Source organism: Pseudophryne corroboree, chromosome 2, assembly GCF_028390025.1.
Source record: "Pseudophryne corroboree isolate aPseCor3 chromosome 2, aPseCor3.hap2, whole genome shotgun sequence".
Lineage (NCBI taxonomy): Eukaryota > Metazoa > Chordata > Amphibia > Anura > Myobatrachidae > Pseudophryne > Pseudophryne corroboree.
This window is the reverse complement of record NC_086445.1, coordinates 496,422,894-496,567,072: the sequence shown is the minus strand read 5'-3', so window position 1 is coordinate 496,567,072 and position 144,179 is coordinate 496,422,894. Positions and strand designations below refer to the sequence as shown.

Below are 144,179 nucleotides of genomic sequence, written 5' to 3'. Positions count from 1 at the left end.
CTTCCGGGCACAGTTCCTAACTGAGGCTTGGAGGAGGGTCATAGGGGGAGGAGCCAGTGCACACCAGATAGTCCTGAATCTCTCTTTAGAGTGCCCAGTCTCCTGCGGAGCCCGTCTATTCCCCATGGTCCTTACGGAGTCCCCAGCATCCACTACGGACTACGAGAAATAGAATTACCGGTGAGTAAATTGTTATTTTTTTTCCCCTTATCCACAGCGCAGAGACTTGCTGCAGATGCAGTGGGATACCCTCCAACTGTACCTTTTTGGCAGGTACAGTACCTTTTTTGAAAGTATAGGAAAAGGGGTGTGGCCACACCACTTTACCCGTGGCCACGCCTTTTTCGAATTTGGACCGATTTTTATGTGTAAATTGTTGGAGGGTTTATTGTTGCAGATGCAGTGGGTCTATTTTGGGGTGTAGACCTGGAGTTGCAGCTCCATCAGCCCCATTGTTAATCTTGCTCTGGGAACACACAGCAGCCAAAGGGCAGAGCCTCCCATTGGATGTAACCTGTGTGGGAGGGCGTTTCTCGTCCAATCAGATGTGGACTGGGTGTGATAGACCTGCTGCTAATCCAATGAAAGCTCCTAGCCACGCCCAGCATTATCCACACAGTCACAGAGTGACAGATCTGGGCTGTTACATAGGAGATAGTAGGCACTGTGATATACAAGTGTGTTGGTAACTATAAACTTTAATGGCCATACACACTGGGCGATTTTGGCGATGAACGATATAAACAATGAACGATTTTTCAGTAACGATTTTTTGCAAATATACTGAACATTTGTATGAACAATATGAGCGATTTGACCTTGCAAACATCTATATCGTCCAAATTGGCTTGTAAGGATAAACGATGACAGACCAAGGATGAACGACTGCGAGGATGCGCATCGTTCATCATCGGTGCCTCCACACTGAACAATATGAAAGGAATATCGCTAATTTTTTAACAATATCTTTCTAAAATGTCATCCAGTGTGTAGGGCCCTTTAAGTATGCATATGCAACCTGTAGAAATTCTGGTTGCAGACATTAGAATAAAGAGGTGTATGTAGTCTAAATGTACATGCAGTCTGCACAGTTCCTGCTTGCAGACCTTGTGCTATACAGGTGTTTTGGCCAATGCAAACTGTTCATTTTGAAATAACCGTCAATTACACATTCATTTTGCAGCCATATGTTACAGCTACTTTCGTTTTTAGTAACCTCCATTCTGTATAAGCATCTACCGAACATTCACATACAAGTTTATTGTTGATTTCTATTTCAAGGACAATACAACATGCATGATTTAAACATTTGTGTTTAGATTTTTTTTTTTTTATGTCTAACTGTTTGTCATATCAGTCTGGCAGATATTGTACAGAGGGAATAACAAAGCTTGACTTTGACTTGAGTATAAAGCAGTTTATTTTGTATGTCTTATCTTTTACCAAAACTGGAATATTGCATCCAATCCAAACATGGCAGTGTACTATGACTGAACGGAGGTAGAAAGTGCAATGATAACAGATTGTGTAAAACAGTATAAAAACAAAAACAAATTCAGAATGTGCAAGTGAACCTTGCCTCATACCCTGAAGTGTCAAAAGTCATGGGATAGGAGCCTCATATCATGTAGGACTGACTCTAGACTGAAAAAGTGTAGCAACTTGATTTGGCATTAATTCCACAAGTGAACAAAAAACCTCTGGAGAGTTGTTGATCAATGACGTCTATATAGCTTCCCACAGCTCCCTGAGATTTGTTTGTGCAAGATGCGGGTGCAAATGGACCTCTCTACCACATCCCATAAATGCTTGGTTGGGTTCATGTCGGGCGAACGTGGTGGGCGCATCATTCTTCAGAGCTCTCCAGAATGCTCCTCGACGAATTCTGAACAACATCATGGAGGTCTGCAAATGGTCATCAAGCAATGTAAATCAGCAATAATGAGTCAATGATATGTTCAGGTGGACCACTGGACCCAACCCATGCCATGTGAACATACCCCACACCATTATGGAACTACCACCAGCCTGCACGGTGCCTTGTTAACAAATGAGGTCTAAGGCCTCATGGAGTCTGCCCCATGTTCGAACATTACCACCAGCCAGGGACTGTGACTCACTGGACCACGCCACGTGTTACCTGTCCACCATGGTCCAATTGGCAACATCACAAGCATAGGTGAGGCGCTGTGTCCGGTGTTGTAGTGTTAACAGGAGAACTCTGCTGAGTCTTCTGCTCCCATATCCCATGGGAGCTAAAGAATTCTGCACTGACCTGCTGGATATGCGCCTGGTGCCTCCTGTATTGAATGTGTATGTGATTTGAGCCAGTGCCGCTTGTCTGTAGACACGGACAGTTCTGGCCAATAATAGCCAGTCACGATCATTAAGCACCTGTGGTCAGCCACTATGCTGCCCAAGGTGGGTGGTAATGCCTTTCATGTGACACCATAGATTGAGGGACATTAAATGTCCACACAACTTCGGAAATGGAATGTCACATCCATCTGGCACCCGATATCATGCCTGTTTGAACTCCAATAATTCCCATTTCCTTGCAATGAGCAGCCTAGCTGGGTTTCAAACTGACTCACGAGTCAGATTACAATTGATGCAGATCAGGGCATTTCCAAGATGACACAACACAGTGGCGCCACCTACCATTACCTTAACATATGACTTTTAGCATTTCAGTGTACTTGCCAGTACAAAGATGGAGGTGGCCATTAAGGGGAGCAAGGTGTGCAAATCATTTGGCCCTACCCATAATAATGCATTGCTGGGGTAATGATGACTTGATTCCTGCATTTCACTATGAAGTGTGGAGGGGGGGGATACGGGGTGCATGTGTGCGTCGAGAGGCATGTGTCTGTATGAGGGGGTGCTCTACTGTTCTGAGAGTCTCAGCCCCCCCCCCCCCCTCCAAGCTTTGGGAGCCTCCGGGATGCTTTATGAGCGTGGGTTGGGTAAGTAAGGCTTAACTATATGTGACACATCTCAACTAGTAGTGCATTAGATGGCTGTCTGTCTTGAAGTAAAGCTGCTTTAAATGGAAATGCATACAGTCCTGTCTTCATAAACTTTTAGTACATTTGCTCAATTACATCCAAGATTACTGTGTTATGTTTAGGTCTGATACAATATTGTGTTTTGAGCAATGCTTTAACTATGAGAGCTTGAGGAATACTATATAATCAACAGACATTTAACGTGTACATAAACATTCCCTATTTGCATTGCTGAAATCATGTCTCTGATGGAAAGTTGCATGTATGGCCATTTGCAGAGCACATCTGTGTGTGCACTGCACATGCTCGAGAACAAAGTGTGTGCATTTCATTCACTCTTCCAACCAGAGGCGTGACTATATAGGCAAAGTCAGTGGCACAAGAAGACAACATTTCATAGGGTTACGGTGTGCACAACAAAATGGGCGTGGCCACACTACAAAAGGCATGGTTACTGAAAACTGGAGGTGTCAACATAACACGCCACCCATTTCTTGTCATTCTGGGGGCATTAATTTCCATTCTGTATGCACCTTACCTATAGAAATGTATCCTCCCTGGATAGACAGTGTCTTCAGTCTGTATTCACTATTCATGTAGGATATCACATGGTCCAGAAGATAATAACCAAGGTCATCATCATACAACAAAGGTTCCTGTGTCATCCCTTCTTCTTGCATCTCTCAGCTACACCATCATTTCCTGCCGGTGTCTCTTAGCCACACCATTATCACTATCATCTTCTGCCTGCATCTCTCAGCCACATTATCATCTCACCACTGTGTCCCTCAGCCACACCATCATCTCCCGCCAGCAACCCTCAGCCACACAATCATCTCCTCCCTGTGTTGTCTCTCAGCAACACCATCATCTCTCTGCATCTCTTATTCACGCCATCATCTCTGTCAGGCTTAGATTTGTTTGTAGGTCCTGACGATGGAGTGGAGCGTGGAAGGCTGGGTCAGAAGCTAGGCTGCTTAATATGACTCTTCTTCATGCAGGATAGGAGAGTGAAGAGAGATAAGGTGGTTTAGTGCTTACTATGAAGTTTAGAACCAACAAGCTATGTCGGATTGCTGGAACACAAAGACTTATGTGCTGGGATGCAGAACAGTACCTGCTATTTAGGATTGCTGGGTTATAACTGTTGGCAGAGTCTTGCAGTGTTGGATAGGGATTAGTCCACACAATGGGCACTTAACCAGGATGATTGGTTTATTCAGATAACTGAGATAACAGGTTGTAGCATATAGAAGATGTTCTGCCGCAGCAGGAATTCACAGTATACATGTGAAGCAGTACAGCGGTAACACAGCGTCTTAGTACACACAGGCTGCGGCTGAAAACACACAAGGACGCTGGGAGGCAGACAAGGTCACACACACAGGATAGCAGAAGCTGCACGTCAGTGCAGTTGTCTCTCCCAGGAAGAACTCTCTCAGACTGTGCACTAAGCACCTCCCCCTGCACTGAGTTAACACTAGGAGGGACAACACCAGACCAGGGAAGCTGCCTCTAGTGCTGGGAATGGAGACAGACCACAGAGTGATCCACTATCTAACACCCCCCTCACTCAAGGCTGTCTCTGGTTACATACATTTGCATAACACTTTATCAAAGCATTTCTCATCTTAATCTCTAGCAGTACAGCATCCAGCTTTACATACCAACAATGACCACTTTGCTTTAGGTCGTACAAAAATATCTTTAAGAGGCAAACTTTTCCCTCTTGGAACATATTTCATCATATCTCATCATAATGTTCAGGTGGTTCCATATAAATATCCTCAATTAACTCTCCATTTAGGAATGCAGACTCGAAGTCTAACTGGTATAACAATAAATAATGAAGTGTAGCAATGGCAATGACTAACCTCAAGGTGTTGTACCTTGCGACAGGTGAAAAGATCTCTCCGTAGTCGATCCCGGATTTTTATGTGTATCCTTTAGAAACAAGGTGGGCTTTATAATGAGCAATAGTCCCGTCTGCATTCAGCTTTCTGCAAAAGACCCACTTTTTCTTGATTGCCTTATGGTTATTCTGCCTGTCAACTACAGTCCATGTACTATTATCATCCAGAGCTGACAGCTCTGTATCTATTACTGTCTTCCATTCTTTCCAGCTGCTACTTTGCTTCCTGTATATTTTGGGGTTCACAGTAACCTATATTAGCATATTCCTCACTGTATCTTTTAGATGGTACACCTTTATTGCTCCACATAGAACTTCTCTTTCCTGATTGGGTATCCGCATTAAGACTTTCAGGTTCAGACACTCTTTCCGCTGCCTGTACATCCAGCGATACATATTGTTGCAGTGATTCTTGTTCCACTGTTCCAGTGATTGGTGCTGTCTCATGGAATACCACATCTCTAGACTTTAGAAGACGTTTGTTTGTAATTTCCCAAAGCCTGTATCCTTTGCTTTCTTCACAGTATCCTAGCATAATACTTTCCACTGACTTTGGATCTAATTTCCGTCTTTTCTCCTTAGGTATATGCGCATAAGTTTTACAGCCGAAGACACAGAGATGATTGACAGATGGCTTTTTCCTAGACCACGCCTTCAGTGGCATTTTACCTTTTACGGCTACTGTGGGCACACGGTTTTTTAAGATATACTGCAGTAGACACTGCTTTCACCCAAAAGCTTTTCTCCGGGCCTGCGTCATTCAACATAGTCCGTGCTCTCTCAACAATTGTACAATTTGCACACTCACACCATTTTGTTCTGGCGTGTAAGAAATCCAGAAGCTGCCCACCGCATGGTGACCCCCGGCGGAGAAGCCGGGGCAGCGCCGTGACCGCATCGCCCCTATCCTCCGCCCCCGGCAGCGGTCACATGATGGTGGAGCGGCCATGTGACCAGGGGAGCTGGAGGAGCAGCGCTGCATCGGGCGCTGTCAGGAGCTGGAACCCGGTGCAGCTTCAGGTAACTCCAGATAAGCCACCGCTCATGCTGGCTTATCGGGGGGTAAAAGGATAGCCCCCTGCGGGAAAATTAGCCCGGAAAATTACTGGGGCTAATTGGATATCCCCCACAGAGTCTTAGTACACACAGAATGCGGCTGCGGGGTAGACAAGGTCACACACAGGAGAGCAGAAGCTGCACGGCAGTGCAGTTGTCTCTCCCAGGAAGAACTCTCTCAGACTGTGCACTAAGCACCTCCTCCTGCACCGAGCTAACACTAGGAGGGAAAACACTAGAGCAAGAAAGCTGCCTCTAGTCCTGGGAACGGAGACAGACCACAGAGTGATCCACTGTCTAACAATAACCAGCTACTAGACTAGGGTGCTGGGATGCAGAGCAGTACCAAATTCTCAGGATTATTGGGTTGCGACCAGTTTCTTAGGCTCGGGTGCTGGAGTGTGGAGCAGTACCAGCATCTCAGGATTACTGGGTTGCGACCAGTTACTTAGACTTAGCAGTACCAGCTATGCAGGATTGCTGGAGCATTACCAACTACTCAGGATTGCTGGATGCCAGGTTGCGGAGCTGTACTGGCTATATATGATTGATGGAGCATGACCATCTACTCAGGATTGTTGGATGGAGTCAGTGGATACTAAGGTGTTAACTGCATAGGTGTCAATGAGCAAGCAGAGAGTCAAACAGATAGATACTCAGCAAAGGTAGGGTGGTTGTCCTGGGATCGGGATCAGCGGAATCCCTGGGATTTTGTCCTAAAATTGTCCAGGATTGAATCCCAGGATTGGAGCTTTCAATCCTGGGATTTACAGGATTAGCCACGAGCTGCTTTTTTTCAATGTTGGGCAGCGCTGCCCCCGGCTGTGTACACTGCACAGTGTAAGGTGATGTCAGATGTCACGCTGTGCAGCCTGACACCAGGTGTGCGCCCTGCCTGGACTGCCCGCAGCCCTCCACAAGCTGATCCGCTCACCCACCAGCCCAGAGAAGATGGTGAGTTATTGTGGGGGTTGGGCGGGGAGGACATAGGATAATTTGTTTAATTTTAAAACCAACAACCCAATCCCGGGTGTCCCAGGAATCCTGGGATGTTTTTCAATCCTGAATCCCAGGATTTGCCACCCTAAGCTGTTAGGGTCTCCTGCCCTGTGCTGCCACGTCGTCATGGCAACCGGGAGACAAGTGCTAGCGGAGTAACCTGAGCGCAGCTGATACTCCGGTTCGGGTCTTTTGCTGTGCAGTGATTACAGGCTCTGTGCACTGCAGGGGATCCGGTGCTGGTTTTTGTGCTCACAGTCTGTGAGGTCTGAGTAGGGCGTGGACAGCACCTGCTATATAAGGCCTCTTCTCAGGTTAAGCAGATGCTGCTGAATCTTTGTTGGTTAGTTAGTTCCTGAAAGTTAGCCAGTACTGTGTAGCTTTGTATTTGTTGTTGCTTACTGCATATAGGCCTTGGGATTTGGTACTACACTCTGCCAATCCAGACCTAGCAGTAAGACTGGAGTCAGTCGTTTAACTTGCTGGGGTTCTTTTGCTACTCTGTGAACTTAGCAAGTTTGCGGCTGTATTCTCAGACTGCCTGCCTAAATCCTGTCTCACTGTGCAAGGTGTTCTGGTGTCAGTTTAGTGGCAGTAAGCTGAACCTGTGCACTGCAAGTGAGGATTAGGATTGTGGAGACTCTCCTTGTGTCTATCATTCCATCTCTGACCAAGGAGTTTACTGCCACACCCGTTGGTAACCCTTTAGGGTTTTGCTGTTGCCCTTAGCAACAGCATTTCGGGTTCTCTACGTATTAAAACACAACATCTTGCTTTTTCCATCTGAGCATTCTTAATACTAGGGAGACACCCAGTTTCTTAGCCTCTGGGCTTCTCTGTTCACTTTGTGTTTATTTTGTTACCCTATCACCTTCTGTGTACGTAATGTCATATTCCCCAGTCTGTCTGTGAGTTCATTTGTTTTGCATCCCTATCTGTTCAGACACCAGTACATTCCTGCAGGCACTGGTGTGCATAACAGTTCAGACACCAGTACATTCCTGCAGGCACTGGTGTGCATAACAGTTCAGACACCAGTACATTCCTGCAGGCACTGGTGTGCATAACATAAGCATAGGTCACAGCAGGTCTGTAGACAACAACGAACTGACAAACAGGAAGTGCCCATGCAGGATCCTTATACCCCTGGGTCTCTGATGATTGGTCAGAGGAGTCATCTGACTGCTAGCTGACTCCCAATTGGATCCTGACCAGTCTGCTGATCTGTATTGTTATAGCTGCTCCCAGCTGATGCAGCTTCCTGCTCCGCAGATATGTGACAAGGACTAAAATGGCAGCATCTGGCAAGGGCCATATGGGACGCTGATCACCACAGCCACTGAAAGAGGGGATGGACAATGACGGTTGCTGACAGAGACATGCGGCCGTATCACTCAAGAGTGGGAGAGGTGAGAGAGCGCCCAGCAGGGCAGCGCCGTGCGTTCTCATTTTGTGACTGTTTCCTCTCAGCCACACCATTATCAACTCCCTGCTTCATCTCTCAGCCACACCCTTATCTCTTCCCTACGTTGTCTCTGAGCCACACCATAATCTCTTCCCTGCCTTCGATGTCTCTCAGCCACACCATCAGCTCCCACCTGTATCTCTCTGCCACACCATACTTTCCAGCCTGCGTCCCTCAGCCCCACCATCATCTCCATCCTGTGTCTCTCTGCCACTCCATCATCTTCTGCCTCCGTCTCTAACCATTCCCCTCTCTTTGTTTCTCTTAGACTTCCCCCTTCACTCTGTGTCTCCTAGACTCCCTGCTTCACTCTGTCCCTCAGTCTTTCCCCCTTCATTCTGTGTCTCTCAGCCTCTACCTCTTCACTGTATCTCAACCTCCCACCTTCACTCTGTGTATCTCAACCTCCCACACTTAACTGTCTCCCTCACTTCATTCTGTGTCTCTCATCCTCCCCCTCGTTCACTGGCAGCCACCCTCACCTGCCTTCTGTCTGCATGAGCCAGCAGACGGTGAGGCCAGGCAGGCACCCCAGGAAGTACACAGCAGGCTCTTCTTCGAGGCAGGACAGGGAGCAGTATGTGACATTGATTTCAGCCGTGAGCCCCCAATTAAAACTAATATTGGCTGCAAGCTGGTCAGGTGGTACGGCGTACCGGTTGGCAATTTCTTAACTGTACACCATACCTGCCTGTACTGCATACCTGCACCAATGGTTCAATATGGCAGTGACGTGCGGTGAGGTCATTGGCTGGGGAGGCACTGATATATATATATATCTCTATCTGCTGCGGGCGGATCGGCACTCGCCTAGCTGGTGATTTAATGCTCCGGTGCCCTCTGGAGATCCATTTCCATAGGCGACTCTGTTCCATTCAGCGGCACTCGGAGACTTGTGCAATATCGTAAAAAGTGCTTTAATAAGTCATAATGACAATCTGCATACCAACGTTTCGGGGCGTGACCACCCCTTTGTCAAGGTGAGCAAACAAGAAGTGAATGAACAAAAATAAAACATACCTTTATATGTGAGGAGGACCCATCGGCGGGAAGAACAGCTGAGTCCAGGGAAGCTCGATAGCTTCCGTCCCAGCTGATGTGACGTGTGTGTGAAGCTGTGATCATGTGATCGCGCTGCCCGGCGGAAGTATCCGGCGTTGCCCTGGTTACCTCCAGTAAACGGAGGTACCGGAGCGCTCGCGTCGTGGTCATGGCAACCAGGGGAATCGGAATATCCCAGTCCTCAGCGAGGCCAATGATCGGAGCTGTGCGGTGTAAATGGAACAAGGTGTAAATGGTGATAATGAAAGCCATTGAGCAATAGTTTGAAAGAAACAATTAATAAAATGGTTTTTAAAAAAACATATGGGTATGTAAGTCCAGTGTGGTGTACTATGCTCAGATGATAATTATAATGCATGAATGTAGACGTATTACAATTACTACAAAGGGGTATTGTTGGCCCACCACTTATATCTCTGAGGACATACTGTAACGATTCTTTGATACAATGTGTGATCGGTTAGTCCATCATTGAACACTCAGCTTACACACACCCTGCGGATAATGTGATCACATATGACACAGGGTGTTTTTTATACACCTAATATAGCAGACACAGCCCCCTTGTAGATTTAATAGCACGTGCAAGTTGTGGCAACAATACCCCTTTGTGGTAATTGTAATACGCCTACATTCATGCATTATAATGAGCATGAATGAGATGAGCAGCGGGGGGGGGGTTGGGGTTGGGAGATGAGCAGCACTGATGGTGAGCAGGGGGTGGGGAGATGAGCAGCACCAGGTGACAGGTGAACGGGGGGGGGGGGGAGAGTTGTTGAGTGGCACCAGGTGAGCGGGGGAGGGGGGAGGATGATCGGCACTGAGTGAGGGGGGCTGGAGATGAGCAGCACCAACGGTGACAGGGTGGGGCGGGGGGGTGAGATCGGCAGCACACCAGGTGAGGATGGGGGGAGATGAGCAGCAGCAGCGGTGACAGGGGGGGGGGCGGCGGGGGGGTGAGATCGGCAGCACACCAGGTGAGGATGGGACGGTGACAGGGGGACTGGGTGAGATGAGCAGCACACCAGGCGAGCGGGGGGGGGGGAGGGAGGGAGGGGAGAGAAGAGGAGATGAGAAGCATCAGCGGGTCGGGGGGCACTGACGGTGAGCGGGGGGGGGGGGGGTGAGATGAGCGGCGCCGGCGGGAGCGGGTGATTAGCGGCGCTGAGCTTTGCGCGGCCACCTAGTCAGGAGGAGAGGTCAGGGGAGCAGAGGCCACCAGGGTCTCAGCGTCAGAACTGCAGAGGGTCTGCCGGAGGAAAGGAAGCAGACAGCGGGACTCGGGTCAGGACTCAGAGTAGCCCATGATCGGAAAGTAGGCTGGACCACACGGTGAGCACAAATTCTAGTGCCCAATTATATTTGCATCAGTGACAGGGGCGTGCTTTCATATGGGCTGAAAGCACGCCCCTGTCACTGAGGCACTCACACTGGTGCCGCTTACACTGATTTTTTTAATGGGCTTTTACAGCCCTCTTCTTGGCCCCGCCCCCTGCCCGCCCCCCGCTTCCGGCCCTTCGGCATTATCCACAGGAGGCACCGCTCTCGATGCCTCTAATAAATGTTTTAACCTGTTTTAAAATGTAGGAATGATTAAAATAATATAAAGCATATACTTAGGACACAGAATATGTGTCAGAAGTATCTTCTTTATATTATTGTAATCATTAATGACAGGGGAGAATGACAGGGGAGGCACTGCCTCCCCTGCCTCCCCTGACTGCACGTCCCTGCAATATGGGCTTGTCAATTGAACTGCAGATTTGGATAGAAGCGTAAATATACCTGTTTCCATGCATATCTATTGTGGCAAGTAGGCTGGCACAACTCTGCATATGGTTACATACTGTATATGTATTTCTGTAAACACAGGCCTGATTCATGTTTGTAAGTAAAACAAAAAAATTACAACTTTTTTTTCACATTTACATTTTTTCTTTGCGGGGTAAATACTGTCTGCTTTTATATGTAGCCCACAAATGTTAGACACTTTATTTTTACACTGCACTGTAGATTTCAGTTTAGACAAACTCCACCCAAATCTAAATATCTCTACCAATGTCACAGCTGCCCGAACTGCAGTGCAGCATGGTTTTGCCCAGTTCCTTGCTTTTTTGCTTTACTTACAAACATAAATAAGGCCCACAGGGCCTGATTCATGTTTCTACGCAAATGTATTTGTGGTTTACTAGGCTACGAAGCTGCTAATGTTAACAAGTGAAGCTGCCACCCAGAAATGAAAAGTCAACACAAACTCATTGCAATTGCGTACACATTCGCGACCTAGATGCAAAAACTAGAAACATCGGGGCTGGTCTATGGCTACGCAGACTGGACACAGCAGTAGAGACTCAGACGCCATATTTGTAAACATACAAGTTTGCAGCCGTCAGCAGATATACGCCCCGAAAACAGCCTTGACACACTTGCGTTTTCCCAGCCACTCCCCTTAAACAGTCTGTTAACACCTCCAAATGGTTATTTTCTGTCAGTCACTTTTCCATGAAATCCACATTGTGAGTGAGATTGCAGCGGCCCCTTTGTGCAATTGCAGCACATGTGCAGCCTGACGATAATCGCCCTGTTGCATGATAATTGGCGATTGCATATAAACATGAATTAGGTCCGCAATGCGGAAGTAACTATGGATTTTAAAGCTGGGTACACACTAGACAATAATTCGGATGATTTGTTGTTTTGAGCTGAATTGATATGGCACATTGTCCCACATTGTACACACTATCGCGCGCAACTTCAAATCTGTCTCCAATGTTCAAATCATAAATAATTTTGACTAAATCCCCCAGAGAATTTGGATATATGCACTAGGAAGTGCTTGTTTGTTATTATTTATATGTCTGTCTAAATATATATATATATACTAGGTGATTAATCACGCACTACGGCGCTCTTCACACCATCGTAAGGGACTACGCCCCCTTAACCATTGCACGCCCTTGTGCCATGCAATATGTAGTATTACCTCCAATCAGAATTGTGTGAGTAGTTAAATATTGCACGGACAAAGGGCGTACAATGGTTAAAGGGTCATAGCCCTTTGCAATGGCGTGAATAGTGCATGCAGGGCCTGATGAATCACCTAGTAGGTACTGTGGTTGGGGGAGTGGTGGGTGTGGAAGAGATGCGGATGGGGGAGGGGGTCCAGGGGAGACGCGGATGGGGGAGGGGCAGAATGCGGGGTACCGTGGGTGGGGGAGGGGTTGGTGCGGTGGTGGTGGGGGTCCGGAGCCACCGCGGGTGGGGGAGGTGCAGTTGTGGGTGTGCCGTGGGTGGGGGCGGGGTGGGTGCAGGGGTGCTGCGGGTAGGGGGTTTGAAGCCACCGCAGGTGGTGGAGGTGGGGTGTGGGGGTGCCGGCGATGGAGTCCGGAGGTACTGCGAGTGGGGGAGGGGCGGGTAATGCTTCTCCTCCTGGAAACAGCTAAGCTGCTGTCCTCCCTTTGGCAGTGACTCGCACAGCAGCCAGGCAGCCTATCTCTATTGTTAGCGCTGGTGTCCCAACGTGCCGCATTACAGGAAAGAAGAAGCACTCAATAAACTACAGCTCCCAGCAGCCCATAGCACTGGAATGCTTCGGCGCTAAGGGCTGCTGGGAGCTGTAGTTTATTCAGTTACTTCCCTGTAATGCAACATGTTGGGACACTGGCACTAACAATAGTGACTGGCTGGCAGAACTGACTGACTGGCTGAATCAATGTAAAAGGTGAGTGCTGTGCAGTGTCAGTGACACTGCACACCCACTGCAGTGCATAGCACTGTCACCTTTTACATTGATTCAGCATCCAGACATTACCCTCCGCGATGTCACCCACTCTATCCGTTACATTAGCCATCTCGGGGCTTCCAGGCCGGCAGCCCAGGTGCTGTGTTACGGAGTCGGGCCTCTGGGGATCTTGGCGCGACTGTGGCGGGGAGGCACTTCTGTGACATCACGCATAGAGGATGGTCAGGGGCAAATGCAAGATTTTTAGTGGGGGGTTTCCATATTATATTTTTTATATATATATATATATATATATATATATAGTAATATTATAAAGCAGCAGGTGAGAATATATATATGTACCGTATATAGCGAAGGCAGGTGAGGTGGCACTCATAGGCATTTCCAAACAAATATATTTAGGCGACTTGCACCAAACGCTTAATCTTTGTTTGCATCGAATGCTTAGTTTGAGTAAGCTTTTGGTGCAAGTCGCCTAAATATATTTGTTGCTTGGAAAGTCCTGCAAATGCCACCTCACCTGCCTTCCCTGCATGGATAGGAAGGCACCTAGGCAATATCTAACATTGAGGTGGAGTGCCGGCATCTTTGGTGTAACATATATATATATATATATATATATATATATATATATACAATAGGGAGAAAACAGGTGGCACTCTCAGTCTTGTAGATAGTGAAAAACCTCCACGTCGTGGAGTCTTTATTAAAACAAACAGGTGACGTTTCGGGGACGTATCCCCTTCCTCAGACAACAATATGGTGCAAAAACAGTGTTTAAATATAAGCATAAAACCCACTTACCCCCACAATCATGACTCTCAGCTGCGTGGACCACGGAGTGTCCGGCGTCTCATGTCCCGCACTTCCGGTTTCGGCAGCACGGCCCGGCCGGAAGTGACGCGATCACGTCAGCCGGTTTCCTTGGCAACGCGCTGGGAGCCCTGAAACAATAACAAACCAGCAATGTGACAATCTCATATGCTATAGCTGCTCACAAGTCTAAAACACGCTCAACTGAGCTAGAGTGAGCACATAAAACAAATAAAAGTGAAAACAACAATATGTCATATAGAAAAATATCATGTAAATTTTTTTTATCATATAAAAATAATTACCAGTGATTTAAAATAACCTATGTGTACTAACACCCAGGGACTAGTGCACAACAGACCTTATAAGTTTTCTGAAGTTGTATTATTATGTATTAACATTAATGCTCGTTGTATCGATGTTGACAAACATCGATGGGTCTTTTTTTAAAAATGTTTGTTCATTTATTTAATTTCAAAAAACTAGTTTGTTTATTTAATTTTATCTCTTATTATTATGGCTTTTAGAGCTTTTTTTAAAAATCTATAGGGTGGACAAACCAGTGAAGTGGCTGCCATCCTGGGCCCGATGGTGACAACTATATTTAATTCAAATCATAAGCGGAGAAAAGTAGGGCAAATAAGTCTAGACGGGGGGAACCTGTACCAAAGCAATGGTTAAGGGTTTTATCACAGAAAATTAATCAAACCCAGTGACTCGTTTAAACCCTTGGGCGCCAAGCAATCCAGGCGGAAAATCCACTTGGATTCGAGCTGGAGCAGCTTTCTCCCCCTATCTCCCCCCCGGATGGACGCTGGTACGTGATCAATTGCTCGGTATCTCAAACTAGCAAGGCTATGTTTAAATCTGGCAAAGTGCCTTGCCACCGGCTGCTCACTAGTACCCGTGGCAATGGCTGCCCTGATGGCCGACCTGTGTTGTGTTAACCGTGTTTTTAATTGACATTCGGTTTTGCCCACGTAGTAGAGCCCGCAAGGGCAAACTACCACGTAGACCACAAACCGAGATGTACAGGTTAATGGCCACCTAATTTTGAGCCGTTGACCCGTATGTGGATGGGGAAACGTCTCACCTACAATGAAAAAAGAGCAAGTCGTACATCCTAGGCATTTGAAACACCCATTCTTCTTACTTAAAAAATGTCTGGATGTCTCTTTAGTGTCAAAGCCAGTGATGTCCGTTTTGACAACTAGATCTTTCAGATTTCTGCCCCTAGAAAAACTGGGCATCAATTTACTGTTATGAAAACACTTCAGATCCGGGTCAGAAGTGACCATCTGCCACATCCCCTTAACCTGTTTTACCAGTGTCGGGCTGCTGGAATTATATTCAGTCACCCAAGGAATAGTCTCCTTGGGTAGCCTTTTTGAATGGCGTTTTGGTGGTTTCTGAAAATTGCACAGCGCTCTTTCTTTTGCTTTTTTCAATTCTGGAAGAGAATATCCTCTCTCGGAGAACTTCCATATAATTTCTTCCAGTTGCTGCCGCCGTATCTCCGGATCCGTGTTATTCCTACAAACCCTAAGTAACTGGGAATAGGGTAGGCTGCGGATCATAGCTTTCGGATGTGAGCTGTCAGCTCGGAGTAGGGTGTTTCTGTCAGTGGGTTTTTTATAGAGGGTTGTCCCCACCTGTCCCTCCTTTAGGAGTATGCAGACATCTAAGTAACAAATTTCAGAACTACTATGGTTCCAAGTCAATTTGATGGGGCTAGCTGAACTATTGTGTCTATTGATGATCTCAGTCAGGATCTGGATGTCGCCACTCCAGAAGATGAGGAGATCGTCAATATAACGAAAGTATAACTTAATGTGCCCTGCAATGTCCGCATCCTCAAAAAACAGTCCCCTCTCTGTTTCCCACATGAAGCTATTTGCAAAAGACGGTGCCACTGGGGACCCCATCGAGCACCCTGTCAGTTGTTTGTAAAACCTACCATTGAAAAAGAAGAAATTATGTGACAAGGTATAAGCCAACAGCTCAATAAACAGATCCACATCTGGACCTGTATATAACGGGTTCGCTGTGATTAGCCGTCTAACAGCCTCTAACCCAGCGTCGTGCGGAATGCACGTATAAAGGCTGGTGACATCTAAGGTCACCATGATCGTGTCACTGGGCAGTGGCCCCAACCTGGCCAGCCTATCCAACAACATCTTAGTATCTTTCAAGTACGTGAACGTGTCCTGGATGCATGGCTGCAAATATGCATCCAGGAAGATCGCAATCGGCTCACACAGAGACCCACGGGCAGAGATGATGGGTCTGCCCGGGGGTCTCTGCGCGTCCTTGTGGATCTTAGGGAGAGTGTAGAACAAGGGAACCCGTGGCCACTTTGTGGATAATTTGTCACTGATTACCTGAGATAACAACCCCTCACTCACAGCCCTTTTTAACAAGAGGTCAAGTTCCTGTTTAAACCCAGGAGTGGGGTCTTTATCCAATCGGTTGTAGGTGTTTCCATCACTTAGCAACCTGTCACATTCTGCTGCGTATATGGAAGTGTCCTGAATTACAATAGAGCCGCCCTTATCTGCGGCTCTCAGGACGATGTCGGTCCTCTGTTGTAAGTTCTTTAACGCTTGTCTTTCATCGCTTGACAGGTTGTGTTTCACCCCTGGGATTCTCTGTCCACATGAACTGTCCATAAGTCTATGAAAAGTCTTAAGAGTGGCATTGTTTGACTGCGGGTCAAATCTGGAACGATTATCCAATTTGGATATACGGCCAGGTAACATAGGCTCCGTGTTCACCGTAGGATGTTTATGGAAATGTTCTTTAATTTTTAATGAACGGGCTAATTTAAATGATTCTATCTTCCACTTAAAAGGATCCACAAAGTTGGTGGGTATATATGAAAGTCCCTTGCTGAGTAGACGTTGCTCAGACTCCTGAAGCTCCTGCGAGGATAGGTTGAAGATTAGGTGGCTCTGTGTTTGGGCGGCCTTCCTACTGTTCTGCCTCCTCGTTTGACCTCCCCTTCTCGTTTTGCTCTTCCCCGGGTGGAGGCCCCTGCCCGGGTGTTTACCACAAAAGGGGTCACCGAGTGTCTGACCTCACTACCGGCTCCCACTGTGTCGTCATTGTCGCTTGCTGAGGTACTTGAGAAGCGAACCCGTTGCGGTCTTCTCATATTACCTGCGCCTCGGCCGCGTCCTCGGAACTGGTTTGTTTGATTTAACCAGGTATATACCCGATGCTGGGCATAATCTGTGACGACTTTCTTGTATTTTTCTTTTTTATATTTCAGGAGGTTGTTCTTATATTCCTCCAGTTGACTTTGTAGTTTGGGTAACCAGTCTGTGGTTTTGTCAGAGGTCATTGTCACAAGATGTTCCTTCTCAAACTCGCTGATCTTTTGTGATGTTAGCTTCAGCTCCCTTGTGGACTCTTCGATGACTAATAAAATGAGGTCCATGGAGCACTTATTGAGTATTGAGATCCAGCGTTTGCAGAAAGCAGAGTTATATCTGCCGATTGTGGGTGTATTAAGCACCCTAAAACCACGCGGTATCTGCTTTGCTCGATGGTAGTCAGACAAGGTACGGCTATGATATAGGAAATCCAGCTCCCGCTTTTTTAATTTGAACAGTTCACGGTATATGTCCTCACAAGAATCCACATATTCCTCACATAATGCAGCATCTTTATGTAGAATTTTCTCAGCATCCACATCAGAAAAACTGAGCGTTTCGTAGTTGTCACATTCAAGCAGAAAAGATGTGAAGTCACCTTCACCCTCAGAGGTGGCCATCCTCTATTTAACACTAGTCCTGAGAGTGCAGAAACACATAGGGTATATGTGACTTGAGTGTCACTAAAGTGTCAAGTGCTTAACACCAAAGTGCAGTGCTTTAAAAACGGTTAAAACAGAGGGAGGTGGTCCAATGGGAAGGTGCCTTGGGCTGATAACACGATTTTCTTACCCACCGCAGCGGCGCGTGTATCTCTATGTATATATATAATGTATGCACACATATACAGAGACAAGGGAGGCACGGGCAGCAACACAGAGAGAGAGAGGTATGGGGTTAGATAGAGGTGGGACATGAGGAGAGAGAGAAGCATGGGGAGGGGGAGAGGTGCATGGAGAGAGGGGGCATGGTGGGAGGGTTATGAGAGAGAGAGGGAACATGGAGAGTGGGGTTCATGGGGAGAGAGAGGGGGCATAGGAAGAGAGAGATAGTGGCATGGGGGAGAGAAAGAGTCGGCATCAGCGGCAGAATGAGGTGAGGTACAGTTACCTGAGGTCGGGAGAAGGCTGCCCATAATGTGCAGTGGCTACAGCGGGCTCTTGCAACCCAGCAAGACTTACTGTAGGCTGGGTGGACAATGAAGGACAGGCAGAGTGGCGCGGGTGGAGAGAAGAGGATAGGCAGTGACGCGGGACTCGGCGGCAGGTGGGAGGACAGTGCAGAGGGACGCGGGACTCGGCTGCCGAGGGACGCGGCTGATGACGGCAGCAGGACAGTATAAGGGAGGAGCGCTGCCACATTATACAGGCACACTGTTGCCTGAGCTTCTCATCTTAGATAAAAATATACATGTATATTGGTCAGCTGCGCTGAGTGATCAGTGGGCAGAGGGGGTTTCCAGGTACTCGGAAACCCGCCCTGCGTGCGCGTATGAGGCTACGGGGCTCGGGAAGTATGCGGCGCAGGGAGGGCTATGAAAGCCTTCCGCTTTGTCGCTTTCATACACATCTATGGCAGTGGCCGCAGCAGTTTTTGTTCCACCTGCGGTGCGGCTAGGGAGTGGGGATTGTTGATGCCAGAGGGGGCAGGTGGACTGGCAGCAGGACATAGGATGCTGCAGTAAAAGGATTTTTCCCCCCCTAGCTACAGCACAGAGACTTGCTGCAGATGCAGTGGCATACCCTCCAACTGTACGTTTTTGGCAGGTACAATACCTTTTTTTTATGGTCTGTACCGATTATTGGCTCTACAAACTTCCATTGAAAGTATAGTAAAAGGGGCGTGACCACGCCACTTCACCCCTGACCATGCCCCCTTTGCGAATTTGTACCGATTTGTATGTGTAAATTGTTGGAGGGTATGTTGCTGTAGATGCAGTGAGCCCAGGGCCGGTTCTGGCGCTCTGAGCGCCTCGGGCGGCAATAGGGAGCGTGGCTTCCTACAGGGGGCGTGGTCATTTACGCCCCCTGTACAAGCTGAAATGATGTGCGGTGCGCGATGACGTCATTGTGCACCGCACAGCAAAGGTCCTCTCCACGAAGGGAAACTAGACGTGTAGCGTCTAGTTCCCTTCGTGGAGAGGACCTTTGCTGTGCGGTGCGCGATGACGTCATCACGCACCGCACAGTAAAGGACCTCGCCACGAAGGGAAACTAGATGCGTAAACGTCTAGTTTCCCTTCACAGCGGCAGTGGGGGGGCAGCGGCCAGCGGGGGGCACACAGCAGCAGTGGATCTTGCCCTGGTGCAGCGCCCTCCGGATGGTGCCCTGCGCCCTCCGGAAGGCGGCGCCCCGGGCAAAAGTCCTGCTTGCCCGTGGCAAGATCCGCTACTGAGTGGGCCTATTTTGGGGTGTAGACCTGGAGCTGCAGCTCCATCAGCCCCTTTGTTAATCCTGCTGTGGGAACACACAGCAGCCAAATGGCAGAGCCTCCCATTGGATGTAACCTGTGTTGGAGGGCGTTTCTCACCCAATCAGCTGTGAACTGGGTGTGATAGACCTGCTGCTAACCCAATAAGAGCTCCTAGCCACGCCCAGCATTATACACACAGTCATAGAGTCACAGATAATATATAAGAGATATCCACAAGATCTGGCACTCAATGAATAACCTTGCTACTACCCCGGTGCCTTCCAAACAAATTCACACAATCTAAAGGATGGGCGGCACCCCAAGGGATTTTTTTACACTTATATACCCACACAATAGCCAGTGTGTATATACTGACGTTTCGGTACACCACCGGATGATATACTCAGCAGGATAATGACCAGGAATTTACCCTCTCATCAGAGAAGACACCTCAACACAGCACCAGAGGCCTCTGATTAATAGAATATTAATAGAATATCTGAAGTCATGAAATAAACTTCAGATATTCTATTAATCAGAGGCCTCTGGTGCCGTGTTGGGGTGTCTTTATCCTGGTCATTATCCTGCTAAGTATATCATCCAGTGGTTCAAGCTCCATTGAACAACATTTACACTTCAAAGCTTAATCAAGTCCTGTTGAAATCATACTTGAATATTCACTTAAAGCACTGACTTTTATATGGACAATCTTCAGTGCTTAAAGTGGTCCTGGAGAGGTGGTGGAACTCACCCCGGCGCCCCAGTCCTAAAGGTATTGCACGCGCCGTAGGCGCGCGTTGCAAAAAAAAAGGGTTGTGGTCTCAAAAAAGAAAGGGGTGTGGTCACCCAATAGTATCCGCAATTCAAATTACGGCACACAGTAGCACAATCTTATGTTATGACACACATTAGTGCCCTTATACACAAAGCCCACAGTAGTAGCACACCAAAAGAAGCTTTTTGAGCGCCTAGTAGACTTGGCCGGGGTGGTCCTGTAGCGCCTGCCTGACGGTAGCAGTTTGAACAGGCCATGTCCTGGATGCAGCTGGTCACCCGCAATTTTCTCTGCACGTTTCTTGAGCCTGGATTGGTACAGGTCCTGAACAGAGGGTAGGTCTTTTCCACCATCCTCACCACCCTTTGGAGCCTGCGTCTATTTCGCTGATGAAGCCGTACCTGACTATGATTGAGGAGCTTAGTACTGACTCAACGATTGCAGAGTAGAAGAAGAGCATCATTTTCTCTGGGATGTTGAATTTCCTTAGTTGTCTTAGGAAGAACAGCCTCTGGTGCACCTTTCCTGCAATGGTATTGGTGTTGGACCCCCATTTTAGGTCTCGAGAGATCTTAGAGCCTAAGAACTTGAAGGAGTTCACCAATGGGCCCGTGCTGCCGGTGATCACGAGCAGGGGCATGACAGTTGGTTTCCTTCTAGTCCACCACCATCTCTACTGTTTTAAGAGGGTTCAAGTCAAGGTTGTTGTTGCCGCACCACAGGCCCAACCAGTCCACCTCCCATCGATAGGCAGACTCCTCCCCATCCCTGATTAGACCAATGACGGTGGTATCATCAGCAAATTTTAGAATTTTTACCAATTGCTCCTCCGAGGAGCAGTCATTGTTGTACAGGGAGAAGAGCAGGGGGGAGAGTACACATCCCTGGGGGGCTCCAGTTTTGATCGTGCGCACACTTGACGAGAATGTCCCAGCTTTAACCACCTGGCTTCTGTCTGACAGGCAGGTTCTGGGATCCCTAGACATAGTAGTTTGGGGAGCAGGATGCTGGGAACAATTGTGTTGAGCTGAAGTCAACGAACAGGACTCTCGCATAGGTGCCTGGTAGTTCCAGGTGCTGCAGAATAAAGTGCAGCCCCATGTTGACTGCATCTTCGACGCACCTATTAGCTCGGTAGGCGAACTGTGGGGGGTCAAGGTGAGGGCCGGACACTTCTTTCAGGTGGTTCAGCACCAGGCGCTCAAATGCTTTCATGACCAGATGTCAATGCGATCGGCCTGTAGTCGTTCAGGTCTTTGGCACTGGAGTTCTAAGGACCGGGATGATTGTGGAACGTTTGAGACAGAAGGAGACTTTGCATGACTCCAGTGAAGTGTTCAGGATCTTGGTAAGTATGGTGGCAAGTTGGGTAGCGCCGATCTTCAGCACAGATGGCGACATGCCGTCTGGTCCAGGAGCTTTCCTGGGCTTGGCCCTCTTGAACATTGCCTCTACCTCCCCTAGCTCCACCCGTAGTACCTGAAAGCGATTGCATAATTTGTCAACGTGATGTCTGCTCTCTTGCTGCTCTGGTCTTAGGTTGCATTGTTGCTGGTCCTGATGATGGTTCTTTGTGGACCAAAACGTCACGTCGACAAATTATGCACATTTGCACTTTTTCATGGTCTGTAAGTAATTAAAAAGATTATTGTTTCTACTTCAATCAAATGTCGTTCCTTGACAGCGAGTGCCTATCTACAATTGTTTTATATTGATTGAGCTTTTTGGATCTTAATAGAGCACCACACAGCTGCCTGTTAATTTAGATGGGTGCAGATACCTTGAATTTTATATATATATATATATATATATATATATATATATATATATATATATAGAGAGAGAGAGACGGGCGGCACTCCTCGGATTAAAAAAATACAGCAGCTACACAAGCTGAATTTCAACGTTTCAGGTGCTACTTTATTGGCACCTTTCGTCAGGATACAAACATAAGGGACAAACCATGCTTATATAGATCCCAATGCCCAGAACCAAATCACAATCCCCACCTACTTCCGGTCGTTGGTACCGCCGCGTCACACGCCGGCCCACAGCAGGAAGTAGAAACTATCACCATAGCAACACACCAACGTTGCTAGATACCTCAGTGCGCCGGGCTTCCTGTCCACGGCACGTCCCCGGAAGTGCATCAGCCTGCGTCCTCCAGTCGGCGGCCGGAAGAGGGGCCCGTGACCAAGATAACCACATGAACATAAACATAAACAAAAGACGAACATACGGACTGCCTAGCTTTAAAGAAGTCACAATAATCGATCTGGATCTAACACAAAGAAATAACGTTCCAGAAACAGGCTAATTCAACCTAAAAACTGGACTACAAATAATATATTGAATGGTCATGATCAAAATCATACATCACATACATGATTGTTATAATCAAGGCTCTTAGCCAAAAGCTGTTATATAAAGATCACATTACCAAGCTACTCTATTATAACCAAAATGGTAACGATATCTACCACAATTAAACCCAATATTGCAGCATATTAAACATATCAGAAATAATCATACTTCATGATCCATTAGCAGAGAATAAACCTAGCTTTGTATAAAATCGTCATAAAAAGCATAGAAAAGATACATTTTCATTGAGGCCCGCAGGTGAGATGGTATAAAGATCAAAAATCCATTGCGCTTCCAGTTGTAGTAGCTTCTTGTCACGATCACCCCCTCTCACCATTGGGGGGACGTGATCAACCAATTTATAGCGCAAAGTTTCCATGCTATGGCCTGCTTCCCTGAAATGACGCGCCACCGGTTGCTCAGTAGGTTTTCCTTCTAAAGCCATTCTGATGGCGGATCTATGTTGAGCTGCTCATTCCCGGAAGGCACACACAGTTTTGCCTATATATGCCAGCCCGCATGGGCATTTAATAATGTAAACTACAAACTTTGAGGTGCATGTCAATACATGCTTAATAGCAATCTTTCTTCCGGAGTGAGGATGAAGCACTGATGATCCAGCTTCCAGGTATCTGCACGTCGTGCACCCTGTGCATTTGTAAGAACCCGGAGGTTTACTTACAAAGTGTGATCTGAGTTCTCTTTGTGGTGAGGCTATATCCGTATGGACTAGCCAGTCTTTCAAGTTTTTTCCTCTCCGATGACACCTAAGTAGAGCGCTGTCATTTAATGCAGGAATGGTCTTATCAGAACTCACAATTGGCCACAATAAATTGGCATTTTTCTTGATGACCTTACTGGCCGTCGTATAAGTAGTTACTAATGGTAGTACTTTGCGTACAGTTTTTGTTTTTCTTAGTAGACATTGCTCACGTGGCACAGCAAGAGCTTTTTCCTTTGCTTTAATGAGATCATCTCTTCTATATCCCCTCTGAAGGAACTTGACCATCATATCATCAATTTCTTTCTCTGCATCCATGGTATTACTTGAAATTCGTCTCGCTCTCAAAAACTGAGAATAAGGAAGTCCTTTTTTTATAGCTTTTGGATGAAAGCAGTTTGCATGGAGTAATGTGTTTTTGTCTGTGGATTTGTGATACATGGATGTCAACAGCCCAGTACTGTTCCTTGTAATTTGAACATCCAGATAATGGATCGTGTCAGTACTCACGTCATATGTGAATTTGATGTTATTGTCCATTTGATTAATTAATGTCATGTGTTTCACAAAATCCTCTTGTTTACCAGCCCAAACTATGAGCAGGTCGTCAATGTAGCATAAAAAGAGGATCACATCATTGGCAAAGGGTACATTCTCCAAAAATAACTTTCTCTCGACTGACAGCATATACGCATTAGCAAACACTGGGGCCACGTTGCTCCCCATAGCGCACCCCAAGCGTTGCAGATAAAACACCCCGTCAAACAGAAAAAAAATTTGTGTTAAAGTTTTCTCCAACAATAACAGAAAGAATTCTATGTCCGGACCTTTGTAATGGGGATTGTCCATCAAAAGTTGTCTCATTGAGGAAATTCCCTCCTTGTGTGGTATATTAGTGTATAGACTTACCACATCTATACTGGCTAAAACACATTCGTCAGATAACTGTGTACATTCTTGAAGATGGAGTAAAAGCTGTGTAGTGTCCATGAGTACAGATGGTTCTGCTTGAATCACAGGCTGTAAATAGAAGTCAAGGTATCTAGATATCACATTATACAGAGATCCCCGAGCCGAGATTATCGGGCGTCATGGAGGGGCAGAGAGGCTCTTGTGTACTTTTGGTAAAGTATATAAAATTGGTACTATTGGGTGGTCCACCGTCAACGCTCTCAAAGTGATCTTATCAATTAAACCTTTTTGATGTGCCTCAAGGAGTATTGCATCAATCTCCCTTTTAAAAGGTGCTGTAGGGTTTCCTCCCAATTTTTCATACACCGTTTGATCACTAAGTTGCCGGTAGACTTCTTCGACATACCGGTGGCGATCTTGTAGCACGATGGCCCCGCCTTTATCAGCCGCACGTACAACCACCTCTCTGTTGTCACTCAGCCCCCTCATAGCCTCAAACTCCCCGTGAGATAGATTAAACGGAGACTTGATTAATTTCTTGACCCCCAAATTCACAGAAGATTCAAGCATCCTTGAATAGCTTTTAATAGATGCATTATGTGTCTGTGGTTCAAAGTGTGAAACTGGTCTTAAGGGATGATCAGGACTTTCCATGTCCGCATTTGTTAGATTTTTACCAAAGTGCTCCTTCAGCTTTAAATTTCGCTGATGTTTCCATGCATCGACTTTCCACTCAAAATTGTTAAATCGCGTTGTAGATACATAAGATAGTCCTTTATTTAACAGACTAGTTTCCTCCTCAGATAATATATGGGGGGATAGATTGATAATCAGATCATTAGGGGGAACTAGCGCTTTCCTCTTCCTCTCCCCTTGGCCACCCCTCCGTGTTTGGGAGCGTAATCTTTTCCTCGCGCACCCCTGGTACGCGTAGCGGTCCCTAAAGGGGGTTTGTTGCCATTGGTACTAGTTGAGGGTTCCTGTTCACTTGTGGATCTTTCCCCCGTGGAGGCCTCTGTGTCAGTCAGGAAACGTCTTGAGTTTCGTTTGTTGAAGAACTGTTTCCTTCTTTGTGGATACCGTCCCGTAGCCCAAGGGTATACTGTTTGATCTTCATAATCCTTATTAACTGTTAGCAATTTTGCTTTTTTATATTTAATCAGTTCCTGCTTATACAACTCTACCTTTTGGTTCAACTTTGTCATCCAATCTGTACTGGGGTCACCAGTCAAAAGAGGTTTAGAAGAGAATTCCAACCCTGCTATTTTACTTTTGGTTTCATTCATAATTCTAGTAGATTCTTCTATTACTAGTGACATCAGGTCACATGAGCATTTATTCAAGACCGCAACCCAGCGGCGACAAAAATCTGAATTCATTCTCCCAATAGTTGGGATGTTTCTGATCCTGAAACCTCTTGGGATCTTACGTTCCCTGTAATAATCAGAGATTGTGACACTATGCAGGTGGTAATCTATCTCTTTTTTCTTTAATTTAAGCAACGAGAAATAAACATCTTCAGCAGCATCCACACCCGCAGTGTTTTTGAAGGTGTCTTTAGTCAGGAGCGTCTCTGCTTCAGAGTCAGTAAAACTTAAGAATTCACCTACAGGCAAACTAACAGCTTGAAAACCAGGGATACTTTTCATTCTATTTTGGCTTGATCCCTCCATGATCCCTATTAGATCAAAACAACAGCAAGTCCGTATAGATAGAATCACCACAGCTGCTCACAGATATAGTACTGATAAAAATTGATGAAGAGTGAAAATGTACTGACACGAATCCATATTAACTTTAGAAATTGGTTGCCATGTCCAATAAATATCCGTCAAGCAGACACTTACTATACACAAATCCACAATAACCGGCACTCCATGTAATTTTGTTTTAAATACCTGGGTGCCTTCCCACGATCCAGAAGGAACATGTAGAGAGAGAGCGAGACGGGAGGCACTCCTCGGATTCAAAAAATACAGCAGCTACACAAGCTTAATTTCAACGTTTCAGGTGCTACTTTATTGGCACCTTTCGTCAGGATACAAACATAAGGGACAAACCATGCTTATATAGATCCCAATGCCCAGAACCAAATCACAATCCCCACCTACTTCCGGTCGCGGGCACCGCCGCGTCACACGCCGGCCCACAGCAGGAAGTAGAAACTATCACCATAGCAACACACCAACGTTGCTAGATACCTCAGTGCGCCGGGCTTCCTGTCCACGGCACGTCCCCGGAAGCGCATCAGCCTGCGTCCTCCAGTCGGCGGCTGGAAGAGGGGCCCGTGACCAGGGTAACCACATGAACATAAACATAAACAAAAGACGAACATACGGACTGCCTAGCTTTAAAGAAGTCACAATAATCGATTGGATCTAACACAAAGAAATACAGGTTGTACGTGCAGCTGATAAAGGCGGGGCCATCGTGCTACAAGATCGCCACCGGTATGTCGAAGAAGTCTACCGGCAACTTAGTGATCAAACGGTGTATGAAAAATTGGGAGGAAACCCTACAGCACCTTTTAAAAGGGAGATTGATGCAATACTCCTTGAGGCACATCAAAAAGGTTTAATTGATAAGATCACTTTGAGAGCGTTGACGGTGGACCACCCAATAGTACCAATTTTATATACTTTACCAAAAGTACACAAGAGCCTCTCTGCCCCTCCAGGACGCCCGATAATCTCGGCTCGGGGATCTCTGTATAATGTGATATCTAGATACCTTGACTTCTATTTACAGCCTGTGATTCAAGCAGAACCATCTGTACTCATGGACACTACACAGCTTTTACTCCATCTTCAAGAATATACACAGTTACCTGACGAATGTGTTTTAGCCAGTATAGATGTGGTAAGTCTATACACTAATATACCACACAAGGAGGGAATTTCCTCAATGAGACAACTTTTGATGGACAATTCCCATTACAAAGGTCCGGACATAGAATTCTTTCTGTTATTGTTGGAGAAAACTTTAACATGCAAACAGCTTTCATCCAAAAGCTATGAAAAAAGGACTTCCTTATTCTCAGTTTTTGAGAGCGAGACGAATTTCAAGTAATATCATGGATGCAGAGAAAGAAATTGATGATATGATGGTCAAGTTCCTTCAGAGGGGATATAGAAGGGATGATCTCATTAAAGCAAAGGAAAAAGCTCTTGCTGTGTGTTAGGGTCTCCTGCCCTGTGCTGCCACGTCGTCATGGCAACCGGGAGACAAGTGCTAGCGGAGTAACCTGAGCGCAGCTGATATTCCGGTTCGGGTCTTTTGCTGTGCAGTGGTTACAGGCTCTGTGCACGGCAGGGGATCCGGTGCTGGTTTTTGTGCTCACAGTCTGTGAGGTCTGAGTGGGGCGTGGACAGCACCTGCTTTATAAGGCCTCTTCTCAGGTTAAGCAGATGCTGCTGAATCTTTGTTGGTTAGTCAGTTCCTGAAAGTTAGCCAGTACTGTGTAGCTTTGTATTTGTTGTTGCTTACTGCAAATAGGCCTGGGGATTTGGTACTACACTCTGCCAATCCAGACCTAGCAGTAAGACTGGAGTCAGTCGTTTAACCTGCTGGGGTTCTTTTGCTACTCTGTGAACTTAGCAGGTTTGCGGCTGTATTCTCAGACTGCCTGCCTAAATCCTGTCTCACTGTGCAAGGTGTTCAGGTATTCAGTTTAGTGGCAGTAAGCTGAACCTGTGCACTGAAAGTGAGGATTAGGATTGTGGAGACTCTCCTTGTGTCTATCATTCCATCTCTGACCAAGGAGTTTACTGCCACACCCGTTGGTAACCCTTTAGGGTTTTGCTGTTGCCCTTAGCAACAGCATTTCGGGTTCTCTACGTATTAAAACACAACATCTTGCTTTTTTTTATCTGAGCATTCCTAATAATAGGGAGACACCCAGTTTCTTAGCCTCTGGGCTTCTCTGTTCACTTTGTGTTTATTTTGTTACCCTATCACCTTCTGTGTACGTAATGTCATATTCCCCAGTCTGTCTGTGAGTTCATTTGTTTTGCATCCCTATCCGTTCAGACACCAGTACATTCCTGCAGGCACTGGTGTGCATAACAGTTCAGACACCAGTACATTCCTGCAGGCACTGGTGTGCATAACAGTTCAGACACCAGTACATTCCTGCAGGCACTGGTGTGCATAACATATTCAGCAGCCTAATACTCCTGTTGAAATTTTGTGGGAATATGGAGCATACCCCTCAAAATACGTTGCAACAGGTGGTCGATCAGGTGCAGGTCCTGACTCGACAATTTAATGATTTGTCCATTAAAATGCACACCTCCCAGGCCGCTGGCGGAACTCCCGCAGCAGCAGCACCTTCAGGGGTTAAGGAGCCGAAAGTAAATCTCCCGGATCGTTTTTCTGGAGATCGCTCGCAGTTCTTTTGTTTCAAGGAGAGCTGCAAGCTGTACTTCCGGCTTAGGCCTCAGTCTTCAGGGTCGGAGATTCAGCGGGTGGGCATAGTGATTTCCTTGCTACAAGGAGACCCACAGGTCTGGGCATATGGGTTGCAGCCTGACTGTCCGTCGCTTAAAAGTGTTGATGCTTTTTTTACGGCACTGGGCATGTTGTATGATGACCCTGACAAGACGGCCTCAGCCGAGGCTCATATTTCGATCCTTAAGCAAGGGCGAAGGCCAGTTGAGGTTTACTGTACGGAGTTTCGGAGGTTGGCCCATGATACCCAGTGGAATGACCCAGCCCTGAGACACCAGTACCGAAGAGGTCTTTCTAACCAGATAAAAGACCAACTGGTACAATATCCCTTGCCTGATAGCTTGGATCAGCTCATGCAGTTATCCATCCGGGTGGATAGACGGCTGAGAGAGCGTAGGCTTGAAAGGGAGACCGAGGTTTCCTTCTTTCCCAAGGGAACCTCAGACTCTGAGGAATTTTCCGAGGAGCCTATACAGATTGGGGCTACCCGCCTCTCCTCGCGTGAGAAGACGCGGAGGAGACAGCAGGGGTTGTGTTTGTACTGTGGGAATAAAGGTCATGTGGTAGTATCATGCCCAGAAAAGCCGGAAAACTTCAGGGCCTGAGGGTGATAGGAAATATCCTGTCAGGCCAGAAGTCAGAAATTCCCAAGAAGACTTTTATCATTCCGGTGACCTTGAAGATCCTCGGTCAAACTGTCAAGACTGAGGCCTTTGTGGACAGTGGGGCCGACAGGGTTTTTATGGACCGCCAATTCGCCCTGAAACACTCTGTTCCCTTAGTACCCTTGGCATCGGAAATTGAGATTTGTGGGTTAAACGGGGAACCATTATCCCAAGGTAAAATTACCTCTTGCACTAGCCAGATTTCTTTGTTTATTGGAGCCACACACTCTGAAAAATTGTCCTTTTATGTGACTGTCTGTACTTTTGCCCCATTGGTGTTGGGGTTACTCTGGTTAAGGGCCCACAATCCTCAATTTGACTGGGTCTCTGGGGAGATTCTTAGTTGGGTTACTGATTGTTTCAGGAGTTGCTTGAGCCTTCCAGTCAGGCTCTCACAGCTAAGTTTGCCAGGATTGCCAGGGTGTTATGCAGATTTTGCGGACGTGTTCTCCAAAAAAGTTGCAGAGGTACTACCTCCCCATCGCCCCTATGACTGTGCCATTGATTTGTTGCCAAATGCTAAGCTTCCCAAGAGCAGGTTGTACTCCCTGTCACGTCCTGAGACTCAGGCTATGGCAGAGTACATTCAGGAGAACTTGGCTAAGGGATTTATCAGACCTTCACAGTCTCCAGTTGGGTCGGGGTTCTTCTTCGTGGGTAAAAAGGACGGTTCGTTGCGACCCTGCATCGACTTCAGGGAATTGAACCGTATCACAATTAAAAACTCATACCCACTGCCTCTCATTTCGGTCTTGTTTGACCAGCTTCGTACTGCCACCATTTTTTCTAAGATTGACCTACGCGGGGCGTACAATCTAATCCGAATAAGAGAGGGGGATGAATGGAAGACTGCCTTTAATACCCACTCAGGGCATTATGAATATTTGGTAATGCCTTTTGGGCTCTGTAATGCCCCGGCAGTCTTCCAGGATTTAATGAACGATGTACTCAGGGAATATTTGGATAGATTCTTAGTTGTATACTTAGATGACATCCTAATCTTCTCCCATTCCCTGGAGGAACATCGGAAGCATGTACGCTTAGTCCTCCAGAAACTCAGAGACCACCGGCTTGGGGCGAAGCTGGAGAAGTGCGAATTTGAAGTTCAGCAAATCGCATTTCTAGGATATATTATCTCCCCAGAAGGTTTCCAAATGGAGGGTTCCAAGGTACAGGCAGTCCTGGATTGGGTGCAGCCCACTAGTTTGAAGGCGCTTCAGCGTTTCCTGGGCTTTGCGAATTTTTATAGACGATTTATCGCTGGATTTTCGTCTATAGTGGCGCCCTTGGTGGCACTCACTAAGAAAGGGGCGGATGTTGCTCACTGGTCTTGTGAGGCTAAAGCGGCTTTTGCCCGTCTCAAAAGGGCATTTGTCTCGGCCAAGGTGCTGCGACACCCAGATCCAGAGCATCCTTTTGTGGTGGAGGTGGATGCCTCTGAGATCGGTATTGGGGCAGTGCTCTCTCAGATGGGAGTGTCTGATAATCGCCTTCATCCCTGTGCTTACTTTTCCCGTAAATTTTCGCCTGCCGAGATGAATTATGACGTGGGTAACCGGGAATTGTTGGCTATTAAGGATGCACTCGACGAGTGGAGACACTGGCTTGAGGGGGCTAAGTTTGTGGTCTCAATTCTCACCGACCATAAGAATCTGGCATATTTAGAGTCAGCGAAGCGTCTCAATGCCAGGCAGGCACGATGGGCTTTGTTTTTTGCTCGCTTTAATTTTTTGATAACATATCGCCCTGGGTCAAAAAACATCAAGGCTGATGCGCTCTCGCAGAGTTTTGCTCCAATCCAGGAGACCACAGAGGAGCCGTTGCCCATTGTGTCCCCATCATGTATTAAAGTGGGCATTACCCAGGACCTCTTGTCATTAGTCCTTAGAGCACAGGAGCAGGCTCCTCCAGACCTTCCGGTAGGTCTTTTGTTTGTGCCTCCTAGGTTAAAACAGCGAGTGTTCCTGGAATTCCATGCCAAGAAGTCGGCAGGTCACCCGGGTATTGCCAGAACTCGGGAGTTGCTATCTAGGGCGGTGTGGTGGCCCTCGGTGGCTAAGGATGTGGATCAGTGGGTTCGGGCATGTGACATCTGTGCCCGAAATAAGACTCCTAGAGGGGTTCCTGTTGGCCCATTACATCCACTCTCTATCCCATCTAAGCCATGGACCCACATTTCAATGGATTTTGTGGTGGACTTGCCCAAATCCTCGGGGATGACAGCCATCTGGGTTGTCGTTGACAGGTTTTCGAAGATGGCGCACTTCGTTCCACTGGTTGGGCTGCCATCGGCCAGACGCCTGTCTGAATTATTTATGCTGCATGTTGTGCGTCTCCACGGGTTGCCACTTGATGTGGTCTCTGACCGCGGATCCCAGTTTGTGGCCAAATTCTGGAGGGCATTTTGTTCCGATCTCCAGATTTCTGTCAGCTTGTCGTCAGGCTACCATCCGCAGTCTAATGGGCAGACTGAAAGGGTGAACCAGTCCTTGGAGCAGTTCCTCAGGTGTTATGTCTCCAAGTGTCAGACTGACTGGGTTGCTCATCTGTCCATGGCGGAGTTTGCCTATAACAACGCGGCTCACTCTGCTACAGGGATCTCTCCCTTCCTTTGTGTGTATGGGCATCATCCTAAGGCCAATTCTTTTGACCCCCTGGACTCCACGCCTGGTGGTTCCTCTGTGGTTTCTGTCCTTAGAGGTATTTGGAGGAAAGTGAAGAAAGCCCTTGTGTCTGTGTCATTAGTGACCAAAAGGGTTTTTGATAAGCGGAAAAGACCCTGCAGCTTCAAATTAGGAGACTTCGTCTGGTTGTCTACCAAGAATTTGAAGTTGAGACAGCCATCTCATAAGTTAGGCCCCCTGTTCATTGGCCCTTATAAGATCACCAGGGTAATCAATCCGGTGGCATTTCAGTTAGACCTGCCCCGTTCTTTGGGTATCAATAAAACATTTCATTGTTCCCTTTTAAAACGGGCGATTAGTAATCCTTCTTCCAGTGGAAGACCTTCTCCTCTTCTGATACGTGGCCAGAAGGAGTTTGTTGTTGAAAGGATTCTTGACTCCAAGATGGTTCGGGGTCGGCTGTCATTTTTGGTGCACTGGAAGGGGTATGGGCCCGGAGGAGCGGTCGTGGGTGCGCAGTTGTGATCTTCATGCCCCCAGACTGATACGCTCTTTCTTCTCGCAGTTCCCCGATAAACCCGGTGGCAGGGGTTCTTTGACCCCTCGTCAGAGGGGGGGTACTGTTAGGGTCTCCTGCCCTGTGCTGCCACGTCGTCATGGCAACCGGGAGACAAGTGCTAGCGGAGTAACCTGAGCGCAGCTGATATTCCGGTTCGGGTCTTTTGCTGTGCAGTGGTTACAGGCTCTGTGCACGGCAGGGGATCCGGTGCTGGTTTTTGTGCTCACAGTCTGTGAGGTCTGAGTGGGGCGTGGACAGCACCTGCTTTATAAGGCCTCTTCTCAGGTTAAGCAGATGCTGCTGAATCTTTGTTGGTTAGTCAGTTCCTGAAAGTTAGCCAGTACTGTGTAGCTTTGTATTTGTTGTTGCTTACTGCAAATAGGCCTGGGGATTTGGTACTACACTCTGCCAATCCAGACCTAGCAGTAAGACTGGAGTCAGTCGTTTAACCTGCTGGGGTTCTTTTGCTACTCTGTGAACTTAGCAGGTTTGCGGCTGTATTCTCAGACTGCCTGCCTAAATCCTGTCTCACTGTGCAAGGTGTTCAGGTATTCAGTTTAGTGGCAGTAAGCTGAACCTGTGCACTGAAAGTGAGGATTAGGATTGTGGAGACTCTCCTTGTGTCTATCATTCCATCTCTGACCAAGGAGTTTACTGCCACACCCGTTGGTAACCCTTTAGGGTTTTGCTGTTGCCCTTAGCAACAGCATTTCGGGTTCTCTACGTATTAAAACACAACATCTTGCTTTTTTTAATCTGAGCATTCCTAATAATAGGGAGACACCCAGTTTCTTAGCCTCTCGGCTTCTCTGTTCACTTTGTGTTTATTTTGTTACCCTATCACCTTCTGTGTACGTAATGTCATATTCCCCAGTCTGTCTGTGAGTTCATTTGTTTTGCATCCCTATCCGTTCAGACACCAGTACATTCCTGCAGGCACTGGTGTGCATAACAGTTCAGACACCAGTACATTCCTGCAGGCACTGGTGTGCATAACAGTTCAGACACCAGTACATTCCTGCAGGCACTGGTGTGCATAACAGTTCAGACACCAGTACATTCCTGCAGGCACTGGTGTGCATAACACTGTGCCACGTGAGCAATGTCTACTAAGAAAAACAAAAACTGTACGCAAAGTACTACCATTAGTAACTACTTATACGACGGCCAGTAAGGTCATCAAGAAAAATGCCAATTTATTGTGGCCAATTGTGAGTTCTGATAAGACCATTCCTGCATTAAATGACAGCGCTCTACTTAAGTGTCATCGGAGAGGAAAAAACTTGAAAGACTGGCTAGTCCATACGGATATAGCCTCACCACAAAGAGAACTCAGATCACACTTTGTAAGTAAACCTCCGGGTTCTTACAAATGCACAGGGTGCACGACGGGCAGATACCTAGAAGCTGGATCTTCAGTGCTTCAGCCTCACTGCGGAAGAAAGATTGCTATTAAGCATGTATTGACATGCACCTCAAAGTTTGTAGTTTACATTATTAAATGCCCATGCGGGCTGGCATATATAGGCAAAACTGTGTGTGCCTTCCGGGAACGAGCAGCTCAACATAGATCCGCCATCAGAATGGCTTTAGAAGGAAAACCTACTGAGCAACCGGTGGCGCATCATTTCAGGGAAGCAGGCCATAGCATGGCAACTTTGCGCTATAAATTGGTTGATCACGTCCCCCCAATGGTGAGAGGGGGTGATCGTGACAAGAAGCTACAACTGGAGGCGCGATGGATTTTTGATCTTAATACCATCTCACCTGCGGGCCTCAATGAAAATTTATCTTTTCTATGCTTTTTATGACGATTTTATACAAAGCTAGGGTTATTCTCTGCTAATGGATCATAAAGTATGATTATTTTTTGATATGTTTAATATGCTGCAATATTGGGTTTAATTGTGGTAGATATCGTTACCATTTTGGTTATAATAGAGTAGCTTGGTAATGTGATCTTTATATAACAGCTTTTGGCTAAGGGCCTTGATTATAACAATCATGTATGTGATGTATGGTTTTGATCATGACCATTCAATATATTATTTGTAGTCCAGTTTTAAGGTTGAATTAGCCTGTTTCTGGAACGTTATTTCTTTGTGTTAGATCCAGATCGATTATTGTGACTTCTTTAAAGCTAGGCAGTCCGTATGTTCGTCTTTTGTTTATGTTTATGTTCATGTGGTTACCTTGGTCACGGGCCCCTCTTCCGGCCGCCGACTGGAGGACGCAGGCTGATGCGCTTCCGGGGACGTGCCGTGGACAGGAAGCCCGGCGCACTGAGGTATCTAGCAACATTGGTGTGTTGCTATGGTGATAGTTTCTACTTCCTGCTGCGGGCCGGCGTGTGACGCGGCGGTGCCCACGACCGGAAGTAGGTGGGGATTGTGATTTGGTTCTGGGCATTGGGATCTATATAAGCATGGTTTGTCCCTTATGTTTGTATCCTGACGAAAAGGTGCCAATAAAGTAGCACCTGAAACGTTGAAATTAAGCTTGTGTAGCTGCTGTATTTTTTGAATCCGAGGAGTGCCGCCCGTCTCGCTCTCTCTCTACATGTTCCTTCTGGATCGTGGGAAGGCACCCGGGTATTTAAAACAAAATTACATGGAGTGCCGGTTATTGTGGATTTGTATATATATATATATATATATATATATATATATATATATATATATATATATATATATATATACACATATACATATACATATACATACAGTGGTCGAAGTGGGGCGGTATACGGCGGTATGGTATACCGCCACTTCTTCCACTGACCCGGAAATGAAAGTGCAGCAGGAGGCGAGGGAAGTGGCCATTCTGCTGCATATGGTGCTCCTGTTCTGCTCGCCGGCTGGCGGCTGTGTAGAGCGCTGTACCAGCTCACCGCCGCCTGCCGCTCACCGCCACCAGCCGCCCACTGCTCACCGCCGCCAGCCACCAGCCGCCCGCAACAAATGGAGGTCAGAGGGACCTCACCACCGCTGCCCATGGGTGCCTCCGCCGACCACAGTCAGGTAATGTTCCCTTGCTGTCACCCTCTCTCCCTGTCGTTACTGTCCCTGTCCCTACTGTCACTCTCTCTCTCCCTGCTGTCACTGTCGTCACTCTCTCTCTCCCTGCTGTCACTGTCGTCACTCTCTCTCTCCCTGCTGTCACTGTCGTCACTCTCTCTCTCCCTGCTGTCACTGTCGTCACTCTCTCCCTGCTGTCACTGTCGTCACTGTCTCTCTCCCTGCTGTCACTGTCGTCACTCTCTCTCTCCCTGCTGTCACTGTCGTCACTCTCTCTCTCCCTGTCGTTACTCTCTCTCCCTGTTGTCACTCGCTCTCTCTCCCTGTCCCTGCTGTCACTCTGGCTGTCCCTGCTGTCACAATTTCAGCTCATTCAGTGTGCTATAATGTGAATTTCGGCTTATTCAGTGTGCTATAATGTGAATTTCGGCTCATTCAGTGTGCTATAATGTGAATTTCGGCTCATTCAGTGTGCTATAATGTGAATTTCGGCTCATTCAGTGTGCTATAATGTGAATTTTGGCTCATTCAGTGCGCTATAATGTGAATTTCGGCTCATTCAGTGCGCTATAATGTGAATTTCGGCTCATTCAGTGCGCTATAATGTGAATTTCGGCTCATTCAGTGCGCTATAATGTGAATTTCGGCTCATTCAGTGCGCTATAATGTGAATTTCGGCTCATTCAGTGTGCTATAATGTGAATTTCGGCTCATTCAGTGTGCTATAATGTGAATTACGGCTCATACTGTGTGCTATAATGTGAATTTCGGCTCGTACCGTGTGCTATAATGTGAATTTCAGCTCGTACTGTGTGCTATAAGGTGAAAGGGGTACCAGTACTAGATAGTATAAGGGGTTCTACTACACTGGACATGCCCCCTTTTGGTGACCACGCCCACTTTTCTGGAGCACGCGTGCCTTCGGAGCGCTCATAATTGCATCCTTGACTTTTCCATACCCCTACTTCAAAATTAAACCACTGTGTGTATGTATCTCACATCTATCTATCTATCTCTCTCTCTCTCTCTCTCTCTCTCTCTCTCTCTCTCTCTCTCTCTCTATCTATCTAATCTATCGAACAACACACTTTGATGAACAGACAATCTATTCATGTGATCTCCATGTGGCACAGTGATCATTAGCTGCATGCACTTGGAAGCACTTCACCTCTAGTGCCTGTGGATTACATAAACTGCAGCACTGATTCAGCACTTTACAGCTGTTCTGAAATGTGTTCAAGGTTTAAAGGGGAGGGTTGGGGAGGGCTGAGGCAGGAAGCTGTTTCTCTCAGCTGTTCCACCCATGTAACTTAAAGCAGGAAAGGACAGGAAACCTTATTTATCCTGCCGACAAAAGAAAATGCAGTTTGGAAAAGTGTTGTTAAGGGTATGACAAGTATCCAGTAAGTACTACGCAATGCATGGCTCTACAGTATTTCATCATTATATGGCATTGCACAATTTGTTATAAACACCGTTGCAAATAAAATTCAGCAATGCCTTATACTGTATTATACATATCTCCCAACAGGAGGGAGAGAATGCTCTGCTCCTGGACTTCCCTCTTAATGTATGATTGCCGGCACCTGTGGTGAAACACCTTTCTTATCCATTAACCTATTCAACACAGGTGCCGGCAATCATACATTAAGAGAAAAGTCCAGAAGCAGAGCATTTTGTCCCTCCTGGAGAGGGTCATGTTGGGAGGTGTGTATTATAGATCATGACAGTTGGCCAAATTATGCATCAATACAAAGTAAACAGTCAGTAAATAAATCACATGCATAGCTGGGAATAAGAGCAATAGACAGGGCTGCCGACGGCTGTGCCGTGGTAATGGGAGGGGGCTTGACCAATGCAGGGAGTTGTGGCCAGACCTCGTTCTTAGCAAATATAGAAAAATATTAGTTTGAAGTGCATGCAGCTAGAGATCACTGCCACATGGAGATCAGATGAATAGATTGTCTGTTCATCAAAATGTGTTATTGCAGATACTTGAACATGGGAGGTCATTCCGAGTTGTTCGCTCGCAAGGCGATTTTAGCAGAGTTGCTCATGCTAAGCCGCCGCCTACTGGGAGTGAATCTTAGCATCCTAAAATTGCTAACGATGTATTTGCAATATTGCGATTACACACCTCGTAGCAGTTTCTGAGTAGCTTCAGACTTACTCGGCATCTGCGATCAGTTCAGTGCTTGTCGTTCCTGGTTTGACGTCACAAACACTCCCAGCGTTCGCCCAGACACTCCTCCGTTTCTCCGGCCACTCCTGCGTTTTTTCCGGAAACGGTAGCGTTTTTTCCCACACGCCCATAAAACGGCCTGTTTCCGCCCAGTAACACCCATTTCCTGTCAATCACATTACGATCGCCAGAACGATGAAAAAGCCGTGAGTAAAATTACTAAGTGCATAGCAAATTTACTTGGCGCAGTCGCAGTGCGGACATTGCGCATTAAGCGGAAAATCCCTGCGATGCGAAGATTTTTACCGAGCGAACAACTCGGAATGAGGGCCAAGGTGTGAGTGCTGAGAGCTGGGAGTCGCTAAACATTGTCCCGTTATAAATGGACCGGAAGCGGTTACTCTGTCAAATTTACCCTTTAGGATATTTTCAGTCACTAAACTAAAGCTTGGGATTTCTACAGGGCAGAATGATCTGTCCCTTGGACCCATCATTAAAAAAAATGCGGGGTGTTACTTCTTTGTTTCTGGCTCCCATCATAATTTATAATGTGGTATAAAATCTATAATTATATATAATATCAGCCGACCCGCTCCCTTGCCCCTTAAATGCCCATAAGATCTCCCCACATGCCCTCACAGTTCCCCACATGATCCTTATAACTCCCTATATACAATTAGCCTGCCCTACTTACTACTTAAATGGAGTGATAAAAGCAGGAGACACTATTACCGCATTCAGATCGCAAATGCCGGATCCCGTCCGGTAAAAGAAACGTGTCCTTACCGGGTGGGATCCGGCATTTGCGCTCCTTTGCTGGCTTTCCGACCCGGCAATATACCGGGTCGGTTGCCATAGCAGCGGGGGGGGGGGGCGCAGCAGCAGCGGTGGTGGAGGCGGCGCTGGGAGATGAGCTCATCTCCTGTGCCGCCTCTCCCTATGCTGTGAATGGGAACCGTGTCGCATAGACGCGGCTCCCATTCACACTGCACCTGACCCGGTACTCAACCCGGGTATAATCCTTCTTTTATACCGGGTTGAATTACCGGGTCAGACGACCCGCTAATTCTTGGAAAGTGCTTTCACATCGCACACTGACCCGTGTCGACACGGCAATATGCCGTGTCGATACCGGGTTATTTGTGCGGTGTGAAAGGGGTATATCTTTGATGGTTCTTGACTTGACGGAATATACATTATGTGCATCTACAGTACTTTGAGAGATTTTTTTTCTAGACCTGTTGTTCCAGATATTCCAGAACTTGGGAGATATACCCCTAATTGGGTTCTCTCTCTCTCTCTCTCTATGGGAATACATACTATTTACCGGTAGCCGGGATGCCGGCTGTAAAGATACCGACTATGGCATCCCGGCTGCCAGTATGTCGGCAGCGGGGCGAGTGCTACAAAGGCCCTTGCGGGCACGGTGACTTGCTGCGTTTGCCACAGGTTATATTCTCCCTCTTTGGGTGTCGTGTACACCCACAGAGGGAGAAATACCTGTGGCGCTGGTATTCTGGTAGCGGCATTTCAGCGCCTGTCGGGATTCCGGCGTCAGCATTGTGACCGCCGAGATCCTGACAGGCGATCTCGTGATTGCCTCCCTCTCTCTGTTTTAGGCACAAGTTCAGATATCTTTCTTACTACAAGAAAGCCCAGACCCCTCGGCTTCTGCTTCCCATGTCACGTGCTGCCTGTCAGCCATCTGCTATTGGATGGCCAACCACTTTCTAAAACTGATGCATAATTCTGATGATTTTGCAAGGAGCCAGCTGAGCATTTTAATCTCCCATTATGTACCCTATTCTACTCAGTGTTTTCGTATGTAGTGCACCTTAAATGGCTGCCTCACCTGGATACTTTGTTAGTTGGATGAATAATCCTTATAATTGATTACCCAAAATGTCTGCCTCACCATGCATAGTAGCTCAATGGTCTGTGTATTTCATGAAAAGCTAAATCTCTTTACTGTATATGTAGTTTCTCTACTGTATTATGTTCATGCTGTTCAGAGTCTTGAAACCTATTGGAGAGAGAGCGCTATATATATACAATTATTATAATTGTTGTTGTTATTATTATTATTATACTTGAGCCATTTGGACAAGTTAGAAGTCCTGGTAACCTCATCAACTCACAATCCACAGATTGCGGCTCATGGTTATCGCGTTATGTTGCTAACTGTTGGCCGATATACTGTATTATACTGTAAGCTATGGGCAGGACTGGCGTGTGTGCTACAGATAGTTCTTAATGACATTGGCAGGTACTTATCCATTATGCAATACCATCAGGGAGGCATCTGATTGGCTCCAAATTTGTTCTGCAACAGGACAACAACCCCAAACATACAGACAATGTCATTAAGAACTATCACCAGCGCAAAGAAGAACAAGGAGCCCTGGAAGTGATTATATGGCTCCTGCAGAGCCCTGATCTCATCATCATGGAGTCATGTTATCACTGACCTAGGTTGGGGGTGTTGTGAACTCTGGGTTCTCCCGATGGTAGGGGAGAGGAACCACAGTTGGGTCGGAACAGGGATGGCTTGATATAGGTCTTCCTCATACAGGACTGTGACAGAAAAGCTTGGTGAAAATATTAAAGGACTTTATTGCAGGAAGAGAGCAACACAATGTCACATAACAAAGAAGGAGTGTATGGAGAAATGTCCAGGAAGTACTTGTGAATTACGGTAAAAGATACTGGTGACTGAAGAACTTGAGAGCGGTGGTTAAAAGACACTGATGATTTGAAGAACTTGAGAGCGGTGGTTAAGACTCTGATAATTTGAAGAACTTAAGAGCGGTGGTTAAAGACACTGATGATTTGAAGAACTTGAGAGCGGTGGTTAAAGACACTGATGATTTGAAGAACTTGAGAGCGGTGGTGAAAGACACTGATGATTTGAAGAACTTGAGAGCGAGGGTTAAAGACACTGAAGACTTGTATACCTTGAGAGCGAGGGTTAAAGACACTGAGGACTTGTATAACTTGAGAGCGAGGGTTAAAGACACTGAGGACTTGTATAACTTGAGAGAGCGAGGTTTAACCTGCAGCCCACGCTGACTCCAAGAAGCACTGGTGACTAGAGCGCAGTGAAACCCAGCAGCGGCTGGGAATGCTGGAAGCTGTGCAACAACTGACACCTGGAAATGCCGGAGACACTGGGGTATGCTGCAGAGAGATCCGCCGAGGACAGAAGCACTAGCATCCACTTCAGGGGGAAAGACGATACTCAGGCGCCGAGGCGCTGCCCGGCGTCTGCCTTTGAATCTCCCGCCTCCGCTGGATTGGCGGAACAGTCTGATGACATCACCTGCTCCCCGCCCACATGATGCCGGGTGTCATGGCGGCGCCCCTGCCCCGGAGAACCGCCGGGAGCCGCGCCAGCCAGGCGCCGGAGCCGTGGACCAACGAAGGCGGAGGCCGCAACACAGACCAGCAGGCACGCAGGGGTAAGCACGGTGAATGCCGCCTATGGCGTGTGACATTACCCCCTCCTCCAGGAGTGGCCCCCGGACACTTTCCAGGTTTTGTTGGATGTCTGGAATAGAAAATCCGCACCAGTCGGGGAGCCATAACTTCAGTAGCCTTGACCCAGCTCCTCTCCTCGGGGCCAAAACCTTTCCACTCCACCAAATACTGTAGATTCTTGTGAAGATAACGAGAGTTACGGACTTTGATTTCAAAGTCCGTTCCAGCTTCAGACTCTGCAGAGGTTGGCCTTGGGGACTTCGAATGGAACCGGTTTAAAATAAGGGGGCGAAGGAGAGAAACATGAAAGGAGTTTGGTATCTGGAGGTGGGAAGGCAATCCCAATTTGCAGACAACCGGGTTCAGGACTTGTAACACGGGGTAAGGACCAATAAACTTTAGGGCAAACTTCATAGTGGGCACCCTTAACCGGAGGTTGCGGGTGGAAAGCCATACCCTGTCACCAACCTTGTATTGGGGAGCTGCTCGTCGCTTCCTATCCGCAAAGAACTTATAGCGGCCGGAAACTCTCTTGAGATTAGCATGAACTCGACTCCAAATTTGGCTGAAGTGCCGAAGAGTAGAGGCTGCAGAAGGAACCTTCTCCGGAGGACAAATGGGTAATTCAGGAACTTGAGGATGGAACCCATAATTAATGAAAAATGGGGACTCACCAGTCGAAGAGTGGTACAGATGATTATGGGCAAACTCGGCCCATGGCAACAGTTCCACCCAATCATCTTGCGAAGGAGAAAGATAAACACGGCGAAAAGTCTCTAAATCTTGATTGACGCGTTCAGTTTGCCCATTGGTTTGTGGATGGTAAGCGGATGAAAACTTGAGTTTTATTTGTAAGGCCGTAAAGAGAGCTCTCCAGAATCTTGCAGTGAACTGTACCCCCCGGTCAGAGACAATTTCCTGAGGTAAGCTGTGCAGGCGGAAATGTTCTTGGATAAATAACAAAGCCAACTTGGGAGCTGATGGTAACCCAGTCAAAGGTACAAAATGTGCAATCTTAGAGAAACGGTCGATAATTACCCAGACAGTATTGTGACCCTTGGAGAGGGGCAATTCGGTGACAAAGTCCATAGAGATATGGGTCCAAGGCCTCTGAGGAATGGACAGTGGATGCAATAACCCCGCAGGAGGCAAACGAGGAATTTTGTGCTGAGCACACTGAGGACATGAGTTGACATAATCTTGAATATCCTTCTTCATAGTGTCCCACCAGTAAGACCTTCGTAGAAACTCCCACATCTTTTGAACTCCAGGATGACCGGAAAACTTGGAAACATGAGCCCACTGCAACAACCTTGGTCGAAATTTAGCTGGCACAGACATTCTCCCAGGAGGAGGACCCAAAGCAGTGGGAGCCGCTGACATAGAAACTGGACTGAGAATCAAAGCCTTCTCAACGGAATTCTCCTCATCCGAAGCTGTTAAGGAACGGGATAAAGCATCAGCCTTGGTGTTAAAAGTCCCAGCCCGGTACTTAATAACAAACGAAAACCGGGTAAAGAAGGGCGCCCATCTAGCTTGACGGGGGTTCAAGCACTGGGCCGTCTTGAGGTACAGCAAATTCTTATGATCAGTGAAAATTGTAATTAGGTGTTTAGCACCTTACAAAAGATATCTCTAGTCCTCCAAGGCAGATTTTATTGCCAAAAGCTCTTTGTCTCCAATGGTGTAATTCTGTTCCGCAGAAGAGAATTTGCGAGAATGGAAACCACATGGATGTAACTTCCCATCTGGAGCGTACTGCGAAAGCACGGCACCTATGCCTACCGAGGAAGCATCAACCTCCAAGAAGAATGGTTTTGAAAAATGTGGTTGTTGAAGGACTGGAGCGGACATAAAGGCTACCTTTAACTGAGCGAACGCTGCTACAGCTGCGGAGGACCAATGACTTGGGTCAGAACCCTTCTTGGTTAGGGCAGTAATGGGTGCCACGATGGTAGAGAATCCCTTTATGAATTTCCGGTAGTAATTTGCAAAGCCCAGAAATCGTTGTACCGCTTTCAAGGAAAGAGGCTGAGTCCAGTCCCGGATGGCAGTGAGTTTCTCTGGATCCATACGAAGCTCCGTGCCCGAAATGATGTAACCAGGAAATGGAATAGAAGGAACCTCAAAAGTACATTTGGAAATCTTGCCATAAAGATGATTCTCTCGCAATCGAAGAAGTACCTCTTTGACCTGTATTCTGTGCTCTGTGAGATTTTTAGAAAATATCAGAATGTCATCCAAATATACCACTACACTTAGGTATAGCATATCCCGAAAGACTTCGTTAATGAATCCCTGGAAGACGGCAGGGGCGTTGCTGAGGCCAAATGGCATTACCAGATACTCGTAATGCCCGTCCCTGGTATTGAAGGCCGTCTTCCATTCGTCCCCCTGTCGGATACGTATCAAATTATAAGCCCCCCTTAAATCAAGCTTGGTGAAAACTCGGGCTCCGCGAGCTCTATCAAAAAGCTCCGTAATGAGCGGCATAGGATACTTGTTCTTAATGGTGACATCATTTAGACCACGATAGTCAATACATGGTCTCAGCCCTCCGTCCTTCTTCTTCACAAAAAAGAAACCCGCCCCCGCCTGAGAAGTAGAGGGGCGGATGAATCCTTTCTGTAGATTAGACTTGATATAGTCCGACATAGCTTGGGTCTCGGGCAATGATAAGGGATAAGTGCGACCCCGAGGTGGCATTTTCCCCGGAATGAGCTCAATGGGGCAGTCCCAGGGTCTATGCGGTGGTAGCTGATCGGCCGCTTGCTCCGAGAACACGTCAGAAAACTCCCGATAGGCCTCCGGGATGAGCCCTTCATCTGACTTGGAAGATACACGGAGCATATAGACTGGGGTGAGACAATTTGAATGACAAAAAGAACTCCAAGATGTTATTTGTGTCGAACTCCAGTCGACGTGAGGGTTGTGAAGTTTAAGCCAAGGAAGGCCAAGAACCAGATCGTGGGGCATCTCCCGAATCACTAGGAACTCTAGGTGTTCTTGATGCAGAGCTCCCACTTGCAGTTTGATTGGTACTGTACAACTTGAAATCAGACCGTTAGAAATTTGGGTACCATTGATAGCAGTCAACGTAATAGGTCGTTCGACCGACCGTAGCTGACAACCCAGATCCTGGGCACAGGATAGGGAAATAAAATTCCCTGCAGCCCCTGAGTCCAGCAGAGCCTTAACCGGTTTGGCTATTGACTCGGAGAACAGAGACACGGAGAGTAAACAGTCCACTGGCGGAGAAGGTTTAGAAGAAACTCCTAGCTCGACTCCTCCGGAACAAGCTAGGACTGCCCGTTTCCCGGGCGAGACTTGCAAAACTTGAGAAAGTGATCCGCGGCTCAACAGTAGAGGCAGAGTCTACCCTCACGACGACGCTGACGTTCTTCTGGGGACAGCCGGGATCGATTAATCTGCATGGGTTCATCAGGACTTGGAATCATCGTTTGCTTAGATGGAAGAGATCGGACCCTTGATCGTTCTGACCAACTACGTTCGCCACCTCGTTCCTGCATGCGAAGATCTACCTTTACACAGAGCGAGATCAACTGTTCTAAAGAATCCGGCAAATCTCTAGTGGCCAACTCGTCCTTTAGACGATCGGAGAGCCCGTTCCAAAAGGCAGCCCGAAGGGCATCATTATTCCAGCGCAGTTCTGAGGCTATGGTCTGAAAATTAATCACATACTGTCCCACTGAACGAGAGCCTTGTCGGACACGAAGCAAGTCTGCAGAGGCAGCGGTCGTCCTGCCGGGCTCATCAAAGATCCTCCGGAATGACGTAATGAAATTGGTGTAACTAGAAACCAATGGATCAGATCGCTCCCATAACGGAGACACCCAATACAACGCTGAACCCTCGAGCAAAGAAATAATGTATGCCACCTTGGACCGATCAGTAGGGAAGTTATGTGAAAGCAGTTCAAAATGTACCTCGCACTGATTGAGAAAACCACGGCAATTCTTTGGATTCCCATTATAGCGAGAAGGAGTAGGGAGCTGAAGGCGTGACCTGGTTCCAGAGGAGGATGGAATATTACTAGAGACAACCACTGGAGCGGGTACTGGAGCTGGGGCCGGTACTACTGAGGCCAGAGAAGTCTGAATTTGATCCAGACGACCAGATAATTCCTGGAGATAATGCATCACCTGGCCCTGTGCTGCTTCCTGACTTTGTACTCGAGAAATCAAGTCCTGGATGATACTTGCCTCTGGGCTCCGATCCCCCGGGTCCATGTGGCCTGAGTATACTATCACTGACCTAGGTTGGGGGTGTTGTGAACTCGGGGGTTCTCCCGATGGTAGGGGAGAGGAACCACAGTTGGGTCAGAACAGGGATGGCTTAATATAGGTCTTCCTCATACAGGACTCTGACAGAAAAGCTTGGTGAAAATATTAAAGGACTTTATTGCAGGAAGAGAGCAACACAATGTCACATAACAAAGAAGGAGTGTATGGAGAAATGTCCAGGAAGTACTTGTGAGTGACAGTAAAAGATACTGGTGACTGAAGAACTTGAGAGCGGTGGTTAAAAGACACTGATGATTTGAAGAACTTGAGAGCGGTGGTTAAAGACACTAATGATTTGAAGAACTTGAGAGCGGTGGTTAAAGACACTGATGATTTGAAGAACTTGAGAGCGGTGGTGAAAGACACTGATGATTTGAAGAACTTGAGAGCGAGGGTTAAAGACACTGAAGACTTGTATACCTTGAGAGCGAGGGTTAAAGACACTGAGGACTTGTATAACTTGAGAGCGAGGGTTAAAGACACTGAGGACTTGTATAACTTGAGAGCGAGGTTTAACCTGCAGCCCACGCTGACTCCAAGAAGCACTGGTGACTAGAGCGCAGTGGAACCCAGCACCGGCTGGGAACGCTGGAAGCTGTGCAACAACTGACACCTGGAAATGCCGGAGACACTGGGGTATGCTGCAGAGAGATCCGCCGAGGACAGAAGCACTAGCATCCACTTCAGTGGGAAAGACGATACTCAGGCGCCGAGGCGCTGCCCGGCGTCTGCCTTTGAATCTCCCGCCTCCGCTGGATTGGCGGAACAGTCTGATGACGTCACCTGCTCCCCGCCCACGTGATGCCGGGTGTCATGGCGGCGCCCCTGCCCCGGAGAATCGCCGGGAGCCGCGCCAGCCAGGCGCCGGAGCCCGTGGACCAACGAAGGCGGAGACCGCAACACAGCCCAGCAGGTACTTAGGGGTAAGCGCGGTGAACGCCGCCTATGGCGTGTGACACATGTCTGGGATTACATGAACAGACAGAAGGATTAAAGCAAGCCTACATCCACAGAAGATCTGTGGTTAGTTCTCCAAGATGTTTGGAATACCCCCACCTTCCCTGCCGAGTTCCTTCAAAAACTGTATGCAAGTGTACCTTGAAGAATTGATGCTGTTTTGAATGCAAAGGGTGGTCACACCAAATATTGATTAATTTATTTTTAGATTTCTCTTCTGTTCATTCACTTTGCATTTTGTTAATTGATCAAAATAAACTATTAACGCTTCTATTTTTGAAAGCATTCTTACATTGCGCAAATTGAAAGTCATTTTATCTATCTTTGCTATACAGTATATTACTATGAAATATAGCAATGAAATATATGTTACAATGGAACCTGTACGAGGTTTAGTGGCCTTTTTAAAGAATGCCTTGAATGGGTAGGTTAATCTATTTAAACTATTTTATTTATTGATTTATTGATTTATTTATTTTTAGTTTCAGAAGTGAAGAAGTGATGGATTCAAGCATCCTATATCCAGCTGTCTCAAGGGTGGTAGTCTTTGGAGGTACACATGGAAATGAGATGTCAGGTGTCACATTAGCTAAACATTGGCTCACGAACCCGTCTGAACTACATAGGAAAACGTTTACGGTTGAGCCTTGCCTAGCTAATCCACAAGCTGTACAGAAATGTGTCCGGTTTATAGACAAGGACCTCAATCGATGTTTTTCAAAGGAATTACTAAAGTGAGGTTATTAATTATTATACAATTAATTATTTTTAAAATCTTTATATTTGTACAATAAACTAAGATATGTACTGAGCTTGCAGTAAAACATCACAGGTCCTGTATGCTGAGTCAGGGGCGTAGCCAGAACTTTGTGTGCCCCATAGCAACATTTTGAAGGGGCCCCCGTCCCAAGGCTTCTAGAGAGACACTTCTCTGTAGCAGAAAAACTGAAATACAGATTTGCACCTGGCGCTGTCACTCACCAAAGTGAAGGCAGCTGAACTCTGAGGGATGATGCCAACCCCTCCAAAAAAAGCCAATACAAACAAATTGAGACAGCGCTTCTCACTTTGGTTTTATACTTTTTATATACAAATATCACAACAATACAAATACAAACATATAGATACCGGCCAGTATCACAATTATAAAATGATTAATACATCACCATAAAATTTATATATCAACTGGTCACCCTTCAAGTTTCACCACTAATACCATTAGAGCACATTAACACAAGCTGTTTAGTATAAGCTGAGTAACTCAGTCCTAATGAGGCTTCCACTCAAACTGATGATATTGAATGCACTTTTTCATGCGTTAGTAGTGCACTGTTATCTAAGCATGCACAAAATCCCCGAATACTGCAATCAGAAAAATAAAAAAATAAAAAGAATATCCAAATGTGTAGCAAAATTGGATTAGTGGAAAACAGTAAATAAAATGTCCAGATATGTAGCACAATGGGTTAATAAGCACTTAATTGATTAAGCATGCATTGATTCCTTTGAGAGGATATGAAGCAAAGTTAGTAAGGTGTATTTCTCTGACGTCCTAGTGGATGCTGGGAACTCCGTAAGGACCATGGGGAATAGACGGGCTCCGCAGGAGACTGGGCACTCTATAAGAAAGATTTGGTACTATCTGGTGTGCACTGGCTCCTCCCTCTATGCCCCTCCTCCAGACCTCAGTTAGATTTCTGTGCCCGGCCCGAGCTGGTTGCACACTAGGAGCTCTCCTGAGCTTCTAGAAAGAAAGTTTAAATTAGGTTTTTTATTTTACAGTGAGACCTGCTGGCAACAGGCTCACTGCATCGAGGGACTAAGGGGAGAAGAAGCGAACCTACCTGCTTGCAGCTAGCTTGGGCTTCTTAGGCTACTGGACACCATTAGCTCCAGAGGGATCGACCGCAGGACCCGTCCTTGGTGTTCGTTCCCGGAGCCGCGCCGCCGTCCCCCTTACAGAGCCAGAAGCATGAAGATGGTCCGGAAAATCGGCGGCAGAAGACTTCAGTCTTCACCAAGGTAGCGCACAGCACTGCAGCTGTGCGCCATTGCTCCTCATACACACTTCACACTCCGGTCACTGAGGGTGCAGGGCGCTGGGGGGGGGGGGTGCCCTGAGAAGCAATAATATCACCTTGGCTGGCAAAATAACCACAATATATAGCCCCAGAGGCTATATATGTGGTAATTACCCCTGCCAGAATACAGAAAAATGCGGGAGAAAAGTCCGCCGAAAAAGGGGCGGAGCCATCTCCCTCAGCACACCGGCGCCATTTTCTTTTCACAGTGTAGCTGGAAGACAGCTCCCCAGGCTCTCCCCTGTAGTTTTCAGGCTCAAAGGGTTAAAAAGAGGGGGGGGGCACTAAATTTAGGCGCAATATTGTTTATACAAGCAGCTATTGGGGAAAATTCACTCAGTGATAGTGTTTATCCCTACATTATATAGCGCTCCGGTGTGTGCTGGCATACTCTCTCTCTGTCTCCCCAAAGGGCTGTGTGGGGTCCTGTCCTCAGTCAGAGCATTCCCTGTGTGTGTGCGGTGTGTCGGTACGGCTGTGTCGACATGTTTGATGAGGAGGCTTATGTGGAGGTGGAGCAGATGCCGATAAATGAGTTGTCGCCCCCTGTGGGCCGACACCAGAGTGGATGGATAGGTGGAAGGTTTTAACCGACAGTGTCAACTCCTTACATAAAAGGCTGGATGACGTAACAGCTATGGGACAGCCGGCTTCTCAGCCCGCGCCTGCCCAGGCGTCTCAAAGGCCATCAACGCTCCCTCAGATGGCAGACACAGATGTCGACACAGAGTCTGACTCCAGTGTCGACGAGGTTGAGACATATACACAATCCACTAGGAACATCCGTTACATGATCCCGGCAATAAAAAATGTGTTACACATTTCTGACATTAACCCAAGTACCACTAAAAACAAAAAAGGGTTTTATGTGTGGGGAGAAAAAGCAGGCAGTGTTTTGTTCCCCCATCAAATGAGTGAATGAAGTGTGAAAAAGCGTGGGTTCCCCCGATAAGAAACTGGTAATTTCTAACAAGTTACTGATGGCGTACCCTTTCCCGCCAGAGGATAAGTTACGCTGGGAGATATCCCCTAGGGTGGATAAGGCGCTCACACGTTTGTCAAAAAAGGTGGCACTGCCGTCTTAGGATACGGCCACTTTGAAGGTACCTGCTGATAAATAGCAGGAGGCTATCCTGAAGTCTGTATTTACACACTCAGGTACTAGACTGAGACCTGCAGACTGCTGCAGCGTGGTCTGTACCCCTTTCAAACAGGGATACTATTTTGCGAACATAAGACGTCGTCTTATATATGAGGGATGCACAGAGGGATATTTTGCCGGCTGGCATCCAGAATTATTGCAATGTCCATTCTGTCAGGAGGGTATTAGAGACCCGACACTGGACAGGTGATGCTGACTTTAAAAGGCACATAGAGCCTTATAAGGGTGAGGAATTGTTTGGGGATGGTCTCTGGGACCTCGTATCCACAGAAACAGCTGGGATGAAAATTTTTTACCTCAGGTTTCCTCACAGCCTAAGAAAAGCACTGTATTATCAGGTACAGTCCTTTCGGCTTCAGAAAAGCAGGCAGGTCAAAGGCGCTTCCTTTCTGCACAGAGACGAGGGAAGAGGGAAAAAGCTGCACCAGCAGCCAGTTCCCAGAATCAAAATTCTTCCCCTGCTTCCTCTGAGTCCACCGCATGACGCGGGGGCTCCACAGGCGTAGCCAGGTACGGTGGGGGGCCGCCTCAAAAATTTCAGCGATCAGTGGGCTCGCTCACAGGTGGATCACTGGATCCTTCAAGTAGTATCTCAGGGGTACAAGCTGGAAGTCGAGGCGTCTCCCCCCCGCCGTTTCCTCAAATCTGCCTTGCCGACAACTCCCTCAGGCAGGGAGGCTGTGCTAGAGGCAATTCACAAGCTGTATTCCCAGCAGGTGATAGTCAAGGTGCCCCTACTTCAACAAGGACGGGGTTACTATTCCACACTGTTTGTGGTACCGAAACCAGACGGTTTGGTGAGACCCATTTTAAATTTGAAATCCTTGAACACTTACATAACAAAATTCAAGTTCAAGATGGAATCGCTCAGGGTGGTTATTGCAAGCCTGGACGAGGGGGATTACATGGTATCCCTGGACATCAAGGATGCTTACCTGCATGTCCCCATTTACCTTCCTCACCAGGAGTACCTCAGATTTGTGGTACAGGATTGCCATTACCAATTCCAGACACTACCGTTTGGACTGTCCACGGCACCGAGGGTGTTTACCAAAGTAATGGCAGAAATGATGATACTCCTTCGAAAAAAGGGAGTTTTAATTATCCCGTACTTGGACGATCTGCTTATAAAGGCGAGGTCCAGGGAGCAGTTACTGGTCGGAGTAACACTATCTCGGGAAGTGCTACAACAGCATGGCTGGATTCTAAACATTCCAAAGTGTCAAAGTCAGAAAAATATCTCTATGCACACTACCATATTTGCACCTCACACAGGTCCGTGCTGCGCATGCGTACGCTCTCCCGTACGTGCGCATACTCACAGTCGCGGGCACCCGCAGGCGCATGGTATGCGTATTTACGGTAGAGTTTATGTGGTTGTAGCGTGCGACTCAATCGTTACATATTTTCAGTAATAATGTATTTTGTAGATCATGGTCCCTTTGATAGATTCTGAAAGTTTGGTTAATATAGAATGTTTATGAACAGAGGAATCCCTCTTTGTTTGATACGAAGGGTCAGACAGGAGTAATACAGTGGTGTTTAGTATCCATCGGAAGAATATTTAATTAGAAATATTCTGGTGTTGGTTTGAAGCAGATCAATCGCTCGTGCGAATAGTTATGGACATAAGAAGTTTATGAACATTTACTTTATTTGCACTTTATTACCCATGCGGCGGGAAACCCAGTTTCCCTCCCACCTGAGCAGTTGGAAATCGTCACAGCCCACCTGTATGAATTAACCTATGACCTTTTGTTATGATGCGAAGCCGAATTCCTGTGTCCAATGGACGATCAGATTGTAGGGACCATTAGATTGCATTGTGTGTGGGGCATAAATAGGCAGGCCGACCACATCCAGCTCTCACTCTTCAACGGTTCTCATTGCTGAAAATCGGGTGCTGGATGTCCAGGCGCATGCGATCGTTTCCCCTTGTGCGTAAGTTTTTCTCCGTAATCATTGTCTTACTGTGAGCCATTTCTCTCATCTCTATCTCTCTCTCTCTCTACTCTTTCTCTCGTATTTTCCCTTGATTAGATTGTATTGTATTGTATTTATAGTGTAGTTATTTGGTTAGGAAGTCTCTGTTATATTGTAGTGTATTATTTGTACTGTGATTCCTTTTTTACAAGTATATTAGTTATAATACATTTAATAGGCTTTGGACCCTAAACAAGTATCTGTGTATTTTCTCATAGTGTTAAGAATTCTCTGAGCGTCGGTGACGCTCAAACAGCTTTGTAGTTAATCAGGTTACACAAGGTTGCACTTACACTTTGTCTCTACATTAAGGTTTACTGTGTATTTCATTGTTAAGGGTATAGATATAAAGGTTTTGCGTTGTGAGCGTCTGCGCCGCTGGTGATCTCCTCGTGGTCTCGAGCGTCCGCTACGCCATAGCGAATCATTACGTTAGTCATAGCCAACAGCGTGCTTGTCTGTGATCTCTGGGCCGTGAGCGAACGTGACGCTTGAGCGTCTCGCCTACGGCTGAGCGATCGTTACGCAACTTGCGTACCCTTACGGTACTTCTTAAGTAAACAGCGTACAGTGTTCTTAGACCTCATAAAGGGTTGTATATACGATAAATATTTAGCTTTATCAATTGGCGGCTCGTCCTGTCCTTCACATATCTGCACTAGGTAGATCAGCAGACATTATCCCTCAGCAAAGGGCGGGAGGTTGTCTCGTAGTGCTGACGGGATAAGCGTCTGCTTCGCTTAGATAACGAGTGCTGAAGGAATCCGGGAACCGGAGGTAAGAACAAAACGCTTGTGTTTTTTTTAAAACTGTTTATTTTTCTTCTGTCTTGCGTATATACGCACGCATACATATATATATCTGCATTTCTTTTCCATCTGTGTATTTCATTTGTCGTATATCACCATCCTGTCTGCCAGTTTTATAGTTGATAGAAAAGTGCTAAAAGAGACTTGCTGTTATTTCATAGTTTAAGAATAGAGGTAATAGTTAAAAGTGTAGACAAACACACAGGTTTGCCTGGGAGATAAGGCAAAGCCAGTGGGGTACGCGGTAGATGATCAGGGATCGTTTACATTGATAAAAGTATATTGTGTTACGGTGGATCTTTGTTTTGCGTACACGTGTCTCTAACAAAGACTAGCGTACGCAATCCAAAGGCCGACGCACGCAGCGTTCATTACGCAACGTAGCGTCCGGTTACGCCCACGTAGCTCAAGTCACGATAAGTTGATTTTTAACGCAACGTGGTAAATAGCGCAACAGGCGGTAAATAACGCAAGTCTATTTTTGGAAATCCAAAAATTTAAATTAACAGATCCTGCTCCTAATTGGTAACACAGCTGGGCTAAAGAAAATTTTCTGCGCAGAAATAGAAATAGAAACAAAAGTGTACATGTGATGAGTGAGTGTTTTTACAATTTTTAAAGGTTGAACCACAAGAAAAGTCGAGTACTCGTGAGGTACATGCGTGTAAGTGACGTGCACGGTGGCTAGGGAGGCATCTCTGGTTAAATACAATTTTGAGCATTAGAGTATAGCGGACCAGGAGGTCATACTGTAACAAGACCAGGAGGTCACACTGTAACAAGACCAGGAGGTCATAACAGACCAGGAGGTCCAGGTACAGCCGACAAGGAAGTCCGCTATACAGTTCACAGGCACAACACCGAAAAGGGTTGGTGCAACACCCATATAGGCCATATAAGCTCTGGCTGAAGGAATTCGCAGTCGTAAGTTTCGATTCCATTGGTCTTTCCGTACATAAGCTTAGTTGTTTGTGTACTGAACGACTGGACCGCACGTAAGTGTGTGCAGTAGTTAGTAATCTGACCTAATACCATTAGAGTAAAGGGGTCACAAACGCTATCTGTACACTCTAACGTGATTTGTGTAATTTTTTTATTTTAAGGGAAGTTCGCTGCTCACTCAGGAACTATCCAGCAACCAATAGTTACTGGAAAGAGTAAGTGTTCTTCGGATAACCCTCACAGGTTCCAGTAAATAGAGGTTCAGGTCGCAGGGGCCCTAGGTCGAGTACGCCAGCACCATATCGGTGTGATCAGGTCGTATAGGTCGGCGTGGGCGAGTGAGTGGGGTACTCGGTAAACCGCCACCGTCAGCCTATTGTTGGCATTTGGTTTTTCGTAAAGGGTTGGCTAAATAAAGCAACACTTTCGAACTATGGGGGCCACTTGTTCAGGTAGGGGGCGATCAACCTCGGTTCGGGTTGATTCAGTGGTCCGGCCAATTGGGTCGGCCAGGTATATCATGTGTGAGAAATATGGAAGTCACACAGAAACTTTATGTGATGAATGGGAGAGAATGACTGTGCATGACGGGGAGAAATTCCCAAGAATAGGGAGCTTCAGCTCAGAAGTGTTACAAAATTTAAGGAGGAGGATATGTCTCATAAAATCAACAAAGAGACGAATTCAGCATTATGATTATTTACAGTTGTGGCAACAGGAAGGTGAGATACAGAGAGGTTTGGCTCAGGCGGCGGGATCTGGCTCTAACAGAAAACTAATTGCCACGGCCCCGCCGCCACCATATATATCAGGAGAGAAGTTGATTACGGAGAAAGACGCACTAAGGTGTAACACAAAATCACTTAGTAACTGTGTAAATGTTAATGATAATGTTAACCCATTAACCCATGCAAGTATTAACCCGTGCAAGTTGTACCCTGTTTTGAACTTTCCTCAGGAGTGTGATCAAGAGGACGAATCGGCAACGATTTCAGCGCTCTCTCTAGCAGCCACCATAGCAGAGACCACAGTAGGCACAGCTCCACCCACGAGATTAGTAAAGGTCCCTAGCGGAGGGATAGGTGAGGTCGTATCAACTGGTAAGTACGGCACCATGCATTATGCTGAAACTATTTCACCACAGCCTGTAGAATCTACACAGAATGAGGTTGTTAGAATTACACCTGTTAGAGTAATAGCAGTGCCAAATGGGAAAACAGACGCATCAGGAGCCACTCCCATTAGGAACATCGCCATGTACACTCCATTTTCCCGAATGGAATTAAGGACCATAGTGTCTGAATTTCCTGACCCTAGAAAAGACTTAGTTGCCAGTCAAAAATACATCAGAGACTTAGGTAACACTGTAGAGCCCAACAATAAAGACTGGCAGATATTGCTGAGAGCGTGTTTACCCTCAAATGTCGACGCAACTCAATTTTTAGCTGATTGCGGACTAGATCATGATGTACCTCTTACAGATGTGTACAACCAAGATAATGTGAAAAGAATAAACTTGCAGCTAAAAGAGTATTTCCCAGCAGTAGCTAAATGGAATAAGATATTCTCCATTAAACAGAAGGAGTCAGAGACAGCTGCAGAGTATTTTCACAGAGCATTATTAGAAATGGCAAAATACACAGGTATAGAGGACATTAAAACAGACATAAACCATCGGGAAGTAGCAGTATCGGTACTGATGGATGGTTTAAAAGAGTCATTGAAGACTAGGGTACAGACCACGCAACCTTGTTGGCGAGGTCTGTCTGTGGCTACTTTGAGAGAGGCTGCTATTGATCACGACAGAAACATCACCAGACACAGGGAACAACAAGGTGACAAATTAATGTCAGTAAGTATACAGGCTCTGACCACAAGGCAGCCTTTGTTTGTATCACCAAATCCTGTGGGTAAGTCAAGTATGGTTACTTGTTATTCTTGTCACAAACAGGGACACATGGCACGAGATTGTAGATTAAAGAATCCACGAAACTCATACCAAACCCCTAGACAACGACACGACACACGACATTGGGAGCAAGGTCCGCAGAAACGGAGTTATGAGCCACATACAGGGGAAACAAAAAGATATCCCCCAAACAGAGACTGGCATGCCTCTGGTAGTTCCCAACTATCTCCCTCACAAGTAGTTGCTGCCAGCGGGATTCAGGGAGGTCACCATACCCAATAGGGGTGTGGCCATACCTGTAATCTGCAGCCAGTAAAATTAATTGCCAACCTTGAAAGTGAACCCGAGGTCGCAATCAATGTAGCTGGTAAAACTTTAAACTTTCTTGTAGACACAGGGGCGGCCAAGTCAGTGATAAATTCGACAGTGGGCATGAGAACCACTGGTAGGACAATTCCAGCCATGGGAGTAACAGGAGTAGTCCAGCACTACCCTGTTAGCAAACCAGCCGAGATTACAATAGGGCCTTTGCATACCAAGCATTCCTTTTTGCTGGCTGCATCGGCACCAACCAATCTCCTGGGAAGAGACTTACTGTGTAAAATGGGGTGCGTCATTTATTGTACTCCTGAAGGTGTATTCTTGGACATACCTGAGAAACACGCTCAGGAAGTGCGAGACATGTTAGACTCCCCATCAAAATTAATGTCACATACCATTATGACAAATAGGAATCCATCCCAAATAGAAGAGATGACATCTCAGGTACCAGAGTCACTTTGGACAAAAGACGGACAGGACACTGGATTAATGGCAAACGTAGCTCCAGTAGTGGTACAAGTAAAAGATGGTAGGATAGCTCCAAAAATCCCACAATATCCTCTGAAGCCAGAGGTGGAGTTAGGAGTTTACCCAGTAATAGAGCGCTTGCTACAACAGGGCATTCTAGTAAGAACGTCCAGCACTGCCAATAGTCCCATCTTCCCTGTTAAGAAGAGTGGGGGGAGGGGTTACAGGCTAGTGCAGGATCTAAGGGGGATTAACAAAATAGTTGAGAGTCAGTTCCCCGTAGTGCCAAATCCAGCTGTCATCCTAATGCAAATCCCTCCCACTGCCAAATTTTTCACTGTTATTGACCTCTGCTCCGCTTTCTTTTCGGTACCTCTGCACCCTGACAGCCAATATTTGTTTGCATTCACATACAGAGGAGTCCAATACACGTGGACTCGATTTCCCCAAGGTTTCATAGATAGTCCAAGTATATTTTCTCAGGCTTTGCATGATTGTTTACAGTCTTTCCAACCAGACAGTGGATCAGTATTGATACAGTATGTGGACGATTTATTACTGTGTTCAGATTCACTGGAAGCATCTCTGAAGGATACGAAACAGCTCCTGTTTCATCTTTCAGACACCGGACACAAGGTGTCCAAAGACAAGTTGCAATTATGCCAAACTAAGGTAAAATATTTGGGACACTGTCTAACACAAGGACTGAGACACCTGACCGCTGATAGAATCCAAGCAATTAGAGACATGACTCTACCACAAACCCAGCAACAGATCAGAACGTTTTTAGGAATGTGTGGGTATTGCCGTAATTGGATCCCAGGGTTTTCCATATTGGCGCTACCTTTGCAGGAAATGGTCTCCTCAAACAAACCTGATAGGATTTTGCATACAGACGAATCCGAAACAGCATTTGAGAGACTCAAACAGTGCCTAACGCAGGCGCCAGCGCTAGGTATGCCAGACTATGGGAAACCCTTTGAACTATACGGAACAGAAAGTGCTGGTTGCGCAGCAGGTGTACTAACCCAAAAACACGGTGATGCCAGCAGGCCAGTTGCATACTACAGCGCTCAGCTAGACACGGTAGCGCGATCCCTCCCCACATGCTTGCGAAGCGTTGCTGCGATAGCATTGCTAGTGACAAAAAGCGAAGACGTCGTGCTAGGCCACAACCTCACAATCCATACGCCACATGCAGTATCAGCCTTATTGAATTCTGCCCAAACCAGACACGTCTCATCAGCGAGGTTTACAAGATGGGAATTGGCACTAATGGCCCCCGTAAACATCACCATAAGGAGATGCAGTGCATTAAATCCTGCAACATATCTCCCAGGTGTGCCTGGTCAGGCACAAAGGGTGGAAGGTGAGAGTGCTGGGGAAGGAGGATTCAATACAAAGGAAGATACACATGATTGTATGGAATATTTGACCCAAAATTTTACCGCAAGGCCTGACATCAGTGACAACCCACTGGAAGATGCAGAACTCACGTTCTACACGGATGGTAGTTGTCACAGACAGTCAGACTCGGGAGACTTGTGTACTGGATACGCAGTCGTAGATGACCAAGACACCATAGAAGCGGAACCGCTAGGCCCACCTCACTCAGCCCAGGTTGCTGAACTGGTCGCCCTAACCAGAGCATGTGAATTGGCTAAGGGTAAGTCAGCCAATATCTACACCGATTCTAGATACGCATTCGGAGTAGTCCATGATTTCGGAGCCCTATGGCGCCCTGAGAAATTTCATGACGGCAGCTGGTACACCGGTAGCGCATGCAGCTCACATAAAAAGGCTTCTAACAGCGATACAGGAACCCGACAGAGTGGCTGTTATCAAATGTAAAGCACATACATATAGTCAAGACCCGGTATCACTTGGTAACAGCCGAGCAGACGAAGCTGCTAAGTTAGCAGCTGCTACCCCCATACAGACAGACACCACACAATTGATGGTATTTAATACCATTAACACACAGAAGTTGTGTGAAATGCAAAATTTGTGTTCCACACAGGAAAAGGCAGTCTGGAAGGCAAAGGGATGTAGCCAAGAGTCCTCAGGACTCTGGACGGATGGACATGGTAAACCAGTGGCCCCCAGAGCATATCTTCCATGTCTGGCTGAAGCAGCTCACGGGCTGACTCATCTAGGCAAGGAAGGGATGTGCAAATTGGTAAGAGCCTATTGGTGCGCCCCAGGATTCTCCTCTCATGCGAGTAAAAGAGCAATGTCATGCCTTACCTGTCTGAGAAAGAATATTGGAAAGGCAATACCTACAGAACCATCCCATATCCCACCTGCCGGCGGCCCTTTCCAGGTAATACAAATTGACTTCATTCAATTACCCCCTTGTCGGAATTTGAAATATGTACTTGTTTGTATAGATGTTTTCTCGAATTGGGTCGAAGCATTTCCTGCAGCTACAAATACCGCTATGTTTACAGCTAAGAAAATTGTGCAGGAATTTGTATGTAGATATGGTATCCCTAGAATAATCGAAAGTGATAGGGGTACCCATTTTACAGGTGATGTCTTTCAAGGAATGTGTAAGTTGATGGGAATTGATAGCAAGCTGCACACTCCGTACCGTCCACAGGCGAGTGCGAAGGTCGAAAGAGTGAACAGCACTATTAAAAATAAATTGAGTAAAGTGATGGCAGAGACAGGATTGACATGGCCAGAAGCTTTACCCATTGTATTGTACAGTATCAGAACCACTCCCAGGTCCCCTCTTAATCTATCCCCTTTTGAAATCTTGTTTGGTCGACAGCCGCATGTCATGATTAACCCTCAGGATGATTTGAAATGTAACAATGAAGTGACTGTAAAGTACTTGATTAACATGAGTAAACAGTTAAGGAATCAAAATGATAATCTGAAGTTGGTGATTCCTGATCTACCTGATAGTAATTGTCATGACATTGAACCTGGGGATTATGTAATGATACGAAATTTTCTACGCTCAGGTTGCCTTATTGACAGATGGGAAGGACCATACCAGGTCTTATTGACTAGCACTACAGCATTGAAGGTTGCTGAGAGAGAGACTTGGGTCCATTCATCCCACTGCAAGAAGGTTGCTGATCCAGAGAAGTCCCGTGATAAGGAACAGACGGTAGAGGTTGTATCACTGGAGTGTCTATTCCAGGAGGACTGAGGCAGCACCTGAGCCTTGAAGACCGAGAGCTGTTGTCGACTCCCCACTCCCTTTTATTGTTTTTCTCCACTTCCCATCCCCTCTCCCTCAAATGTATTTTTTCTCCTTCTCATTCTTCTTCATCTCCTCCTCAAAGATGGACTTGCCCCAAGAGACTGTGATCCGGATTTTCCTGTTGACCATGATGTTAACCAGAGCAGTCTGTTCCGGCGAGAGTACCATGGAGGTCGATAGAGGTTCTGGAATGGGTTCTGATGATAAAGATGGAGGCGTAGTTTTCCAAGATCAACCTAACCAACAAGCAAAGGCGAGTATCAGAAAACGATCCGATAGCATTGATCATAGAAGAAATTGTGACGGATTGTTAGCTGAAGAAAACTGTATCTGTAGGCTCTGTAACAATGTCATTGAGGATGGGTGCATAAAGAAATGCCAATCCAGTTTTAATATCCATATGGACCGGCATCCATTGAGTGACTATCACTCCTTAGTGGGTAACGTATTAAACAAAACAGATTGTTGGGTATGCTCCCAAGTACCTCAGGGTCATAGCAAATCAGGGCTAGTACCATTTCCTTTAACGATAGGGGAGGTATTTGAGTTAAATGGTGGGAGACCGGTGGACCGGAGGTTTAACATCTCCAGCCCTCCTAGTTTGAAGCTCCACCAATACCACGTGGATAGGTCCCTATTATGTTTCAACATCTCCAATCCCAGAAAGCCGGGAAATTGGGAAGTGTCATGGAGTAACCACACCATGACCTTTTCACATAGAGCAGATAGAATGCCTACAGATACAGAGCTTGTACGCCACATAGCCAGTAGAGGAAAATCTTTCCGGTATAGATACACCTTAGGAAATAGGATTACTAGAGTTGGAGAAGTATCACCAGGATACTGTGCACATATCGTACAACCTGATACGTGCATTAAGCAGATGGAAGAATTAGGGCTAGGAGATTTCACCTGGAAGGTGTGTAATATGGTAATGTCTTTCTCCGTCCCATATGTTCTCCCCGATGATGCATATTTCATATGCGGGAGAAAGGCGTACAAGTGGCTTGCCCCAAACTCTGAAGGATTGTGTTATATTGGAAAAGTATTGCCTGAAGTGATGACTGTAACACATGACAAAATGAAAGACATACACCGTGGTGCCCAAGCTCCTTATACTCACACTCATTACGAGCACCGAGTTAAAAGACAACTGTCAGAAAGGTTAGAGCATCCGGCCTCTGATCTGATCCATGAATCCACCGGGATTCAGGTTCTGGTGGCGTTAGATTTCACTCGCACCGCTCGAGGAGTGATGAATTATAGATACATTTCCGCACTCGCCAATTTGTTAGATAATATCACTGAAATGTATGATGACACGTTTAGATACACTGGAAGAGAACTTCAAGCTTATAAAACAGAACTGGTACAGCATAGAATGATTCTTAATTACCTCACAGCAGTGACAGGCGGATATTGTGTTACATTGGCAACACAGTACGGCGTGAAGTGTTGCACGTATATCACGAATAGCACCGAGGATCCGGTAGAGGTCATAGACCAAAAGATGGACGATATTCTCCAATTAAAGTGGGAATTTCGCCGAAAACACAATCTCACTCTTGCTGCTGTAGGTAATGAGCTGACTGGTTGGGTGTCATGGTTGAACCCGCGAAATTGGTTCTCCGGTTTGGGAGACTGGGCTCAAGGAGTCATAATGGATGTTGGAAAGTTTCTCCTATGTATTTTAGGTGTTGTTATATCTATTGGATTGATATTTAGATGCGGGCAGGCTTTAATGAGGTGCAAACAAAGTACAAGAGTGATGAGTTTGAGGAGTGAGGAAACTGTAATTAACCTGGATTTGATTTACGACCCAATGATAGAAACAATGATGTGATGAAAATGCGATTTCTACGGTCCGTTTCTTTCACCTGTTTTTCTGGTTTTTCTCCAAGATAACAAGACCCCCCTTGGACGAGGAAGTTGATGAGACGCTATACAGACAACGGATAGACCAAAGACGAAGTTTTGACCACTTGAGATATGGACACTTGATGAACTTTGCCATGGATCCCCAGTTTCCCTAGAATTCTTAAAATTACGCTAGCCCAACATTTTTTGTAAATCTAATGGCATTGACAAAGCTTATTGCTCACGCTTAATGAGCAAAACAGCGCAAAGAAGACGACTTTCAACTGATACCGAACAAAACTTCGACGACAGATGTACATTTACCTGACATAGAATATCATTGCATTTTCCATAAGTGTTCTTCATCTTCATCTCTACAACCCTCAGGTAATAACACACATAGTATAGGGAATACAGGCACAGATATCAGCAATCACATATCCCCCCATTCATGTATCATCAACTAAAATGTGCTCCCCATTTTGTTCAAAATCCGAAAAGAGCTCGGTAAAGTTTGACAGCCCATCCACAGACCTGTACCACAGGATAAGAAGGAATTCAAATGTATACTTCGCAATACCTCGAAGCTTGATTTACAACACGTACGGCACGATGATACATGACCCCCCCAAACATGGACTCATACACACATGCTTCTGCTATCACACTAGGTCATACCCTCTTCACACCTACTCCTCTCTCCTCCCTCACCCAACCATGGAAATGAATTAACCCCTGACATATATTTTTCTCCTTTTGAAATGATTTCAGGAAGTGGCAGTTATTATTGACTGCCAAAGGGTGGACTGTCAAAGTCAGAAAAATATCTCTATGCACACTACCATATTTGCACCTCACACAGGTCCGTGCTGCGCATGCGTACGCTCTCCCGTACGTGCGCATACTCACAGTCGCGGGCACCCGCAGGCGCATGGTATGCGTATTTACGGTAGAGTTTATGTGGTTGTAGCGTGCGACTCAATCGTTACATATTTTCAGTAATAATGTATTTTGTAGATCATGGTCCCTTTGATAGATTCTGAAAGTTTGGTTAATATAGAATGTTTATGAACAGAGGAATCCCTCTTTGTTTGATACGAAGGGTCAGACAGGAGTAATACAGTGGTGTTTAGTATCCATCGGAAGAATATTTAATTAGAAATATTCCGGTGTTGGTTTGAAGCAGATCAATCGCTCGTGCGAATAGTTATGGACATAAGAAGTTTATGAACATTTACTTTATTTGCACTTTATTACCCATGCGGCGGGAAACCCAGTTTCCCTCCCACCTGAGCAGTTGGAAATCGTCACAGCCCACCTGTATGAATTAACCTATGACCTTTTGTTATGATGCGAAGCCGAATTCCTGTGTCCAATGGACGATCAGATTGTAGGGACCATTAGATTGCATTGTGTGTGGGGCATAAATAGGCAGGCCGACCACATCCAGCTCTCACTCTTCAACGGTTCTCATTGCTGAAAATCGGGTGCTGGATGTCCAGGCGCATGCGATCGTTTCCCCTTGTGCGTAAGTTTTTCTCCGTAATCATTGTCTTACTGTGAGCCATTTCTCTCATCTCTATCTCTCTCTCTCTCTCTCTCTACTCTTTCTCTCGTATTTTCCCTTGATTAGATTGTATTGTATTGTATTTATAGTGTAGTTATTTGGTTAGGAAGTCTCTGTTATATTGTAGTGTATTATTTGTACTGTGATTCCTTTTTTACAAGTATATTAGTTATAATACATTTAATAGGCTTTGGACCCTAAACAAGTATCTGTGTATTTTCTCATAGTGTTAAGAATTCTCTGAGCGTCGGTGACGCTCAAACAGCTTTGTAGTTAATCAGGTTACACAAGGTTGCACTTACACTTTGTCTCTACATTAAGGTTTACTGTGTATTTCATTGTTAAGGGTATAGATATAAAGGTTTTGCGTTGTGAGCGTCTGCGCCGCTGGTGATCTCCTCGTGGTCTCGAGCGTCCGCTACGCCATAGCGAATCATTACGTTAGTCATAGCCAACAGCGTGCTTGTCTGTGATCTCTGGGCCGTGAGCGAACGTGACGCTTGAGCGTCTCGCCTACGGCTGAGCGATCGTTACGCAACTTGCGTACCCTTACGGTACTTCTTAAGTAAACAGCGTACAGTGTTCTTAGACCTCATAAAGGGTTGTATATACGATAAATATTTAGCTTTATCAAAAGTCACAACTGGTTCCTTCCACTCGCTTACTGTTCCTGGGGATGATTTTGGACACAGAACTGAAAAAAGTGTTTCTCCCGCAGGAGAAAGCCAAGGAGCTGTCATCTCTAGTCAGAGACCTCCTAAAACCAAAACGGGTATCGGTGCATCACTGCACACGAGTCCTGGGAAAAATGGTGGCTTCATACGAAGCAATTCCATTCGGCAGGTTCCATGCAAGGACCTTCCAGTGGGACCTCTTGGACAAGTGGTCGGGATCGCATCTTCAGATGCATCAACTGATAACCCTGTCTCCAAGGATCAGGGTGTCTCTACTGTGGTGGCTGCAGAGTGCTCATCTTCTAGAGGACCGCAGTTTCGGCATACAGGACTGGGTCCTGGTGACCACGGATGCCAGCCTTCGAGGCTGGGGAGCAGTCACACAGGGAAGAAACTTCCAAGGACTATGGTCAAGTCAGGAGACTTCCCTACACATAAATATTCTGGAACTGAGGGCCATTTACAATGCCCTAAGTCAGGCAAAACCCCTGCTTCGAAACCAGCCGGTACTGATCCAGTCAGACAACATCACGGCAGTCGCCCATGTGAACCGACAGGGCGGCACAAGAAGCAGGATGGCGATGGCAGAAGCCACAAGGATTCTCCGATGGGCGGAAAATCACGTCTTAGCACTGTCAGCAGTGTTCATTCCGGGAGTGGACAACTGGGAAGAAGACTTCCTCAGCAGACACGACCTACACCCGGGAGAGTGGGGACTTCATCCAGAAGTCTTCCTACTGTTGGTAAACCGTTGGGAAAGGCCACAGGTGGACATGATGGCGTCCCGCCTCAACAAAAAGCTAAAGAGATATTGCGCCAGGTCAAGGGACCCTCAGGCGATAGCTGTGGACGCTCTAGTGACACCGTGGGTGTACCAGTCGGTTTATGTGTTCCCTCCTCTGCCTCTCATACCAAAGGTACTGAGAATAATAAGAAAACGAGGAGGAAGAACGATACTCGTGGTTCCGGATGGGCCAAGAAGAGCTTGGTACCCAGAACTTACAGAAATAATATCAGAGGACCCATGGCCTCTACCGCTCAGACAGGATCTACTACAGCAGGGGCCCTGTCTGTTCCAAGACTTACCGCGGCTGCGTTGGACGGCATGGCGGTTGAATTCCGGATCCTAAAGCATAAGGGCATTCCGGAGGAAGTCATTCCTACGCTGATAAAAGCCAGGAAAGTAGTTACCGCAAACCATTATCACCGTATTTGGCGAAAATTGGTTGCGTGGTGTGAGGCCAGGAAGGCCCCAACAGAGGAATTTCAGCTGGGTCGTTTTCTGCACTTCCTACAGTCGGGAGTGACTATGGGCCTAAAATTGGGTTCCATTAAAGTCCAGATTTCGGCTCTGTCGATTTTCTTCCAGAAAGAACTGGCTTCACTGCCTGAAGTTCAGACTTTTGTAAAGGGAGTGCTACATATTCAGCCCCCTTTTGTGCCTCCTGTGGCACCGTGGGATCTCAACGTGGTGTTGAGTTTCCTGAAATCACATTGGTTTGAGCCACTTAAAACTGTGGATCTGAAATATCTCACGTGGAAAGTGGTCATGTTATTGGCCTTGGCTTCGGCCAGGCGTGTGTCAGAATTGGCGGCTTTGTCATGTAAAAGCCCTTATCTGATTTTCCATATGGATAGGGCAGAATTGAGGACTCGTCCCCAGTTTCTCCCTAAGGTGGTATCAGCTTTTCACTTGAACCAACCTATTGTAGTGCCTGCGGCTACTAGGGACTAGGAAGATTCCAAGTTACTGGACGTAGTCAGGGCCTTAAAAAATTATATTTCCAGGACGGCTGGAGTCAGGAAAACTGACTCGCTTCTTATCCTGTAGGCACCCAACAAAATAGGTGCTCCTGCTTCTAAGCAGACTATTGCTCGCTGAATTTGTAGCACAATTCAGCTGGAGCATTCTGCGGCTGGATTGCCGCATCCTAAATCAGTGAAAGCCTATTCCACGAGGAAGGTGGGCTCATCTTGGGCAGCTGCCCGAGGGGTCTCGGCTTTACAACTTTGCCGAGCTACAACTTGGTCAGGGGCAAACATGTTTGCTAAATTCTACAAATTTGATACCCTGGCTGAGGAGGACCTTGAGTTCTCTCATTCGGTGCTGCAGAGTCATCCGCACTCTCCCGCCCGTTTGGGAGCTTTGGTATAATCCCCATGGTCCTTACGGAGTTCCCAGCATCCACTAGGACGTCAGAGAAAATAAGATTTTACTCACCGGTAAATCTATTTCTCGTAGTCCGTAGTGGATGCTGGGCGCCCATCCCAAGTGCGGATTGTCTGCAATACTTGTTTATAGTTATTGCCTAACTAAAGGGTTATTGTTGAGCCATCTGTTGAGAGGCTCAGTTATATTTCATACTGTTAACTGGGTATAGTATCACGAGTTATACGGTGTGATTGGTGTGGCTGGTATGAGTCTTACCCGGGATTCAAAATCCTTCCTTATTGTGTCAGTTCTTCCGGGCACAGTATCCTAACTGAGGTCTGGAGGAGGGGCATAGAGGGAGGAGCCAGTGCACACCAGATAGTACCAAATCTTTCTTATAGAGTGCCCAGTCTCCTGCGGAGCCCGTCTATTCCCCATGGTCCTTACGGAGTTCCCAGCATCTACTACGGACTACGAGAAATAGATTTACCGGTGAGTAAAATCTTATTTTCCACACATAGGGGGTAATTCCAAGTTGATCGCAGCAGAATTTTTTTTAGCAGTTGGGCAAAACCATGTGCAATGCAGGGGGGAGCAGATATAACATTTGCATAGAGAGTTAGATTTGGGTGGGTTATTTTGTTTCTGTGCAGGGTAAACACTGGCTGCTTTATTTTTACACTGCAATTTAGATTACAGATTGAACTCACCACACCCAAATCTATCTCTCTCTGCACATGTTATGTCTGCCTCCCCTGCAGTGCACATGGTTTTGCCCAACTGCTAACAAAATTCCTGCTGCGATCAACTTGGAATTACCCCCATAATGCGTTCAGCCAGGATTAGAGTACACTTAGCAGTAGCACTCAGCATAAACCTTTTCCTTTATAGCTGCAAAGGCTGGCAGCCCATAAGCCAGAAGATAGCCTAATAGTTGAAATAGTAAAACTCCTTCCCCTGTGCACTGGGGCAAGGATATAACAGTTCACCGGCCGGTAATAGGAGTTATGAGCCACACAAACAATTGCTGCAAAGGTTGGGGAGTATTCTCCTAACTCACAATGCCTTCTGATGTCCCACAAACGTGTTTCTCCGTCTCAAGGTCCGTTTCAGCGGCTTCATCAGTGTCCAATATATCTGTCTGTCACCTTAGATCCTTAAATACCGGACTTCCCGGTTCGCGCATGCGCAGTGCGCTCGCGGTTCAAGCCTCATTTCCAATCGCACCAACTGGGCATGTGCAGCCAGCGGGCTTACAATCCAAGCCTCCTTTTGGTTTCCCTTGATCAGGAAGTGCTTATACAGAGCATATTATGTATGTGCAATGCACTCTCCATTTAAGCCTCATTTATAAACACACTATCTAAATATGTGCAACTGACAGCCATAAAATTCAAGCCTCATTTTAGTTAACATTATTCAGGAAGTGTCCAGACAGGACATATATAACCAGTGATAACCAGATTATTTGCCCAAAATCCACAAGACTCTAATTAATCCACCTGGGCGTCCTATTATTTCGGGAGTGGGTTCTTTAACTAGTAATTTATCTTTTTTTGTAGATCACTTTTTGCAGGGATATGTGGAGGATCTGAGATCCCATATTAAAGATACACAACACTTTTTAAATGTAATTAATCAAATTACTTGGAAAAGTCATTATTATTTAGTCACATGTGATGTTGAATCACTTTATTCAAATATTCCACATACAGGTGGCATAAGAGCAATAGAAGGCTATTTATCAAAAGGTGGGGTCTCAGATTCTCTGCGTGATTTTTTATTGAAATCCATCCAATTTATATTAACACACAATTATTTTTTGTTTGATTCACATTATTATTTACAGACACAGGGTGTGGCCATGGGGGCCAGATTTGCGCAGAGTTTCGCTAACCTATACATGGGGGTCTTTGAGGACCAACGTGTGGGGGGGCGGACTCGGTGGGGATCTGGTCTACTATGGGTGTTTTATAGATGACTTATTTTTTGTTTGGGGTGGGGACTTAGGATCACTTTTGAAATTCACTGAAGGATTAAATAATAACCAATATGGTTTAAAATTTACTTGTAGTTATAGTAATACAGAGATTAGTTTTTTGGATATAGCGCTCTCAGTGCAGAATGGCAATTTGGTAACAAAACACATATCAAATCAGTAGATCAAAATAATTATCTTCAATTCGACAGTTCACATAAAAGAAAGTGGAAGGAAAATATCCCCAGGGGTCAGTTTGTACGTATTAGAAGAAACTGCACATCACTATCGACCTATCAAACACAGGCAAGAACTCTCATGTTGTCATTTGTGGAACAAGGATACCCACAAGAATTACTTGAGAAGTCGTTTCATGAAGTAGAACAAATAGATAGAGCAACACTATTGGAACCAAAAAGAAAAAAGAAAAGAGGGAAATTTAGTAATGAGGATAATGATAAAAGGAGTATGTTGTTCACTACACAATACAATGGGTGTGCTCGTCAAATTGAACGTGTTATTAAGAAAAACATGTCTCTTTTAATGTTAGATGAAGTCCTTAAACCACAATTAGATCCAAAGGGACCTATCATTTTTAGGAAGGCAGATACTCTGCGTTCCATTCTGGTGCCTAGTCATTTTGAAAGATCAAAAATATTAAAAACAGAAAAAATGTGGCTTCCTGAAAAACCATTGGGTTTCCATAAGTGTGGTAGGCCTAATTGTTTGTCTTGTAAGAATGCACCTAGAAAGAGTACTGCATTTACATCTTCTAACACTGGGGAAGAATTCCGGATAAAGGAATTCCTAAATTGTAATTCTGTTTATATCATTTATGTGATTACCTGTCAATGTAGTAAACAGTACATTGGGAGAACTACACGTACTATGCATATTCGGTACATGGAACATCGACGTAATGTATCTAAGGGCGCACGGCACCCACTGTCCAGTCATATAACACACAATGTCAGAATTCTAAATTTGATAGTAGTACGATGATAGCTATTGAACAGATTAAGAATTCTACACGTGGAGGGGATCGGTTTAACCTTCTATGTAGGAGGGAAGCTTTCTGGATCTACAGAATGGACACGTTGGTGCCGGGGGGCCTAAATGATATGGTGGAGTTAAACGGAATTTAGTGGTGCATATGCTTATAATGGTGCATAGGACATGATTATTGAGTTGGTTGGCTGTCTGCCTAAAATATATGTATGAGATATAATAAATGTTGAATGGATGGAGTAATCGACAATCAATTGTTGGTGGTTATACCTATGTTGACAAACAGATTATAATCAACTAAGGGGTAAATTTACTAAGAATCGTATTTTCCCGTTTGAGGTCAAAGTTCAATCACGAATGACATTGAAAGTGTAAATATGCAACTTTTTGAATTGATTACGACTAATTTACTAAGCTGCCGTATTCTGCATTTTCGGTTTTTCCGATGTCGATGTCATTCGTTTTTTTAGGCAGTGTTTTACGTGAGTGACTTGTAAAACACTGCCGACTTTAATACAATGAATCTCGGCCGGATCTGAGATCTCCGTGCAGGGCTTCATTGTGCACCTTGTAAAAAAAAAAAAAAAAAAATTGCGTGGGGTCCCCCCTCCTAAGCCAAACCAGCCTCGGGCTCTTTGAGCCGGTCCTGGTTGCAAAAATATGGGAAAAAAATTGACAGGGGTTCCCCCATATTTAAGCAACCAGCACCGGGCTCTGCGCCTGGTCCTGGTTCCAAAAATACGGGGGACAAAAAGCGTAGGGGTCCCCCGTATTTTTTAAACCAGCACCGGGCTCCACTAGCTGGACAGCTAATGCCACAGCCGGGGGTCACTTTTATACAGTGCCTTGCGGCCGTGGCATCAAATATCCAACTAGTCACCCCTGGCCGGGGTACCCTGGGGGAGTGGGGACCCCTTCAATCAAGGGGTCCCCCCCCCAGCCACCCAAGGGCCAGGGGTGAAGCCCGAGGCTGTCCCCCCCATCCAATGGGCTGTGGATGGGGGGCTGATAGCCTTTGTTGAAAGTAATGAATATTGTTTTTAGTAGCAGTACTACAAGTCCCAGCAAGCCTCCCCCGCAAGCTGGTACTTGGAGAACCACAAGTACCAGCATGCGGCGGAAAACCGGGCCCGCTGGTACCTGTAGTACTACTACTAAAAAAATACCCCAATAAAGACATTACACACACACCTTGAAAGTATAACTTTAATGCATACATACACACCACCATATACACATACTTACCTTATGTTCACACGAGGGTCGGTCCTCTTCTCCATGTAGAATCCAAGGTGTACCTGTTGAAAAAATTCTACTCACCAAATCCAGTGTAGAGGGCTCCTCGGATAATCCATTTGTAATCCACGTACTTGTAAAAATAAAAAAACGGGACACCTGACCACGAACTGAAAGGGGCCCCATGTTTTCACATGGGACCCCTTTCCCCGAATGCCAGAAACCCCCTCTGACTGATGTCTAAGTGGGTTTCTTCAGCCAATCAGGGAGCGCCACGTTGTGGCACCCTCATGATCGGCTGTGTGCTCCTGCACTGTCTGACAGGCGGCACACGGCAGTGTTACAATGTAGCGCCTATGCGCTCCATTGTAACCAATGGTGGGAACTTTGTGGTCAGCGGTTGACCGAAAGTGACCTCACCGCTGACCACAAAGTTCCCACCATTGGTTACAATGGAGCGCATAGGCGCTACATTGTAACACTGCCGTGTGCCGCCTGTCAGACAGTACAGGAGCACACAGCCGATCAGGAGGGTGCCACAACGTGGCGCTCCCTGATTGGCTGAAGAAACCCACTTAGACATCAGTCAGAGGGGGTTTCTGGCATTCGGGGAAAGGGGTCCCATGTGAAAACATGGGGCCCCTTTCAGTTCGTGGTCGGGTGTCCCGTTTTTTTTATTTTTACAAGTACGTGGATTACAAATGGATTATCCGAGGAGCCCTCTACACTGGATTTGGTGAGTAGAATTTTTTCAACAGGTACACCTTGGATTCTACATGGAGAAGAGGACCGACCCTTGTGTGAACATAAGGTAAGTATGTGTATATGGTGGTGTGTATGTATGCATTAAAGTTATACTTTCAAGGTGTGTGTGTAATGTCTTTATTGGGGTATTTTTTTAGTAGTAGTACTACAGGTACCAGCGGGCCCGGTTTTCCGGCGCATGCTGGTACTTGTGGTTCTCCAAGTACCAGCTTGCGGGGGAGGCTTGCTGGGACTTGTAGTACTGCTACTAAAAACAATATTCATTACTTTCAACAAAGGCTATCAGCCCCCCATCCGCAGCCCATTGGATGGGGGGGACAGCCTCGGGCTTCACCCCTGGCCCTTGGGTGGCTGGGGGGGGACCCCTTGATTGAAGGGGTCCCCACTCCCCCAGGGTACCCCGGCCAGGGGTGACTAGTTGGATATTTGATGCCACGGCCGCAAGGCACTGTATAAAAGTGACCCCCGGCTGTGGCATTATCTGTCCAGCTAGTGGAGCCCGGTGCTGGTTTCAAAAATACGGGGGACCCCTACGCTTTTTGTCCCCCGTATTTTTGGAACCAGGACCAGGCGCAGAGCCCGGTGCTGGTTGTTTAAATATGGGGGAACCCCTGTCAATTTTTCCCCCATATTTTTGCAACCAGGGCCGGCTCACAGAGCCCGAGGCTGGTTTGGTTTAGGAGGGGGGGACCCCACGCTTTTTTCTTTTTTTGAAAAATTAAAACATTTCCCACTGAAAAGCATGCACGGATCTCATGGATCCGTGCATGCCTATACAAACACGGGATAAAAAAGCAGGTCTGTTTTTTTTTAGCACTTTTTCACGATTTGTATTTCATCACGGCAGTGTTTGGCAATTGTCGGCAGTGTTTGTGTTTTGCACTTTTTAGTAAATTCCCGATTTCTACCAAATTGCTGGCGTATTTGACCGATGGTGTATTGATTCGGGATTTTTTCCTAGGACTTCCAAAATATTACGAATGCCCTCATCACTGCCGTGATTTTTGCTTAGTAAATTACCGAGATGACACTTTGAAGAAAAAACGGCATCTCGGTCAAAATCGGGACCTTAGTAAATATACCCCAATGTCTTTTTTGTGTTGTCTGTAAAATATGGATAACTAATGTTAACCAATATATTAAGATTAAATAAGTAAATAATAGCACTATAGAAGAAAAAAATAGATATGGGTCTTGGGATTAAGAGTGGAGGTCGAAATATGGAATCACTAATATAAGTGAATATAATGTAATAGTATTAATATATAATATTGAATAGGCTTATTAAAAGCTTTTTTGGGGTAGGATATTGATCACAGGTCATATAAGATCTATAATACAAAGTAATAAAATGAACACATGAAATAATGATGTATAATGTTAAATGAATGAATATAGCTTATCAATTGTCATTAATTAATTATTGATTAGTAATTGTCATCTATCAGGGAATGAATTGTATATTAACATTTCTGAAATAATTTTTATAATATACAGTAGGTTTAGTAGTGTCATATAAATATGGGCCACTAGATGGCACTGATATAGGATTATTATATGAATGACAACACGGGTGTGTGAAAAATGTTGATATAAATGCGTAAGGTCTAATTACAAAATGGTTTATTGTTTATAGTTTATATGGTTGGATATACTGATAATTGCCAGCTAGGATATTATATATTTTTTAATAATAGAACTTATTTTATGACTGGTTATATATGTCCTGTCAGGACACTTCCTGAGTAATGTTAACTAAAATGAGGCTTGAATTTTATGGCTGTCAGTTGCACATATTTAGATAGTGTGTTTATAAATGAGGCTTAAATGGAGAGTACATTGCACATACATAATATGCTCTGTATAAGCACTTCCTGATCAAGGGAAACCAAAAGGAGGCTTGGATTGTAAGCCCGCTGGCTGCACATGCCCAGTTGGTGCGATTGGAAATGAGGCTTGAACCGCGAGCGCACTGCGCATGCACGAACCGGGAAGTCCGGTATTTAAGGATCTAAGGCATGGGTGGGCAATTATTTCAGCTGGGGGGCCGCTTAACACTTCCAGCGAATATTCGAGGGCCACACACAAAATATCTTGTATATACAAGATCTATCACAAAAATGCTGTTAGATTTTTATAAAAAAATATTTTATTATACAAAGCAAACAGAATAAGAAAATGAACACTGATACAATATAGAAAACAGTAAATGTCTAGGTAGGAGTGCAAGGAACAGAAATGGAGGAAGAGGAGGAGAAGACAGAAAGAAGACAGAAAACAAGAGAGAGAAAAAAATAACAAACACTCAAGCCTTCGTACAATCAAGTGGAGTGTCCGTTTAAAAAAAAAAAAGACTAACAATCAAAAGTGGAATTAACAATTACATAAAAGAGTCAGTGAGATGATTGAAACCTCTGATGCGCATTAACCAGAGAAGCGAAGTAAGGCATCATCTCTGTTGTCACAATCCGAAGCACAGCTGCAAGGTGCTCATCATTCATGGAAGATCTGTGTTTTGACTTGTTAAATTTCATCACAGAAAATGCCTGCTCGCATATGTAGGTTGAACCAAATAGCACAAGCATCTTCCGCGCATGAGCCTTGATCTTTGGAAAGTTTTGACCATTGAGAGAGGCATTAAACCGTGGAAGAGGTTCTGATTTGAATTGCTCTTTAAGCAAAGCATCACACTGCAGGTCAATAAGCTCAAGTTGAAGATCACAAGGAGCATTGTCGACATCAAATGTGAAAGGTGAGGAGACCAAAGATAAATCTTTTTCTATTGTTTTGAAATCATTGAATCTCCGTGAAAACTCCCCATGTAAATCGAGTACTGATGATGCATATTTTTCCAGATTTTCATCTGAAACAGCAACTTGATGCAAAGTGCAGAAATGAGTGAACTGCTTGTTCCTTAAATGACGGGAGAAAAGCAGCAATTTGGTCATAAATGACTTCACGCTGAAATGCAGATCATGAGCAAAAAGCCCCTTCCCTTGCAATCTTAGATTTAATTCATTCATGTGGCCCATAACATCAACAGCAAATGCGAAATCAGATAGCCAATCCTTATTTTTCAGCTGGGGAAAATCGGGTTCTTTTCCTTTCATGTTTAGAAACACCCCAATCTGCTCTCTCAGCTCCCACACTCTTTTCAAAACATTCCCCAAGCTAAGCCATCTCACATTGGTATGATACAGGATATCTGTGTGCTCAGCTTCAGTCTCCTCTAGCAGAGCTACAAATTGTCTGTGATTTAATCCTCTTGCTCGAATGTAGTTAACCACTTTTGTAACTGTGTCCACAACGTTGCTTAATTTTAAAACACTTTTACAAAGGACCTCTTGATGTATGATGCAATGTAGAAAGACAATTTTGAGATCTGGATTCTTTTCACTGACTTGGTCTTGAATTCTTTTTAGCAATCCAATATTTTTTCCTGTTAGATTGGGGCTTCCGTCAGTTGTCACACCAGCCAATTTTTCCCACTCCACTCCAAGTTTGGACACACACTGATTTACAGCCTCCAATAAATCCTTTCCAGTTGTTGTATCTTTCATGGACTGCATTGATGCCAGTTCTTCTGTAATATCAAAATTTTCATTGATACCTCGAATGAAAATCATCAACTGGGCTGTGTCTTTGACATCACAACTTTCATCCAGTGCTAACGCAAAATATGACATATTGTTGACTTTCTTTTTTAATTGCAGTTCCATATTCTCAGATATGTCCTCGATGCGCCTCACAACAGTTCGCCGTGACAAGCTAATATTTTCAAACATTTTTTTCTTGTCTGGGCACAATATTGCAGCAGAGTCAACCATACATTCCTTTATAAATTCTCCTTCAGTGAACGGCTTACTGTTCTTGGCGATTTTGTGTGCTATTAAATAGCTCACCTTTGTAACTCCATCCTGTGCAGATGACAATTTTGTGAAAAATGTTTGCTCTTTTTGGATTCGAGCAACCATCTCATTGGCTTTCTCCAATTTGTCTTCAGCAGATACATTTTTATACTTCAAAGCATGCTTTGTCTCGAAATGGCGATTTAAATTATATTCTTTGAATACTGCCACGGATTCCTTACAAACTAAGCACACTGCTTTTTCACCAAAGAGGAAAGAAAAAAATTTAAAAGTCCATTCTTTGTTGAATTTTCTGCATTCACCGTCTATCTTTCTTTTCTTTGTGAAACTCATTTCTTAGTCTGTTGATTTTAAATCAAAATCAAAATTTAGGCAATAAATATAAACAAGACTCACACAGTGGTGCGCATTACTGACATCTGTATGATGTTTTTATGTTCTCTGATGTTTGTATGGCTTTCCTCCCACACCACAAAAATATACTGGGAGGTGTTGCGGAATTCATACTGTAAGCGTCAAAAGGGAGGGGACTGATATGAATGACAAATATTTGTAGGAGTAAGTCCTTGGCTGTGCAGAGACTGCACAAAGTAGATTTTTGCAGCTCTGCGTACACATACGATCGCACACTTGCACAGACGAATTTACACTCCCCCTGGGGGCGGCGACTACCCGAACGCAGGACAGCAAAATTAGCAGCACAGTGATCAAGTCTGCATCAGCCCCTTAATCAGCAGTTGCAGCAAAATGCAAATGCAACCAACTTAAAATAAGACCCGTTATAGGGCCCAAGTCAGACACGATCACTGCTGTGCATTTTTGCACAGCAGACGATCTGGTTTGAACTGTGCATACACTGCAATGTGCAGGCACGTCAGTCTGCAGCGCCGGGATGGTGCGAACAAAGCGATCGCACAGGCGATCGCAAGCCGAATGACAGGAAGAGGACGTTTGTGGATGGCAATTGACCGCTTTAGAGGAGTGTCCGGAAAAACGCAGGAGGCACCAGGCATTTCGAGGGAGGGTTTCTGACGTCAGCTCCGGCCCCGATCATCGCAGCGGCTGAGTAAGTCCTGGGCTGCGCAGAGACTGCACAAAGTAGATTTTTGCAGCTTTGTGTACACATACGATCGAACACTTGCACAGACGAATTTACACTCCCCCTGGGGGCGGCGACTACCCGAACGCAGGACAGCAAAATTAGCAGCACAGTGATCAAGTCTGCATCAGCCCCTTAATCAGCAGTTGCAGCAAAATGCAAATGCAACCAACTTAAAATAAGACCCGTTATAGGGCCCAAGTCAGACACGATCACTGCTGTGCATTTTTGCACAGCAGATGATCGGGTTTGAACTGTGCATACACTGCAATGTGCAGTCACGTCAGTCTGCAGCGCCGGGATGGTGCGAACAAAGCGATCGCACAGGCGATCGCAAGCCGATTGACAGGAAGAGGACGTTTGTGGATGGCAATTGACCGTTTTAGAGGAGAGTCCGGAAAAACGCAGGAGGCACCAGGCATTTCGAGGGAGGGTTTCTGACGTCAGCTCCGGCCCCGATCATCGCAGCGGCTGAGTAAGTCCTGGGCTGCGCAGAGACTGCACAAATTTCTGTTTGTGTAGCTCTCTTGCACATGCGATCGCACCCCTGCACAGCGATTACCCCCTCCCCCTGTAGGCGGCGACTACCTGATCGCAGCAGTGCAAAAATCGCCTGCTAGCGATCAGGTCTGAATAAGGCCCATAGTTATGTATATAACTATAAAAACATAGTATATATAACTATAAAAACACACACCACAATACAATATACATTACGTAGAATACATATTTTTTTTTACAGGCACATTACATATGTCCAAAAAACACATTAATCCAGTAATAAATAAAAAAAAACACGGGGCTGAAAACAAACAGCACCCTGTGTAATGCTGCAGCCTCTACCCCCCCCCCCTCTCCCCTGGACCCATATAGCAATCTAGCCTCCCCTCTCTCCTGAACCTATATGGCAGTCCCTACCCCCCTTTCCCCACCCTCCCCTAAACCTATATAGCAGTCCTTACCCTCCCCCCCCTCCCCTAAACCCATATAACCGTTTTTAACTCCCCTCCCCTGAACTTATATGGCAGCTTTATCCAGGACAGGGGGTTTACCTATTTGTCAGTGGCAGACGATCCCCACTGTCTGATGATCCGCGCTGCTGCCGCCGCTTCTCCTCACTGGCCGCCGCTTCTTCTCCCCGCTGGCCTCCGCTTGTGCTCCCCACTGGCCGCTTCTGCTCCGAGTCCCCACTGTAGTGCCCGCCCAGCGCCGCCCCCCGTGCCGCCCAGCGCCGCCCAGCGCATGATAGAGGAAATCCCGGTCAGCTGACCCTGTGACGTGACCGGGATTTCCTCAGCGGCGCCGCGTCTGAGAGCAGTGTAATGACAAGCGGCCTGTCGGGCCTCTTGTCATTGCACTCTGGTAGGGCACAGCGGGCCAGGCAGGATCGGTCCGCGGGCCGCATCCGGCCCGCGGGCCGCATGTTGCCCACCCCTAATCTAAGGTGACAGACAGACATATTGGACACTGATGAAGCTGCTGAAATGGACCCTGAGGCGGAGAAACGCGTTTGTGGGACAGCAGAAGGCATTGTGAGTTAGGAGAATAATCCCCACCATTTGCAGCAATTGTATGTGTGGCTCATAACCCCTATTACCGGGCCTATTTGTATCCTATTTGCATCCTATTTGTACCGGCCGGTGAACTGTTATATCCTTGCCCCAGTGCACAGGGGATGGAGTTTTACCATTTCAACTATTAGGCTATCTTCTGGCTTATGGGCTGCTAGCCTTTGCAGCTATAAAGGAAAAGGTTTATGCTGAGTGCTACTGCTAAGTGTACTCTAATCCTGGCTGAACGCATTATGTGTGGCAATACACCTTACTAACTTTGCTTCATATCCCCTCAAAAGGGATCGTTGAATGGCTGCACGCCTTGTGTATGGCAATACATCATACTAACTCTGCTTCATATCCTCTCAAAGGAATCAATGCATGCTTAATCAATTAAGTGCTTATTAACCCATTATGCTACATATCTGGACATTTTATTTACTGTTTTTCACTAATCCAATTCTGCTACACATTTGGATATTCTTTTTATTTTTCTGATTGCAGTATTAGGGGATTTTGTGCATGCTTAGATAACAGTGCACTACTAACGCATGAAAAAGTGCATTCAATATCATCAGTTTGAGTGGAAGCCTCATTAGGACTGAGTTATTCAGCTTATACTAAACAGCTTGTGTTAATGTGCTCTAATGGTATTAGTGGTGACACTTGAAGGGTGACCAGTTGATATATAAATTTTATGGTGATGTATTAATCATTTTATAATTGTGATACTGGCCGGTATCTATATGTTTGTATTTGTATTTGTTGTGATATTTGTATATAAAAAGTATAAAACCAAAGTGAGAAGCGCTGTCTCAATTTGTTTGTATTGACTTCTCTGTAGCAGTTGCAAATTGTATGTCCTATAATAGTGCCCTAGTTAATTTTCTGAACCATAGTAGAGCCTTATTTAATGTTATGCCCCATAGTAGTGCCCTAGTTCCTTTTATGAATCGCAGTAGTGCTTAAGTTCACCCTATGTCACGTTGTAGAGCTGCCAGTACACATTATGCCGCACAGTACCCCCAATTCACATTATTATATATAGTGCTCCCTGTTCATAGTGTGCCTCATTACAGTGCCCCGGTTCATATTATATAACCTTAAAATGCCCATCAGTTAATTTTATACCACATTAGAGTGAACAAGTCCAGGGGCATACCTAGATATATTGCAGGCCCCAAGGAAAAAGTTTGAAAGGACCCCTACTTACCACCCAATGGTGAAAAATGTATATAACACATGTTTCTTTGACAGGGAAGGTGGGCTCTGGTCCCCATAGTAGCTGCACTGCCTGCACCTGTGGTAGCTACACCCTTGTGCTGAGTGTAAATGTCAGTGTATATATGATTGTAAATGTTGATTAAGCAGTACTGTACCACTTCTCTTGTGCAGTACACTGGGTACAGTTCTGTATATAGTAGCTCTCCGTCTCTGCTTCAGGCCTTTCTATGCTACAATCTATGATTAAAGGGTGCACCCACCCAAATATCTGATATTGGCAACCAGTATTTGCACAGAGGTGCCTATATTTCTTAAAAAGATAGTGATTTGATTTAGCTCTTAAATTGGACAGTGATATAAAGTATTTAAAAGAACACATTGGGCCATGAGCTGCATGCAAGTCCATTCTGTGGATGGATCTCATGATGTTTAGCAACTAGGCATGCGCTGGAGCCAAGCATAAAAAGCTTTCAGCAGCTATGGGTGATTCACACGCATCCCATCTGCAACTCCCATTGCAGCTTAGTGGGCACAACTGGGTGTTCACAGGTAAGATAGGTAAATGGGCAATGGGTGTGTCTTGGGCATATATACAGAATTGAGGGCTAGTCAGAGACGAGCATAAGAAGAGATCCAGAGGGATCTCCCGTACCAAGGAGAGGGCTGGAGCAGTGATAACAATGACGGCTACTGTTTCCAGCAGATGGATGAGGGCAGTGCAGTGGTATAGATGGGCAGAAATGTGAATACACGCAGATATTTACCTTTACTTCCAAGCACCCAATGTGGCTGCAGATATGGGCAAATTATGCGCAACTTGGAATCAGGCCCATTATAGATTACCTATATTAGCATAAAAACTGTATATAGTTAATGCTCAATTTAATACAACATTATGATAATTGTGTAATGTTTTTGGAGATATAACCCAATTTAAGTACAGGTATCCCTTCTGAAGAGTAGGCTAGAAGGCATGTTTAGGTGTTGGGGTGGTAAGTGCAAACCAGGGTTGAGTGGGTATGAGTGGTATAGGGTGGGGAGGAAGGGTGGTCCTAAGAAAAAAGGGAGGATGAACAAGTTTGCGTGTAAGTAATTATTTTGCTTTATGATGTAGGGTCTTAATTATATATGTGTTACACAGAATGTGATGAGTCGGTGGTAAGGAATATATAGTAGGTTTTTATTGAGTCACAATGCTCAGTAAATACTAATTAGAAAACTATATGCCAGAAAAAATAATGAAACTAAAATATAAAGTTTACAATTGACATTCAGAAATCCAATGTAGAAGCATGAAAAAGAAACCCATCAGGTGTGTCATGCAGACTACCCTTTTGCTGTATACTGTAGTTACAGGTTGAGTATCCCTTATCCAAAATTCATAATCACACATTTTTGGTTCCCCTACTGAGATAATGACACATATATATATATATATATATATATATATACTGTATATATTATATATCTATATAATATATCTACCATGCCTTGTAAGTAATTGCCCCTTTAGCCACTTAACTGCCTGGTCAAATCACATGCAACCGCGCCACCTCGCTGTGTCCCCCAGTTTTTGGCGAGGAAATCCGTTCTGCAGATGTGCATAACATAAAATTAAAATATTTAAAAAAACTTTTTAAACTATAATTTAAATAAAAATATAATAAAATAAAATGATATGAATGGTTTTGAAGGAAAAAAATTGTCTGTTAAGTGGTTATGAAAACGTCTGAGACTGGCCGGCATCCCGCACCTCCGGTGATCTCGGACCCTATTACAGCCCGCCGTGTGTATTTACTTTTGTGAAATTCTTGTAACAGAGCAAAAACACAGTCAAATCATGCTAAAAAAATGCCCTGTTTTCTCACAGTACTAACACATGTATGTAAGTAATAGGTCATCATCTTTATATACTCTTTCCACGTTTCCATTCAGCTCACCAGTAGCTGAAAGTGATCCATATGAGGTGAAAAGGGCAAGAGAAATTTATCAGAAATATGGAAATGGATCATCCTCTATGGATTTTGTTTTTGACTTACACAATACCACTTCCAACATGGGAGCCACACTGCTGCGCTGTTCAAGGGATGATGTCTTGTCACTGCACTTAGCAAACTACTTACAGGTGAGCACAGAGCCGGGGTACGGCTGGGGCAGAGCAGTTCATGTGGAGAATAAGGTCTAGACCAGAGAATGTTTATATTATCATTTGTTAACATTATGTAAAGAGAGAACTATTCTCAGCTCAGACAAATTTTGAAAATAAATATATTTCTTTGTCAGAGCCGGCCATAGGCATAGGCAAACTAGGCAATTGCCTAGGGCATTTGATATGCCTAGGGGTATCCGCAGCTTCTGCTGATTAAAATGATATGCGGCATGCCTATATTCTGTGTGTAGCATTTCTTATGCAGATACAGCCACAGTCTCACACAGTATATAGGCATGCTACATATAATTTTAATCAGCAGAAGCTGCTTATGCATCCTGGCCACATAGCAATGCAAATAAGATAATTTTTTTATTTAATAACATGCGGCATATGTGTAACAGGGTACTACTGTATGTGTGTCATTATGTGTATAGGGGCACTAATAATGTGCAGCAAATGTGTAGGGGGCACTATGTGTGTCATGATGTGTATAAGGGCATTAATAATATGCGGCATATATGTAAGGGACATTATGTGTAAAAGGACATTAATAAAGGTCGTCATAATGTGTAAGGCGCATTATGTTTATAAGGACATTATTAATGTGTAAGGGGCATTAAAGTGTGGAATTATGTGTATAAATGCATTACTAATGTGTGGCATTATGTGTGTAAGGTGCTCTACTGTGTGGCATAACATATAGAAAGGGCACTACTGTTGTCTAATGTGAATAAAGAGCAATAGGGTATGGTGTAATGTGAATAAGGAGCAATTCAGTGTGATGTAATGTGAATAAGGGGCTCTACTGTGAGGAGTAATGTTTATAAGGTAAAGTAATAGGGATGTAATATGAATTATGGACACTATCGCATGATCAAATGTGAAGAAAGTTGCAGTACTGTGTGGCGTAATTGGAATTGGGGTTACTATTATGTGGCCATGCCCCTTGCCAGCAAAAACACACCCCTTTTTGGGCTGTGCGCCAAATGTGCGAACTGTTCCTATTTAAAATATACGGGGTACAAACACCAAAATAAGGACTGCTATGGGTGAGGGGTGATGGTGCTGGGAAAGAGGTGCAAGGTCAGAGGCGGAACCACCGGGGTTCCTGGGGGGCACCAGCCAAAATCTTGCCTAGGGCATCATATTGGTTAGGGCCGGATCTGTTCTTTTTAAAAATTGCGTAGAAAATTGTCAATATACAGTGCATCTGGAAAGTATTCACAGCACTTCACTTTTTCCACTTTTTGTTATGTTACAGCCTTATTCCAAAATGGAGTAAATTAATTTTTCCCCTCAAAATTCTACACACAATACCCCATAATGACAATGTGAAAACAGTTTTTGGGAGATTTTTGCAAATGTATTCAAAATAAAAAACTAAGAAATCACATGTACATAAGTATTCACAGTCTTTGCTCAATACTTTGTTGATGCACTTTTGGCAGTAATTACAGCCTCAAGTCTTTTTGAATATGATGCCTCAAGCTTGGCACACCTATCTTTGGGCAGTTTCGCCCATTTCTCTTTGCAGCACCACTCAATTTCCATCAGGTTGGATGGGAAGCGTCAGTGCACAGCCATTTTTATAGATGTTCAATCGGATTCAAGTCTGGGCTCTGGCTGGGCCACTCAAGGACATTCACAGAGTTGTCCTGAAGCCACTCCTTTGATATCTTGGCTATGTGCTTAGGGTCATTGTCCTGCTGAAAGATGAACCGTCGCCCCAGTCTGAGGTCAAGAGCGCTCTGGAGCAGGTTTTCATCCAGGATGTCTCTGTACATTGCTGCATTCATCTTTCTCTCTATCCTGACTAGTCTCCCAGTTCCTGCCTCTGAAAAATATCACTACAGCATGATGCTGCCACCACCATGCTTCACTGTAGGGATGGTATTGGCCTGGTGATAAGCGGTGCCTGGTTTCCACCAAACATGATGCCTGGCATTCCCGCCAAAGAGTTCAATCTTTGTCTCATCAGACCAGAGAATTTTGTTTCTCATGGTCTGAGAGTCCTTCAAGTGCATTTTGGCAAACTCCAGGTGGGCTGCCATGTGCTTTTTACTAAGGAGTGGCTTCCGTCTGGCCACTGTACCATACAGGCCTGATTGGTGGATTGGTGCAGAGATGGTTGTCCTTCTGGAAGGGTTCTCCTCTCTCCACAGAGGAATGCTGTAGCTCTGACAGAGTGACCTTCGGGTTCTTGGTCTCCACCCCTGACTAGGGCCCTTTTCCCCCGATCACTCAGTTTAGATGGCCGGCCAGCTCTAGGAAGAGTACTGGTGGTTCTGAACTTCTTCCATTTACGGATGATAGAGGCCACTGTGCTCATTGGGACCTTCAAAGCAGCAGTAATTTTTCTGTACCCTTCCCCAGATTTGTGCCTTGAGACAATTCTGTCTCAGAGGTCTACAGACAATTCCTTTGACTTCATGCTTGGTTTATGCTCAGACATGCACACTGTCAAGTGTGGGACCTTATGTGCCTTTCCAAATCATGTCCAATCGACTGAATTTACCACAGGTGGTCTCCAATTAAGCTGTAGGAACATCTCAAAGATGATCAGTGGAAACAGGATGCAACTGAGCTAAATTTTGAGCTTCATGTCAATGCTGTGAATACTTATGTACATGTGATTTCTTAGTTTTTTATATTTAATAAATTTGCAAAGATCTCAAAAAAACTTTTTCATGTTGTCATTATGGGGTATTGTGTGTAAAATTTTGAGGGAAAAAATTAATTTATTCCATTTTATATTAAGGCTGTAATATATCAAAATGTGGAAAAAGTGAAGCGCTGTGAATACTTTCCGGATGCTCTGTATATACAGTTTATCCTCCAACAGTTGAATGGTGCAACACGCAATCCAAAATAGGTACACTTATACGGTGCCCATGTCGACCTATGTTGACATACACACCCCAAAAAATGTAAAACTTGTGGCGACTTTTTGACTTGTCGGTATTTTGACCTTGTCGGTATTTTAAATGTCGGTATTTAGACCTTTTCGGTATTCTGACCTTGTCTGTACTTTGACCGTTGGTCAATTGTTGTCGGGATTTTGATTGTAGGTATTTCATACTAAACCTATTTAAATGCTGTTCTGTGCGCATTGTACGGCATCTATTCAGAGATTCAGAGATCACTCCCTGCTTTGCAGTGCAAAGCAGTGGTGATCAAATGCTCCCCCCCTCCTTCCCCCCGTGCCTGTGGGACACTGCGGCCCGTGGGTGGGCAGTGGGACAGTGCCAGAATAGCGGGACTGTCCCACTGAAATCGGCATAGTTCGAAGGTATGGTACAGTTGTTGTAACAACACTTGGGTTTGCAAATTGAGAATCAAATCCTGTGGTAACATCCACAAGCAAATGAGGATGTAATCCGTTAAAGAGACCATTTATCCCTATGAGTATTGTAGTGTCTACGCACACGCCCATAAGTGGCAACGCAGGCACGATTGTAAATGTAGTAAAGACATAAATAATGCAAGCTGCCTTACATGTTATCTCTGTATTGCCAGTTCAGCCTGTTATAGTTTTTAAGAAGGTGACAATACTCTACCATCTAGCATTTTAAAATTGGAGCCTGTGGAGTCTATGTATAGGCAATTGATGAAAATTATTTTACGCTTTTTCTAGCATGTCATTTTTAACAAATATTTCTGTATTTCTATACATGTCAGTGCTGGGACAGTCAAGAGGTAACAGGCTGTCTCAGTGAGCACTTACAAGGCGAGACATGGGGCCAAATGTAATAGAGTGAGAGTTTCAAAAAGTGAGACATTTGGTAAGGTTTTGCAGGTTTTTTTTTTTAAAGTGGCAATCATTTACACAGCAAGATCAACCTGATTTTGCAGTGTAAATAATTGCCACTTTAAAAAAAAACCCTGAAAAACCTTTCCAAATCTCTCACTATCGGAAACTCTCACTCTATTAAATTTGGCCCATAATGTCTGTCGCAATGATAAAAGATGTCATTAACAGTAATTCGAAGCGCTGATTCTGAGTATGCGCAGTGCGGCCATCTGACTCCCCTGATGTCTGCTCATACATGGCTGGCGTCAGGGGCATAGCCAGAACTTTGTGGGCCTCAAAACAACATTTTGAAAGGTCCCCTGCACCCTTATACAGACACACCTTATATGCTGCAGTAGTGGAATTGGCACAGGTTGCAGAAGATAGAAATTGCTTGCAGGAATATAATGGGTTTTAACTGCATACAAGTAAACAGAGAATCCACAGTATGCTGTTATGCACTTGTCCTGTGGAGTAGAATGCAGCTGGATATATATGCAGGCTGATATAAAACACTGCAGCAGCCTGAAGCACACTGAAGCTGAAGCACCACAGGTGGGAAGCACTTTAAATGATAGATATTCTCAGCAGAGTAGAAACAAAAATCACATGGAAACTATGGACTTAATTCAGAGTGGTCGTTATAGTGGCACATGCCACAAAGTACTAAAGTGACCGGGTACTGCAGCATAGCACGCAGTCTGGCAGCAGACTGTCAGTGATCAACAGTCTGCTGCCAGCTGGAGGGTGGGAAGAGGCCAGGGATCTCCATCATTGCATAGAGATTTCCTGGCCTCTGCAACCGGTGGCTTGTGCGTCCCCCTGGGTGTGCCACAAGCCGTCCGATGGTGCTGGGGAAGATCCCATACTGCATCCTAGGATGCAGTTCGAATCAGTAATGCAACAGTGGGCGTGATGTCTCCGGCTGTATTACCATATTAGTTCTATTGCTCCTGCTTATATGCAACTCCAACCACATCTGCTTCAGGCCCAATAGGAGGAAAACTAACGCTCTCAGCAATGCAGAAACTTTGGAGCAGAGATAACCCTGTTGCTTGCAGAGAGGAATCCCAGGTAAAGCGACTAGCTGATCTGGCAATGAAGTGGTGAACAGGAAGAGTTTAAATAGACCTAGGAGCGGTTATGCAGCAGTGATGGGATCCCGGCTGTCAAAAGACAATGCTGGAATCCTGACACTGATCAGAATGCCAGTGCTGGCATCCCGAATGGGATCACATTGCCGGCACCGGCATCCCGACAGCCAGGATCCTGATCAACTGACTGCCAGTATGTCGGAGACGGGGGAAAGTGGGGTGTTAAGGTTGGGCACCTCGGGGGAAGGTTAGGGTTAGAATGCAGTAAGAGATGGTTAGGGTTAGGGGGTAAGGGTAAGAGGGGTAGCTTACTTCCCGATCCCTGTTGGGATTCTAAACAGCGGGATGCTGCTGTCGGTATTCTGCATTTCAGCCCCAACCCGTAGTGATCCTGTCGAAAAATGCAGGAACAGGATAGGTGCAGGAGCGATTACATGATGAGAGTCAAGATGGCTGCACCCTTGCTGTGCTGAGCCTAGTTACACAGTCAAACTGGAAACAAAGGCAATGCATGTAAGATGCCATATGAATGAGGTGACTGATCCAGAAGAGCGGAATGTGACATAAAGTTATCAGTTTAATTCAGTCTTTTCAGTTTTTATTGATTCTTGTCGACTATTGAGCTAAAAGACTTGTTTTAATATAAGCATATATTATATACACTATATATCTATATATATTTAATAGTTTATTGTTTTACCTACTGTATTACTGATTTTGATGCAGCTGAAAGACTTTCATCAAGCCTCTGAGTAGATATGGCTGACAAAGACGGATAATTTTATTTTGGGTTAGTGGTCCTTTATTTAAGAATAAAAATATAGTTGTATCTCTTCAATCTATAGATTTCTCAGTCACTTCCATATGAAAGAAAATTCTAAAATATTTTCTATCCTCATATATTATTCATAACTATACAAATATATAAGTTACTGAAATTTTGCTGAATTTAAGATAAGGCAGATGCAACCATTTTTTTCCTGATGTGTTTCTGACGTTTTTGATACAGTAGCTTTGCAAATAGTCTGTTCTAATCAGAAGAGAATGGTTCCTCCATGGAATAAATAGTATGTAACAAGTCTGTGCGGTTGATTCACATAAAACCACTTGAATAGATTATAGCTTGTATTTAAAATAACTTATATGATTCTATTTTAGAGCAGCACTGGGGATCAATCTATGCCATGCTACAACTACCTCGTTGACATACCAGAGAAGCAAAATGTATACCTGCAGAATATAGGAAAACATTCACTGAGTAAGTCCACTACATATATTAAATACTAGCTTATTGGATCCTGCATATACCGGCTGACTTCAGTCCCCGCTCCATCCTCCCCTACTCTGTTTGGCCCAGCACCTTCAGTTCTGACCGCCGCCCTGTCCTGCCACACCTCTGATGCTCTGGGGGTACTTGAGCACCACCAATATTTGCGCTGTGTCCGTTTTGTGTATGCATAGCATTTTGGAGTTATATGGGGAATGTAATGTGAGCATCCCCAATAATTTTAAACAGTTTGCAATCATGAAGGTATATATTAGTGAGATAATGATCATATTTTGTGTGTCAGCATTAGGGCAGAGGGACTACCCAGTTGTTTCAGAGGAGGACAACAGAAATGAAGAGTTCCACGGGTGTGCAGGTAGAACAGGCAGGAAGTTTAGTATGGAGCAGGCCATGAGTGTAGACTATACAGTTCCAAGGTCCGGTTCATGTAAAGGCAAATAGTGGCAGTAGCAAAGCATGGTCAGGCACAAAGCTTGGTCAGGGACAGTTCTAGGGATCTGATGCATAAGAACCAAACAAAACAATGCAGAAACAAAAGATTGTGGTCAGTAGTTGTAGCAAAGTGTACGCTGTGGGGATAAGTAATATCCATTGATCAGACTGCAGTACAGCGGTCTGGCTCAATATGCAAGTTTTCAGTGTTAGGATTACCCAGAGAGAGTAAATGGGAATAACTAGTCAACATTCAATGGACAGAAAGACTTCAGAGGAGCAAGGTTCAGCAGCTAGTTACAGGCAGACAAGACCATCACCTAGCAGGTTTGCTAGGTCTGGGCATCTTCTATCCTGCACAGGGGTGGGGACTGAGGTTACAAAGACTGCTCTGCATGTTGTTACTGCCCTGCATGCACTGTTCACACTCCATGATGTCAGAGAACGGCAAAGGTGACCTGTCTGAGTCTCCATCATCTCCTTCCCCGATGTGAGCTGCATACAGTAGGACCAGTTTGTCTCTGTGTAAAAGCTGTTAATATTTAATATTTTCAGATTTATTTAAATGAACAAAGGAACTGTGAAGATAGAGAGGAATCCTTCTGCTAATAGCTTCCTGGTTTACAGGCATTGCTTCATAAAGACTTTCATTGCTCATCAAACTAGTGTATTCCCCCAGTGCGAGTTATCTGACCTCTGACCTGAGCCCTAATAGTTATTGGGGAAAAGGATATGCTAATGTTCTGTAATTGGAAAGACTCCTCCTCTTGGCCAGTGGCTCAGATTATGACCACAGAAGCAATAGTATATACTACGATTACTGCTGCCACAACATGCAGTTTAATGCAGTTGTTCCCAACCATGGTCCTCAAGTACCCCCAACAGTTCATATTTTCCAGGTCTCCTCACAGGATTGCAAGTTAAATAATTAGCTTCACCTTGGTTACGGTTATTAGGTCGACACTCACTAGGTCGACCACTGAAGGTCGACAATGCCATTAGGTCAAAATGTACTAGGTCGACATGAGTTTTTCACATTTAAAAAAAAAAATTTGGGATTTTTTTCATACTTAACGATCCACGTGGACTACGACTGGAACAGTACTCTGTGCCGAGCGAAGTGGTAGCGGAGCGAGGCACCTTGCCCGAAGCATGGTGAGCGAAGCGAGCCATGCGAGCGGACACAGTGCACTAATTTGGGTCCCCCGTCACTTCATGGAGAAAAAAAACACCAAAAACAGTCAAAAACCTCATATCGACCTTTTGACCTGTCGACCTAGCACATGTCGACCTAATGCATGTCAGCCTAATGGCAATGTCGACCTTCAGTGGTCCACCTAATGAGCGTCGACCTAAGTTGGGTCGACCCAACGACCCATACACCTCCACCTGTAGGTCTTTTAAAATGTGTCAGTGAGTAATGAAACAACTGTTCAACTGCTAGGTGACCTGGAAGACACAAACTGTTGGGGGTACTTGGGGACTGAGGTTGGGAACCACTGGTTCAAGGGACAGAGCAGAGCTGCTGCACATGCCCAGTGGTAGAAACTTCTTCTACCAAGTTTGCTGTGTGCGGACTTGAGCCCTCAATCAGTGCACTGGACCAGACAGTAGCTGCCAGGAAGACAAGATGGGCACCTTACCATTAGGTGGAAGAATGTGCTTAGAAAGTGCAGTTCTGTCTCATACTGGTTCTATTATATTTGTATATTTATATATTTATTTATTTATTATGAGACGCTTAACTTTTCCTTACCACTTATTTATTTCTATTAGTTAAATGTTTTATACAGCCTATACTATATACCATCTATAGGGGTATATTCAATTAGTGTCGGATCCTCCCTGACGGAGCAGATCCGTCACTTCGCTATTCAAGTTGCGGGCATTTCTGACAGGTTTTTTGTCCATTTTCGAGAATGCCGATCCGACTTTTTTTAAAGTCGAATCTGCATTGTCGAAACAGGCCAAAAACCTGTCGGAAATTCGACAAAATCCACCGATCCAAGTGTTTTCTGACAAGTCGGAAAAACGGCACTAGATTTGAATAGGTCGAATCCAGATTCGACCTACCAAAAGTCAAAAAGTGCAGTTTTTCTGACTTGTCATAAATTCCGACACTAATTGAATAGACCCCATAGTGTTAAATATTAATACTGTCTTCCATATACTATCTAGTGTATAAAAAGACCAATGCGTACATTAAAGTCCAGTTGGTACTAGGTTCTTCTACCACTCCACCAGAATCCTGCACTTGCTCCAAAGTTCCACAAAGTGGGAGATTGTGGATTGTATTTGGAACCCCCCTCTAGAAATCCTGCGTTTGCCCCTGTTTACCCCCTTTTTAGATATCTGGTAGCTACTATATCATTTAGATTTTTCAATGTGATTTGTTTTTTAAGCTTTAGAGCTTGGGCCACAGCCTCAAGGAGTGATCAGGGCAGATGTGCTATCTAGGATGAGAGAGCTTGTGAACTGCGGCTTGGATTTCATTGATCTTTTTAATCAGGGTAAGAAACTCTATAATGGATGTATTTTTACAGCATCTTTGGTGTTAAACTTGTATAATGCTGTTTGATGTAATCACTTGTTAACTGTCTTTTTCCCTCATCCATAAGACTCCTAACTCCATTCCCATCTTCTACTTATTAATCTTGGAAACCGAGACCCCACTGATCTAGACTGAAGTAGTTTTTCACAAGACAGAAGCAAAATGTACTGTAGTTTCCAATTTTATGCTTTTATCCAGTAACGTGCCATGAGGTCAATGGCTGGGGAGTTACTGGCTAGTATCAGAGCCAGATTTACACACACATCTATGAACCCGATGGTTTATGTGGGCATTATACAAAGGTGCAGCAGTATACATCACTGAATTTAACATACATACAAGAAGGAATATACAGGATGTTTCAAAAAGGTGGACCCAATTTGAAATCGCTATATCTCTGTAACCACGAACCGCCCATGAATGAACCTCTTACCACTTGAAAGTGCAAAGCATAGAGTTTCAAATGACTGCCACTAGATGCTCTCCCAACATACCTACACTCAGTCGTTTGCAAGATAGCGACCCCGCAACACTCTTGGCCCCCATGTGGGGATACATCAAAGACCATGTTTTTGTGCCACCATTAGCGACTAATCTGGATGACCTCAAAAACAAAATAACGGCAGTGGTGACTTCAGTGGAAGAAGAGGCATTTGGGACGAATTCAGCTATCGTCTCAATGTTGTTCGTAAAGCAGGTTCCATCTTTTTTTAAACACCTTGTATATGCACCCAATCTAGACACTGCTGGGGGTCAGGTATGAAGTCCTGGCAGTCGGGATCCTGACAGTCAGAATCTCAATGGTCAAAATCCCAACGTATCATGGTTAGTGTTTTTACCGTACCACTAATCTTACCCCTAACCCACCCCTTAGCCTAATCCTAACCTCCACCCATCACTGCAGCCTTACCCTAATCTCCATCCCGCAACCTAATCCTAACCTCTGTAACCCCAGCTTCCTTACCCTCCCCCTAGTGCCTAACTTTTACCCCTGTACTAACATCTGGGATCAATCTTTATTCTATCGGGAAACCGAATGCCAGGATCCTGATCACATCCCTCTGCTTGGTCAGCCTCAGTTATAGTTAGTGATTCTGGGCTATGATTTCAGGTAACATTAAATCTTCCTATTCAGACACCAGAGAAACAATACTCAATATATGTCACATATAAAACTTCATATGTTACTTTTATTGCAATAAAATACTTAACAAAACAAAGCTTTTTAAAAGTTGTTCTGCTGGATATTTTTCATTGTGCCATGGGGCAGCAAGCAAGCAAGATTTGGAATATTTTCAAGGCGAATTCAGGAGTCTCCCAGACATTCAAGGAGTGTAGACAAGACACATGATAGGATGTAATGCCGTCCGAGTTGGCCGGAGGTGCGGGTTGCAAATCTAACTCTGCAAATGTTATATATGCCCCACCTGCAGTGCACATGATTGTGCCCATTAGCTAACAAATTTGCTGCTGCGATCAGATCTGAATTAGGCCCATTGCTTCTACATACTGTACAGCTAACATAGACAAACAACACCCCAGGTCATCATAAGTAAACTATGCTAACATGATATAAGCATGTGACAATATTCAGCAGCATAAGGTGGCAAACATAGCAAGCAAGAGAAAGGAAACATAAAAGTGAAGATGGGTGACACCATAGAGAAAAGCAGGCGTACAGTGGGATGTAATGGTGTCCGAGATCGCTGGAGGTGCGGGATGCCGGCCGATCTTGAACATTTTTTTAAAGGGGCGATCACTTACAAGGCAAAACCATGCCTTGTAAGGGATTGTCCCTTTAAAAATATGTCCGAAATCAGCCACCATACCAGACTCCCGCCGATCTCAGATGCAATTATATACCGCCCCTAGTGTAAAATCCAAAAGTGATAAGTTATAAATGGATAGGTAGGTCCTCCAATATTAATCATTTGAAAGCATTTTCTAATATGCGTTTTAATGCCTATGGAAAGTGCATCAATATACTTTCCCATATCTTTATAATGTGTTGTACTTTGAATTACAATTTTTTTAAGAATGTGTCTTTAACCAATCCATTTTTAAACATAAGAACAATTTTTCCTTGAACACGGGCAATGTTAGAGGCATACAGATGTGTCCTCATACATCTTGTCTCAATACACCATGTAGCGGGAGATGCCTGGTGTGAGCAAGCGGACAGGTTTCATGCAACTCCACTAGCACCAGGTGCAGGCCCGGCGCATACCGCTCAGCAAAGGGATTCAGTGCAGGTAGGCGCCAGGGGGGAGAGGCACTCTCCCTGCTGCTCTGCATCCCTGTGCTGAGTTCCCCTGCCCTGCTGATGCCAGCTGCTGCGTCTGTCAAACTCTATGACAGGCAGCGGCGCTGGCATCATGAAGCCTCCTCTCCTGTCACAGACTCGCAGTGTGCTGGGCGGGGGGCGTGTCACAGTGTGCTGGGCAGGGGGCGTGGCATGGCTGGCAAACAAGGTGGCTGTGTGCTCGGTGCGCTCCTGCCTGCTGGACTTGGGAACAGGCTTCCATAGTGCCTCACGATTGTTTATCTCCCCCTGCGGCGCCCCCTCTACCTCCACAGTGTGCAGGACGGATCTAAAAGGGGGTGGAGCTTCATGAGAATAAGGGGCGGGGCTACACGGGACCAGGCTGCAGCCTGCATCACAGGAGGACAAGTTTCCAGACTTTTTTATGTAAGTTGCTGGAAAGAGTGTATGTGTGTGTGTGTGACTGTATGTATGTATGTACAGTTGGGGTCATTCCGACCCGCTCGCACGCTACACTTCTTCGCAGCCGTGCGATCGGGTCGAAACTGCGCATGCGCGGCGGCTGCATTGCACAGGCGCGTCGTTGCCTGGTGACAGCCGTCGCCGGGCAACGACGCCGCAAACAAAGAAAGCGGTCGCAGCAGTGACCGCAAGAAGATTGACAGGCGGAAGGCATTCCAGGCCGTCAACTGACCGTTTTCTGGGAGTGGTTCGGCAAATGCAGGCATGTCTAGGCGTTTGGAGGGTGGATGTCTGACGTCAATTCCGGAACCTGCATCGCTGGATCGATCGCACAGGGTAAGTAACTATTACCCTGGTCTAGTTCTACACAACTTTTTTGGCATAGCAGGGCTGCACAAGCAATCGCAGCCCTGCTATGCAAAAAAGCCCTCCCCCATAGGCGGCGTCGAGTTGATCGCACGGGCAGCAAAAAGTTGCTACGTGCGATCAACTCTGAATGACCCCCAGTATGTACATGTGTGTGTATGTGTGACTGTGCAGTATAATGTGTGTAAGCGTTACTGCTTCAGGGGGTGTTGCGTCTTCTATAAGCGTCACTGGTACAGGGGGCGTTACGTGTGCAAGTGTCACTGGTACAGGGGGCGTTACGTGTGCAAGTGTCACTGGTACAGGGGGCGTTATGTGTGTAAGCCTCACTGGTACAAGGGGCGTTACGTGTGTAAGCGTCACTGGTACAGGGGGCATTACGTGTCTAAGTGTCACTGGTACAGGGGGTGTTACATGTGCAAGCGTCACTGCTACAGGGTGCGTTACGTGTGTAAGCGTAAATGCTACAGGGTGCGTTACGTGTGTAAGCGTCACTGCTGTAGGGGGAATTCCGCATGTAAGCGTCACTGCATCTTGTATAAGCGTCAATGCTACAGGGTGCTTTACGTGTGTAAGCGTCACTGCTGTAGGGGGCATTACGTGTGTAAGCATCACTGCTTCAGGGGGTGTTACGTGTGTAAGCGTCACTGAATCTTGTGTAAGCAACACTGGTACAAGGGGCATTACGTGTGTAAGCATCACTACTGCAGGGGGGCGTTACGTGTGTAAGTTCCACTACTACAGGGAGCATTCTGTGTATAAGCATTATGGCCCTCATTCCGAGTTGTTCGCTCGCTAGCTGCTTTTAGCAGCATTGCACACGCTAGGCCGCCGCCCTCTGGGAGTGTATCTTAGCTTAGCAGAATTGCGAACGAAAGATTAGCAGAATTGCGAATAGAAATTTCTTAGCAGTTTCTGAGTAGCTCCAGACTTACTCAGCCATTGCGATCAGTTCAGTCAGTTTCGTTCCTGGTTTTACGTCACAAACACACCCAGCGTTCGCCCAGACACTCCCCCGTTTCTTCAGACACTCCTGCGTTTTTCCCAGAAACGCCAGCGTTTTTTCGCACACTCCCATAAAACGGCCAGTTTCCGCCCAGAAACACCCACTTCCTGTCAATCACACTCCGATCACCAGAACGATGAAAAATCCTCGTTATGCCGTGAGTAAAATACCTAACTTTTGAGTCAAATAACTAAGCGCATGCGCTCTGCGACCCTTGCGCATGCGCAGTAAGCAACTAATCGCAATATAGCGAAACTCGGCAACGAGCGAACAACTCGGAATGAGGGCCTATGTGCGCTGTCCCTTTGTAAAGTACGGGAGGGCGCAAATTTATAGTTTGCAGGGAAGCGCCGAACACCCTAGCACCGGCCCTAACCAGGTGTCTTATTTTGACGAAAAATGTGTCTTATTCGTATCACTATGCACATAGGAGGCACAAGCAGATTCTGCTGATTAAAATTATAAGCAGCATGCCAATATTCTCTGTGCGTCTGTGGCTGTATCTGCATACGAAATGGTACATTTTAGGGTTTTCTAGAAAAAACACTGTAATGTACTATTTTGTATGCAGATACAGCCACGGTTGCACAATCCGCATAAGCTGCTCGTGTGTCCTATTAGCATCGTTTTGCGAATAAAATACATTTTAATGAGAAAAAGTCGCAGGTAAAGACGCTCGGCGCTACCATGTCTCGCCACAGCATGGCATGACTAGAAAGGCCATTTAACCACTTAACTGATTACTTTTCTCTTCAAAACGGTTCATAAAATTGTTTGTTTTAATTTTTTTAATATGTAATATAGTTTAAAACGTTTTTTTTTTTTAAATATTATATTATGCACATCTGCAGAACAGATTTCTTTGTCAGACAATGGGGGACACAGTGGGGCGGCGTGGTCGCATGTAATCTGACAATGCCAGTTAAGTGGTTAACGTGGATGGAGGATAGATGTACAGTAAGTGGACATATCTGTAACATGAATCTATCAGTCTAATTCAGTCTAATATACATTGTTTGCCACTTCAGAAACAATTGTATAAAGTTTTCTGCAACCCCTAGTACATTTCACCTGAGATGCCCACCTAAATTCAGGAGTTAAAGTTAGGAAATAAAGATGCTCAGAGGCAGGGCCGGCTCCAGGTCTATGAGCACCCTGTGGAGATGCCCCCCCTTTCCCCAATCCAACAACATCCATAATTAATACTAAACATAAAAATAAAGAAAAATAAAAAAACACATGGGGGCTGAGTCATGGTCACTGACAATTTCTACTACTGCGCATGCGTCTAATGTACACCAGCAGAGCCGAACTTAGGGGTCAGCCTGTCCCTAGGCACATGACTGGCCCCCTTCCCCTTCATCACATCATTGCCCCTTCTTTTCGGGTGCCAGTCTGGATGCCTCGAGACCACCAAAGCAGCCCCAACCTCACCCTACTATCAGCTCCCGGACCCCAATTTGTTGCCCATTTTCTTACTCCCATCATTTGCTATATAATATATACTGTAGATAGATATATATCTAGATTTGTTTGTATATTGCAGGGTTAATCTTTGGTTAACTCTTATTAACCTTGGTCACAGGCCTTTTCATGCACCCCTGTGTAATCTCATTTTGTTCTAAACCTGTGTCCTTAGTCATTTATCAGCCAGTGACTAGTGTACCTTTGAAAGCCATAAGATGTTTGGCAGATACACATTAAACCTAGTTGGCATGTTTGCAGTTATATTATGTGTGATACAGTTCCCAGGTTTTAATTTTTGAGACTTTGTGATAGCGTAGGACCTGCATGAAGGTGGGGTACCTTGGCGAGCGGTTTGCAGGCTTCTGTGCATTGGCCAATTCACTAACTAAACCTCCATCATTTATTTATTGATGTTGTGAGGATAAGTGAGCTTGCTATGGTGAGTGCTGAACTTTCTGTATGTGTATATGTGTGTGTATATGTATATACATATATATATATATATATATATATATATATATAACAACAAAAAATGCTCCGGCACTCCAGAAATCCCGTAGGACCGACTTGCTCAGGTGCCCTCCCCTGGGGGGTCACCCCAGATTACCCACGACGACAGAAAGAGGCGGCACTCAGAGACTTAGAAACAGTGCAAAACTTGTATTAGGTGCGATCTACGTTTCGGGGACCAACTCCCCTTCGTCAGGATAACTGCACAAGTGGTACAAACAGACTTATATAACAGTGAACTTACCCCCACATCAGAATCCCCACGTCCGTTCTCCTCTGGCCACGCCACTCAGGCTTCCGGCAGGCGTCACTGCTCACTCCGGCGAAACCGGAAGTGACGTCGCGGCTCCCTCCTGTGTGACCATGGAGACGCTAAACAATAACAAAAGCAAGTGTATGAACATCGTGTCTGGCAATAAGACTGCAGCATAAATGGCAATACAGATTAAGTGCATCCAAATAACATAACCATACAATAATCGTGTTGCATAATGTAAAAATAGTTTAAAAAATATATCTAGTCGATCTAGATGAGCTTTGCAATTATTTAAAACAGACGGTGTCCCTATTTTCAAGTGGGCACCTATTTGTGCATAGTGGATTAAAACTCAGTAAATGTGAATAACAACATTACGGTGCGTCTAGATCACTCTGTGCCACTTAAGAACCTCCATATGATTACTACATTAATAAAATAACATCCTGCGCTGACACCTATAAAGGCTTCCTAGTAAATCAGGCCCTCATGGGGCAAGAAATATGCTGCCTCATAGAAGACACCTTGTGGATCTATACAGTAATAACAAGATGTGCAGGTCACGACAATTATGAACATACCTGAGAAGTTATAACAGATTATAAAAACTATTTATAAAAAATTGATGAGGCCCAGGCTCTCATTGAGCCCGCCTGGTTTAAGTGTATTGAGCCTATGTATCCACCTAGACTCAAGCTGTAGCAATTTCTTGCCCCTGTTGCCCCCCCGAGGGGCCTCGGGGACATGGTCAATGATGCGATGTTTGAATGTGGCCATGCTATGCCTGTGTTCGAGAAAATGCTTGGCCACTGGCTGCTCACCCTCCCCAGTTGACAGCGCGTTTCTGATGGCAAGCCTATGTTGCGCCATCCTCACCTTGAATTGGCATTCCGTTTTACCAATATAATAACGCCCGCATGGGCAAATAATGGCATAAACCACATATTTCGAGGTACACGTAAGGGGCCATCTGATGTTAAATTTCTTACCCGAGAAGGGATGTGAGATGCTGTCTCCGGGAGACATGTGGGTACACGTAGTGCAGCCTGAGCACTTAAAACAGCCATTTTTGCGGGATAGAAAATGCCTAGGAGGAGGTGGTTTAAACCTGGTCATATCAGTTTTAACTAACCAGTCTCTGATGTTTCTGCCTCGTGTATAACTGGGCATCACTCTCTTGTCTCGAAAGGACTTTAAGTCTGGGTCAGTGGCCACCAAAGGCCACAGTTGACGCAGCTTCTTTGCACTTTGTTCACTCTGGGTGCTGAATTCAGTGATCCATGGAATGACTTTGGTCATATCCTGTGCCTGTCTGGGTGATAATAACTCCTCCCTATTTTTAGCTGCAGCTTTTTGTTTGGCTGTGCGGAGGAGGTCGCATGGATACCCTCTCTCGGCAAACCTCTGCTCCATTTCCTCCAATTGTGTCTCTTTCACCTTGGTGTTACTATTAACCCTGCACACCCTGAGGAACTGGGAATACGGTAAGCCCTGTAGCGTGGATTTAGGGTGGAAACTGTCATATCTCAAGAGCGTATTCCGATCAGACGGTTTTTTATATAGGCTCGTTTCCAAACTCCTATCTCCCAGTGTCAGCTGGACGTCCAAGAAACATATCTCGGTTTTGCTATAACTCATAGTCAGTTTCACAGGACTATCTGTGGAGTTGTGTGCTGCTACAAGATCACAAAGATCCTGCGCTTCATCTCTCCAAAACACTAACAAATCATCTATATATCTATAATAGATGAACAGTCTGTGGGCAATGTCAGGGTTGGTGAAGAATAATGCCCGCTCCACCTCCCACATGTAGGCATTGGCGAACGAGGGTGCCACGGCCGACCCCATGGCACACCCCGTTCGCTGTCTATAGTAGACGCCATCAAAAATGAAAAAATTATGTGTGAGAGTGAAACGCAATAGTGAAATGAAAAAATCTATGTCAGGGCCTGTGTATGCACTGTTGCCTGTGATCAGCTGTCGCACGGCTTGTAAGCCCTGTTCATGCGGTATGCATGTGTACAGGCTTGTGACGTCTATCGTGGCCAATGTGACATTCTCGGGGACTTGATCTATCTGTGACAACCTCTTTAATAGCACACTTGAATCTTTCAAATGGGTAAAAGTACCCTGCACACAGGGCTGTAAATAGGCTGCTTTTAGCAGCATTGCACACGCTAGGCCGCCGCCCTCTGGGAGTGTATCTTAGCTTAGCAGAATTGCGAACGAAAGATTAGCAGAATTGCGAATAGAAATTTCTTAGCAGTTTCTGAGTAGCTCCAGACTTACTCAGCCATTGCGATCAGTTCAGTCAGTTTCGTTCCTGGTTTTACGTCACAAACACACCCAGCGTTCGCCCAGACACTCCCCCGTTTCTTCAGACACTCCTGCGTTTTTCCCAGAAACGCCAGCGTTTTTTCGCACACTCCCATAAAACGGCCAGTTTCCGCCCAGAAACACCCACTTCCTGTCAATCACACTCCGATCACCAGAACGATGAAAAATCCTTGTTATGCCGTGAGTAAAATACCTAACTTTTGAGTCAAATAACTAAGCGCATGCGCTCTGCGACCCTTGCGCATGCGCAGTAAGCAACTAATCGCAATATAGCGAAACTCGGCAACGAGCGAACAACTCGGAATGAGGGCCTATGTGCGCTGTCCCTTTGTAAAGTACGGGAGGGCGCAAATTTATAGTTTGCAGGGAAGCGCCGAACACCCTAGCACCGGCCCTAACCAGGTGTCTTATTTTGACGAAAAATGTGTCTTATTCGTATCACTATGCACATAGGAGGCACAAGCAGATTCTGCTGATTAAAATTATAAGCAGCATGCCAATATTCTCTGTGCGTCTGTGGCTGTATCTGCATACGAAATGGTACATTTTAGGGTTTTCTAGAAAAAACACTGTAATGTACTATTTTGTATGCAGATACAGCCACGGTTGCACAATCCGCATAAGCTGCTCGTGTGTCCTATTAGCATCGTTTTGCGAATAAAATACATTTTAATGAGAAAAAGTCGCAGGTAAAGACGCTCGGCGCTACCATGTCTCGCCACAGCATGGCATGACTAGAAAGGCCATTTAACCACTTAACTGATTACTTTTCTCTTCAAAACGGTTCATAAAATTGTTTGTTTTAATTTTTTTAATATGTAATATAGTTTAAAACGTTTTTTTTTTTTAAATATTATATTATGCACATCTGCAGAACAGATTTCTTTGTCAGACAATGGGGGACACAGTGGGGCGGCGTGGTCGCATGTAATCTGACAATGCCAGTTAAGTGGTTAACGTGGATGGAGGATAGATGTACAGTAAGTGGACATATCTGTAACATGAATCTATCAGTCTAATTCAGTCTAATATACATTGTTTGCCACTTCAGAAACAATTGTATAAAGTTTTCTGCAACCCCTAGTACATTTCACCTGAGATGCCCACCTAAATTCAGGAGTTAAAGTTAGGAAATAAAGATGCTCAGAGGCAGGGCCGGCTCCAGGTCTATGAGCACCCTGTGGAGATGCCCCCCCTTTCCCCAATCCAACAACATCCATAATTAATACTAAACATAAAAATAAAGAAAAATAAAAAAACACATGGGGGCTGAGTCATGGTCACTGACAATTTCTACTACTGCGCATGCGTCTAATGTACACCAGCAGAGCCGAACTTAGGGGTCAGCCTGTCCCTAGGCACATGACTGGCCCCCTTCCCCTTCATCACATCATTGCCCCTTCTTTTCGGGTGCCAGTCTGGATGCCTCGAGACCACCAAAGCAGCCCCAACCTCACCCTACTATCAGCTCCCGGACCCCAATTTGTTGCCCATTTTCTTACTCCCATCATTTGCTATATAATATATACTGTAGATAGATATATATCTAGATTTGTTTGTATATTGCAGGGTTAATCTTTGGTTAACTCTTATTAACCTTGGTCACAGGCCTTTTCATGCACCCCTGTGTAATCTCATTTTGTTCTAAACCTGTGTCCTTAGTCATTTATCAGCCAGTGACTAGTGTACCTTTGAAAGCCATAAGATGTTTGGCAGATACACATTAAACCTAGTTGGCATGTTTGCAGTTATATTATGTGTGATACAGTTCCCAGGTTTTAATTTTTGAGACTTTGTGATAGCGTAGGACCTGCATGAAGGTGGGGTACCTTGGCGAGCGGTTTGCAGGCTTCTGTGCATTGGCCAATTCACTAACTAAACCTCCATCATTTATTTATTGATGTTGTGAGGATAAGTGAGCTTGCTATGGTGAGTGCTGAACTTTCTGTATGTGTATATGTGTGTGTATATGTATATACATATATATATATATATATATATATATACATACTGTAATGACGAAAAAAAAGAATCATCTGGCCCTTATCAGCCAGGTGTGCCACCCACCCCTCCCCCAGCAAGTGCCGCCCCTAAATCCGCTACTGCACACCATGCCGACTGTGTGCATACATAGTTGTAGTTGTAATGTTAGGTGCATGCAGGGAGAAGTGTATTGAAAATGTAGAAGGCATTCTTGGGCATTGACAAGAAGGTGCCCACAGAGATGGTCCATCTTATGGACATGATACGGGAGCGTTGCAGTTGTGTCGGTGAAAGTAGTTTGCATACACAGCTACTTGACTGCTCACATAGGAGGCCATACTCTGATGGAGAAACTGCATCTTCCATAGAGGAAGATGGCGGGTCGCGGCGGAGGTGCAGGCTTCAGAGGTGGCGGACGCAGCGGAGGTGCGGGCGGCATTGGCGGCGGAGGTAGCCATAGTGGCAGGCAAGGATCCGAGATCCCTTACTGCCATTCTGCAGAGTTTGGCAGCGGAGTGGTACCAGTTTCAAAAATGGCGCCTCAGCTGCATTTTTTAAATTCAAGATGGCCACCGCGAGCCAATAAATTAGCTGTCAGTGCTTCCCAGCATCTGACCTCACCGCACGTCACTGCAATGTGTGCTAGTTGATGTTTAGATTATAATGCATAGTTTGTGTATAAATTGTATGGAGCATAGTGGCAAAGGATGCAGAGCACTTCTCGTGTTTTTGTGGGTCAGTGTAGGGACCGGCCAGAAGGAAAGACTTTGATGGAGTTAGCTTGCGCTCACATACTGAATCTCAGGCACCACATACAGTTGAATGCCATGGATTAAAGCTTATTGTTTAAACATCTGTCTATCTATCTATCTATCTATCTATCTATCTATCTATCTATCTATCTGTCTATCTTTCTATCTAGTATGTACATATAGAGTTCAGTGCTTTTCACTATTGCTACAAATATGTATCAGTCAAGGTGCCTATCCTGTGGGTTCATACAAATCAATATAGCAATGGTGGCACTCCCGGTATATGACTGCAACAAGTGGTGTTCAACGGCAACAGAGGTGGGGATCCTCTTTAATGTGTGTGTATATGTATGTGTGTATATATATATATATATATATAAAATATGAAATGGATGAAAGTTTATGCGCAACATTCAGTATGTTTCACAAACCATCACATGGAACAAGACGTCCCAGGGTTCTTTTCAAAGACTAGCAGCCTGTCCCTTTCAACAATGGGATTCCAATACAGTCTCCTTGCACTTCAATCCACTTGATCAGCAGCTCCTTTTAAGCACCAATATCCACAAATGGTGATACAATCTAAAAATCAAAGAAAAAAGGGGCGCTCCATAATACATGAATCCGTTTAAAATTAGGTTTATTCCATCAACTTTCCACACACAATTGACAAGATTATTACCACAGCTGGCGGTATCAACCACCATACGTATAGCATTTGATAAGGGGTCGTGATAAGGGGGTATACTTTTTCCTTCTCTGTTGCCCTCCTTTTCTCTGATTCTATTGCTTGTATTATATTACATTATGGGGGTAATTCCAAGTTGATCGCAGCAGGAAATTTTTTAGCAGTTGGGCAAAACCATGTGCACTGCAGGGGGGGGCAGATATAACATGTGCAGAGAGATATAGATTTAAGTGGGTTATTTTATTTCTGTGCAGGGTAAATACTGGCTGCTTTATTTTTACACTGCAAATTAGATTGCAGATTGAACACACCCCACCCAAATCTAACTCTCTCTGCACATGTTATATCTGCCTCCCCTGCAGTGCACATGGTTTTGCCTAATTGCTAACAGAATTCCTGCTGCGATCAACTTGGAATTACCCCCAATATCTTTGAAGCAAATGTATAATTTTAACCCTTTAGTGATTTATAATAATTCATCACTAATTGTGTACCTTTTATTAACAAACCCGCAGAGTTTGCATCTAGACATATATATCTTTAAATTATTAGGAATATTCTGTTCATATAAGAATGCACGCCAGTCATATAGAATGTAAATCATAAGAATGTATTTCAACAAACAATTGCTACTCATAGAATTCACTTTTATCATTAAACAGTATTGGTCAAATACAATGCAAGTCACCATATAATAGTTTCACAGATTCAAACTATATAAGAAACAAATAGGATGAAAGGAGTGTGAGAGATGTATGTACTGTACTGTATGTGTGTATTTATTACTAGGGAGATATTTACTCAAAGCACTCGGCTAAATCCTAGATTTATTGATATATATTGGACAATATATATCTTAAAGAAATATCTTAGGGTATTGGTTTTGGTATATGTATGTGTGTGTGTGTGTGTGTGTGTGTGTGTGTGTGTGGGGGGGAGGGGCAGCATGTGGCTGCATTGTCCACAGACCGCATGGGACAGAAGCTAGACTCCATTTTGGGAAAACTCCCATGATTCCAAAGTCTGTAACATATGGTTCAAAAGGGAATGGCAGCAGCCATTTTAGATTTGCAAGTCCAAACACATGGCATTCTTTGCTACACCATAATCACATAGCAGAAGCCATAAGACTCCACTATATTGCAAAACGTATAAGCTTCAACATAATGGATATGTGCTGATATTACAATTCTAAGCCATCTAATCACCTTTCACAATTCCAAACCAACACAGTATCTCAATAACCAGAGCATATGGTATGCTGGCTATGTTATATAATGTAGCCTGTAATTATATGCCAATCCCAGTCTGTACCGCATTATGCTAACTTTTCAGGCCTAAAACCAACTAATTCCAGCCTTCCAGGACCAGCACCACACATCTCATGCTGTCCATATGAGCCATCACAAGACCAGATCACCAGGTAACCACAAGTATCAGCATGCCATTGCTACAAGCACATGACTACAGTAACAAAAGGAAGTATGTGTTGACTTCTATACTTCAGCAAGATGCACCATACAAAACCACTACAATTTGTTATAAATCACCATACCAGGAATGTATACCAGGAATGCTATGCTACAGATTGTCTACTGTTCCAATTCATTACAGATTTCATAGAGTATTATCACCAACACATAACAATCACATAATTGCACAAGTATCATTAACCTTAAGCCATTTGTATCTCCAGATTAACTATTCTATGCTAATCGTTTCACAACTACTTTATCACAAACACATATTTAACTATTCTATGCCATTAAGCCATGTGTATACAATACTTAGCCTTAGTAAGGAGATCGGTCCTGGTGATGAGTGAGTGAGCTCTGATTTCAAGTGGGTACAGTATATTCATACCTGTGGGTGTGTCTTTCACAGCATGTGGGCTAGCTGTATCAGTGAGCTGAGCTGGCCATGTGAGCTTGGTTATTTAAATGCTAATTGGCCAAGGCTACAGTGTAGGGATGTTAATTCGGCTTCAGGTTACAAAAGCCAATATTATCATTCATTCTTTGTATCTCTAAAATGGATATATGGAATTACTCTGTAACAGCATTTAATTCAAAATAAGGACTTCACCACATCAGGGGACTCTCACCACCTCGCTGCAGTCCTCACGCTAGGCGCCGCTACTACGCGTTTCGTCATCCAAGACCGTCAGGGGGCTGGCCTAGCGTAGCTCAGTCACTCCTTTTATTTTCCACTGGTTCAATCAGGGAGTTTCACCAACAATAAATCAATTGAAGCATGATTACATTATATCAAGCACATTTTGACAAGTTAAAATGCAAAATAAAAACTTTCTCCATAGAAAAACGTATTAAAAAATACAAACAAGTTAAAAAATCCCTATACGAACCTCACAAGATTCTAAACACTTATCAAGAGTCATATATTTTACTCCTCTATCGTAATACTTTCTAGGAAGCAAACAATAGCTATTCAATAAACGGGGTAATTTCAAACCCCTCATTTAGACCAGCAGGATGCAAAGTATTAAGTGTGAGGATCCAATACGTTTCTCGTTTGACCAGGAGTTTCAATCTGTCTCCTCCACGATGATTCAAAGTTACATGTTCTAATCCTACAAACCGCACCAGGGCCCTCATTCCGAGTTGTTCGCTCGCTAGCTGCTTTTAGCAGCCGTGCAAACGCTAAGCCGCCGCCCTCTGGGAGTGTATCTTCGCTTAGCAGAAGTGCGAACGAAAGGATCGCAGCGCGGCTACAAAAAAAGATTGTATAGTTTCATGGTAGCTCCAGACCTACTCCTAGCTTGCGATCACTTCAGACTATTTAGTTCCTGTTTTGACGTCGCAAACACGCCCTGCGTTTGGTCAGCCATGCCCGCGTTTCCCCAGCCACGCCCGCGTTTCCCCAGGTATGCTTGCGTTTGTATCTGACACGCCTGCATTTTTACACACACTCCCTGAAAACGGTCAGTTACCTCCCAGAAACACCCACTTCCTGTCAATCACTCTGCGGCCAGCAGTGCGATTGAAAAGCGTCGCTAGACCTTGTGTGAAACTGCGACCATTGTGAAAGTAGCGCATAATTTACTTTTTTTGCCTAATCGCAGTACAGCGACCGAAAGCAGCTAGCGAACAACTCGGAATGACCACCCAAATGAGGGTTTCCATCCCGGAAATTCCAGGGTACACTATGATTTAAACACTTATTTTTAATATTTTTATAATGTTCAAGGATACGCAACTTTAGCACTCTCTTTGTTTTACCGATATATTTTTTCCCGCATGCACAAATGAGCATGTAAACCGCTTATGTGGTATTACAATTTATGAGACTTTATTTTAAAATCTCTTTTATCCTCACTATCACTAAAGGCTTTTTTTGCCTGCAAGGCCGTGTGCACACATTTTACAGCCTCCGTAGGCAAAAAAGCCCATGTAATTTTTTCCAAAAATGTTTTTTTTTGTGCTAAATTTAGTTTCTATTGCCAACAAAGGTAGATCACTGGGTGCTAGAACATTTTTTAGGGTTTTAGCCCTTCTAAAAACTACTTCAGGTTTTTCAGGAATAGTATCTTTAAGTGTAGGGTCCATTTTTAGCACATGGCAATGCTTATTTAAAAGGTTACAAATAATCGTCCCTTGTGCATTATATTGTGTTACAAATGAACACGTATGTTGATTCTTTTATTTTATTTTTTATTTTTTTACTTCAAATTCTGTGTTTATTTTGAACTATTTTTTTTTAAATTGTTTATTTAATTTTCAAGTTATATAGGGTTACATTAGCCCCCCACAACACGTGGGGAGAGCATATCCGTAAAACAACATTATACCTAGAGCAGAGATATAATTGAAAAACAAAGATCATGGGGTTCCCATAATGAAAAAACATCACGTTGATAAGTAAAGAAATAGAGATAAAGTATACACTGAGAGCGACCAAAGCACTCCGATTAAATAGGAACAAAAAAAAAAAAAAAACAATCTCGTGACTGTATCAGTAGAGAGAAGAAGGATAAAGAGAAAGCAAGAAAAGAGAAGAGAGGGGAAAGGCGAGGAAAGTATAGAGTAGGGAGAGAAGAGAGAGTCGGAGGGTCCGCCGGTGCGCCTCTTTATACAGCAGATACCGCTCGGAGCGTTAGTGTAAAATAGAAGGTAATACTTAAGGTACACGAAAAGGTAATATTAAGGATGGTCACATACCTACTCGATAGATTACGAGACTACCAAAATCACAGTAGGAGTGCCACGGAACCCTCAGGGGAGCGTATTCTACGTGCTGGAGCTTGAGAGTTGAACCATAATTCCCAAATCAAAAGAAACTGGAAAGATCTGTTATGGAGGTATGCAGTGATTTTTTCCATGCTTGCGAAGTACCATACTTTATCAATGACCCACTTAATAGGGGGGGCCTCCCTCTGTTTCCAATGGAGGGCAATTGAGCATCGAGCAGCATTTAAAATCTGTGTCAGTAATTTACCGGTATTTGGAGGTGTGTTAATAATGGGAAGGCCCAGCAGAAAAGACCAAGGGTCTTTAGATATCTGGGTCTGGAGCACTGTACTTATCAGGTGTGCGGCGGAGTCCCAAAATAACATGATCTTGGGACACGTCCACCAGATGTGGAGGAAAGAGCCATGGCCGCCGCAGCCTCTCCAGCACGCGGGCGAAGAGGAAGGGAACATCTTGTGGAGTCTAGAGGGGACAAAGTACCACCTATATAATATTTTGTAAGTGTTTTCCTTTACTAGCGTTGAGATGGAGGATTGTGCGGCAGCAGTGAAGACATCCGACCAATCATGGTCAGCAGGCGGCGGACCTAGGTCCCGTTCCCACTGGAGAACAAAAGCCGGGATCGTCGACTGACCCCAAACCTGAAGAAGGGAGTATAGTAGGGAGATGATTCCTTGAGCAAGCGGTTTATGATAGCTATATGACTCCAGAGTGGATAAAGGTTGGAACGGAGAAGGATTCGATATAGAAGAGACAAAGTGTCTTATCTGGAAATAGGTAAAAGGGTTCGCTTCCGGGAAATTATATTTTGTTATGATATCCGATAAAGGCGCGCACGTACCCTCAGACAGTACATCCAATACAAAGCGGATATTCCTTTCCGACCATGGGCGAGAGCAAGTCAGAGACTGATCCGGGGTGAAAGAAGGGTTATCCCATAAAGGGGTAAGCGAAGAGGGGGATAACAGTAGATGAAAGCGCCGAGTGCAGTAGTCCCAGATCTGGCAGGAGAATTCCAGTACAGGGTGCAGTTGCAAATGAGGAGATCTAGCCTTGGGGGAGGATGAGAGTAAAGACGACAAAGACGTAGTGTGGCCTAGTGCAGATTCCAGCTGGAGCCATCGAATGTTCTGAGCGGGGGCGAACCAAGCGACAGCTTGGCTGAGATGAGTAGCCAGATAGTAAAGGCGGATATCTGGGAAGCCTCTTCCGCCCTCTTGTACAGGTTTGCGTAAGGTGGAGAAACCTATCCTAGGGACCTTATTTCTCCGTAGCGGCGCATAATAAAGATCCCCAGGTATCGGATTTTAGAAGCACACCAAGAAAATTTAAAGTTGGATTGCATGCGGGCTAGGTGGGTAGAAGAAATGTGGAAGGGGAGGGCTTCCGTTTTGGACCAGTTAACCTTATATCCCGATACATGTCCGAAATCAGACAGAAGATTGAGAAGGTTCGGCAAAGAAGTGTGCGGTGAAGAAAGCGAAAGGAGGACATTATCTGCAAACAGGGAGATCTTGTAAACTGAGCTCCCCACCTCTAACCCCCCAATGTCGGTCAAAGACCGGATGCGTGCTGCCAACGGTTCTATTACTAGAGCAAATATCAGGGGCGAGAGTGGGAAGCCCTGTCTGGTGCCGTTAGAGATACCCAGAGGGTCCGACAGCACTCCATTCACGGAGACCCGTGCAGATGGATCCGAGTACAGAGCCTGAATCCCCGTGACAAATTCCCCCTGAAAGCCAAAGTGAGCAAGAGTTTCAAACATAAAGGGCCAACCTATTCTGTCAAACGCTTTCTCCGCGTCCAGAGAAAGCAAAAGAGCAGGGGTATGTGTAAGGTTGATATGGTGAGCAAGGCTGATGACCCGCCTCGTATTGTCGCGGGCTTGGCGACCAGGGATAAATCCCACCTGGTCATTATGGACAAGGTGGTGCGATACGCTGTTCAATCGAAGGGCCAAGATTTTCGCATATATCTTAATGTCAGAGTTAAGTAGCGATATAGGTCTATAGTTAACGCAGTTGGATGCATCTTTGCCTTCCTTGGGAATAACTATAATCCTGGCCTCCAGAGCCGATTTGGAAAAAGAAGCTCCCTGTAGGACAGCATTAAAGGGGGTTGAAAGGTGGGGCATAAGATGGGGCAGAAAAGTCTTATAGTAGGCGGCTGAGAAGCCATCTGGGCCGGGAGCCTTGTTAGATTTTAAACCTCTAACGACGGTGGCAATTTCTTCATCGGAGATCCTAGCGTTTAGTTCCGCGGAAACCGTTGGGGACAGACAAGGTAGATGGCAGTGGGACATAAAGGCACGCACGTCCGCAAGAAAATCCGGGCTAGAATGTGAGGACCCATAAGCATTGTATAGCTTCTTGTAGAAGCGAGAGAAAGTCTCGGTGATACGTTTAGGATCACAAGTTTTCTTACCAGGGGAAGACTGAATAGACAAGACGTTGTTCCTTGCCAGTTGAGTCCGAAGCCTAGAAGCTAGCAGCCGATCAGCCTTATCCCCCTTTTCGTAAAAAGACTGGTTGAGCCATTTCAAGCTAGTTTCCACCTTAGCCGTCAAGAGCATATTTAATTCACCCTTGGCAGAGGACAAAGCAGAAAGATCCGCTTCGGACCCTGACATTTTGTGTTTCAGCGAAAAGGATGTGACCAAGTCCGAGAGTTCCCGGATACGGTTGGCTCTAGTCTTCTTATTATGAGAGGAGGCGCTAATCAGGCATCCGCGTAAGACCGCCTTGTGGGCATCCCACAGTAACATAGGAGAAATAGTCGGAGATGTGTTTGTATTAAAGTAATGGGAGATTTCGGCAGTTATGTGGGCTTTCGTTTGGGGATTAAGAAGGATTCTGTCATTTAACCGCCACGTAGGGTGGCGAGCGGGAGGGTGTGGGCTCGGGCCGTGGTCTGACCACGTGCTAGGGTAAATGGAGGCGTCAAGAATACATTGAGCAGGCTCTGTACTCAAAAAGAGCATGTCCAATCTTGTGTAGACATCATAAATAGGGGAGTAGTAAGTGTAATCCCTAGCGTTCGACTCTATCACTCTCCATGTATCGAAGAGAAGGTGTTGGGATAGCAAGAGATTCAAAGCAGCTGCGTTACGTGGATGAGAGGAGCGCATTGATCTGGGCAGAAGTTTAGATCTGTCCAGAGCACTATCCAGGGTCACATTAAAATCCCCACCCAAAACCACATTACCGCGTCTGTGCAGAGCTAGGAAGCTATTCAGGGAATGGAAGAAGGGGGCCTGTAGTTGGTTTGGAGCATAAACATTCAAGAATGTGTAGGGGGTCCCATTCAACAGCCCTACTAACAACAGATATCTACCCTCAGGGTCCCTCAATATATCGGAGGGGGTGAAAGCTAGGTGGCTAGCAAAGAGTATAGAGACCTACTTCTTCTTGCGTATAGGATCGCAAGCATGGAAAGTGTGCGGGAAGGTTTTAGACCTAAGTTCAGGGTGTGAAGCGCCAGAGAAGAGGGTCTCTTGTAGGAATGATTCTTTTCTTTTAAACTTAAATTAGTTTTCTCTTTATAAAGAATTAAATCCCTTCTATCCAGAGACCTAGTTTTATGAAGAGCTGCTTCTATCAGACTCTGTGGATATCCTTTCTCTTGTAACCTTTTAACATATATCAATGCTTGTTATTCAAAGGGGGAGATTCAAATGTTTGAAAAGTCGGTTGGGTGTCTGTTTTTCCCTGTCTATTAGATAGGAAAAAACAGACTCCCAACTGACTTTTCAAACATTTGAATCTCCCCCAAATACTGTATCTCGACATGATTACAGTTGCGCCTTAGTCTTATTAATTGAGAAAACGAAAGGATTTTTTTCCATTTGCTATAATAACAGCTATTATACTCTAAATAGTTATTGCTATCAACAGGTTTAAAATAGGTGCGAGTATTAATACTTTTGGAGCAATCTTCCACTGTAAGGGTTAGATCCAGAAATTGGATCTCCTTTTTATGAGTATTAAAAGTAAAACTTAAATTATAATCATTGACATGTATATGTTGTACAAACTCCAAAAAGAACTCTTCCGACCTGTCCCATACTACTATCAGGTCATCAATATAGCATTTATATAAAACCACATTTTTGGCATAAGGGTTATTAGAATAAATATATTCTTGCTCCCATTCCCCTAGGAACACATTTGCGAAACTGGGGGCGCAAATCGTCCCCATCGCCGTCCCGCAGCGTTGTATTTCATTCTATTTGTTGTTTTATCCATTGTTTATTGCTGCATTATTGTTTTACAAATGTCTAAATTTGCTGAGCTGAGATCTAAACAATCTCAACAATGTATGAAAGCTTTTTGTGACGTTTGCTTCCTAACACTAATTTATTAACACTATAGTTTTTTCATTGGTATGCTGCCCCGGGCTTTCTGGCTTATGCTGATTTTTTGGGGTGCCACACCCTGTACCTAGATATAGCGCTAGGGTACCCAAATATAAAGAGAGGCCTTGACGTGGCTTTGGGGCTTATTCATACATTTGCGCCAAATATATGTAGTTGAGATCTCTGAATTCCAATATTGTGTGGGATTTAAATCTGGTTACTGTTATCATTCAGGGTGCTGGGGGACACAAAATGCCTTTTTTTCTTGCTTAGAACTACCCCTCCCTTTCAAGCACCTGAATGATATCACTAAGCTAATTGAGCATCTGCAACTATATATGTCTATTGTGAGAGGCAGAGAGGTTCCTGCATTAGGAGGAGGTGCAGGCCCTGACATGCCATATGGAGCATTATAGGTTTGCTCCAAGGTAGGTAGCTCTTAGCTTAGATATATTTAAGTAAGGAGCAATTATCATGTGACTCCTTGCCGGTTAATCATAGACCCAGATTGGGGCAATGGAGGTGTGCGGTGTGGTGCCTCTGGACTGGCTGAGCTAGATAGCTTTAGTGTGGCATACCTTTACATTCTATTAACACTTATCACTTACTAATTTCTTTAACACTATTTCTCCATTTTAATTACATCTCATTTTTGTATCACTTCCTTTATAGCTTCGCTTCCTACCACTAATTTATTAACACTATAGTTTTTTCACTGGTATGCTGCAATGGGATTTCTGGCTTATGCTGATTTTTTTGGGTGCCACACCCTGCACCTAGATATAGCGCTAGGGACCCCAAATATACAGAGATACAAACACAAGGTGAGGTGAAGATCTACTGCGCTCACAGATGGCTGCAGTGAGGGCGTACAGGGAGATGTCACTCTATCTCCACAAACAATTATAAACTGGATACAAGGGTCCGCCTTCTGCTGTGCTATCCACAGGTCCTTAAAAAAGGGGTGGTAGTCTTTAAGAAAGTATAAAAGTCCCAAACTTCGGAACCCCGAAGAAAAGGCCACAGACAGTATGGATAAATTCAGTTTAGAGGTGTTGAAGATGTCAAATGGCGGTGATTAGCAGATATATATCGTGGAGAAATATCAAGGGAGCTTCTTATGGGTACGCACCATACTCACTTGTACAGTATGCATGAAACGTTCATAAAGGTTTCTTTCTCCTCCTTCACCGCAGTGGGTACTGTCGATCTTCTTTCTTTTTAGTGGCCCCATATACAATAAAAAGGAACAGACAGGGGTGGAAACCCCAATAGTGTAATACGCTCGATGCACTTGCGTCAAACAGATACAGGAAAACCATGGAAGTAATAGGAATCCTTATTATAAGTAGGGAACATACCGTACTTACATGCAAACAAATAAACAACTCCTATAAAGGTATCTTTCAAAGGTGCAAACAATAGAAGGGTGAGGCATACCTCAAACTCATGTTCTATGGATGTTATCAGGACACATCAAGGTTTCTTTCAATGAGAGCTTCCTGTTTCTTCCTTATGGCGTTCCCATCGGGACACCTTGACAAAGACGTTTTAGTTGAAACGCGTTGGTGGTTAAGGAGGTTCACCCCAATACCCAGGAGACCAGTTTCCAGGAGTGTGGGAGTCTGGATTCTCCACACCCCAGGTCTGTGCTTTTTTTCACAACTACCTCTCAGTATTGGGATGTGTCCTTCCATGGTTTATGCATGGTGACTCATGTTTTAAAAATAAGTTTTACTTTATGTTTTACGAATTTCTTGTAATAAACGGATACATTATCATAAAACCTTCTCCTTTGTGGGTTTTTATGTATCCTGTGGTCCCGATGGGAATGCCATAAGGAAGAAACGGGAAGCTCTCATTAAAAGAAACCTTGATGTGTCCTGATAACATCCATAGAACGTGAGTTTGAGGTACGCCTCACCCTTCTATTGTTTGCACCTTTGAAAGATACCTTTATAGGAGTTGTTTATTTGTTTGCATGCAAGTACGGTATGTTCCCTACTTATAATAAGGATTCCTATTACTTCCATGGTTTTCCTGTATCTGTTTGACGCAAGTGCATCGAGCGTATTACACTATTGGGGTTTCCACCCCTGTCTGTTCCTTTTTATTGTATGAGGGGCCACTAAAAAGAAAGAAGATCGACAGTACCCACTGCGGTGAAGGAGGAGAAAGAAACCTTTATGAACGTTTCACGCATACTGTACAAGTGAGTATGGTGCGTACCCATAAGAAGCTCCCTTGATATTTCTCCACGATATATATCTGCTAATCACCGCCATTTGACATCTTCAACACCTCTAAACTGAATTTATCCAGACTGTCTGTGGCCTTTTCTTCGGGGTTCCGAAGTTTGGTACTTTTATACTTTCTTAAAGACTACCACCCCTTTTTTAAGGACCTGTGGATAGCGCAGCAAATATACAGAGATGCCTTGACGCGGCTTTGGGACTTATTCGTAGATTTGCACAAATATATGTAACTGAGATCTTTGAATTCCAATATTGTGTGGGATTTAAATCTGGTTACTGTTATCATTCAGGGTTCTGGGGGAAACAAAATGCCTTTTTTTCTTGCTTAGAAATACCCCTCCCTTTCAAGCACTTGAATGAAATCACTAAGCTAATTGAGAATCTGCCACTATATATGTTTGTTGGTGAAACTCCCTGATTGAACCAGTGGAAAATAAATGGAGTGACTGAGCTACACTAGGACAGCCCTCTGACGAAGTCTTGGGTGACAAAACACGTAGGGTCGTGGCCTAGCGCGAGGACAGCAGCGAGGTGGTGAGAGTCCCCTGATGAAAACCAGCACTGAAATATGCCCACGGCGTAGCATTAACAGAGAACCAGCACACCACCTATATTATGAAAATGCAGAAAAGTTAATTTAATACGTATCACAGAAGAAATTCAGCCATCCAGCTTTAATCATCATAGCAGCATAATACTCATCATTTCAGAGGCACAAGAATAAAGTGCATGGAACTGCAAATGGCCATCCCGACGTCCCGTTTCGGATCACTCCTTCATCAAGGGTCAGCATGTGTGTATGTGTGTGTGTGTATATACAGTATATACACAGATGTATACATGCTCATCTTTGCTGCGATATGACATGCTGCAACATGGCTTGCTGCATGGTTTGCCAGGCTGCGACTATTCGCAGCTGGCGATTGCTCAGTTAATTGCCAATGGAATTAATGGAGTGATAGCCTCCTGCAAATCGTCACAGCTCAACACGCCATGCTGCATGCAGAATGTTGCATCGCAGCAAGGATGTGTGTGTATATGTGTAATCAGTGGCGTAAGTTCATCCCAGTCGCCTGGAGGCAAGTTAGATTTTGGTGCCCCCTCCCGTCTAAAAAAAGGGGAAATAAATATGGTGCATATCTATCTATACACAAATTCACTAAAATAGAATATGCATCTATTGGGCCGATTTATGGGATTCCCCTCCAGAAAGGTGCTGGAAAAATATGCCATACGGTGGACGGCACTTGTGGTGCCCTCTGGGGCCTTTGTTACAGGCCATTGTGGAGACTGGACAGAACCGAATAAAGACCAACCGGGCCCTAATCAATATACTGCCTCAGTGCCCCATATTAATGTACATATAAATACATATGCATACAGTTCTCACCCCTAACTCAGATCCTTTCCTCACGCAGACCCCCCTAATATACTGTAGCTCTCCCCTGCTCATACAGACTCTCCCCCCCCCCACACACACACAGCTATCCCCCCTCATATAGCTATTTACTCCTCACACAAATCCCCTACACACACACAGCTTTCCCCACTCACTCAGTTCCCCTCAAAGACATCTAGCGCACCACCCTCACTGAAAGCCCCCCAACATAGCTGTCCCTAAAGGCCCGTACACACTGGCCGATATATCGTCCGTTCTCTTGAACGGCCGATATATCGCGAGTCCGTCGGCCAGTGTGTACGGCCGATACGTCTGTGAACTGCGTAGTTCACAGACGTATTGCGTCGGCCCCGCAGCACAGCCAACGGCCAATATATCTACCGATATATTGGCGCGTCGCTGTGTGTGTACGGCGGTCGGCCGACCGCCCGTACACATGCTGCGGCGGCCGGCGGTGATTGACAGCTGAACTGGGCGGGCGGGAGTTCATGACGTCAGTCCCCTACGGATCGGGCAGTGTGTATGCTCAACACACTGCCCGATCCATCCATAGATATATCTGCCGACCAATTGATCGACAGATATATCTTTCCAGTGTGTACCCACCTTAACTCACACATGTCCCCCACCACCACCACAAACACAGCTCTCCTCCATCACTCAGTTCCCCTCCCAACAAACACACACACAGCATACCACCTTTACACAGCTCCCCCCCCCACCACTCAGCTCTCCTTCCTCACACAGGTTCGCACACAGACACCACCAACAACCCCCCCCCCCAGACATACACTGTGCACCACCCTCACACAAATCCCCCCACAGCTCTCCTCCCTCCCTCACAGATATTCTTCCCCACCTCCAAGTTGGCTTCCTCACACAAACACACACAGCTCCTCTCCCTTCCTCAATTCCCCTTCCCTCAAACACACACAGCTCCTCTCCCTTCCTCAATTCCCCTTCCCTCAAACACACACAGTGTACCACCCTCGCTCATTTCCCCCTCACACAGATCCCAAGACACAGCTCTCCGCAAACAGTTCTCCACCCCCCCCCCCCCCCCCCACCCCCCCTTCTCAGCTTCCCTCCCCTCAAACTCACAGATCTGCAGCCCCCTCCGCTCTGGTATTCCCTCAGCGGTTTACTGGTGCGGGGAAGATCATCGGATAAGCCAGAAGAACACAGGACATAGGAATCGGATCAGTGTCTTCATACAAGCGGCGTAGTGTGGACGCAGCGGGAGCCGCGAGTGCCGCTTCCCCTACACCACGCCCACTGCATGGAGACACTGACCGCTCATCAGGCTTCACAGGCGACCCGCCCCTGCTTCCTCCCCCCCAGACACTAACAGCCGTGCGGGTACTGCGGCTGCGGGGCTCGTCATGCTGCAGGACTCGCTGCGGATGGGTTGCGTCTAGATTCTCTTCGCGCTAAGGACCTTTCCCATAACCCCCTGGGTCCATGTCACAATCTATATGGAATAGAAAAGTGTGGCGAGCGAAGCGGAGCGGAAAGAGACACCGAGCCCGATGCGTGGCGAGCGAAGCGAGCCCGCGAGGGGTCCAATGCTGCATAGGAAAAAAAAATACCCTAAACGAACGGAGAACGAAGGAAACATTTAGGAGCTGTAAGGGCGGAAGTTGTCTCCTGCCCACTCGTTTTGTCACGTCCAGGTCCTTTGCATGAAGGCAACATAGACACAACTGCTGCGGATGACACCGGAGCAATGGAGGAGGTGCCCCTTCAGGGTTGGCGCCCGGCGGCCGACTCCATTGACTCCGGTACTTCCGCCACTGTGTGTAATATATGATTTGTAGAAGGTTACAAAGGTGCTTGTCAAGAAGCTGGTGACTGCTTATGTCATGCAGAGTACTTATAGTGGGAGACACATACCAAGATTGGGGTACAGGGAATATCAACCTACTATATTGGGTTTACTACGGATATACTGTAGCCATCCATTTTCATGTCTTTAAGTCTATGATGGCGATTGTTTAGGATGACAATGGTTAGATGTCACTTAAGACCATTGGATTTATTGCCCCTGCGGCACCCCCACAGGAAGCAATGGGCATTGACATAAGGGAAGGAAGCCTGCTGCTGCTTCATGTCAGTTCTGCACTGAGAGTGTGGTGCTTGGATGGTACTCGGCAAATTGGGGAGGTGATCAAAAAGTGGTTCCAATTCACTAGGTTACCTGAGCGTTCTCTTTTATAGTGTCCTACTATGTTGATATACTAGGTGAGCCCTGAGGTATTCAGCATGGTTAAAAATAGGATGCTGGTAAATCCTTTTCTCGTAGTCCGTAGAGGATACTGGGGTCCACATTAGTACCATGGGGGTATAGACGGGTCCACTAGGAGCCTTGGGCACTTTAAGAAATCAATAGCATGGACTGGCTCCTCCCTCTATGCCCCTCCTACCAGACTCAGTCTAGAAACTGTGCCCGAGGAGACGGACATACTTTGAGAGAAGGATTTAAAAGAACAGTGGTGAGATTTGAACCAGCACACACAAACAAGAGGAAAGCCATGCTAACCAAACTTGAACAGGAACAGCAACAGCTGAACCAACAACAATACTGAACCAAGTAACAGTGCAGGAAAACACGAAGCACTGGGCGGGCGCCCAGTTTCCTCTACAGACTATGGGGGTCATTCCGAGTTGTTCGCTCGCTAGCAGATTTTAGCAGCATTGCACACGCTAGGCCGCCGCCCTCTGGGAGTGTATCTTAGCTTAGCAGAGTTGCGAACGAAAGATTAGCAGAATTGCGAATAGAAATTTCTTAGCAGTTTCTGAGTAGCTGGAGACTTACTCCTACATTGCGATCAGCTCAGCCCGTTTCGTTCCTGGTTTGACGTCACAAACACGCCCTGCGTTCGGTCAGCCACTCCCCCGTTTCTCCAGACACTCCCGCGTTTTATCCTGGCACGCCTGCGTTTTTCCGCACACTCCCAGAAAACGGTCAGTTTCCGCCCAGAAACACCCACTTCCTATCAATCACACTCCGATCACTTCAACGATGAAAATTCTTCGTTCGGACGTGAGTAAATCTACTAAGTTTTGTGCTAAAATACTTAGCGCATGCGCACTGCATACCATGCGCATGCGCATTTTCACCTTAATCGCTCCGTTGCGAAAATCGGCAACGAGCGAACAACTCAGAATGACCCCCTATGTCCTGTAAAGGCTCAAACCATTCCGATTGCAGGAACTGCAACACCACGTTGAGATCCCAAGGTGCCATAGGAGGCACAAAGGGGGCGGTTGGATGTGCAGAAAACCCTTCAAAAATGTCTGAACCTCCGGGAGAAGCCAATTGTTTCTGGAAGAAATGGATAAAGACGAAATCTGGACTTAAGGAGCCCAAACGTAGGTCCACCTCCACTCCTGACTGCAGAAAAAAAAAAGGAGAAAACGTCCCAGTTGAAATTCCACCACAGGAAATTTCCTGTTCTCACACCAAGAGATGTATTTGTTTCCAAAGCCTGTGTAATGTTTAGACGTTACCCCCTTTCTGGCTTGAATCAAGGTTGGAATAACCCCGTCCGGGATCCCTTTCCGGGCTAGAATTTGACGCTCAACCTCCATGCCATCAAACGTAGCCGTGGTAAGTCGTAATAGATGAACGGCCCCTGTTGAAGAAGATCCTCGTGAAGAGGTAGAGGCCACGGTCCTCTTGGAGCATCTCTAGTAGATCCGCGTACCAGGCCCTTCTTGGCCAGTCCGGAGCAATGAGAATAGCTTGAACCTTTTCCCTTTTTATTCTTTTGAGAATTCTTGAGATCAATGGAAGTGGTGGAAACATGTACACCACCTGGTAGTCCCATGGAGTCACCCGAGCACCCACCGCCACTGCTTGTGGGTCTCTCGACCTAGAACAATACTGCTTGAGCTTCTTGTTGAGACGAGAGGGCATCATGTCGATTTGTGGAATTCCCCACCGACGTGACAAGCACCTGAACACCTCCGGGTGAAGGCCCCACTCCCCTGGGTGGAGGTTGTGTCTGCTGAGGAAGTCTGCTTCCCAGTTGTTCACTCCCAGAATGAAGATTGCCGACAACGCCACAGCGTGCTGTTCCGCCCAGAGGAGAATCCTTGTTACCTCTTACATTGCTGCTCTGCTCTTCGTTCCGCTCTGTCGGTTTATGTACGTTACCGCCGTCACATTGTCCGACTGAACCTGAATGGCGTGATCCTGAAGAAGATGTGATGCCTGTAGAAGGGTGTTGTATATGGCCCTTAGTTTCAGAATGTTGATTGGAAGAATGGTTTCCCGACATGACCATTTTCCTTGGAACTGTTCCCCTTGGGTGACTGCACCCCAACCTCTGAGGCTTGCGTCTGTGGTTAGCAGAATCCAATTTTGAATCCCTGGAGTAGTCGTGTTGAGAGGGCAATGTTGTCTAACAACCTCTCCCTGGAAGGTTCTTTTATCAGCAGATCGTCCAGGTACGTCATTATGTTCACTCCTTGCTTGCGGAGGAGAAACATGATCTCTGCCATTACCTTGGTGAACACCCTTGGTGCCATGGAGAGGCCAAATGGCAGGACCTGGAACCTGGTAGTGACAGTCCTGTAATGCAAACCTTAGATAAGCCTGATGAGGCGGCCAAATCGGAATATGAAGGTACGCATCCTTGATATCCAGAGACACCAGAAATTACCCCTCCTCCAGTTCTGAGATCACCACTCTCAGAGACTCCATCTTGAATTTGAACACCCGTAAGTACGGGTTCAGTGACTTGAGGTTTAAAATGGGCTTATCGAACTGTCCGGTTTTGGAACCACAAACAGGTTGGAATAATAACCCTTGTTTTGCAGTTGAAGTGGAACTGGAACAATGACCTGAGTCTGTACCAGTTTTTTAATTGCTGCTTGTAAAGTCATGCTTGCTTCTGAAGAAGCTGGTAAGCCTGATTTGAAGAATCTGTGAGGTGGGAGTTCCTGAAATTCCAGTCTGTAGCCCTGGGCAATAAGATTTTTGACGCATGGATCCAGGCATGATGTTGCCCATATGTGACTGAAATATCTTCATCGGGCTCCCACCTGCCTGTCTTCTAGGCAGTGTGGTTTGAGGAAGCAGAACCGGAGGTCTGTTCCTGTGAAACTGCATTTGCAGGTTTTCTGGGTTTACCTCTATAGCCTCTGAAGGCTGTAGAAAAACCTTTGGATTTACTTTTAAATATCGCTGTCCGAAAGGACTGCAGAGTTGGAGCAGAGTAGGTTTTCCTAGCTGGGGGTGCTGCGGAAGGAAGGTATGCAGACTTACCCGCCGTAGCCTTGGATATCCACGTATCCAGTTCATCTCCAAAAAGTGCTTTAACTGTGAATGGTAGGCTTTCCACTCCTTTCCTGGAATCCGCATCCGCAGTCCACTGGCGTAGCCACAAGCCCCTGCGTGCTGACACTGCCATGGCAGTGGTGCGTGCGTTGAGCAAACCAATTTCCTTTATGGCCTCCACCATAAAATTAGCAGAGTCCTGTAAATGCTGAAGGAGTAAAATTATCTCCCCCCGGCTAAGGAATCTAACCCGTCAATTAGATTACCTGACCATTTTGCAATAGCCCTAGTGATCCAAGCACAAGCCATAGTGGGTCTCTGGGCCACCCCAGCAGCTGTGTACAGGGATTTGAGAGTGGTCTTAATTTTGCGGTCAGCCATGTCCTTTAAGGAAGCTGCCCCAGGGACAGGTAAGACTATCTTACGTGACAGCCTATATACCGATGCGTCAACAATTGGTGGATTTTCCCACTTTTTCCTATCATCCTGAGGAAACGGGAAGGATGTGAGTAACCTTTTAGGGATCTGAAACTTCTTGTCCGGATTAACCCAAGTTTCTTCAGAGAATTTAACTCCTTTGAAGCAGGTAAAGTAGCAGAGGATTTCTTTTTCACATTAAAATAAGATTCCTCATCCTCCTCCGCCACCTTGTCAGGAATGTGCAGGACTTCTCTAATAGCTGCTATCAGGGCCTGTATTCCTTGTGACAGGGCTCCATCCCCCCCCCCCGAGTCCACTTCACCCTCCTCCGCGTCTGATACGTCATCATCGGTGTCAGCCTGCAGGTTTTGAGTACGCTTTTGTGGACAAATGGCAGGGGTCCGAGACGCTGGTGTGGGAACTGAATCTCTAGTCATCAGGTCCTCCACAGACTGTCTTAAGTATTGTGTCTCTTTCTCATTATGGGATAATTTGTTAGAAATATGTGAGATAATCCCTTTAAGGGCGTCCAACCATGCGGGTTCAGACCCACTACCCTGAGAATGTGTACTATCCTGGGTACACTGTAGTGAATCCCCCGGGGAAGAAAAACCCTCTGCTGTGCAGGAAACACACTCCCTTGACATGGTAATGTGAAGGGACACACACTCAGACACAGTAAAGGTGAAAGCGCAGTTATCCCACACAGAGCCCGCAGAGAGACACAGAGAAGATGGAGCCAGCCACACCGCGCCCTTTATGCTAAAGCCAAGCTCACCTGGGTCACAAACTAAGCTCCTTAATAAGGCTTAGTATTCTAACACCGCTCCTGCCCCCCTTACTCTGACCCCCTCGTACCGCTGAGGAAATGTGGAGTCTTTGTGGAGGAGCTGCGCTTCCCTGCAAGTCCTGTCAGTGTGAGCTGCAGAAGGAAAATGGCACGGGTGAGCTGCTGGATCCGCTCACAGTGAAGCCCCACCCCCCGTAATGGCACGCAGCTTCCCAGTTTTATTATACTGGCTGAGGTGTCTGGTTCTAACAGCGGGTTAGAACCAGTGTAGGGTAATGTTAAAAAGCTCAGCTCGCCCCTCACTGAGGAAACACACACACATACAGCATGTTGTACTGAGCCTGGAGACGCAGCCTGCACGTCAGTGCTGGTCTCCATACCCTGATGCCGCCATTACAGCCGGCAACCCGCTAACCGGGACGCCAGCCACCTACTCACCACTCTTCTTACTTCTGGCTCTGTTAGGGGTGGCGGCGTGCTGCGGGACTGTACGCTCTCCGTGGTGGGGCTTGCGAATAGGACCCTCAGGAGCTCAGTGTCCTGCCAGTGGGGAACGGGACCTACATCAGGGTGTAGAGCGGGATCTTGGATCCAGAGGCACCATCAGGCAAAGCTTTGACTGTCTCAGGATGCATTGGGGCCTCCTCTATAACCCCGCTTCCAGGCACTGAGAGCTCAGTTACGTTAACCAGGCCAATGCATGAGCAGGTAAAAGAGAAGGCAGATGTTAGTCAAATAGAACCACAATCTCACGACAGGAGAGGGTACCAGCGGCTAATGCCATACAACCCAAAGAAGCTAGGTGTGTCAGGGTGGGTTCCCTGTGGTACCCAGTGTACTTCGCAGAAAGAGAGTTAACCATGGTAAGTCTGCCATAACTCTCCTTTTCTGCAGCGGGGTACACTGTGTTCCACAGGGAATACATCGGGGATGTTTTAAAGCACTTCCTCGAGGGAGGGGATGCGCCTTAGCGGGTAAGAGAAACCAGCGTCAAAAGGAAGCATGCTGGGAGGCAGAAGTAACAAAGGCATAGAACCTAATGAACATGATCACAGGGCACCATGTAGCCGCCTTGCACAATTGTTCTGGGGATGCGCCATGGCGGGCCGCCCAAGAAGGTCCAACAGACTGAGTAGAATGGGCTTTAACTGTAGCAGGAGCTGGGAGTCCAGCCTGCACATAAGCTTGTGCAATCACCATTCTAATCCATCTGGCCAAGGTCTGCTTATTCACAGACCAGCCACGTTTGTGAAAACCAAACCAAACAAAAAGGGAATCTGACCTCCTTATAGAGGCAGTCCTCTCCACATAGATACGGAGAACCCTAACCACAGCCAAAGAATGGTCTTTGGGAGATAAATCCAGGAAATGTTCTTTGGGAGACAAAGACCGGAACCAAATCTCTTGGATAAGGTGAAAAGATGACACCACCTTAAGCAAATAACCAGGGCAAGTTTGTATAACCACTCGGTCCCAGTAGAATATGAGAAAGGGTGGACAACAGGACAAAGCGCCTAAGTCCGACACCCATCTTGCAGAGGCATTTGCCAGCAAGAACAGGACCTTGGCTGTGAGCCATTTAAGGTCCACCGATTCAAGAGGTTCAAATGAAGACTTTTGCAGAGCATTCAGCACAACAGACAAATCCCATGGAGCCACAGGCGGGACATAGGAAGGCTGAATCTGAATAACGCCCTGAATGAACATCTGCATGTCAGGTATAGAGGCAATTTTTCTCTAAAACCAAACCTACAAGGCAGATATGTGAACCTTGAGGGAGGCCAGATGAAGACCTAAGTCCAGGCTTCTTTGCAGAAAAGCCAGTATTCTGGAAGTTCTGAATCCATGGACATCATAATTCTTCTCAGCACACCAAGGGAAGTAAGAATTCCAAACCCTGTAATAAATCCGGGCAGTTTGCGAGCTTTCAACATCGTTTGAATAACCACCTCCGAAAATCCCTTAGCTCTCAGGAATGATGCTTCAAGAGCCACGCCATCAAAGCCAGTCTGGCCCTGTACGAAGAGTCTGGTCGTTGAGGAAGTAGAAGGGGATGTCCCATCGATAGACCCTGTAGGTCTGAGAACCAATGCCTTCTGGGCCATGATGGAGCAACAAGAAACAGCATTCCTCCTACCTGTTTGAACTTCTGTAGAACTCTGGGCAGGAGTGACACTGGAGGGAACACGTAAGGCAGTCAGAAGTTCCATGGAATCGCCAGTGCGTCCACTTGCGAGTGTGTCAAGATACCATTAGGTCTACATCCGGTAGACCCCACCTGTCCACCAGGAGTTGAAAGTCTTCCGAATGAAGACTCTACTCTCCGGCATGTACGTCCTGACGACTGAGGAAGTCCGCTTCACAGTTCTGGACACCCGGAATGAACACTGCCGATATACTTGGCAGATGACGTTCTGCCCAACAAAGGATTTTTGACACTTCCTTCATAGCCATGCGACTTCGAGTGCCGCCTTGATGGTTTATGTATGCCACTGTCGTGGCGTTGTCTGACCGTACCTGAACTGGTATGTTCCGTACCAGAGGCAGGGCAAGTGATAATGCATTGAACACCGCCCTCATCTCTAGGATGTTTATCGGGAGGAGTGATTCTTCCTTGGTAGACTGACCTTGAAAAGAGTGTTGCTCCAACACCACTGCCAATCCTCTCAGACTGGCATCAGTCGTCAGGAGGACTCAGTCGGGGATCCAGAAGGGATGACCCCTGCTCAATTGCTGGTCCTGGAGCCACCAGGTCAGAGACAAACGAACCTCTGGAGTCAACAAGAGCCTTTGGGATCTGACCCGATGAGGTAGGCCGTCCCAATTAATCGTTGCAGAGGGCGGGAATGAAATTGAGCGTACTCTGAATCGACACTCTGGGGTGACGGATGAAGTGTCTTATCCTGTCCTGGATTTCCAGGACCTTTTCTGGAGACAGGAACAGTCTCTGATTGTGTGTGTCCAGGAGCACCCCTAGGTGCACCATGCTCTGAGCTGGGTCCAGTGAGGACATCTTCTAGTTGATCAGCCATCCGTGGGCTTGTAAGCAACTCACCGTCAATTGTAGATGACTGAGGAGGACATCGTGGGCACTCGCCAGAATCAACAGGTCATCCAGGTACGGCAGGATTCAGACTCCCTGGCGACGGAGGTGTGCCGTCATCACGGCCTTAACCTTGGTGAAGATCCGAGGAGCCGTGGCCAGTCCAAATGGCAGAGCCTGGAATTGGCAGTGACTGTCGCCAATAGCAAACCGCAGGAACTGCTCATGCGATATGGCAATAGGAATATGCAGATAAGCATCCTGTATACCCAGGGACACCATGTAATCTCTGGGTTCCATCGCCATAGAGCGCAATGTTTCCATGCGAAACCTGGCGACCCTCACAAAGTTGTTCAGTGACTTGAGGTTGAGAATAGGCCGAAAAGTCCGATCGGGTTTCTGTACAAGAAACAGGGTCTAGTAATAGCCTCTGCCATGTTGGGACTGTGGTACCGGCACAACCACTCCTGTGCTCAGGAGGGAACCTACCACCATTTGTAGAGCCTGCGCCTTCAACGGATCTGAAGGGAGTACTGTGGTGCAGAACTGGTGAGGGGGACATCTCTTAAAGGAGACAGCGTACCCATGAGAGACAACTTCCAGTACCCAAGCATCTGAAGTGGTCTTTAACCAGACCAGGGTGAACTGTAGAAGTCGGCCTCCCACCCTGGGGTCCCCCAGGGGAGGCCCACGTTGCCATGCAGCAGGCTGATGGGCTGCCCAGGACTGTTTCGTCTTGGGCTTGGTGGTCTTGGGAGCACGAGACTGTCTGGGGTAAGACTGGCCCTTAGCTTTCCCTTGAGGTCGAAAGGAACGAAAAGTGGTAGTCTTCACCTTCTGTGTAGAAGGATTAATAGGAGGAAGAAAAGCAGTCGGAGCAGCTGCTAATTCAGACACTATTTTATTTAGGTCCTCTCCAAATAAAATGTCCCCAGTGAAGGGAAGTACCTCCAAGGTCTTCTTGGAGTCCAGATTTACTTTCCACGACCTTAACCACAGTATCCGGTGAGCCAGGATAGATGTGGATGACGCTTTGGCTGCCAGTACCTCCGCCTCAGAGGACGCCTCCTGAATGTAATAGGCGGCGGTGCATATGTGAGACAGGTATTGTCTGGCCGTGTCAGAAAAATACTTGGGCAGCTCATCCTCTAACGCCTGAATACGTTAATACTCTTATGCCACGCCTCAATACTCTTTGCGGCACAAGAGGCAGCTATAGTGGACCTATGAATGGCCCTTGCAAGGGAATATATAGATTTCAGGCATCCCTCCACACGCTTATCTGTCAGTTTCTTCAGAGAGGTGACAGTGGTGACAGGCAGAGTAGACGACACCACGAGACGGGTGACATGAGAATCCACCGGCAGTGGGTTCTTCCACTTACTACATAACTCTGCAGGGAGAGGAAAGCGAGCTAAAGCCTGTTTAGGGAGCGGGAATTTCTTGCCTGGGGTAGACCAGGGTTCCTTCCTGATGTCCACGGGATGATCAGAATGGGGTAATACAGTTTTAACCACCTTCTGTGGCTTAAACATATCAGTTTTCTTGGCCACTGTAGTGGAATCCTCATCCTCAGGGAGTTGTAGGATCTGCTTAATAGCATCCACCAGGGCAGGGACATCAACCTGGAAGGCAGAATCCTAATCAGTAGCACATGATTCAGAGTCTGACAGGACTGTATGCTCCCCCTCCTCATCAGATGAAACATCAGAGAGGTTAGTGGATTGTGAGGAGGAAGAAGCCCGTTTAGGGGACCCAGAGACACGAGAGTGACCTGGGGTAGATTTCTGTCTAACCAAAGACTGATTTAACTGTTGCAGCTGAGTAGACAAACTTTCCGCCAAAGGCGGATTTACTATAGGGACAACTTGTGGTTGCAGTGGCACCGAAGGTCCATTAGGGGGGGCTAAGTGGTCTACCAGAGTCCCCAGGAGGGTAGTGAACATAGCCCAGGGTGGCTCCATTGTAGTTACAGGAGCTGCAGGCTGACTGAGAGGGGTATGGCATTTAGTACACAGACCATCACACAATACTTCCCCCTCAGGTAAACCTCTGGAGCATGCCTTGCAATTTACAGGAGCTTCCAGAGTTTTACTGTCCTTGTTTTTAGACATTGTAATAAAGCAGCAACCAGGCTATTAGTACGATGAAGCCAGATGGAGTACACAACTTACGGACAGAGGGGGTCATTCAGACCTGATCACTCGCTAGCTGGTTTTTGCAGTCCTGCGTTCGCATAGTCACCTCCCATGTATTTTAGCTGTGCAAGTTTGCAATCGCATGTGCAGCCGCGCGGTACAAAAAAACTTTGTGCAGTTTCTAGGTTCCCCATAACTTACTCAGCCGCTGTGATCACTTCAGCCTGTCCGGGGCCGGAATTGACGTCAGACACCCGCCCTGCAAACGCTTGGACACGCCTGCGTTTTTCCAACCACTCCCTGAAAACGGTCAGTGTCCACCCACAAACGCCTTCTTCCTGTCAGTCTCCTTGCGATTGGCTGTGCAAATGGATTCTTTGTAAAACCCATTGCACAGCAAAGATCCGCTTTGTACCTGTGCGATGCGCCTGCACATTCCGGTGCATACGCATGCGCAGTTCTGACCTGATTGCAGCGCTGCAAAAAATGCTAGCGAGCGATCAGGTCTGAATGACCCCCAGAGTACACAAACAGTGTCAGAATACACACACCTGTGAAGTAAATCCTGGTGTACGTGACTGAGACACAGTAAAATATCCGTATAGCGATAAGTACTGTGTACACTATATTAGAGGACCCTGACGCACCTAGTCCCTTCGGGTATTATTTATTATTATTTATTACCATTTATTTATATAGCGCACACATATTCCGCAGCGCTTTACAGAGAATATTTGCCCATTCACATCAGTCCCTGCTCCAGTGGAGCTTACAATCTATATCCCCTACCACATGTACACACAGACACATTCAATCTAGGGTTAATTTTGTTGGGAGCCAATTAACCTGCCAGTATATTTTTGGGTTTGTGGGAGGAAACCGGAGTACCCGGAGGAAACCCATGCAAGTACGGGGAGAATATACAAACTCCACACAGTTAGGGCCATGGTGGGAATCGAACCCATGACCTCAGTGCTGTGAGGCAGTAATGCTAACCATTACACCATCCGTACTGCCCAATATATAGAATATATAGAATATATATATATATAGAATATATAGGGTATAGAATATAGTGATAGCTACCTTAGATGGGATACACATGAGAGTGAAACCATACAGCAGGTACAGGCACACACAGTCACGTGGCAATGCAGAGATTATTATAAGCACAATAAAACTACACTGGACTAGTATATATATAACACAACACGGTCCTAGACCGGAGTTATATATCAGAATACTCGTACAATATATTCTGCAGTAGCTACACTCTTTCTTAACTAACGCTGTCTGTAATAAGACATCTAGAATACTCAAGTGTCTGTAAAGTCTCAGTGCTGTGGAAAGGCGGCTTTACAGGGGAGACCTTGTCCTGCAATCCCGGAGACCAGTAGCAGCTATGCTCAGAAGATGGCGCCCAGCGTCTCTGTCAGGAACTGAGGGAGAGTGTGAGGCAGCTCCAGGGCTGGAAATCTGCGAGGAGATGGTACCCTGGGCCTGGGAGGGGCTCCAGGTTAAGCGCCGGCTCCCCGATGCTGGGTCTCACCGCCGGTACTACAGAGCCTTACCAATAGGGGCGTTAGTACACCTGACCTGTGCTCCTATGCCCTGGCGGATATAGGGCCTAATTCAAAGTTTATCGCAGCAGCAAATTTGTTAGCAGTTGGGCAAAACCATGTACACTGCAGGGGGAGGCAGATATAACATGTGCAGAGAGAGTTATGGGGGTAATTCCAAGTTGATAGCAGCAGGATTTTTGATAGCAATTGGGCAAAACCATGTGCACTGCAGGGGAGGCAGATATAACATGTGCAGAGAGAGTTAGATTTGGGTGGGGTGTGTTCAATCTGCAATCTAATTTGCAGTGTAAAAATAAAGCAGCCAGTATTTACCCTGCACAGAAATAAAATAACCAAACCCACCCAAACCTAACTCTCTCTGCAAATGTTATATCTGCCACACCTGCAGTGCACATGGTTTTGCCCAATTGCTATCAAAAATCCTGCTGCGATCAACTTGGAATTACCCCCTATATTCGGGTGGGGTGTGTTCAACTTCAAACTGAAATCTAAATTGCTGTGTAAAAATAAAGCAGCCAGTATTTACCCTGCACAGAAGCAAAATAACCCACCCAAATCTAACTCTCTCTGCAAATGTTATATCTGCCACACCTGCAGTGCACATGGTTTTGCCCAACTGCTAACAAATTTGCTGCTGCAATCAACTCTGAATTACCCCCATAGTGGGGTCCCTGCTCGGTAACAGTGTCCATGCCAGCTTCGGAGTCCGTCTCCCTAGACTGCGACAGGAACGTGATTTAGTGGTGGGTCCCACCTGGGGGACCCTCTTACCTCCTCCCTTCGTAGCAGCCACGAGAACCAGGAGAGCATCTGCGACCGTGTGCCTGAGCCAGAGCGTCTCCGTCGCAAGTACTCGGGATCTGAGCCACTGACATAACAGTGCTGTGTCCCTTGAAGTCTTCAACTTTTTCAGGGCTGCCCAGTGCAGCCCGCCTGTTAGTGACCTGCTGCCTGCAGGCACCACTCGAAACTCAGCTCTCAGTGCCTGGAGGCGGGGTTATAGAGGAGGCCCCAATGCATCCTGGGACAGTTAAAGCTTTGCCTGATGGTGCCTCTGGATCAAGATCCCTCTCTACACCCCAATGTATTCCCTGTGGAACACAGTGTACCCTGCTGCAGAAACTTGATGTTTATGTTATGTCTTACTGATTAGGACCCTAACAAACAGCTCCTGCTGTGGCTCACTTGACAGAATCACTGTTTCTCAGTCCACAGGACCTTGGATCAATTCATGTGAAGTCTGTTTGCTTTTTTTATTCCAAGAGCGTGATCATGACATTACTGCTCTCTTTACAATTGGGGTTTCAAGACACATTAATAGAAGGATCAATTACACTGGTAGATTCCCACTTACTTCTGGTAATTTCTTCTAGGAAAACTGGTAGTTTGTGTCTCACTCTCCCTCCTAAATATGAGAGTCTAGGATGGTTCGTAATGGAAAAGCATCATAATAGTCTGCAATAAGTCATCAGTTTTTTTAATTGGTTTTATTTCAATATAATAAGTTAGTGCCATGGATCAGAGGTTGAGCCAGAGATTGCATAATACCAGCTGGTTGCTGAACAATAAGTACTTTGCAAGGTACATTCAGTGGGTGTGGTATGGCTGACCGACGGTCAGCATACCAACGCCAGGATCCCGGCAGCATACCGTCGCTGGGATCCCGGCAGTGGGAGGCTATTGCAGCAAGCCCCTTCCGGGCTCGCTGCGCTCGCCATTCTGCGTGCTCAGGTTCTATTCCTACTCTATGGGTGTCATGGACACCCACGAGTGGAAATAGTCCCCATTGGTCGGCATGCCGACCATCGGGATAGTGAGGGGGCGGAATCCCGACCGTCTGGATAGTGAAGGGGCGGGATGTTGGAGGAGGTCATGTGACCATCGGTCTCCTGACCGCCATTCACATGATTACCACCCACATTCGGCATACTATTCAGTTTGCAAGCTTTAATATGTTACAGGGAACAGGAGACACCTTTTAGGTGACTGCAAGGTGGTACAGCAAATATGGAGGATGAAATTAGCTTCAGCAGCAGCTGTGAAGCAAGGTGTGGGACCTTGAAAAGAACACTAAAGGTGTATACACACTGGGCGTTTTTGCCCAGCGTGTATGCACAGCGATGATTGCTGAAATCGCTGGGCTTAAAATCGCTCAGTGCATACACACTGAGTGCTTTTCCCCCCTGCCCAGCGATGTCAGCGGGGGTGAGCGGCTTTCCACAGCAGGACGCTATGGAAAGCCGTTCACCCCGCCGTTCATCTACTGGTAATACCAGCAGACGAATGGCTGCCGCCGGCGATGAAGCGGGAGTGCGCATCAGCGCTCATCGCCAGGGCATACACACTGGGCGGTTTTGAGTTGAAAGCAGCTCAAAACACCAAAAGTGACCTGCTTTCAGCTCAAAATCGCCCAGTGTGTATAGGCCTTTAAGTCTATCAGGAAGACAAATATACTGTTCAAGGGATTGTCCAGAGCAGTCTGCTTTTTTCTCTCGCTATAGCAATAGTGGGCTTTTGAACTGGGTATTACTGGATGAAAAGAGCTAGAGAAGCACAATGGGAGAGATGTACTAAGCCTGAAAAGTGATAAATATCACTGTGATAAAGCACCAGCCAATCGGCTCCTAACTGCCATGTCACAGGCTGTGTTTGAAAAATGACAGTTAGGAGCCGATTGGCTGGTGCTTTATCACAGTGATATTTATCACTTTTCAAGCTTAGTACATCTGGCCCAGTAAAAGTAAAGGACATTTTCTAATTTACTGTTGTATTCTGTTTCCACCGTGTATTCTGTTTCCATCAGGTGGTGCCACATTACCATATTCGCATAGGTTAATGTTCTGGCCATATGTCTGGAACCGGGTATTAAGCTTTATCAAACGACATAAATGGAGCTGGGATGGAAACATGATTTCTCTTACATCCTAGATCACAGGTTCTCAAACTCGGTCCTCAGGACCCCACACAGTGCATGTTTTGCAGGTCTCCTCACAAAATCACAAGTGAAATAATTGGCTCCACCTGTGGGCCTTTTAAAATGTGTCAGTGAGTAATTAATACACCTGTGCACTTGCTGGGTTACCTGCAAAACATGCACTGTGTGGGGTCCTGAGGACCGAGTTTGAGAACCTATGTCCTAGATGATTCTCTCTCAGCTGTAGATCAATAGTCAAACATCTATGTTTAAATGCTTTAAGCATTGTAGGAGTTTCACTATGCGCCAACACATCTTTAATCCCATGCCATTTAACTGTATGATAATGATGAAGGTGAGAAGGTGGATCCAATTATGGAATTATAAATATATTCCAATATTGACCACTTGTCTTGGTTTAGATGAGTTGTTTGGGCTTCAGCTGGTGAACTGCGGTGTGAATCACCAAAAAAGAAAGCAATCAGTAAATCTGGCATGGATGATAGCATAGGTTTGCTTTTCACCAAATAGGACATAGCTCAGTTCAAGACCTCATCTTTCAGGAAGGTCAGACCCCATCCCACCTTCGGAGAATCTGTGGCATATTCTTGGAGAATCTGTGGAGCAAGAAATGATAGAAGAAAAAAGGATTGTGTTAATTTGCTCATGAGTGTATGTCATTAAATGGTTAGACATACTGATTTGTATTTTATAATATAACTGAATAAAAAAAAAGAAATAGTAAAACTATGTAAGTTGGGTGATTGTTAATAAATTATGTAATGGGGACTGTTATGGGGGCTGCAGTGTTTGCTCAATTTAACAAGCGCTATGCTGCCAGTGAAGTAGAGTAAGCCCTCGCGTAAGTGCAGGGTTTTTGCTAGAGATGAGCGCCTGAAATTTTTCGGGTTTTGTGTTTTGGTTTTGGGTTCGGTTCCGCGGCCGTGTTTTGGGTTCGAACGCGTTTTGGCAAAACCTCACCGAATTTTTTTTGTCGGATTCGGGTGTGTTTTGGATTCGGGTGTTTTTTTAAAAAAACACTAAAAAACAGCTTAAATCATAGAATTTGGGGGTCATTTTGATCCCAAAGTATTATTAACCTCAAAAACCATAATTTACACTCATTTTCAGTCTATTCTGAATACCTCACACCTCACAATATTATTTTTAGTCCTAAAATTTGCACCGAGGTCGCTGTGTGAGTAAGATAAGCGACCCTAGTGGCCGACACAAACACCGGGCCCATCTAGGAGTGGCACTGCAGGGTCACGCAGGATATCCCTTCCAAAAAACCCTCCCCAAACAGCACATGACGCAAAGAAAAAAAGAGGCGCAATGAGGTAGCTGTGTGAGTAAGATTAGCGACCCTAGTGGCCGACACAAACACCGGGCCCATCTAGGAGTGGCACTGCAGTGTCACGCAGGATGGCCCTTCCAAAAAACCCTCCCCAAACAGCACATGACGCAAAGAAAAAAAGAGGCGCAATGAGGTAGCTGTGTGAGTAAGATTAGCGACCCTAGTGGCCGACACAAACACCGGGCCCATCTAGGAGTGGCACTGCAGTGTCACGCAGGATGTCCCTTCCAAAAAACCCTCCCCAAACAGCACATGACGCAAAGAAAAAAAGAGGCGCAATGAGGTAGCTGACTGTGTGAGTAAGATTAGCGACCCTAGTGGCCGACACAAACACCGGGCCCATCTAGGAGTGGCACTGCAGTGTCACGCAGGATGTCCCTTCCAAAAAACCCTCCCCAATCAGCACATGATGCAAAGAAAAAGAAAAGAAAAAAGAGGTGCAAGATGGAATTGTCCTTGGGCCCTCCCACCCACCCTTATGTTGTATAAACAAAACAGGACATGCACACTTTAACCAACCCATCATTTCAGTGACAGGGTCTGCCACACGACTGTGACTGATATGACGGGTTGGTTTGGACCCCCCCCAAAAAAGAAGCAATTAATCTCTCCTTGCACAAACTGGCTCTACAGAGGCAAGATGTCCACCTCATCTTCACCCTCCGATATATCACCGTGTACATCCCCCTCCTCACAGATTATCAATTCGTCCCCACTGGAATCCACCATCTCAGCTCCCTGTGTACTTTGTGGAGGCAATTGCTGCTGGTCAATGTCTCCGCGGAGGAATTGATTATAATTCATTTTAATGAACATCATCTTCTCCACATTTTCTGGATGTAACCTCGTACGCCGATTGCTGACAAGGTGAGCGGCGGCACTAAACACTCTTTCGGAGTACACACTTGTGGGAGGGCAACTTAGGTAGAATAAAGCCAGTTTGTGCAAGGGCCTCCAAATTGCCTCTTTTTCCTGCCAGTATAAGTACGGACTGTGTGACGTGCCTACTTGGATGCGGTCACTCATATAATCCTCCACCATTCTATCAATGTTGAGAGAATCATATGCAGTGACAGCAGACGACATGTCCGTAATCGTTGTCAGGTCCTTCAGTCCGGACCAGATGTCAGCATCAGCAGTCGCTCCAGACTGCCCTGCATCACCGCCAGCGGGTGGGCTCGGAATTCTGAGCCTTTTCCTCGCACCCCCAGTTGCGGGAGAATGTGAAGGAGGAGATGTTGACAGGTCGCGTTCCGCTTGACTTGACAATTTTGTCACCAGCAGGTCTTTCAACCCCAGCAGACTTGTGTCTGCCGGAAAGAGAGATCCAAGGTAGGCTTTAAATCTAGGATCGAGCACGGTGGCCAAAATGTAGTGCTCTGATTTCAACAGATTGACCACCCGTGAATCCTTGTTAAGCGAATTAAGGGCTGCATCCACAAGTCCCACATGCCTAGCGGAATCGCTCCCTTTTAGCTCCTTCTTCAATGCCTCCAGCTTCTTCTGCAAAAGCCTGATGAGGGGAATGACCTGACTCAGGCTGGCAGTGTCTGAACTGACTTCACGTGTGGCAAGTTCAAAGGGCATCAGAACCTTGCACAACGTTGAAATCATTCTCCACTGCACTTGAGACAGGTGCATTCCACCTCCTATATCGTGCTCAATTGTATAGGCTTGAATGGCCTTTTGCTGCTCCTCCAACCTCTGAAGCATATAGAGGGTTGAATTCCACCTCGTTACCACTTCTTGCTTCAGATGATGGCAGGGCAGGTTCAGTAGTTTTTGGTGGTGCTCCAGTCTTCTGTACGTGGTGCCTGTACGCCGAAAGTGTCCCGCAATTTTTCTGGCCACCGACAGCATCTCTTGCACGCCCCTGTCGTTTTTTAAAAAATTCTGCACCACCAAATTCAAGGTATGTGCAAAACATGGGACGTGCTGGAATTTGCCCATATTTAATGCACACACAATATTGCTGGCGTTGTCCGATGCCACAAATCCACAGGAGAGTCCAATTGGGGTAAGCCATTCCGCGATGATCTTCCTCAGTTGCCGTAAGAGGTTTTCAGCTGTGTGCGTATTCTGGAAAGCGGTGATACAAAGCGTAGCCTGCCTAGGAAAGAGTTGGCGTTTGCGAGATGCTGCTACTGGTGCCGCCGCTGCTGTTCTTGCGGCGGGAGTCCATACATCTACCCAGTGGGCTGTCACAGTCATATAGTCCTGACCCTGCCCTGCTCCACTTGTCCACATGTCCGTGGTTAAGTGGACATTGGGTACAACTGCATTTTTTAGGACACTGGTGAGTCTTTTTCTGACGTCCGTGTACATTCTCGGTATCGCCTGCCTAGAGAAGTGGAACCTAGATGGTATTTGGTAACGGGGGCACACTGCCTCAATAAATTGTCTAGTTCCCTGTGAACTAACGGCGGATACCGGACGCACGTCTAACACCAACATAGTTGTCAAGGCCTCAGTTATCCGCTTTGCAGTAGGATGACTGCTGTGATATTTCATCTTCCTCGCAAAGGACTGTTGAACAGTCAATTGCTTACTGGAAGTAGTACAAGTGGGCTTACGACTTCCCCTCTGGGATGACCATCGACTCCCAGCGGCAACAACAGCAGCGCCAGCAGCAGTAGGCGTTACACGCAAGGATGCATTGGAGGAATCCCAGGCAGGAGAGGACTCGTCAGAATTGCCAGTGACATGGCCTGCAGGACTATTGGCATTCCTGGGGAAGGAGGAAATTGACACTGAGGGAGTTGGTGGGGTGGTTTGCGTGAGCTTGGTTACAAGAGGAAGGGATTTACTGGTCAGTGGACTGCTTCCGCTGTCACCCAAAGTTTTTGAACTTGTCACTGACTTATTATGAATGCGCTGCAGGTGACGTATAAGGGAGGATGTTCCGAGGTGGTTAACGTCCTTACCCCTACTTATTACAGCTTGACAAAGGGAACACACGGCTTGACACCTGTTGTCCGCATTTCTGGTGAAATACCTCCACACCGAAGAGCTGATTTTTTTGGTATTTTCACCTGGCATGTCAACGGCCATATTCCTCCCACGGACAACAGGTGTCTCCCCGGGTGCCTGACTTAAACAAACCACCTCACCATCAGAATCCTCCTGGTCAATTTCCTCCCCAGCGCCAGCAACACCCATATCCTCCTCATCCTGGTGTACTTCAACACTGACATCTTCAATCTGACTATCAGGAACTGGACTGCGGGTGCTCCTTCCAGCACTTGCAGGGGGCGTGCAAATGGTGGAAGGCGCATGCTCTTCACGTCCAGTGTTGGGAAGGTCAGGCATCGCAACCGACACAATTGGACTCTCCTTGTGGATTTGGGATTTCGAAGAATGCACAGTTCTTTGCTGTGCTGCTTTTGCCAGCTTGAGTCTTTTCATTTTTCTAGCGAGAGGCTGAGTGCTTCCATCCTCATGTGAAGCTGAACCACTAGCCATGAACATAGGCCAGGGCCTCAGCCGTTCCTTGCCACTCCGTGTGGTAAATGGCATATTGGCAAGTTTACGCTTCTCCTCCGACAATTTTATTTTAGGTTTTGGAGTCCTTTTTTTTCTGATATTTGGTGTTTTGGATTTGACATGCTCTGTACTATGACATTGGGCATCGGCCTTGGCAGACGACGTTGCTGGCATTTCATCGTCTCGGCCATGACTAGTGGCAGCAGCTTCAGCACGAGGTGGAAGTGGATCTTGATCTTTCCCTAATTTTGGAACCTCAACATTTTTGTTCTCCATATTTTAATAGGCACAACTAAAAGGCACCTCAGGTAAACAATGGAGATGGATACTAGTATACAATTATGGACTGCCTGCCGACTGCAGACACAGAGGTAGCCACAGCCGTGAACTACCGTACTGTACTGTGTCTGCAGCTAATATAGACTGGTTGATAAAGAGAAGATGTCTATGTAACTATGTATGTATAAAGAAGAATGAAAAAAATCCACGGTTAGGTGGTATTACAATTATGGACGGACTGCCTGCCGAGTGCAGAGACACAGAGGTAGCCACAGCCGTGAACTACCGTACTGTGTCTGCTGCGACTGGATGATAAATGATATAAAAAATATATATATATCACTACTGCAGCCGGACAGGTATATATTATATATTATATAATGACGGACCTGCTGGACACTGTCTGTCAGCAGAATGAGTTTTATTTTTATAGAATAAAAAAAAAAAAAACACACAAGTGAAGTCACACGACGAGTGTTTAACTTTTTCAGGCAATCACAATATAAGTATACTACTAACTATACTGGTGGTCAGTGTGGTCAGGTCACTGGTCAGTCACACTGGCAGTGGCACTCCTGCAGCAAAAGTGTGCACTGTTTAATTTTAATATAATATGTACTCCTGGCTCCTGCTATAACCTATAACTGGCACTGCAGTAGTGCTCCCCAGTCTCCCCCACAATTATAAGCTGTGTGAGCTGAGCAGTCAGACAGATATATAATATATATAGATGATGCAGCACACTGGCCTGAGCCTGAGCAGTGCACACAGATATGGTATGTGACTGACTGAGTCACTGTGTGTATCGCTTTTTTCAGGCAGAGAACGGATATATTAAATAAACTGCACTGTGTGTCTGGTGGTCACTCACTATATAATATATTATGTACTCCTGGCTCCTGCTATAACCTATAACTGGCACTGCAGTAGTGCTCCCCAGTCTCCCCCACAATTATAAGCTGTGTGAGCTGAGCAGTCAGACAGATATATATAATATTATATATAGATAATAGATGATGCAGCACACTGGCCTGAGCCTGAGCAGTGCACACAGATATGGTATGTGACTGAGTCACTGTGTGCTGTGTATCGCTTTTTTCAGGCAGAGAACGGATTATAAAGTAAACTGCACTGTCCTCACTAGTAAACTCTCTCCACTCAGTCTCTACACTTCTACAGTAACAGTACTCCTCCTAGTCAGCTCCAGTAAATCTCTCTCAGTCTCTTATAATCTAAATGGAGAGGACGCCAGCCACGTCCTCTCCCTATCAATCTCAATGCACGTGTGAAAATGGCGGCGACGCGCGGCTCCTTATATAGAATCCGAGTCTCGCGATAGAATCCGAGCCTCGCGAGAATCCGACAGCGTCATGATGACGTTCGGGCGCGCTCGGGTTAACCGAGCAAGGCGGGAAGATCCGAGTCGCTCGGACCCGTGAAAAAAAACATGAAGTTCTGGCGGGTTCGGATTCAGAGAAACCGAACCCGCTCATCTCTAGTTTTTGCTAGGGCTCTGAAAGGATCCCTGGATTGGTAAATAGCAGCGCTATTACATTTCTGCAATAGCTTTTTCAGTTAGATCATCTTGTACATCTCTAGACCCGTCAACCTTCTTTAGATTGTGACCCTCAAGTTCTATCTGGGTATAAGCAGATCAAGTTGTTGCTCCTGCTTGTTACAAAACTTACAGGCTGTGTTTATAATTAACTCTGATGGACCCTTAATACTACAAGAGTACTGTAAGTTACTGCTGTAAAACCACAGAACTTGTGACACCCCTTAACATAGGGCCCCTACCACTGCATTTCCTTCATGCCCGAGTACGACACTTTGTGTCATATTCATTAGCTTGCAATACAATGTTGAAAGTAGATCACTAATCAGTTACTCATAACTTGTGCTTGTTTGTGACGACTTCCTGCTGTTTATGACCACTGTTGGCCTTACATGATTCCCTGACTCAATATAGTGCGGCTTCATTTTGCAAATTGAATGTTACCAAGTCTATGAGGAAAATTACAGTGTCAGTCAGTGCTAATCTTCCTCATCATTGTCTTTTGCTAAAGGAAGACCCTCGGTTAATTAATTCCCCTTTCATTCTTACATACTCAAGTAAAAGTCCTTACTCGTTGCCACTGACAGTGATGTTTTTAACAATCATATACAGCAAATTATAGGTTCATATAAGAAGTACTGTAAAAAAAACAAATAATTGTTTACTCTGCATTTTATGTCTTTATCATGTTTTTCTTACAAAGTATAACATAATCTTACTATGTTGTTTTTCTGTCATATTGATTCCGATAGGTAAGGAGTTTCCAAGTTTTGAAGTGGATATATACAGAGTTTTGTCTTCAGTGGATTATCCACGAGATTCTATGGGGGATATAGGAGCTATCATCCACCCTGAGCTGCAGGTATTATGATAAATGCTGCTACATCATTCCAGTACTGTCATCCTGGGATATCTTTTCACTTGTTTTTATCTTTCTTCAATATAAACTTTTTTCATGATACTCTGCAGCACTTTAGTTGGGAATGAAAGGGGATGTCTATCCTTGGACTCCCCTTCTTAAGCAGTACTGCCTTGTGTCACATGTCGCATTCTGTGTACTCTTTCTTTGGTGGGGACTCCGTACTTCAGGTAAGTCTTCAGCACTTATGACTCTGACCTGGACCTCTGCAGATGCGGCTGCTGATCCTGCCTCTGAACAGGTTCCCTCTTAGTGGTGACACAGAATTATAAGTCCCTTGTAAAACCATGGTCACACCTCTGGTTTTAGCTAGGGATGGCCACTGAAGGCTTAACCATTGATGGACGTACCTACTTTGAGACAAGCCAGGCAGTGGGTAGTGGCGCTGAGGGGGAGTACTAATTACCCCGGCCAGGGACTCTTTGAAGGGCCAAGGTCCGTGCGTGCCTCCCATCCTGTCAGGCTGTCAGCACTGCAGCCTGTCTTCCCAGACCAGCACATGCTGCTGTGTGCTGGGCTGCAGTGCGTACAGCGTGGCTGCTGCCACTGGGTACAGTAGTCTCATCTGCCTGCTATTGAGGTAAGGGGTGGCTAGTGACAGGGCCGGCTCCAGGCCTACTAGAACCCTGAGCGAAAAAAAATGGCAAAGCGCCCCCCCCACCCCATGTGTGCGCCGAAGGCGCGCGAGCTCCTGGAAAGTGGGTGTGGTCTCGCAATTTCATATTATCAAACTATAAATATATTTTCACACCCCCTCTACGCACACAATTAGCAACCTTACACATAACAGCCACATTAGTGTTCCTTACGCATAATGTCTCCAGTATAGTGTCAGATACACATAATGTCTACAGTAGTGCAGTGCCAGATAGACATGATATGCCCCCCAGCAGTGGCAGCTAAACAGGACATGCCCCCTAGCAGTGCCAGCTACACAGGACATGCCCCCCAGCAGTGCCAGCTACACAGGACATGCCCCCCAGCAGTGGCAGCTACACAGGACATGCCCCCCAGCAGTGCCAGCTACGGGTATGGGTCGTTGGGTCGACTCAACTTAGGTCGACAGCAACTAGGTCGACCATGGAATGTCGACATGCATTAGGTCGACAGGGACAATATGTCGACATGGTCATTAAGTCGTCAGGTCAAAAGGCCAACATGTGTTTTTTGATTGTTTTTGGCGTGGTTTTCTTTGTAAATTGTCTGGGAACCCCAATTAGTGCACCGTGTCCCCTCGTATGGCTCGTTTCGCTCACCATGCTTCGAGCAAGGTGCCTCGCTCTGCTGCCGCTTTGCTCGGCACAGGTTACCTTTCCAGTCGTAGTCCACGTGGATCATTAAGTATGAAAAAATCAAAAAAATTAAGGAATAAATAAAAAAGTGAAAAACACACGTCGACCTTTTGACCTGTCGACCTAGTACATGTCGACCTAATGACCACGTCGACCCATTGACCATGTCGACCTAATGATGTCAGGCGCCGGCACCGCACAGCGCGCATAGTGCGCACTGAGTAGTTTACCATATACCTGCCCACATCACTCCCTCGTCCTAACACAGAGGCAGCCACTGACTGCTGGGACTTGGAGGCGGGCCGGGTGGATACTGCTGGAGGCGCACACAGTACCAGGCTCTGGGCTCCAATATGGCGGCGCCAGCATGCTTCGCCTGGTCGCTCTATTGGAACATGCCTGGAGCCGACCCTGGTTAGTGATCACACTGATCGCACCCCCACCTGAATCTGTCCCTGGCTGAGAGATGCATGACGCTCCCCTGTGCAGGTCTGTGAAACTCCTTGGTGCATAAACAATACTTTTTTTTTCACAGGTCTTTTAAAAAGGGTGCATGGCCACACCTCTGTAATTAATCCACAGCCCCCTGCATTACCGGGGCCTGGGCAGGCTGTCTACAGCCCTGTGTATAAGTGTGTGTGTGTGTGCCAGGTGGTGGGTGTAAGCTCTGTTCCCCCTGTGCCGTTTATGGCAGAGAACCATTGGGCTCTCTGCCATCCCTAGGTTGGGCCTTATCTCATTGTCAGAACTATGTTTTGTGCTGCTTGCAGTCACACTCTTTGGCTTCCTGGGATCCTTATTTTCCAGTCTGGATTATATGTCTTCGACCTACTGGTTCTTCACCGCAGCCAGCTGTACTATCTTTAGACCTCCTGGGTCCTTGTGTCTCATAACATTCAGACCACCTGGTGTCTCGCACTTAATTTCAGTCTACAGTACTATCCTCTGTTTTCCTGGTGCCTAAAGCCTCTATAAAGGCAACTTTGTTATTCTCAGATCTCCATGTGCCTTGTGCCCTCATATAGTCTACTATATCACCCTCTGACACTTCCACGTCCCTTTTACTACAGTGTATCATCCTCAGCTACTCCAAGAATCAGTGCCTTTTTCCAATTACCTCGTTCCTCACTTCATATTCATACCTCTTCTTTGTCAAACCGATTTCTGCCAGTAACTTCTGATGCTTACTTGGGTTGCAGCAACCTGTGTGGCTTCAGCAGTGAAGCTGCTGTTTTTTCAATGCTCAATAGTACACAGACTTTGATATATTTCAGTGCATATTAAAATGTTTCTCCATTCTTCCTACCGCCCCAAGCTAAAATAAGGGTAAGCGGGAGGGCTAATAACACACTGTAAAGAAAAGATTACCCAGAAACCCCCTTCCTGACCAGTGTCTCAAATCGAGACCACAATACCAGTAGTATATAACATGATTTACAATAGACTACACTACTACATACACTACATCTGTGCACCGACTAACATATCTGGAAAATATGAGTGGTTAGATGTTCCTGAGGACTGAGTTTGGGAAACACTGCTTTAGACTATTTATATTGTTAATTATTAATGCTGTATTACATATGCCAGTGTATAAGGAGACCAAGGTGTACATAGACATCCAGTGCTAATGCTAGGATTGTCTGTTGCTCCTCAAGACTCTCGGACATAGGCCCTCATTCCGAGTTGTTCGCTCGCTAGCTGTTTTAGCAGCATTGCACACGCTAGGCCGCCGCCCTCTGGGAGTGTATCTTAGCATAGCAGAATTTCAAATGAAAGATTAGCAAAACTGCTACTAAATAATTCTTTGCAGTTTCTGAGTAGCTCCGGACCTACTCACAGATTGCGATCAGCTCAGTCCGTTTAGTTCCTGGTTTGACGTCACAAACACGCCCTGCGTTCAGCCAGCCAGTCCCCCATTTCTCCAGACACTCCCACGTTTTTTCCTAACACGCCTGCGTTTTTTTGCAAACGCAGTGAAAACGCTGAGTTGCCACCCAGAAACGCCCCTTTCCTGTCAATCACACACCGATCAGCAGTGCGACTGAAAAGCGCAGCTGAAACCACAGCAAAACTGCTAAGTTTTTAGTAAAATAACTAAGCGCATGCGCTCTGCGTACCATGCCCATGCGCAGTTAGCAACAAATCGCAGCATAGCGAAAAAATCGGCAACGAGCGAACAACTCATTTGGCAGTTTAGTAAATCTGAATTTGCCTTTATCATGTCCTATACTGGAAAGGATAAAGGTGAAAGTTGTGTGCTTTAAAAATTGGCCACCATTTATTGTAAGCAAGTAAAGTCTATTTTTTACATTAGTATACATATCAAAGACTGTGCATGTCTGTGGTACATAATACACACACAATAACGGAGCTTATTATGCTCATATTGCTGTAATTCACCCCTCTTTATAATAATAAAACTAATAATAATTATTATTATTATTTATAGGCTATGTTATGATGAATGTGCTTTTCTAACTAAGCAGGCATACTGTGACTGACAGGACTACGAATTTGCTCCGCATAAATGCAAATTGATTGGTTGATTCATATTAAGGGCCAGGTCCACTGATACCACAGAGACTCCCTAGCTGTCAGTCTCAACTTTTTTGACCTTCGTCACAAACCAATTATACTGTCCTAAAGGGGTTCGGTATGTAATACCGGTGGTCGGGATCACAGCGGTCAGGAGACCAACCCACGGAATTCCGACAGCCGGAATCCCGGCGAGTGCAGTAAGTGTGCTTGTCACGCTTCGGGCCCAGTGGCGAGCTTCACCCACCACACTATTCTAAATATATTCCCCCTCGGGTGGTGGCGTGGGCCAACACTCGAGTGGGAACTCGGGGCTTGGTTGGGATTCCAATCAGCGGCATTTCGCCGGCTGTCGGGATTCCGGCGTCGGTCTCCTGACCGCCGAGATCCCAACAGCTGGTAAATTAACTGCATCCCTCCTACAGATGTGACAGGTGCTTCTATTATATTTAAAGCAGTGGGAGTTTTAACTATGGTCCTGATTCAGACCTGATCGCTATTGTGCGTTTTCGCACAGCGGGCAAATATCAATTGACTGTGCATGCGCATGCACCGCAATGCGCATGCACAACGCCAAACAGCAACAAGCTGGTGCGAAATTTTGATCGCACAGCCATTCGCAAGCTGATTGACAAGAAGAGGGCGTTTGTGGGTGGTAACTGACCATTTACTGGGTGTGTCCGGTAAAACGCAGGCGCTCCCAAGCAATTTCTGGGAGGGTTGTGACGTCAGCTCCGGCCCCGATCAGCCTGTTCTTTTCGCACTGTAGGAGTAAGTCCTGGGCTGCGCACAGACTGCACAAAGTGGAAAAACCATTAGATGGTGAGTGAGGTGCGATCGGATTTGCAGCTGTCCGCCGACTGAGGGATATTTTCGCACGGTGTACACATGCGATCGCACACTTGAATTTACACTCCCCCTTGGGCGGCGACTTTCTGATCGCAGGACAACAAAATTTGTAGCACAGCGAACGGGTCTGAATCACGCCCTATATCTTTTAACAAAGCTGCAGGAGAATGTCCGGTAACATTATTCAATTATTTTTATCTTTGTGGTTCATATCTAAATATTTAACTTTTGAGGTTTAGTGGTCCTTTAATTTAAGCATTTGAGTTTGATGAGTAGTACATAACGGGTTGGGATTGGGTGCCCAGCAGCCGGATCCCGGTGGTCAGCATGCCGACACAGGGATCCCAGCTGCCAGAATACCGGCAGGGGGGGGTGAAAGCAATAAAGCCCCTTGCGTGCTCACTGCACTCGCCATGCTGTGGCCTCCCACAAGTGGAAATTGTCCTGGGCCCCCTGCAGACATTCTGGCGGCCGGGATCCCCGCATCGATGTGCTGACCGCCGGGATCATAACTACATTTCGTACATAACATATCAATAGAAGTAATGTAACTAGGAATATTTTTTTTTTACTTGACATCATTTTGTTCACTAGGACAAAGACTATTTTCCTGTGCAGCCTGGAGATCCAATCTTCAAGACGTTGAGTGGAGAAAATGTCTTCTATGAGGGGGAGAAAATCGTCTACCCATCATTCATCAATGAGGCAGCGTATTATGAGAAAAAAGTAGCATTCATATTGACCGATAAAATACATTGTAATGTCCCTGCATTGAAAGTGGAACCTCAGGCAGGTCATCTTGGATCTCAAAAATAAGTGCCATTCTTTCCTTAGAGGCCTACATGCAATAGTAATGTAATCTCAGATTTATTTTGTCCTGTTCTATCCAAAAATGAAATATTAAAAGCTTTAATCATGTATCAAATAGAATAAGATTGTTATTCGTTCCATGTTTACTATTTCCCACTTGCCACTTCACAGCAAGAAGTTGTCATACACTGCTGCATGCCCGCGCATCGCTATTGCTCACTCTAGATTGGCTTGCATGCAGGCACAATCTATTCAGATCGCTTACTTCACCGCTGGGTGAAGTGAGCGCCCGGTCCCTCCTCGCTCGGCACACATTGCAATGTGTGCTGACCGGGGGGAGAGATGTGTGCTGAGCGTTCTGTGCTAGAACACTCAGCACACAACAGTACATGTGTACCCCCCATATGGTTTCTTTGTTCTCAATGTTAACTTGCTGGAGATCTGTGTGGTGAATGTGGCCATGCTAAGATACTGTAACTGATAATCTTCATGTTATTGGAGGTCATTTGTAAAGTGCAAATTGCTCATTGTGCAGTGCAAAAAAACACAAAACTTTGAAGTTGTAATGCACCTCATTTTGCACACGTGTGGCAAAATTTCCACTTTAGATAGTCAGAGTGCACATATATGATACAGGATGCTTGTTACCCAGATCATCAGCTGTTGCTAGGTAGCAGTCTTACAAAGAACGAAACTGTATAATGCCTTATATGGATAAAGCATCACAGAATATCAGCTGGCTATATGCCAGAGGCAGATTAAGGGGTCCTGTCACCCTTAGACACAATAAGAAAAAAATTGTGTTGC

At 45.8% G+C, this 144,179-nt stretch overlaps 1 protein-coding gene across 1 annotated transcript; it reads left to right on the top strand.

Moving 5' to 3' along the window:
- The first annotated feature begins 36,970 nt into the window (after window positions 1-36,970).
- LOC135030801 (N-acyl-aromatic-L-amino acid amidohydrolase (carboxylate-forming)-like) lies at window positions 36,971-143,495 on the top strand. The gene is made up of 7 exons (XM_063953963.1): window positions 36,971-37,114; window positions 47,114-47,365; window positions 80,441-80,630; window positions 86,700-86,799; window positions 89,664-89,771; window positions 137,717-137,826; window positions 143,157-143,495. Exons 1-7 carry the CDS (start codon window positions 37,101-37,103, stop codon window positions 143,376-143,378), a joined length of 996 nt encoding a protein of 331 aa, XP_063810033.1. The 5' UTR covers window positions 36,971-37,100; the 3' UTR covers window positions 143,379-143,495.
- Window positions 143,496-144,179: the final 684 nt, after the last annotated feature.

Bases quoted from the DNA above. Each gene is read 5' to 3' on its own strand.
- LOC135030801 (XM_063953963.1), top strand. The intron at 86,800-89,663 runs GTAAGTCCACTA...TTGTTTTTTAAG, and splicing joins TATAGGAAAACATTCACTGA to CTTTAGAGCTTGGGCCACAG. The intron at 137,827-143,156 runs GTATTATGATAA...TTTGTTCACTAG, and splicing joins TCATCCACCCTGAGCTGCAG to GACAAAGACTATTTTCCTGT.